This window comes from Anastrepha obliqua, chromosome 3 (assembly GCF_027943255.1).
Source record: "Anastrepha obliqua isolate idAnaObli1 chromosome 3, idAnaObli1_1.0, whole genome shotgun sequence".
In the NCBI taxonomy this organism is placed as follows: Eukaryota; Metazoa; Arthropoda; class Insecta; order Diptera; family Tephritidae; genus Anastrepha; species Anastrepha obliqua.
Genome location: NC_072894.1, coordinates 143,721,030 through 143,852,464, shown reverse-complemented (window position 1 = coordinate 143,852,464; position 131,435 = coordinate 143,721,030). Strand labels below are relative to the sequence as shown.

The 131,435-nt window shown below is 37.5% G+C and overlaps 3 protein-coding genes and 1 long non-coding RNA gene across 7 annotated transcripts; 1 reads left to right on the top strand and 3 right to left on the bottom strand.

Annotated features, from left to right (window-relative positions):
• Window positions 1-5,545: 5,545 nt before the first annotated feature.
• Window positions 5,546-6,186, bottom strand: LOC129240148 (uncharacterized). Its single transcript, XM_054875713.1, has 2 exons — window positions 6,139-6,186; window positions 5,546-6,078 (listed from the first exon to the last, which is right to left on the bottom strand). The coding sequence occupies exons 1-2, from the start codon at window positions 6,148-6,150 to the stop codon at window positions 5,656-5,658; spliced, it is 435 nt and encodes a 144-aa protein (XP_054731688.1). The 5' UTR covers window positions 6,151-6,186; the 3' UTR covers window positions 5,546-5,655.
• A 6,888-nt stretch (window positions 6,187-13,074) lies between these two features.
• Window positions 13,075-73,804, bottom strand: LOC129240147 (protein cortex). 3 transcript variants are annotated; one of them, XM_054875711.1, is made up of 7 exons: window positions 72,485-72,666; window positions 52,931-53,065; window positions 52,628-52,874; window positions 42,432-42,614; window positions 41,013-41,387; window positions 17,085-17,234; window positions 13,075-13,515 (listed from the first exon to the last, which is right to left on the bottom strand). In XM_054875711.1, exons 1-7 carry the CDS (start codon window positions 72,602-72,604, stop codon window positions 13,235-13,237), a joined length of 1,491 nt encoding a protein of 496 aa, XP_054731686.1. In that variant the 5' UTR covers window positions 72,605-72,666; the 3' UTR covers window positions 13,075-13,234. The 3 variants fall into 3 exon arrangements, with proteins under 3 accessions (XP_054731686.1, XP_054731687.1, XP_054731685.1); XM_054875712.1 differs by lacking the exon at window positions 72,485-72,666 and adding an exon at window positions 73,593-73,804 and having other exon boundaries at window positions 13,076-13,515; window positions 41,013-41,393; XM_054875710.1 differs by having other exon boundaries at window positions 13,076-13,515; window positions 41,013-41,393.
• LOC129240146 (E3 SUMO-protein ligase ZBED1-like) lies at window positions 25,745-27,726 on the bottom strand. Of its 2 annotated transcripts, none has more exons than XM_054875707.1 (3): window positions 27,684-27,726; window positions 26,118-27,610; window positions 25,745-26,056 (listed from the first exon to the last, which is right to left on the bottom strand). In XM_054875707.1, exons 1-3 carry the CDS (start codon window positions 27,715-27,717, stop codon window positions 25,865-25,867), a joined length of 1,719 nt encoding a protein of 572 aa, XP_054731682.1. In that variant the 5' UTR covers window positions 27,718-27,726; the 3' UTR covers window positions 25,745-25,864. The 2 variants fall into 2 exon arrangements, with proteins under 2 accessions (XP_054731682.1, XP_054731683.1); XM_054875708.1 differs by having other exon boundaries at window positions 26,121-27,610.
• Window positions 73,805-81,828: 8,024 nt separating the features above from the next.
• LOC129241292 (uncharacterized) lies at window positions 81,829-83,098 on the top strand. The gene is made up of 3 exons (XR_008582129.1): window positions 81,829-82,529; window positions 82,613-82,711; window positions 82,774-83,098. It is a non-coding gene; the product is annotated as an uncharacterized LOC129241292 (long non-coding RNA).
• Window positions 83,099-131,435: the final 48,337 nt, after the last annotated feature.

Sequence of the window (131,435 nt, the reverse complement as noted above, 5' to 3'; positions counted from 1 at the left end):
GCGGTTCATTTTCGACTAAGTTATGGGCATTTAAAAAAAATTTTTTTCTTATATAATTAAAAAAAATCGAGTTTGAGCCGAAAAACAAAATTGCCGATAACTCTTGAAAAAAAATTTTTTTCGGGCGAACAAAAAAATACGTATCTCATTATTTTGACCAGAGAGCAACATATTTAAGTTACATCGAAATCGAAGAACATGACCCGAATAGCCCGGTTGAATTGAAATGGAAAGCATCTATAGATAAATGTTCTTGTTTTTGTTTTGAATTAACTAAATAAAGATTTAGTAGGTATTTATATAAGGTGTAAGTAAATAAGAAATAAGTGTGTATAAGTAGTTCTAGTTTTAGGAATATTAGGGTAATTAACGTTTTGATTAGTTGTAGTGTTAGTTGGGTTACTTTTGTTTGTTAAGTTTTTCTTATCTGTGATTGTAATCGTTTCGATGTGTTTTTTGGTAGGATTTTTATCTTATACTTTGATGTAGATGTGGATTCTGTCTCTAATTCTCTCATTACATCCGAATATTCTTCTTCTTAATTGGCGCGATAACCGCTTACGCGATTTTGGCCGAGATTAACAAAGCGCGCCAGTCGTTTCTTTCTCGTGCTAACTGGCGCCAATTGGACACACCAAGTGAAGCCAAGTCCTTCTCCACCTGATCTTTCCAACGCAGAGGAGGCCTTCCTCTTCCTCTGCTACCACCAGCTGGTACCGCATCGAATACTTTCAAAGCCGGAGCGTTTGTATCCATTCGGACGACATGACCCAGCCAACGAAGCCGCTGGATCTTTATTCGCTGCGCTATGTCTATGTCGTCGTAAAGCTCATACAGCTCATCGTTCCATCGTCTACGATATTCGCCGTTGCCAACGTGCAAAGGTCCAAAAATCTTACGCAGAATCTTTCTCTCGAACACTTCAAGCGTCGCTTCATCGGATGTTGTCATCGTCCAAGCTTCTGCGCCATACGTTAGGACGGGCATGATGAGAGTCTTGTAGAGTGTTAGTTTTGTTCGTCGAGATAGGACTTTACTGCTCAATTGCCTACTTAGTCCAAAGTAGCACTTGTTGGCAAGAGAGATTCTACGATGGATTTCAAGGCTGACATTGTTATCGGTGTTAATGCTGGTTCCTAAATACACGAAGTCTTTTACAACCGCAAAAACTGTCAACAGTGACATGGGTGCCGATACGCGAGTGCGCCGACGGTTTGTTTGAAGACAGGAGGTACTTCGTTTTGTCCTCGTTTACCACCAAACCCATTCGCTTTGCCTCTTTATCCAGTTTGGAGAAGGCAGAACTAACAGCGCAGTTGTTAAGGCCGATGATGTCGATATTATCTGCACACGCCAACAATTGTACGCTCTTATAAAATATTGTGCCTGAGCGATTAAGTTCTGCGGCTCTTACGATGCTCTCCAACATCAGGTTAAAGAAGTCATACGACAACGAGTCACCCTGTCTGATACCTCGTTTTGTTTCAAACGGCTCGAAGAGGTCCTTCCCAATTCTGATGGCGCTGCTGGCATTGAGCAACGTCATCTCGCATAACCGTATTAGCTTTGCGGGGATACCAAATGCAGACATCGCGGCATACAGGTCACTCCTTTCCGTACTGTCGAATGCAGCTTTGAAGTCGACGAAAAGATGGTGTGTGTCGATTCTCCTTTCATGGGTCTTTTCCAAGATTTGGTGTATTGTGAATATTTGGTCGATGGTAGACTTTCCAGGTCTGAAGCCACACTGATAAAGTCCAATCAGTTGGTTGACGGTGGGCTTCAGCCTTTCACACAATACGCTCGCTAGAACCTTATAGGCGATATTTAGAAGACTAATCCCGCGGTAATTGGCACAAATTGCAGGATCGCCCTTCTTATGGATTGGGCAGAGCACACTTAAATTCCAATCGGCAGGCATGCTTTCATCCGACCATATTCTGCATAGGAGCTGATGCATGCACCTTACCAGCTCCTCGCCGCCATGTTTGAATAGCTCAGCCGGCAGTCCGTCGGCGCCCGCGGCTTTGTTGTTCTTTAGCCGTGATATTCCTATTCTCACCTCGTCATGGTCGGGTAACGGAACGACAATTCCGTCGTCAACGATTGGGGTATCGGGATCTTCACATTCTCTATGACATGCGCAGCTGTCACCGTTTAACAGGTTCGAGAAGTGTTCCCTCCATAATTTAAGATTGCTCTGTACGTCAGTCACCAGATCGCCGTCTTTGTTCTTACAGGACAACGCCCCGGTCTTAAAACCTTCTGCAAGCCGCCGAACTTTCTGGTAAAATTTTCGGGCGTTGTTCCTATTGTTCAAGCTCCTCGCACTCACGTATTTCGGCCTCTCGTTTCTTCTGTCGGATAATACGTCTCTCCTCCTTTTTCAGCTCTCTGTAGCGATCCCACATGGCTCGCGTTGCGCCCGATCGCAGCGTGGCTCTATAGGCGGCATCCTTTCTTTCTGCGGCAGCATGACATTCCTCGTCGTACCAATTGTTTTTTCGGGCTCGCCGGAATCCGATTTCTTCTTCGGCGGCGGTACGTAGGGAACGAGAAATGTTGCTCCATTGCTCGCGCATGCCGGTTTGTTGGGCAGTGCTCTCCGAGAGCAGGAGTGAGAGTCGAGTGGCGAATCTTCTGGCTGTCTGTTGTGATTGCAGCTTTTCGATTTCGAACATTCTTTGCGTAGGTAGATGTACGTTTTTTGCTGCACAGAGGCGGGTGCGCAGCTTGGCTGCAACAAGGTAATGATCCGAGTCGATGTTGGGTCCTCGGATCGTACGTACATCTAATACACTAGAAGCGTGTCTTCCATCTATCACAACATGATCGATCAGGTTTCGCGTTTTTCGATCAGGAGACAGCCAGGTAGCTTGGTGTATCTTTTTATGCTGGAATCTGGTGCTGCAGACTACCATGTTTCGGGCCCCGGCGAAGTCGATCAGCCTCTGTCCGTTACCGGACGTTCGTTGTGCAGACTGAATTTTCCGACTGTGGGACCAAAAATTCCCTCCTTGCCCACCCTGGCGTTGAAGTCGCCAAGCACGATTTTTATGTCGTGGCGGGGGCAGCGCTCATAGGAACGTTCCAAGCGCTCATAGAAGGAATCTTTGGTCGCATCGTCCTTCTCTTCCGTCGGAGCGTGGGCGCAAATTAGCGAGATGTTAAAAAATCGCGCTTTGATGCGGATTATTGCGAGACGCTCGTCCACCAGAGTGAACGACAGTACTTGGCGACGAAGTCTCTCTCCCAAAACAAATCCGACACCGAATTTGCGCTCCTTTACATGGCAGCTGTAGTAGACGTCGCAAGGTCCTATGGTTTTCTTACCATGCCCCGTCCATCGCATCTCTTGGATGGCAGTGATGTCAGCCTTTACTCTCACGAGGACATCAACCAGACGGGCAGAGGCACCTTCCCCATTAAGGGACCGGACATTCCAGGTGCATGCCCTCAAATCATATTCCTTATTTCGTTTGCAGGGGTCGTCATCAGTAAAGGCAGTCCTCATCCGAGGCTTTGCAATTCTTTTCATTGGGGGGGATTTTTAAGTGGCGGGTCCCAAACCCAGCGCAGAACCAGCTATCCTGGAATGCTTCGCCTTCTCACGTTAGCTCACTCCCGAACGGGTGCTCGGAAGCTACCCAGAGGATACGTGGGCTAATCCCGGCCGTTGTGAGCTGCTTGAACCATATGTAGAAGAATCGTCCTGGCCACTCCCAAGTGAATGGCGATCAGTAACTTTCCCCACTTGCGTGGACTTCTACACATGGAACCATCCTCCATCCTTTTTTTTGTGTGGATGTCGTTCTTTGTATAATATATAGCTCGTGCAGGGCTCGAATCATAACATTCGTGCACCGATCAACAACCATACGAAAGAAAATTACGCGACACGTCAATCGTATAAGCTGAATCGCATTGAAACAAACGAATGCAGACGGGTCGTAGTTTATTTTCAACTCACAATAGTTTTCGAGTTCCACATTGCTTTGTAGATGTAGAATTGTCAAAACTGCCGAAGAACCATAAAATTGCAAATAAAATTCAAATATAACAAATAAAATATAACCATGGATCCGACTTTTTTTTTATATGTGAGTTCCTGTGAAAGTGATGGAGAAGAAAAAATAGTGCGGAGGCAGCTAAGAGAAAAGAGCAATCCTTTGGCACTCCCAAACACAGCGTAAGTATGTAAATAGTTAATTACGAACTTTTCGTTGCAGGTTCCTTAAACGAATCCGTCTGACCAAAGAGGCCTTCGAATTTTTTCTACAGGAAATAAATTTAACAAAATCAGACACCAAAGCGGTGTCTCCAGTGCTACAATTGGCAGCTACACTTTCACTTTTGGCTAGCGGTGGGTACCAGCACAGTGTTGGCAGCGACTATTTGATCGGTATGGGCCAGAGCACTGTTTCGAAGTTAATATCCCACGTCCTGAAAGAAATGGAAAGGAAGTTATGCCCACAGTTAATACGATTTGCGCCAGAAGATTCACTTAGCTGCAAGGAGTGGTTTGTGGAGCAGTACAAAATACCTGGAGGTAAATACAGACAACTTAAATTATATTTTTACTAATTATAGTAAATTTTTAGTTATAGGGTGCGTTGATGGCACTCACATCGGCTTGCAAAAACCTACAGCAAACGAGCACATGTACTTCAATAGGAAAGGCTATCATAGCATCAACGCAATGGTAGTAAGTAGCTATTACAATATATTGCTTGAATAAATGTGATATTTGTTACAATCTTTTTACTAGGTATGTGACCACACCTATAAAATTTTGGCAATCAATTGCCAATACGGTGGTGCAGCTCACGACTCCTTCATTTGGAAACATTCAGACCAGAGAAGAGTTTTGAAAGAACAATTTCAGGACAATAGGCAGGATAACTCATGGCTTTTAGGTATGTTCCCAATCCTTCAAATCTTCGCAACGTGTATTCTACCGATTTTTTTACTTTGTAACAGGGGATTCTGGCTACCCCCTTGAACCATGGTGCATAACCCCTTATAGAAACGCTTTGAATGGTTCAAGTGAAGCAATTTTCAATGATATTCACTCCAAGGTAAGATGCATTATTGAAAGAAGCATTGGAATTCTAAAAGGGCGCTGGAGAATTTTAGGATATGGCAAGAGAGGACGATACCATCCTACAAAAGTGGCAAGATTTGCTAACGTATGTGCTGCATTACACAACGTCTGCATTAAATTTAAAATTAACTACAACCCTCAGAATTATGACTCTGACCATTCACTTGAAATCGACGCCGGTGAAGCAAATCATCTCACTACAATAGGCCAAACAATAAGAGACCAAATAAGATATTTCTTGCTAAATTTTTCTCGAAATTAAAAATATAATTTTTTATTTATTTTTATCACATACTTTATTTATCACATAAAAATGTTCGTCAGTCGTAAATACTTAAATACTAAAGAATACAAAAGTAAATCACATAAAATCCAAAACCTTATAAAATAAAAAAATCTCCAATGAATACTTAAAACTAAAATATAAAATAACAGGTAGTCATGTCCCTAAGCTGTCACGTAGGGCTTCTAGTTGCAGTCTTTTAATTTCAAGGTCAATCTCACGCGGATGCGATGTTTCTCCTCTTTTATGGCCAGCATTCTCTCTTGCGCTAGCACCAGTCTGTCGAGTCCAAACTCCTTTGGAATTCATGCATAGATTTAAAATTTACTTGGAGCAACGCCAGCTTCTCGTCACTTCCACTCTTTTTCCCCGGTGTTCTGCTTCGCGGAGTTTTGGTGCAGACAGGAGTGTACATTGATGGGCCTGGTAAGGAACTGTGACAAGAGTTTGCCTCCTCCTCATTGCATTCACTGCCACTGATGTTGCGTGGTGTTCGCGCACTTGGGGAACTTCCAAACGCTGGAACATTTTGGATTCCCTCTACACAAGCCTCGAGTCCAGCTGCTTCGATTAGTATCTCCTCACTGGCAGTAATCACCTTTTCGGTAAAAGGTCCTCCACCAGTCCGCTGTTTAGAAGCTTTGTTGAAAGAGAGCTTTTTTTTTGCCTGATACTTCTGATCAGCAAAAACCTATAAAAACCAAGAATAATAATAAGCTTTCAAAATATTGTATATCATTTATATACACACCTTCCTCCACATCTTGGCATCTTTAACTGGGGGCCCAATAGCATTCAATTTCGTTGCCAGCTCCTCCCACAGTCTACCTGTCGTATATCTGCCTTGCGCGGTATTCGGCAGTTGGTTTTTTGCCAAGCCGGGGTTGTTGGCCATATACTCCACCATCAGATCTTTTTGGGTGGGGTTGAGTTTATTAAAATTCTTCCTATAATAAATTTATTATAAAAACCATATTTAATTATATATTTTTACAATTTACTTACATCATTTCTTTAATTTGGTGGTTTACGAGCGGCTGTCGGTGTTCGAATGACAGTACGATCAATCGAGTACGTTCAGCACTCGTTCACAATTGTCATGATACGAAACTACAATAAGAAGGTACGTTCACGTACGCCATACTCCGAAATATGCATTTCTCAGTGACGAGTGGTACGTTCGCGAATGTGATGATTCGAACCCAGTTTTGTTGCCGACTTACGAGGTGAACTTAATTGTTTGTATTTCTTTCTCGCGTATAAATATGGGACATTTTTTGTCGAGAGTGGTGTGATTAGTATATTTCAGCACGTTCGCATCACAATTTTCGTCGTTTATATTCTAATTGCTTGCACAGTTATGGTAGGACTTTGAACTTTTGCAGAATTTAGCGACGTGATTGAATTTAAAACAATTTTTGCATCGCATAGGTGGGGGTATATGGGCGAACTGTTGATTTTATATAGCCGATATGTATTTTTGTTGGTAAAGTTGTTATAGCAAATGTTAATATAATTAACCCTGTTTCAATAAGGTCATTATTCACTTTTTTAAGAATATTTTTCACTTCGCATACGTTTTTGGGTTTCAGTTCTTCGAGGATTTCACTCTCGGGTATTGATCGTACTTCGTTGCAATATATTACTCCTTTTGAATAATTAAGTGTCTTGTGTCTTAATTTCAACGATTGTATTTGAAAGCGCTGTTAGCTTGTGAGCCGTTTTTGGTTTTGATTAAAATTTGGCCGCTAATAATTTTTTACAATGTTCCACTTCGCCGCTAAAAGAATTGATTGCTTTTTGAATCAGAAATGGTGATATATTGTTTAAATTGTCTGAATCGAATACTTAGAGAAGTAGTTTGCGACTGAAAGGGGTTTATTTTGGAAGAACAGTCGTTCGAATTAAATTTTTAAATAGCAAAATTTAAAGTCCAGAAATGAATATGAAAATAAGAAAATGGAAAATGTTCCTGTGATTTTTAATTATAAAATTAAAATAATAATTACAGCTTACGTTTTATATATTATTAATACAAAAAGGTGCGAATCACGTAAGTAAAAAAATATGCATATATTAGTGATAAGAATTTTTGATTTGATATATTATTCAATTGGTTCAAATATTGTTTTATTATTGTCAACGTGACATGACTATTGATAACACTCACAATTTTTGAAACTTCAAAAAATTAATATAATCGTCAAATTTTCTCATTAAAATTACCTTCTTTTTACGCATAGTTACTTTACCAGGAGCTAATTTTAAAAACCCGAAAATTTGTTCGGACTTAAAAAAAACGAAACCTTTTAATACTTTGTTGGATAAAGCTAAGCTAGAACTAAAATTGGGTGTTATTTAAAAAATTGGGTGTTATTTAACCTAACTAATCAGAAATTGAGGACTTTCCTTACTTACGTACAGTAGAATAAAAATTTATAGACACAGTACTTATACATTTTAAATCTCTTTTCTTCCCTAATCTAAACTAATTTGGGCAACTGGGGAGACACATTGACGTTTGCGTCGCCTCCAAATTTTTGAAACCTCTTCGATTATTAAACGTGCACATTATTTGTCGATAAAACCTTATTTACAGGAGCCAGCTGCTTGTTGATGCATTCGTCCGACTTTATGCAGCATGGAATTCGATACCCTCGCTTTATCCGCTATTATATGAAGACTTCAGTTGTATTATTTGGTAATTTAATTCTATTGTTCAATAGGAATAGAAAACAGCTCTCACCTGTCTAAGAAAAGTTCTTCTCATTTCTGCTGGATTCAATAAAAAAGGTTTGCTCAGAAACCATTTTTCCCGCTCCCTCTTAATAAAACTTTAAGTTCTTTAGCTTTTAATTTTTCGCCCTCTAAGCAAATGTTTAAAATGTCGCTGAACTAATTATATAAATAAGTGTGAACTATTATTGTCAAGTAGTTTTGTAGTAGTCTGTAATAAATCATGAATTTCTAGATTCACTGGAATGAATAAATAAATTAATTATTTTAATTAACTTGAGTGGTATTATGAGTAGCGAAGCGAATGTTCATGCGAAAATTGTGGGCATTGGTATTATGCAAGAATTATAGTATGCAAAATTGCACCTTCCGAATTCGCTGTTCCTTCTTATTTATCTATACTAATATTATAAAGAGGAAAACTTTGTTTGTTTGTTTGTAACGAATAGGCTCAAAAACTACTGGATCGATTTTAAAAATTCTTTCACCATTCGAAAGTTACATCATCCACGAGTAACATGGATCATATTTTATTTTGTAAATAGGGCTCGAGATATAGGTCAAAACGTGGACCCGGGTAACCTTCGGATGTGTATGTACAATATGGGTATCAAATGGAAGCTGTTGGTGAATGCTTTAGTCCAGAGTATATTTCATACCGCTCCGTGACTAGGGTCTCGAGATAGAGACCAAAACGTGGACCCTAGAATGTGTTTGTACAATATGGATATCAAATTGAAGCTGTTGGTGAATGCTTTAGTACAGAGTATTTTTCATGCCGCTCCGTGACTGGGGTCTCGAGATATAGGTCAAAACGTGGACCCGGGTAACCTTTGGACGTGTATGTACAATATGGGTATCAAATGAAAGCTGTTGATAAGTGCTTTAATACGGGGTAATTTTCATACCTATTGATGACTAGGGTCTGGACATATATGCCAAAACGGGGACCCGCCGTGTCTTTGCACCGAATTAAACCAAACTTACACACATTGTTAAGTAGGTATTGAAGATGGTTTCCGTATAGTTTGGATACCTATTGGTAGATAGGATCTCGAGATATAGGTCAAAACGTGGACCCGGGTAACCTTTGGTTGTGTATGTACAATATGGGTATCAAATGAAAGCTGTTGATAAGTGCTTTAATACGGGGTAATTTTCATACCTATTGATGACTAGGGTCTCGAAATATATGCCAAAACGTGGACCCGCCGTGTCTTTGCACCGAATTAAATCAAACTTATGCACATTGTTAAGTAAGTATTGAAAATGGGTTTCGTAAAGTTTGGTTGTAATTCGGAGAAGTGGCAACGGGTACAGCGTTCTTTTGAGCCAGCCATAATGTCGCTTACTTTTTTAACGCTTGGGGCGGAACTGAACTGTCAAATTGACAGTGTGAGTTACAATGTGTCAATATTTCTTTCTGATTTGGATGCCATAAGGAAAAAACGTAAGTGCAACATGTAAAAATTGTTTGTGAATTTTTTTGGAGTGGATTTTGGAACAGTTAATAATTTCTTACGAAATTTGAGAATTTAATGTGAAGTCGGAATGAAATTATGTGTTCGTGGAAAAAACAATTTTTTTCGTTTTTTTTTTGAAAAATATAAATGGATAATGGTTAAAAAAGCTCCAATGCTTAATAAAGCATATAAATTGAAACGAAAAATTCGTGGATGATTAGGAAAAAAGACGATTGTTTATTCATATGCGTTGATTTGAAATTTAAAAACAATCTTCTTTTTTCCTGATTTTCAATTTATATTTTATATTTACTCAAAAACAAATAGAAAAAGAAAAAATATTGTTTATGCCAAAGCGCTTGAATAAAGAAATAAATAATATGAAAACCATATATTTTCTGTTCTAAACCATATCTATTCTATTTTAGTGTGCCCAGCGAAGGGGGCCGGGTTTGCTAGTGAAGAATAAAAGTAATCGAAAGCAATATAAACTAACAAACACAAGAAATCATATACACATACGCACATATTATTGCCACAACTTCATCCGTATAAAAACGCAAAAAAAAAATGCATTTGGAACCTTTATATTAACATAGGTGGGCACTTTGCAGTAACAGTAAAAATGCAGTAAATATAATATTTTACTGATATTGCAATTTAATTTTCATTACCAGTAAACTTTTACTGATTACTGAAAAAAAATGGCAGTAAAAATATTTTTTTACTGATTACTGAAAAAATTTACAGTAAAAATATTTTTTTACTGATTACTGAAAAAAATTGCAGTAAAAATATTTTTTTACTGATTACTGAAAAAAAATTTCAGTAAAAATATTTTTTTACTGAATACTGAAAAAAATTGCAGTAAAAATATTTTTTTACTGATTACTGAAAAAAATTGCAGTAAAAATATTTTTTTACTGATTACTGAAAAAAATTGCAGTAAAAATACTGTTAATATAATTTGATTTGCTATTAGCTATTAGCCTTTCTTAACACAAGCATTTCAAAATTTTCATCGCTGAGTTTTTACCTTCTGGACCGATTTACAATTTCAGCGAATGAAAACAACCGTTCTACAGGTGCAGATGACGGTAATGGGGTATTATATTTTAAAAATACGTTTTTAATAGCCTGATATTTATTTAGGCAACTTGTTGTTTCTTCTCGTTCGGCCAGGTATAAGAGCGTTTCTTGAAGATAATTTTCCGAGTCAGTGGAACCACATTGTATGCTAATATCTATTTAAGTAAATATATGCGTAAAACAATTATTTAATTGAAAACCAAGTGGAAAAAGGTTTCCATTACTTCATCCCCGAAGTCAAACAATGTTTTTTGAGGGGGTTGAGGTAGAATACGAGTTTTGGCACAGGCTACTTTTCCATACTTGACCACATAAGTGTTCAACATTTTTTTAACTTCCTGTTCGCGTTTTATCTGTTTCTAAAAGAGCTTTCACAAATCGCAACTTAATGTCAGGGACAGAAATAGCGGCAATAAAAATCTTTTTCAATCTTTTCAAATCTTTTAAGCAAAGCTTCATGCATTTTTTTGCTACTTTCGGTTAAATACTTAAAACTTTTAGGCTCCAAACGACGCATTTTTATTCTTAAGGACACTATAGTGGGTATGAAATAACCAAAATACATGGTCTTTTCACCCTGAAGGAAGTCGATTGCTTCTGCAATAGGTTTCATAAGCTTTACGTATTCCTCTAAGTACTCAAGCTCACCACTGAGAATGGTAGGAATTTTTAACCGGAAACACAATTCCGCTAAATTGGTTTTGTGCTCCAGTAATTTATTTACGGAATCATAAAGCGAGTTCCACCTTGTTATGCATGGAGTTATTAAATTCGCATTTATCACTCCATTAACTACTTCTGCAGATTTCGGTCTATTGCATTTATTCCAAAGTTGTGTGCATCTGTGCAGTAGGAAAATATGTAAATATAAAAAATTTCTATTAAATTGAAGGATTTTTTACCTTTGGAAAGAAAGAAAATAAGAGAAACCAAAAAAAAAAGAAAGAATTATTGAGTACATAAATGATTGAATTTCGCGATGAGAGTGTATTACATTTTTACTTCCCATAAACAGTAAATATTATACTGATAATGCAAATCAAATTATATTATCAGTAATTTTACTGCAATTTTTTTCAGTAATCAGTAAAAAAATATTTTTACTGCTTTTTTTTTCAGTAATCAGTAAAAAAATATTTTTACTGCAAATTTTTTTCAGTAATCAGTAAAAAAATATTTTTACTACAAATTTTTTTCAGTAATCAGTAAAAAAATATTTTTACTGCAATTTTTTTCAGTAATCAGTAAAAGTTTACTGGTAATGCAAATTAAACTTCATTATCAGTAAAATTTTACTGATTACTGCTATTTGTAATGCAGTAAGTTTATAATGCAGTGTGCCCACCTATGTATATTAATTTGTGCTTTTACAGCAGCCCTTTACGCAGCCCTTCGTTTTTATTAGTTTATTTAGTGATGCTTTCCATTTCAATTCAACCGGGCTATTCGGGACATGTTCTTCGATTTCAAATATGTTGCTCTCTGGCCAAAATAATGAGACACGTATTTTTTTGTTCGCCCGAAAAAAATCTTTTTCGAGAGTTATCTGCAATTTTGTTTTTCGGCTCAAAATCGATTTTTTTTAATTATATTAGAATTTTTTTTTTAAATGCTCATAACTTAGTCAAAAATGAACCGATTTTAATGATTCTGGGTTCAAAATAATCGTCATTACGTACACGAATGACTTCATGTAGAAACAATTGCAAAGAAGTAGTTGAACATTTTTTATTTTCCAAAATACTGCGTTTTTAAATGCCCAGCAAAATATTTTCCTTTGATATTACGCAATTATTATAAGTATCATAGATTTGGGTAATCAAATGTTCTACGATAACGGTTATACCAGTAAAAATATCAAATATCTTTCGTAAAAAATATCAAAATAAAATAAAATTTTCTGATTCTGCTGAAATTTTTTACAGAACTTTTAATAAATTCCTATTCAATGGCAGTTTTAGCAGAACGAACAAATTGAAGTATCGCAGCCTTAAATTAGTATAGCTTATCACTCCAAGTCGACCAGTCCAGTAGGTGTTGAATTAATTTGACTGTGAAATAGTTATGATCAACGAACGAGTGTGCAAGAAAATAGCAAGAATCATAAATCCGTACCTGGTGAGCAGTAAATAAAAAAAGATTATTAGTCTAAAAACTTTAGAGCTTTTATTTTTACGTTCTTCTTTCTCTTACCTTCACAAAACTGAATGTAAATACAATACTTCAATTGAGGAGAGACTAGAGTGTGTAGGGCGATTGAGTTCAAACATAAAATTCTTAATAATATGCATTTCTTCAAGGCCCCGTTTGTTGTTTTGCTTTATTTGCATAAATTAAGATTGACTCAAAAACTAAATTAATACGTTTCATTAAAAAAACTTGATTTAAATTTTAGCAAATGCGCAAAAACTTTATGTAGGTATTTAGGTGTATTTATATAAAATCACAACAGTAAATATTTATTTTGTAATAAATATCACATATTTATAAATTTAAATATAATATAACAACGAAATTGTAAACAAAACACGACTTTAAATCGCACATAAATGGAAATAGTTACTTGAGGCACGCCCACGAATTAAAAACTCTACCGAACTTAGCATCCAAACTACAACAATTTACATCACGTGTAATTCCTAAGGTAGAGCTGTCTGTTCTAATCTCCGGGCAAAAGTTCCATATCGTTAAAGTTTCATCATTGCCAGATGTAGCCAATCTAGTGCCATCAGGACTCCATACTACAAAACGGGCACCACTTTCATGTATATATAACAAATCCACAACACGATTGAGAGAAGACATCACAAGAATTTTAAATTCCCAGCAGCCATCGTCGTCTTTGGAAAAAAATAATAAATGCTTTTGTATGTATAATTTTGTTAGGATCGCACAATTTTAAAATAATTCTTAGAGGAATTTAATTTTCATATTTTCGAAGATAAGTAAAATAAATGAGGGAAATCAAAAATAAGTATAATGGGCTCAATTACATATTTATGTATGCACTCTGCTTCAGCTTTTTAATATATTGTTAAGATAACACATTCTCTTTTTAATAAAATCTGGGCGAAACACCTCCTAAGCTAAAATTTTTTTCAGATATGTACGGCAAGAAAGTACGACGTAGGAATATTTTTTGAAATTAAAAATATTAAATAATAATTACTAATTAAAAATCTATAGTTGAGCAGTAGAAACTTTAGGACTAATTAGACCACACACCATTTCGAGGCGCGTTATATAAAGCGTGGTTAAGTTTCAAGGCCGGTTTGATTTTGAATAAAATACATTTTTTTTAAGAAATTATTGTTATTTCTCTTAATTATGATAATATTGGTAAGGCTCTATTACGCATGGAACAAAATATCGGCCAAACGGCCGCCGCGGACTCGGCGGCACACCTCCACCCGATGATCCAAATTTTCGATGACGCTGAGGCATAATAGAGGTTATATGCCGTTAATGTGCCGAATTATCTCATCCTTTAGCTATTTAATTGTTGCTGGCTTATCGACGTACACCTTTTCTTTCAAATAACCCCAAAGAAAGAAGTCCAACGGTGTCGTTGACGTTTAGGTGTGGTTCACATTCAACATCGGCCCTTGAAATTTAACCACCCTTTACTTAGTTTGAATCAATTCAATTAAATCTAACGAAATTTTTGATGCTCTACAATGGTCACACAATTTATTCGTACACTCACAGTTTGTAAACAGATACACAAAATTTTAATACATTCGTAAAAACTAACATTTTTATTCAATATTTAAGGAACAAAAACTTCCGAATAAATAAATAAGTTGAGCGTTTTATGCAAAAATATTATTCGTACATAGGCATATAAAGAATATTTTATTTAAAAAATAATGAAAAAACGAGTATTTAGTATTTAGTTGGGTCCCCTTTAGCTGCTTCCAAACGTCAATGCATGCTTTTCACCAATACCTTGGTTCCATTAGCTGCAATTTTCTCCCACTCAACACGTAATTGATGTTGATAAACATGAAACGACGGGACGCCTGTAGACTAACGGCAGTCATAACTGGCTTCTGGTCTATCGGAGAACAAGCCGCCAAATGGGCATCCCTCACAACACATACTGTCATAGTTGTAATTTTCCATTTCCTCTGTGAATGCTTTGCCCTATGGAAGGACAGAATGTTAACCCTGGGCAAACCGCTGTTCGTGAGTCTCGAACAACTGTCTGACTTAGACGTCAACAACCTAATAAGATTCCTAAACTGCACAGACTGGATATAGTCTTGCTGTAAATAACTGTTAAACAATTTGGTAACGAGGATGTGGCAAGAAAATGGTGCGGAAGCGCTAGTTGGATTCTGGATGAATCACCACTCTAAGCAACCAACACATAAACCTGTCTTTAATGACACCTTTGATGTTATTTTGTGTTTTCTGATTCTCCTTTCTAAGAGCTCCTACACATGCTCAATTGGGTTCAGATCCGGTGATTGAGGTGGAATTTTAAGCTGCTTACAGTGGTGAATAAGCCATTCTAGTACGAGATAAGTTGAGCGTTTTGGGTAATTGTCTTGTTGGAACAAGAACCCTCTAGCATTAAGCTCAAGTTTAACGGCAAACTATTCTTCAAAATATTTAAATACAGATGTTTGACTATTTTATCATCAATAAAAACCATTATTCCTACTCCAGTAGCAGCTATGCACCACCAAACCATTGCATTTCCACCTCCATGCTTAACGGTAGAAATAAGATTTTTTTCATTCAGTTTTGTATTTTATTTTCGTCAAATTTTTAGAGGGTCATCTGCTCCGAAAACATTAAATTTCGATTCATCACATTTCCCTAAAATGAATCTGGCTCATTTATATAGCGATTGGCGAACTCCAACCTCTTTTTTCTGTTAATATTTGAAATGTAGGGCTTGCGGTGTGCCACTCTGCTATGATAACCAGCTGGCTACAGGCAATTACGGACTGTTTGTGGGCTTACTTTTTCATGGAAGGACTTTTGAATATTTCGGCATATTATCGTGGAGGTTATTTTTGGATTTTGCGCGACTGATGCTACTATGTTGCGTTCCTCACGTGGAGTCAATATTTTTCGCCTTCCGACTTGATGGTGATTAGCTTCCAATTTACCAGTATTAATGTAATTAGCAAAAACACTATGCACCGTAGAATAAGATTTGCCAATTGTTTTGCGGATTTCGCGCAGAGACTTGTTTTCCAAGTACAATTTAATAACAATTTTACGCATTTCTAATGGTAAATCTGCACTTTGTCCCATTTTGTCGCTTTCAATCGAGATATTACGCGCAACTGAAACTGAATCGACGGGAAAAACTAAGAAAAACCAAACTTATTTCGTTTTCCACAATATTGTGAAAACACAAACAATTTTTAGTGTTACTTTTGCAGCAACAATATCATGAGCTAAAAGTGTACGAATAAATGTTTTGCAACATTTTGCTACGTCTGCTTGCTTTCCTTGGAACCCTTCAGTGTGAGTTGAAAAACGGGAGTTTTGTTTGCGGCAATTCATTAGGAATGTAACATTCTTACAGTGACCCAAAAGAAATGAATTGCCACTGTGACCACTGTATATCACCGCAATTCTATAGCGAGCGCCTCACTTTTTCACTGTATTTCATGTCACATATTATAAATCGTTAAAATTTTAAAATCAAAACTTATCACAACTAATTCTATGAGTCTGGAGAAATTACTTTCTTCTTTTATCCTATTTATATAAATACATATGCGTGGTATACTCGATTTTTTTATTTCATTTTTATTTTATTTACTTTATAGACTTGTCTAACATTTACCAGTATTTTACAAGCTTGGAAATTTTACAGTTTTTACATTTTGCATTTACAGTTAGCATCATTAGAGGGCTAGAGATTAAGACGCAGTAATAGTGATGAGGAAAAATGCGTAAATTGTTTTTGCATCAAATCGCTCTGTACCGCTGAAAAGGATTTACCACCCTATTTAAACACCAAATACTCGTATAAACCTCATTGTAAATCAATTGATTTAACTACAGTCCGACTGACTTGAAAAGAGGCAATAATATTTATGGAAGAAAATGGTTATTAAAGCAACCGTATTTGATCTAGTAACACAAGGGTTTCTGATAATTCAAGTGAATACTGTACTTTGCTCGAAAATAAATATGCATTAAAAAAATATTTGCATTTACTCTATTTCGAAGCAGCAAAACTTCAGTTGCTTGTGCTTGATTTATTAAATGTGCTTGAAAGTCATCCATTCATTAAAAAAAAAATCCATTAACATTGGTTAAAATTCATTGCAATAAATACCATATACATACATATGTATGTATCTGATCTTTGAATCAACGAACAAAAAGTATTTAGTATTAAATAAGCTAAAGGGGTTAAAAATTATTCTTCACTCACCTGCCATTGAAACACTAACAAGCAATTCTGCCGTAATTTTGCTAAAAGTTATGTAGTTGATAATAATTCTTCGATCTTTCCTTTGATAGTAAGCCACGATTTCTTTGCTTGGAACATGGAGCATAACTATTGATGCAGGAACCATTTCGGCTTAAAATATATGTATTTGCAAAATTATATTAGAACTTAGTATATCTATAACCTTATAATAAAGAACTTAGAGAGAATATTACAATCTAGCAGTGCCTAGCGAATTTCGTACCATCTAAATTTTTTTAGTTATAAATCGCAATTGAGCTTTTCAACTCCAATTTTTGATTTGAGATTAGCAATATCGCATTGTGTAAGCATTTCGTTTAGTCATTAAGAAAACCTCGACCACAATTCAAATCAATTCAATGTCATTTATTTACATGGAAATGAAGTTAACAGTGCAAAGCTACTACTAGTTTTTCGTTTTTTTTTTCGGAGCGTAAACAGGTAGACAATCATTAATTGAGTGAATCTTACTTTAACTAATCGCATTCCCCTTTTTGTTTTTAATTGACCTGCAGGCCTACTTTTGATGAAGCAAGGTGTATCATTTTCGAAATGTTGGCTAAGGTCAATATTAGAGTTCTTTGCTTGCTTTTTTAATTATTCTGGGCCAAGTAATATAATATTGTATTATAATTAACGATGTAAATCCGCTACCCAACTTTTCCTCGGCAATAAAAGAGCAGAAAACTTTAAAGATATTGTCGAATAAATGATTTATGCTTATCATTTGATGGGTACAAGTAGAACAATTTGGCGTCTGAAAAATAAAATCGAACAGATCTATTTAGAAAAACGGAGACACCGGTATCTTTTTTAGCTCTACTTTCAGAATAGGAGTTTATCTATACTAATATTATAAAGAGGAAAACTTTGTTTGTTTGTTTGTTACGAATAGGCTCAAAAACTACTGGACCGATTTTAAAAATTCTTTCACCATTCGAAAGCTACATCATCCACGAGTAACATGGATCATATTTTATTTTGGAAATAGGGCTCGAGATATAGGTCAAAACGTGGACCCGGGTAACCTTCGGATGTGTATGTACAATATGGGTATCAAATGGAAGCTGTTGGTGAATGCTTTAGTCCAGAGTATCTTTCATGCCGCTCCGTGACTAGGGTCTCGAGATAGAGACCAAAACGTGGACCCTAGAATGTGTTTGTACAATATGGATATCAAATTGAAGCTGTTGGTGAATGCTTTAGTACAGAGTATTTTTCATGCCGCTCCGTGACTGGGGTCTCGAGATATAGGTCAAAACGTGGACCCGGGTAACCTTTGGTTGTGTATGTACAATATGGGTATCAAATGAAAGCTGTTGATAAGTGCTTTAATACGGGGTAATTTTCATACCTATTGATGACTAGGGTCTGGAAATATATGCCAAAACGTGGACCCGCCGTGTCTTTGCACCGATTTAAACCAAACTTACACACATTGTTAAGGAGGTATTGAAAATGGTTTCCGTATAGTATGGATACCTATTGGTAGATAGGGTCTCGAGATATAGGTCAAAACGTGGACCCGGGTAACCTTCGGATGTGTATGTACAATATGGGTATCAAATGGAAGCTGTTGGTGAATGCTTTAGTTCAGAGTATTTCCATCCGCTCCGTGACTAGGGTCTCGAGATAGAGACCAAAACGTGGACCCTAGAATGTGTTTGTACAATATGGATATCAAATGAAAGCTGTTGATAAGTGCTTTAATACGGGGTAATTTTCATACCTATTGATGACTAGGGTCTCGAAATATATGCCAAAACGTGGACCCGCCGTGTCTTTGCACCGAATTAAACCAAACTTACGCACATTGTTAAGTAAGTATTGAAAATGGGTTTCGTAAAGTTTGGTTGTAATTCGGAGCACTGGCAACGGGTACAGCGTTCTTTTGAGCCAGCCATAATGTCGCTTACTTTTTTAACGCTTGGGGCGGAACTGAACTGTCAAATTGACAGTGTGAGTTACAATGTGTCAATATTTCTTTCTGATTTGGATGCCATAAGGAAAAAGCGTAAGTGCAACATGTAAAAATTGTTTGTGAATTTTTTTGGAGTGGATTTTGGAACAGTGAATAATTTCTTACGAAATTTGAGAATTTAATGTGAAATCCGAATGAAATTATGTGTTCGTGGAAAAAACAATTTTTTTCGTTTTTTTTTTTTTGAAAAATATAAATGGATAATGGTTAAAAAAGCTCCAATGCTTAATAAAACATATAAATTGAAACGAAAAATTCATGGATGATCAGGAAAAAGACGGTTGTTTCTTAGTTATTCATTTGCGTTGATTTGAAATTTAAAAACAATCTTCTTTTTTCCTGATTTTCAATTTGTATTTTATATTTACTCAAAAACAAATAGAAAAACAAAAAATATTGTTTATGCCAAAGCGATTGAATAAAGAATAAAGAAATAAATAATATGAAAACCATATATTTTCTGTTCTAAACCATATCTATTCTATTTTAGTGTGCCCAGCGAAGGGGGCGGGGTTTGCTAGTACATAATATACATACATTTTTTTTGTGGTGGGTGATGTAGGGTTCAAAATGCCTTCGTACTAACAGCGACCGTCGTCTGCTGAGTTGAGTGGTGTGGCCACTAAAACAATGCCTAATTCCTCCTCCCCTTCAGTGGAGACTCCCTTCCCGGAACTACTTTCTGTATAACTAAGGGATAGCCCAGAACGGCGTCCATGAAGTGGACCAGTTCTTTTCACCTACATCTAGGTCCACCATATTTGTAGCCAACTTCCTGCTATAGGCTCATCTTCTTATGTCTCTATCTGCGCCGCGTTTGTGTCTATTGACCAAAATTGGTTTCTGCGTCCTCTCGTTTTGACATATGGAGGTTTTAAGTCATCGGTAGCCACAATTTTTCCGCTTTTTGAAGCAAAATGAACATCGGAAGAATGTTAGTACCGACTTGTTCCCGTCTGATATCATCCTGAGTCAGTTAGTTAGTACCTCCTTAGTCAAGAGTTCCTACTCTTCAGCCGCCCACTGCACATATCGGATGATTTAACAGCATTCCAGCTATTGATTGATGCACACGAGACTGGTATCAGATTGCTCACCTGCAACGGAAGTTCAAGTAGCACCTACAGTATTTGACGGTCGACTCGAAAACAATCACATTGGAAAATAACGTGCTCTGCATCTTCAATTGGTGCAATTTCAGGTACAAGCCTATGGGTCCAACGCCTGTTGACTGATAGATCCCATCTATGTTGTCATTCTTCTATGGATTGAAAACGTTCTATAGCTTTTTTCTCTTTTGATGGGTTTACTTCCTCCCTGTCATAGAGATGACTTATTTCTCGTGCATGCATATCCAAAGGGAGTTTTCCGGCGATAACACATATCGCTTTGAAACGCCTGAATGCGCATTCTATTAATCCACCTGTGCAAAAGAAAGGAAGAAGGCGGCTGATTGAGGTCCTGAAAAGGATATTCAGCCTGTCTTGCACTTGGTCCCATACCAACTCAATGGCGACGCATAAGAGTAGCTATTCCCTAGCTAAAAGTTTTAGACCAATCAGTTTGTAGTAGAAATCAACATGCTTACCAGAGTGGGAAACAATGCGAAACAGCCTTACACGATCTTGGTAGCAAGATTGAAGTCGGGCTGGAAGCTGACGAGTACCCAATGGGAGTATTCATGGACAAATGCAGAACAATTTTGGCGTTCGAATGCTACAATAGTACCGAATATGACCGTCATATGACGTGGTGAAATTCTGCTAAGAGTAGAAAATAACGCCTAAGTCTTTAATTTCTTCTACGGATTGCAAAGGTAAGCTAGCAATACTATACGAAGTATGCAAATGTCAGAAGGCCTTTTTATTTCGAGGTTAACAAAAGTATATACGCGTTTATTAAAAATGAATTGTTAAAAAGTTTATATATTTCTTCGCCAGCTACCCTGCACGCGACTCGAAACTCGTTACTCGACTAACTTGGGTATTTGCGCTTGGGTGTCGGGTTGCCAAGTTGCTGACACAAAGTATTGTTTGATTTAGCCGATTTTACGTGAAAGCATTTGCTTATATTTAGTGGCAAACGATTTAAATAGCACCAGTGCAACTTTGCAGAGTCATTAGCACAGCAACACCTGATTTACAAAATATAGTTTAAGTATAGGAGGATGGTTCCATATGTAGAAGTCCACGCAAGTGTGGAAAGTTACGGAAGATTGTTCCATATGTAGAAGTCCACGCAAGTGGGGAAAGTTACTCATCGCCATTCACTTGGGCGTGGCCAGGACGATTCTTCTCCATATGGTTCAAGCAGGTCACAACGTCCGGGATTAGCCCACGTTTCCACAGTCGGAAAACGAAACATCCGGTAACGGACAGAGGCTAATCGACTTCGCCGAGGCCCGAAACATGGTAGTCTGCGGCCCAAGATTCCATAAGAAGATTCACCAAGCCACCTGGCTGTCTCCTGATCGAAAAACAAGAAACCAGATCGATCATTTTGTGATGGATCGAAGACACGCTTCTAGTGAGATGTACGTACGATCAACTCGGATCACTACCTTGTTGCAGCCAAACTGCGCACACGCCTCTGTGTAGCAAAAAACGTACATCTACCTACGCAAAGAATGTTCAACATCGAAAAGTGATTGCAGGCAACCAGAAGATTCGCCACTCGACTCTCACTTCTGCTCTCAGAGAGTATTGCCTAACAAACCGGCATGCTCGATCAATGGAGCAACATTTCTCGATCTCTACGTACCGCCGCCGAAGAAAAAATCGGATTCCGGCGAGCCTGAAAAAACAGTTGGTACGACGAGGAATGTCATGCTGCCGCAGAAAGACAGGATGCCGCCTATAGAGCCACGCTGCGATCGGCCGCAAGGCGAGCCATGTGGGATCGCTACAGAGAGCTAAAAAAGGAAGAGAGACGTATTATCCGAAAGAATAAACGAGAGAACGAAATACATGAGTGTCAAGAGCTTGAGATGCTGGCCGATAGGAACAAATCCCGAAAATTCTACCAGAAAGTTCGGCGGCTTACAGAAGGCTTTAAGACCGGGGTGTTTTCCTATAAGAACAAAGACGGCGATCTGGTGACTGACGTACAGAGCAATCTTAAATTATGGAGGGAACACTTCTTGAACCTGTTAAACAGTGATAGCCGCGCATGTCACAGACAATGTGAAGATCCCGAAACTCCCATCGTTGACGACGGAATTGTTGTTCCGCTACCCGACCATGACGAGGTGAGAATAGCGATAACGCGTCTAAAGAACAACAAAGCCGCAAACATGGCGGTGAGGTGCATGCATCAGCTCCTATGCAAAATATGGTCGGATGAAAGCATGCCTGCCGATTGGAATTTAAGTGTGCTCTGCCCAATCCATAAGAAGGGCGATCCTGCAATTTGGGCCAATTACCGCGGGATTAGTCTTCTAAATATCGCCTATAAGGTTCTAGCGAGCGTATTGTGTGAAAGGCTGAAGCCCACCGTCAACCAACTGATTGGACCTTATCAGTGTGGCTTTAGACCTGGAAAGTCTACCATCGACCAAATATTTACAATACGCCAAATCTTGGAAAAGACCCATGAAAGGAGAATCGACACACACCATCTTTTCGTCGACTTCAAAGCTGCATTCGACAGTACGGAAAGGAGTTACTTGTATGCCGCGATGTCTGAATTTGGTATCCCCACAAAACTAATACGGCTATGCAAGATGACGTTGCTCAGCGCCAGCAGCGCCGTCGGGACCTCTCTGAGCCGTTTGCTACCAAACGAGGTATCAGACAGGGTGACTCGTTGTCGTGTGACTTCTTTAACCTGATGTTGGAGAGCATCGTAAGAGCCGCAGAACTTAATCGCTCAGGCACAATATTTTATAAGAGCGTACAATCATTGGCGTGTGCAGATAATATCGACATCATCGGCCTTAACAACCGCGCTGTTAGTTCTGCCTTCTCCAAACTGGATAAAGAGGCAAAGCGAATGGGACTGGTGGTAAACGAGGACAAAACGAAGTACCTCCTGTCTTCAAACAAACAGTCGGCGCACTCGGGTATCGGCACCCACGGCACTGTTGACAGTTATAATTTCGAGGTTGTAAAAGACTTCATTTATTTAGGAACCAGCATTAACACCGATAACAATATCAGCCTTCAAATCCATCGTAGAATCTCTCTTGCCAACAAGTGCTACTTTGGACTAAGTAGGCAACTGAACTGAACTGAAGGACTTCACTCCTCTCTCGACGAACAAAACTAACACTCTACAAGGCTCTCATCATATCCGTCCTAACGTATGGCGCAGGACGTGGATACTGATAACATACGATGAAGCGATGCTTGGAGAGTTTGAGACAAAGATTCTGCGCAAGATTTTTGGACCTTTGCACGTTGGCAGCGGCGAATATCGCAGGCGATGGAACGATGAGCTTTACGACAACATGCACATAGCGCAGCGAATAAAGATCCAGCGGCTACGCTGACTGAGTCATGTTGTCCAAATGGATACAAACGCTCCGGCTCTGAAAGTATTTGATTCGGTACCAGCTGGTGGTAGCAGAGGACGAGGAATGCCCCCTCTGCGTTGGAAAGATCAGGTGGAGTAGGACGTGGCTTCATTTGGTGTGTCCAACTGGCGCCGGTTAGCACGAGAAAGAAACGGCTGGCGCGCTTTGTTAAACTCGGCCATAATCGGGTAAGGGGTTATAGCGCCAATTAAGAAGAAGTTTAAATATAGGTTAATTGAATAGTTTTCATTTCATAATTTAGTATTGTAGTCTATTTTATAACATTTTAATATTTTTTACTCGTTACATCTGGTCACCCTAATTCGTGTACTTGTACTTGCATAATATTAATACACACTAGTATGTAACCCCCGAAAATCGGGTGGGCTTTTTCCCACGGAAAGTAAACAGCATATGTGACACTTTTATATATTAAAAGTTATGATGATTAGAAAAGTATATATTTTTATTCCTATGTAATATGTAAGAACTTATGCATATAACATTTTTAAAATTTTTTTCAGTTAAATCTGTAATTTTTTTTTTTTAAATTACTTCATTGTAAACTACATTCAACGTCAAGTTTTCGTTATTGCCCATTTGAACTCGTATATTTTCCCAGGATCTAACCCGGCTTAACGCAACATAAAGTTGGCTGTGAGCAAAGCAATCCTCCCTTAAATGAAGCCCCACCCTTGATAATGTTTGGCCCTGGGCCTTATTTATTGTTATGGCGAAGGCTATTATAATGGGAAATTGGCGGCGCTTCAACGAAAAAGGAAGTGTGTTTTCGCTCGGCTGCAAATTTATACGAGGCAATAGAAATCGCCTTCCCTGAGCCTCGCCGCATAACACTTCCGCGTGCAAACAATTCGGATGCATTTGTTTTATGATAAGTCGTGTGCCATTCACCAATCCTTCTGCTGGGCTTAAATTGCGAATCAACATTATCACTGTTCCAATTTTCAATTGAAGCTTATGCGGCGAGTTCCACTAAAATTGAGGGAGTGTAAAAATTCCACAGGGAATCTTACCTGATCTTGTGAATCTTGTGAAACAATCGTATCAGCGCTGAGATATGTGCGCTCTTGACCAGGTAGCATATCGACTATACTCGAGTTTATGATGGCACATTGATCATTTCTTGGACATAATATGGCTCGGTCTTTTAAATTATCGATTTCTATTATTCCATTATTTGGTTGGAAAACCCAGTCAATGAGGTTTCCGTTTTTTAAAAGAATTTGATCAGGAATTTTTACTCTTGATGCATTGTCTTGCCCTTCGCCGTGTCCTATGCGCAAAAGAAAATTACTATAGTCGGGTTCTTGACTACGCATATTGATTGTGAGCTTAAATGATTTAAAAAATTTCCACAAAGAGCAACGCTTTAAACAATTATCAATTATGCCAGTTCGCGTACTTCTCGGTACCACAGGCAAAACTTGCCTAAAGTCTGGTGAATATCGCGCAAAAGACAAATTAAAGAGTTCTTTGGCCATACAATGCTGTGTTCATTAGAAGAGAGCTAAACAAAGCAAACGTACTCATATATGTGCATATATGCGTATATTTGTGTGCCATTCCGCTTTGCATAGACATCGCTGTTATCAATATGAAAATTTTGATAACTTTACACGCAAATATTTCATGAACAAATTAAATAATTTTAATTTTTATAACTTTCTGGAAATATGCTCATCAAAACCTTTCTTTTGATATATTATATATTTCATATCTGTACATATTGTAGTTTAGTCAGAATAAGCGCCATGTTTTAAAATAATACTATAGATTATCCCATATTTGTCATATCCTAACGTTCGTATCGACGTACATTCTTATTCACATACAGTACATACAGAGAACGTAAATTCATAGAGAAGGCGCAGTCCCGGCCCGTTCCTCCTAACAAAATACGGGTAGGAAATAGAGCTGTTGAAACATCGATGTTTGACCACATCGATGTTTCGATGTTTTTCAGAAAAAAACATCGATGTATCGATACTACATCGAAGTAATATAGTACATTTTTTGATTCTCTATATAATATATATATCTTTATTAAGGATAACATCCTTTTTCCAAACTTAAAACTATAAAACAGAAGTTCAATCATTCAACTTAATACTATAAAACAGAAATTCAATCTTTTAAACTTAATACTATAAAACAGAAATTAAATCTTTCAAACTTAATACTATAAAGCATAATTCAATCTTTTTCAAACTTAAAACTATAAAACAATCATTGCTGTTCAGAGATCCACTTGTTCCGATTGATAAAAAGTAGCATGTCAACATGTTTAAACTGAAGCGAACTTCTTTTTTCGCTTACAACGATTCCAGCCTTACTGAACATACGTTCGCTTTCTGTCGAAGTTGCTGGAACGCAGAAATATTTTTTGCAGCAATGCTGAAATGATTTATCTGATGAGATCTGTAATAATAAAATTTAATTAATACACATATTTAAACGCTGGAATTGACAAGTAAAATACAACCTTCCAATAATCTAAAGGGTTGGAGTTTGATTCCAAATTGTCTAGATTAAAATATTGACGAATTGACAATATGGAATCCACTGTATTAGTTTTATGTTTCAAACTTTTGTTTTTTTTCCAAAAATTGAAAAAGGGATGTCTACGATGTGGAGGTTGCCGAGGATCTAGCAAAGTTGCCACTCGAGGAACATTGCGAATTTCATATTGCAGTAGTCTGGACGATATGCCCTCCAATAAGCAATTGCAGCTTTCGCGACCTTCAACTGTTTTTAGGTCACTTTTTAACAATTGCAAATTATGCAGAAGTCCGCAAGTTATAGGAATTATTAATGATACCGTGACCAACGTTCGCGAAGAAGTTTGCAATGTTGCACATTCAAAAGGTTGCAATAAAATTTTTATGTCTTTTAAAATTAAAATTTCGTCAGCCGAAAACGGGGCAAGTCCCTTTGGGGTTGAAAGAAGAACACTGCTTATAGCATCATTTGTTTTAAGAATTCTTTCAATCATATGAAATGCGCTATTCCATCTTGTAGGACATTCTTGCTTTAAACTGTATGGCTTCTCTGTATTTTGAGCTTCTTTAAACTTGGCGTAAGCTACTGTGCTTTTCTTAAAAAATCCCACAATACTTTTGCATTTCCCCATAATAACTTTTATTTTCTCTTGATTCAGGCATTGTTGAACTATTAAATTAATAACCTGCGCAAAGCATGGCACATGTCTTTTTTGCAATATCTCACATGCTTTTATCATTGTTCTTGCGCTATCGGTAACAATGGCTGCAACTTTGTCCATAACTTCCCATTCAATTAGCACTGCACATAGAGAGTTCGCAATGTTTTCTGCAGAATGATTTTTCTCATTCTGTAACTTACTAGTCGAAAGTACTGCTGTGCGAAGTTTAAATTCTGGATCTATAAAATGGCAAGTTACGGTCAAATAAGCCTCGTTGGCTCGAGATGTCCAACAGTCGGTTGTCACAGCGCAATATTCCACTTCTTGCAAAATGCTTTTCAGTTTCATTCTCATGTTCATGAATAAATTATTATAACATGTTGAAAGCATTGTTGATCGTGAAGGCAATTCGTATCGGGGATCCAAAGCATTTACAAATTGCTTAAATCCCTCGTTTTCTACAATGTAAAATGGACGTAAATCGGAGCAAATGAAATTTAACAATACGCTGTCCAAATCTCTCTTCCGTTTCGATGAGGCTTCATATTTTTTATCCAAATAAGCCGCCATATGTCCTGAAGCCTTTGGCAACTCACTCACCGTTAACGTTGGGTGTACCCGCTTTAAATGCCCCGCCATGTTGGTGGTGTTTCCGCTGGTTTGATAAATTTTACCACATTTTAAACATTTGGCAGTCTTGCCATCCGAGGACTTATTAAAAAAATTCCACACATTGGACTGACCATATCGCGCCTTTTTGGCTTGCGGCTCTTCCTCTTGCTCTTTTTCTTCAATGGTTGCCGCACTACAACCTACATACAAATGAGACAAAACACAGAGGTTAACTTGTAAAGAAGGCATCAGTTAATATATATATGTACATACCTTGCCCATTTGAAGCTCTAAGATATTTATCCATTATAACCACTGCCTGCCAATAACTCCAAAAATAACGCTCTAGCTTTTACTGCGTTTTTTTCTCAGTGATGGAAAAACTGGCAAAAACATCGAACATCGGAGAAAAAACATCGATGTTTTTTACGAAAGGAGAAACATCGATGTATCGATACTACATCGATGTTTCGCACAGCTCTAGTAGGAAAGCACAAGTTAACAGTAGGAAATTAATTAATATGGCTGCCGGAGAGAAATGAGAGGGAGAGAGTGATACGCAATGTAAAAAAATGTAGTTTACATTAGCTTACATTTGCTTGCGTACAGAACAAGTTGTTCATTTGATATGTCCATATGATTTGTATGCATGTTTACAGATTTGTTCTTTTTGGTTTTTTTATAAAAATTGCGCGTAATTTAGGACATATGTATGTAATTAAGTTATGAAAATTGCGCGAAATTTTATGTATGCATGTTTATATACATATATTAGCAAAGGACATATTTATTTTAGGTTTACATATATGAAAATTGCGCCAAATATTGGAAAAAATGTTTGATTGCATTAGATTTGATTTTGATTGGATAAATGTATATATGTACATACATATATGAAAATTGCGCCAAATATTGAAAAGCTCTTATGATTGCTTGTAACCAATTCAACTTGAATGCGCACATTCTCATTATTTTATTTACATACTAGCGAACCCGGCCCCCTTCGCTGGGCACACTAAAATAGAATAGATATGGTTTAGAACAGAAAATATATGGTTTTCATATTATTTATTTCTTTATTCTTTATTCAAGCGCTTTGGCATAAACAATATTTTTTGTTTTTCTATTTGTTTTTGAGTAAATATAAAATATAAATTGAAAATCAGGAAAAAAGAAGATTGTTTTTAAATTTCAAATCAACGCATATGAATAAACAATCGTCTTTTTTCCTGATCATCCATGAATTTTTCGTTTCAATTTATATGTTTTATTAAGCATTGGAGCTTTTTAACCATTATCCATTTATATTTTTCAAAAAAAAAAAAACGAAAAAAATTGTTTTTTCCACGAACACATAATAATTTCATTCGGATTTCACATTAAATTCTCAAATTTCGTAAGAAATTATTCACTGTTCCAAAATCCACTCCAAAAAAATTCACAAACAATTTTTACATGTTGCACTTACGTTTTTTCCTTATGGCATCCAAATCAGAAAGAAATATTGACACATTGTAACTCACACTGTCAATTTGACAGTTCAGTTCCGCCCCAAGCGTTAAAAAGTAAGCGACATTATGGCTGGTTCAAAAGAACGCTGTACCCGTTGCCACTGCTCCGAATTACAACCAAACTTTACGAAACCCATTTTCAATACTTACTTAACAATGTGCATAAGTTTGGTTTAATTCGGTGCAAAGACACGGCGGGTCCACGTTTTGGCATATATTTCGAGACCCTAGTCATCAATAGGTATGAAAATTACCCCGTATTAAAGCACTTATCAACAGCTTTCATTTGATACCCATATTGTACAAACACAACCAAAGGTTACCCGGGTCCACGTTTTGACCTATATCTCGAGACCCCAGTCACGTAGCGGCATGAAAAATACTCTGTACTAAGGCATTCACCAACAGCTTCAATTTGATATCCATATTGTACAAACACATTCTAGGCTCCACGTTTTGGTCTCTATCTCGCGACCCTAGTCACGGAGCGGCATGAAAAATACTCTGTACTAAAGCATTCACCAACAGCTTTCATTTGATACCCATATTGTACATACACGTCCGAAGGTTAGCCGGGTCCACGTTTTGACCTATATCTCGAGACCCTATCTACCAATAGGTATTCAAACTATACGGAAACCATCTTCAATACCTACTTAACAATGTATGTAAGTTTGGTTTAATTCGGTTCAAAGACATGGCGGGTCCACGTTTTGGCATATATTTCGAGACCCTAGTCATCAATAGGTATGAAAATTACCCCGTATTAAAGCACTTATCAACAGCTTTCATTTAATATCCATATTGTACAAACACATTCTAGGGTCCACGTTTTGGTCTCTATTTCGAGACCCTAGTCACGGAGCGGATGGAAATACTCTGAACTAAAGCATTCACCAACAGCTTCCATTTGATACCCATATTGTACATACACATCCGAAGGTTACCCGGGTCCACGTTTTGACCTATATCTCGAGACCCTATCTACCAATAGGTATCCAAACTATACGGAAACCATCTTCAATACCTCCTTAACAATGTGGGTAAGTTTGGTTTAATTCGGTGCAAAGACACGGCGGGTCCACGTTTTGGCATATATTTCCAGACCCTAGTCATCAATAGGTATGAAAATTACCCCGTATTAAAGCACTTATCAACAGCTTTCATTTGATACCCATATTGTACATACACAACCAAAGGTTACCCGGGTCCACGTTTTGACCTATATCCCGAGACCCCAGTCACGTAGCGGCATGAAAAATACTCTGTACTAAAGCATTCACCAACAGCTTCAATTTGATACCCATATTGTACATACACATCCGAAGGTTACCCGGGTCCACGTTTTGACCTATATCCCGAGCCCTATCCACTAATAGGTATCCAAACTATACGGAAGCCATCTTCAATACCTTCTTAACAATGTGTGTAAGTTTGGTTTAATTCGGTGCAGACACGGCCGGTTAGCGAACACACACACAAAGTTGACTTTATTTATATATATAAGATTTTTTTCAGTTTGTGTCCGAAAAATCCAAATATCTTACGGAACCCTATTTTTTTCCAAAATAAAATGTAATCCATGTTACTCTTGGATAATGTAGTTTTCGAATGGTGAAAGAATTTTTAAAATCGGTCCAGTAGTTTTTGAGCCTATTCGTTACAAACAAACAAACAAACAAAGTTTTCCTCTTTATAATATTAGTATAGATTTATAAAAAACTTTTGAATTTAAAGGATCGGGTGTAGGATAATGCCGTATGGGTAATTTGAAGCCAAGTATAATGATTTATTTAATGAAACTTGGTTGAGATGTAAGGGAGTGGCTCATGAACAACTTTTATATCTTTCAATATTTACACGCATTTTAATACAATACACTTATAAATTGGTACAATATAATACATATATGTATGTATTTTGTTCTAAATTTCAATTCATAAAATATATGGTCACAAACGCATTTTTACTGGTTTTTATACTTGTATTCAAAACAAGAATATCCTTTGCTAAATTACACAATTTTAACAATTAATTACTTGAAAACTATAAATCCCCGGAGGGTGCGGTTTCTTGTTTTATATATGTATATGATTATCTATATATCTATATATGTATATAAATGTGAAAATCTGTCCCTATGTTCGCTTATAACTCGAGAATGGCTGAACGGATTTATCTTATCTTGGTCTTGAATTATTCGTGGAGGTCTAGGGAAGGTTTTAAAGGTGAGAAAAATTCGAATAATTGCCGGGAAAATGGTCAAAACGTGGACCCGGGTAACCTTCGGATGTGTATATACTATATGGGTATCAAATGAAAGCTGTTGGTGAATGCTTTAGTTCAGAGTATTTTTCATGCCGCTCCGTGACTAGGGTCTCGAGATAGAGACCAAAACGTGGACCCTAGAATGTGTTTGTACAATATGAATATCAAATTGAAGCTGTTGGTGAACGCTTTAGTACAGAGTGTTTTTCATGCCGCTCTGAGACTGGGGTCTCGAGATATAGGTCAAAACGTGGGCCCGGTTAACCTTCGGATGTGTATATACAATATGGGTATCAAATGGAAGCTGTTGGTGAATGCTTTAGTTCAGAGTGTTTTTCATGCCGCTCCGTGACTAGGGTCCCGAGATAGAGACCAACACGTGGACCCTAGAATGTGTTTGTACAATATGGATATCAATTGAAAGCTGTTGGTGAATGCTTTAGTACAGAGTATTTCTCATGCCGCTCCGTGACTGGGGTCTCGAGATATAGGTCAAAACGTGGGCCCGGGTAACCTTTGGTTGTGGATGTGCAATATGGGCATCAAATGAAAGCTGTCGATAAGTGCTTTAATGTGGGGTAATTTTCATACCTATTGATGACTAAGGTCTCGAAATATATGCCAAAACGTGGACCCACCATGTCTTTGCCCAGCGAAGCGGGCCGGGTTTGCTAGTACTGAATATACCTCAATTTAAATTTTGTAAAAATTAAAATATAAATTTTAATTAGGCTATGATGATGTTCCACCGAACAAGTGGACCGAAAAAAAGAAAAAAAGGAGCTGATGTATCGAGAGCTGCGTGCCTAAGGATAAAGTTATACTTTTTGCGTTTCCTAGGGACGAAGAGACCCGTAAGAATTGGGCCTTGGCTTGCAACGTGCAAGTGTCAAGCACTGACAGGGTTTTTATTTGCCAACGCCATTTTGAACCCACCTTGGTTACAAAATATAAACTCTTGAAAGGGGCTTTTCCTTGCTTCAATTTAGAGCCAGTAAATAGAAGTCGCTCGCCTAGTGCTGGCTCTGATTGGGCTTGCCCGCCCGTCACTGCAACTTATTGTAGGGTAGTTAAGCAAGTAGAAGAAGATTTAACTCTGGAAGAGTTTGAGAAATATTCGATATTAGAGGAAAACAGGCAGGCTAGTTATAGTAATCAGATCTGCGTGGACTTAGAAACTACAATCACTCGCGAACGGTTTGCTCAGTCTGCTCGCTATTATCAGAGCAACGCGGTCAAATTCAATAAACGTATTGAGGAGCTTGAAAAAGAAAATAATGACCTAAAAAATAAATATTCTGAGTTGTTGAAACGTGCGATAATTGCCGAAGAAAGTTGTAGCAACTTTTGCAAAAATGATCGTCAGTACCAAAAAAGGTTGGTATAATGAGGACGAAAAGACATTGGCTCAAAATTTGAACTATATGTCCACTAAAGCATATACTTTTATGCGTGACGATGTAGGTTTTTGTTTACCACACAAATCATCGCTTTTGCGTTGGCGCCCCATCAGGTATGTTGTTCCAGGTTTCAATGCCAATGTCGTTAACAATTTAAGCAAAATTGATAGCAAAATGTCCGGCACAGAACGCATATGCATTTTATTATTTGATGAAATTAGCATCAAGCCGGATCTTACTTATAATAAAAGTAGGGATATAATTGATGGGTTTGTGGACCATGGGGAAGGTCAACGTCAAAGCAGAATAGGGAACAAATGTTGTTTTTTTATGGTTAAAGGGTTGTGCTCTAAGTGGAAGTATGTATTTTCCTACTATATTTCCAAAAATGGTTTTAATGGTACAGAGTTACATCAAATTGTAATGAGTAACATTTTATTTTTCAGGGTTTTCTCCGTCTTTCAGATTTTTCTCTATCTTTCAGGTTTTCCTTTTATCTTATTTTTCAGGTAGCACCTGAGCCTAGATTTTTAAACCACTACAATTTTCACTTAATCACGACAATAATTTAATTCGACAGGATTTCCTTACAAAATCAATATATTCGTTCAGCTAAATCAAATGAATATCTGCATATGAAAAATCGTTCATATGGACGTGCAAAAGCAAACACGCATATACATAAATACATGCCTACAAACTTCCATAGACATACATACATATGAGGCTGCGAGCACTTTCGACAGAAAAAATATTTCGATTTGCTATTGCTGTCGAGAATTGAGAACATATATTTACATACATATATTGATGCATACATATGTACGGAGCCGCGGCCACTCGACTTGACAAAAATTCAAGATTTACCAAATATTGGCAAATAATTCAATGCGAAATATTCCAATATTGACTATTTTCGAATTGTCGAGAAAATTGGCATATGGGCGGCTCGTTTTATGAATGAAAGTACTTTGCTCGTAGAAATATGAGCTCGAACTTATCAATGAATTTGTTTTTGTTGTGCTTTTTAATATTTGAAACTGTTCAACGCCGTCGCGGGTAAATAATCATGGCCGCAGCAGCTACGCCTAGGAATGCATTTTGTTCTTGTAGTCGCTAGGCTTAGAATTTTAGTTTTGGAAGCATACACATGTAGAGGCATAAAGTAAGTATGTGCGGTTATATTATATGTATATACGAATATTCATTGTTTTGCTTAGAATAGAAACATTTACGTACATATGTACATTGTACCAACATATGTATTCATATATGTATGCATATATACATACATATGTTTATGTACGCGAATACCGTTTAGATGAGTTTTTTTTTGCATATGTTAGGAATATGTTTGCATACGTTTGTCTATTTGCTTTTGAATTTTTTATATGTAGATACATATGAGCTGTGTTTTGAGGCAGGTCAAGATTTTTTTCTGCCCACATGAATATGGATGGTAGATGTTATATCTATTTAGTACATGAATATATGTACATTAGGGTGGTCCAAAAATGCATGGGAAAAAATTTATATTAAAATTTTTATGCTGCCGCCCCCCATAATGGTAAAGAATGAAAAATAAAAAGACCCGTATTTTTTTTTTTTTAATCAGACCATATTTAATGGTGCCGCCGGGGCTTTGAAATATCCCATGTATTTTGCATGGGAAAAAAATACTTTTTCGTAGATTTCATGTAAAAACCTGGAAAATGAATATATTTTAACCGGATACCTCAGTTTCTCTTCATAATTGGTCAGGGAATAACAACCAATTATGAAATAATTAATTTTTTTGTATTAACTATTTTTTATAGAACCCCAAAAAGCCCCCATAAAACGAAAATCTAAGAAAAAATCGAAAAACAATATTTTATATTACTTTTATGAAAATAGTTAATACAAAAAAAATTAATTATTTCATAATTGGTTGTTATTCCCTGACCAATTATGAAGAGAAACTGAGTTATCCGGTTAAAATATATTCATTTTCCAGGTTTTTACATGAAATCTACGAAAAAGTATTTTTTCCCCATGCAAAATACATGGGATATTTCAAAGCCCCGGCGGCACCATTAAATATGGTCTGATTAAAAAAAAAAATACGGGTCTTTTTATTTTTTATTCTTTACTATTTTGGGGGGCGGCAGCATACAAATTTTTTTTGGACCACCCTAATGTACATACATATGGATATAAACATTTAAAAAGGACACATATTGTTGAATAATAACCGTTGATGCAAATGAATGGTTTACAAAGCCAATTTTGTATGTGAATATTTTGAAATTATTTTGATAATGCACTTAATATCAATACAATTTAGTTAATTAGATACTTAAAATATCACATTAATGCATGCATATACTTAGAATTAATTTATTCATCTCACAAGAAATAATCAATTTGCGCATGCAAAATGCCTACGGGAAATAGGCATGAAAAAGAAATGTGATTTTTGCATACATACATACATATGTATGTATATTAGAAATATGTTTGCATACGTTTGTCTATTTGCTTTGAATTCTTTATATGAAGATGTGTATGAGAGGTATATGAGCTGGGTTTTGAGGCAAGTCATGTTTTTTTCTGCCCACATGAATATGGATGGCCACATGAAGATGGAATGGTTTACAAAGTTATTTTTTGTGTTATGATATTTGAATAATTTTGATAATAGACCTAAATTCAATACAATTTAGTCAATTAGATACTTAAAATTTCATATTCATGCATGCGTATACTTAGAATTATTATTATTATTATTTATTAGAGAAATATGAAATACAGTGCACTCGCGATAACTCGAACTAATTAAAACAGGCGCTGTTCGATTTATCGAATTTGTTCGACTTATCAATTGAGTATGCTATGTTAAAAAAACAGTCATCGATATCGATTTTTTTCAATTAAATTTATTTATTTATTTACATATGGATATGAACATGAATATGTTTAAAATAATTAATTCGTTTCAATATTTTTCATCAAATATTTGGCAGTCTTTGTGTCAGTTACACAAAAAAAGTCAGCTTTAACAGAAAAGTTAGGCCGAAAAGAAAGTTGTAATGTGTGTTTGTCTTTTCTTGCCTGCAGCAATGTTGAAGAGTGTTAACCTTTGCGGGGCTTACTTGTTCAGTTGTGGCCCACTGAATTACCTTATTGATAGAGCTAACTGCCCCCTCAGATGATATCCGCTCACATGTCTCAGTTGTGTTGTTAAACTCAGACTCAGAATCACTAGTTTCAATTATTACTTCTGTGTCGGTAAATTCGGCACCATCATTCCATTTGTTAACATCATAAAGCGTAAATTCGACCTGTAAATTATGTTTTTCATGTTATGTTTCATTTGTATAAAGCGGCTTTCATTTTAGGAAACTCAGAAGCTTTTAAAGTTCTCCTCTTCCCAGGACCCAAAAACGTGTTGTTTACTGCTTTTAAAATTGCCTTGTCTTTCTTTTTTATAAGACTTATGGTGGACTTGGCTACCCCATATTCCTTCGCTAGAGAAGTAACACTACATCCACGTTTAATTTTGTTAAGGACTTCAGCCCTCTCTTTTAATGTTAAACACTTCAACCTTTTACGATCCATTACTCACATGCACTGATACACTACAAATGACAAATTTAAAGCAATTTGGTCAATGCAAGATGTTGTTCCCAGAAAACTAACGGGATATTAACGTCGAAATATTCATATGGACAATACACTAGTATACATATAATTTATATACATATACTATTACATATGAATGTATGTACAAAATGTACATGTTTGAAAAGAATGTGTGTACAAATAAATTTGTTTTTTTGTTCGAGTTATAGCGCTTTAATATTGTTCGAGTTACAAACTAGTTAATAGGGAAAAAAATGTGTTCGAGTTAGCACGTCGTTCGACTTAGCGGCTATTCGAGTTACCGCGAGTGCACTGTATAACACTAATTGATAGAGCACACTAGCTACTTAGGCCTACGGTGCTATTGCGTTACTTAGAATTAAAATATTCATCTCACAAGAAATAATCCATTTGCGCATGCAAAATACCGACGGCAAATAAGCATGAAAGAAAAATGTACAAGTCTTCTGTTATTTTCTTTTCCCTAACACCAAATCATGGCATTTTACATTTCAATGCAAACGCTATATTTATTTCTGTTGACTACGCTCAGCTATGTTAACTCTCTTCTGTTAACTTCCTACCCTCGTTTTGATGTGTTTTGACATTTAACCTGTCCATTCGTTCCTGCGCCTTCTCTATGAATTTACGTTCTCTGGTACATATATTACAGGGTGAACGATATGAAGTGTTACCAACTTCACACTGCTTGTATCTGTAAAACAGCTAATGACATCAACGGAAAATTACAACCAGCCATTGTTCGTGAGCTCAGTCACCTCAAAGGGAATAAAATGTTTGTGTATCGCACTATAAAACATTACAATGATACTGGTAGCATTGCTAAACGCTATGGAGGTGGACCAAAAAAAACCGCAATAACGCCAAAAATGGTTCGGAAAGTAAAGGCTCGACTTGAACGAAATCCACGTCGAAGTGGAGGAAAAATGGCCAAAGAACTGAAAATATCGCAAGACAGCATGCGACGCATATTGAAAAATGAGCTCAAGGTCAGGGCTTACAAGTTCCAAAAAGCACACAATCTTTCACCCCAACAAAAAAAAGTTCGGTGCGAAAGAGCAAAGGAGTTGTTGCGCTTGCACGAACGTGGCGACATTGTGTTTTCTGATGAAAGAAATTACCCAATTGAGCAGTTCATAAACACTCAAAACGATCGTGTTTACTTGACCGAACACTCATACGAGAATTTGAGCCTACGTATGGCCACTCGAGGCAATTTCCCATCGTAAGTAATGGTTTGGGCCGCAGTGACCGCTGCTGGACGCTCTCCAATCGTTTTTATCGAGCCTGGTGTCAAAGTGAATGCGACTTATTATCGGGAAAATGTTTTAGAAGCTGGTTTAGAGCCGTGGACACGCAAACATTTCGGTCGCAGACCATGGACATCCCAACAGGACTCGGAACCGTCTCATAAAGCTCGTGTGAACCAAGAATGGTTAAAAAATCATGTTCCACACTTCATTTCGTCGACACAGTGGCTTTCGAATTCGCCATCCATCTGGTCCATTTTGGAGAGCAAGGTGAGGACTAAAAAATATGCCAGTATGGATGCGCTGACAAAAGCGATTATACGAGAATGGGCCAAAATACCTCAAAATCACATTCGTGCAGCATGCAACTCATTTTTTGACCATTTGAAGGCTATAGTCAAGGCAAAAGGTGGTCATATCGAGCTAAAGTGAATATATGTTAAAATTGTAATCATTTTTGAACAATTTTGTCTTTGAAATCAATAAAAACTTATTTCAGACAAAAGAGTTATGGTGTTTTGTATATACCTATAAGCTGTGCTAAGAAAACTTTCGATACTTGAATCTCGGCATCAGCTGGGGCCGGTGAACTTTAACAATTGTAAAAAGGACAAAAAATACACGAACGCGTAAATTCTAAATGTGAAAAATAAAATTATAAAGTTTCATGAAAATAAAATTGTTTTTAATTAATTTTAAAGCTAATAGCTACCAATAAAACTTGGTGGCCGAACAAGCACTGTTAATCACCGGAAATATTTTAAGATCATTAGCATACAACAAGTATTCAGCAAATGAAAAGCATGAACCAATATCGTTAATAAAGAAAATAAAGACGAGGGGTCCTGCGGGACACCAGAGGACGCAATAAATGCACGGAATGTCGTATTATCAACGGCTGCAACACAGTGCCTATTGGACAAATACGATTTGATCCACGACAAAAACGTAGAGTGTATACCCATTGATGCAAGCTTCGACAAGAGTATTCGGTGCGATACTTTGTCAAAGGCTTTAGAGAAGTCTGTATAAATTGTAACGACTTGAGATCTGTTCTGGAAGGCTGAAATACAGTAATCATTGAAAATAGACAAATTAGTGACAGTGGAGCGACTTGCAATGAAACCATGCTGGTTGGTAGATATTAGGCCTTTGACAGTGAAATATAACTTATCATTCACAGTTATCTCAAAAAGTTTTGAGACGATAGTTTCGAAATCGGCCTGTAATTGCTAACATCGTTTTTATTTCCACTCTTAAATATAGGCGTAACGGATTTAATTTCCAGTCATCAACAAAGATACCAGAGGAAAACTGTTTATTAAATATATTTGTAAGAGGCTCCGCGAGACACAAGCAGTTCTTCAGTAAGATTAATTGCCAAAGGCCTTCGAATCCGCAATGACATTGTTTTCGAAATTCAGGATGTAATTTCTATATAAGAACTTGTTCAAACGGTTAAATTCCTTTAAATGGCACTGAAATTTTAAGTAATGCATTGGGTCACTATATCTTTTATACAGTTTGCAAAATTTGTTTTTTAGATTCTTTAGATGGCTAAGCCGTTCGGTATGCCAAGGTGTCTTATATACTTTCTTATGATAAATAGGAATGTGCTTCAAACACAGCTCAGAAACCTTAGTCTTACAGAAATGAAAACAAAAGGTAACATCATTAGCATGGAAGGCATTATCCCAGTCAATACTTAATAAAATTTCGTTAAAAATTGAGAAGTCTCATGAGTTGTTGTAGAATTTGATGTTGGGCTCATCGGATGCCGCAGAACATTCATAAAATTCCAACTCAAGAGAAAGAGGAACATGATGTTCATCAGTTAAAGATATGGGAGCAATACCTTCCGACAAAGTGTAGTTGATGTTATTGGAAATAAACACTAGATCTAGGATTCTATTAAGACTATTATAAAAACCATTAATTTCTGATAAATCAATGCTTAAAAAACTATCAATGTCATGAATTTCGCCTGAAGAATTTACGTTAAGCAACTCAACCAACTCAAGCGACATAAATTAAAATCACCGAGCTGATCGATGAGTGTGTCAGAATTGGTAAGTGTTACCAATGATGCCCGAAATTTTCTCCGAACAGCAATGAGAACGCCACCTCCTCTGGAACATCCAGATTTGACAGGGAAAACATCGTACAAAATCGATTTTTTTAAATTATATAAGAACATTTTTTTTTTAAATGCCCATAACTTAGTCAAAAATAAACCGATTTTAATGATTCTGGGTTCAAAATGATCGTCATTACTTACACGAATGACTTCGTGTAGAAGCAATTGCAAAGAAGTAGTTGAACATTTTTTATTTTCCAAAAAACAAAAAGTGCGAAACAGGTTTTTTACTCAAAAATTCATTACTCAAAAAAAAACCTCATTTTAGCTACTGGGCATTCAGCTCAATTGAAGTTTGAGGTGTCCTCTTGATTTGGAAAAAGTTATAAAAAACAAAAAAATAAGTACACTTTTTGAAATATTGAATTTCGAAAAAATTTCAATTTTTTTTTCTTTTTTGGAAAATAAAAAATATTCAACTACTTTTTTGCAATTGTTTCTAGATGAAGCCGCTCGTGTAAGTAATGACGATCATTTTGAATCCAGAATTATTAAAATCGGTTAATTTTTGACTAAGTTATGGGCATTTAGAAAAAAATTTGCTTATATAATTAAAAAAAATCGATTTTGAGCCGAAAAACAAAATTGCAGATAACTCTTGAAAAAGATTTTTTTCGGGCGAACAAAAAAATACGTGTCTCATTATTTTGACCAGAGAGCAACATATTTGAGTTACATTGAAATCGAAGAACATGTCCCGAATAGCTCGGTTGTATTGAAATGGAAAGCATCAGGTATCATTTCGCTATGGGAGGAATGCCAACTGTTTTTCAAACGGAAATTTTTGCCATTCTAAAAGTATCAGAATGGATAATTGAGAGGAGATGGAGCGGGAAACAGATTCGAGTCTTTAGTGACATTCAACGCAAAGCAAACCTCAAAGATTGTTCCAGAATGTAAGAAGAAACTAAATACTGTTGCAAGAAAGAATAATCTCGTACGCCAGGACCCTGCGGGGTTCAAGGTAATGAAATTGCCGGTGAATTGGACTACTGTGAATCAGCGGTTCCCCCACAGGAACCAGAGCCAATAATCGAAATCAGTTCTGCAGGAACCAAGAAGCGAATCAGCGATGTAACCGGCTGGGAAACAAAAAATACCAGGCTTATAAACGGACTCTTGATGTGAAACAAGTAAGGTAGGAACCATACTGCGTTGGTTTCTAAGAATAAACAAAATAGTGCATGCAACTGCATGTGAATTACTTAACGGTCGTAGCGGATAAACGATAGCTATCTATACTTCCTCCTGGTAAAAAAGTAATGTATTTTGATTATTGAACTGTTATAAAATTGGTATATTAACGATATTCTGCTTCAAAAATATTTGTTTAGGAGATTTTTGTATTACACATCTATCTATATATAAACTGGTTCAGCAATTATACGTACCTATAACGAGGTCCTCGCCGTTCCAAGGGTGCCAATCGAAATCGGTATGAAGCTTTCGTTTTGAACATACAACAAGATACACGTCACATGAACTCCAATTATAAATCACAATGTTTCCTCCTGTATCTCCACTAGCTAGGTACCTCATATGCGGTGAGATCTTAATTCTAACTATAGGCATCTTATGGCGATGAACTTTTCTTAGTACCTTCAAATCGGGAACAGAAAGTATGTACAAGCATCCTGATCCAGTTCCACATATAACTTGAGTTCCCGTGGGGTTCCAGACTATGCTATGCAAATCAGAATGGTCTGCAGAGAACACTTTCCCATTTACAACCACAAATTTTGTTGAATAACCAGCTTTCCACAATTCTAAAACTTAAAAATAATATGAATGTATAATAGGTATGCTTATTCTTAAAATTATTATATATAGAATTAATAATCTGATCTCAACGAGCTATAATTTTGGTCTAGTAGTCGAGAGCTAGGAGTAAATCCGGAAAAAACGAATCTGATACTTTTTTGCAGTAGCCTTGCACTGGATAGGAAGCTAAATTGCGGACTCAGGTGGCAGATGGAGTACGCAAAGCAATGACAGCGTTGTACCTCTGCAGAAGGTTAATTTGGAAAAAATTGGGCATGGAATCCAGAATAATACATTGGTCATACACAGCGGAAGCGTTGCTCTACGATGGTATTGTAGTATGGTGAAATAACCTTGAGAAGGCGTCAAGATTGACTCGCATCTGTTCTCAAAACTAGATCAATGCCAACCATGCCATCGAAAGCATTATAAGCGACACTAAACTTGCTTCCAATAGGGCTGCTGGCGAAATATAATATATCGCTAACAGTGCGGCAATAGGATTGAACTTCTTAAGGGGTCAAACATATCAAACATGCCGCAGATATCTTAAAGAAGGCTGAGTCATTCCACTACAATGGAAAGTTAGCGTAACGACCCCAATTGCAGAATCGCCTGACTATTGTGGGCCGACTTTCAATACAATACATTTGTACATTCAGGTATCATGCTAACTAACTTTCACTCGAAATTTTAGTTTTCTAATCATTATCGGCCGCCGTAACCGAATGGGATGGTGAGTTACTAAGATTCGCAAGTGCCCGGGCATGAAACACCAAATGATAGAAAATGTTATTTTCTAATAGCGATCGCCACTCGGCAGGCAATGGCAAACATTCGAGTGTATTTCTGACATGTAAAAGCTCCTCATATAAACTGCTTATGCAGAATTAATGTGTTATAAAAACATATGTACATATCTCAGATATGCTAAACAAGGTGTAATACTATTCTAATTGTTTCGGAATTAATAACTATATTGAAGCGAGCAGCATCGCAATGAGGTAAAAATACAAAATAGTTTACTAAGTTTGAAAAATTATACATACCTGGATATTCGTTTGTTTTGCATCCGATCGCCAGTATTTTTCCATCGGGAGAATAAGCCAAGGACTTTATACTTTTCACATTAAATAACATGGTAACATCATCGGATCGTTTCCAAATTATCACATCTTGTCCGAAAGATGCTACAATTTGTTCATTAATGGACCAATCCACCATATTAGGATCTAAAATCGAAAATATTTTACTATTAGGCCCAATAAAGTAGTGATATTTCAACTATTCGATAACACGGTACGTAGGCGATTTGGATGCTCCTCGTAGCAAATTTTTCGACTACAGCCTCAAATACAAAAAGAGGCAGCGAAAAGATCTCTACTAGAGCAAAATTTTAACAGAGACATATATGAGTGATTTAAATAATATACACTGTTGGAAAATATAATAGAAGCAAATATTTTCACGCAATTTTTCCAACTATTTTTTTTGAAAACTCCGGACTATTTATTCCTTACAAGTTCAAACAATAAATCCAAATATTCTACAACATAATAAAATTTTATTGAGTTTGCCAAACATTCCTTGGGAAAAATAATAGAAACAAAAAGTTTTGCAACAAAAAATCAGTGTTTAAAAAATGCTTTCAAGAGGAAGAAATTATATATAATTTTTTTTTTTTGCCTCTTTTTTTTCCTTTTTTTGCCTCCTTTATTAATTACACCTGTCGTATAACACTAAGTAATTCTTTTTACAGTATTGATTTCATAACATTAATCATTATCAATATTACATTTTGGTTAAGTTTTGTGTGAGTTTACAAGTGTATGTACATAGCTTTAAATTATTCTAGTTATCAGTCAAATTATTGAGTTGGGGTTGGTCGTTTGAGTCGCCTGAAGTTTGCCCTTTCTGCTGATGGGAGTTGTCGCATGTCAGTATTTGTATGGTTCATTAAACGGACAATATGATTTGTGCTGCGTTTGCGCATGATTTCTGCTACTGTATCGATGTTGAGGTCGCGATGAATATCTTCATTTGGGACATTTCGTTTGCATTGGTTACAGTTCTGAGTATTTTTGATGGTAGTCGTTGTCGTAATGTCAATGTTACTTTTACTTGCAGTTCCCCAGATTTCTATGCCGTATGCCCAGAATGGCACAATCACAGTTTTGTACAATATATAAGGGGTTTATTCAGCAATGACAATTTCGAGCGCCTGCCAAGTATAGTTGTCGGAATCTGTTTTTTACCTCATTTCTTTTCAACGTGATATGTTCTTTCCAGAGAAGTTTGGAGTCAATAGTCATTCCAAGGTATCTTGCTTTGGTGTCTATCGGGATTTGCTTCTAAGGTTTTATGAGTTGCCAATAGGACTGAGTCATCTGCAAAAGTTGCTATCATGTCGATACTTGCAGGCAAGGGAATATCAGCTGTGTACAGTACGTATAGTACAGGCCCTAGTACACTGTCCTGAGGTACACCATGAGTTCCATTGTTGAATGTTAGAGTATTTGTCTCTATATTTCACGTAAAAGTATCTATTTGCTAACTAGCTTTTCATTAACAAATACGAGTAGTAGTCGAGTGGAAGATACTGTTTGAGTTTAAATATTAAACCCTTGTGCCACACGCTGTCGAAAGCTTTCGCTACATAAAGATACACAGAAACGCATGTATTTCTTTTATCAATTTCTGACAATATTTTATTTGTTACTCTATGTACCTGTTCTATTGTTGAATGTTTTCTACGAAATCCGAATTGGTGTGAAGGAAATAAGTTTCGCGCCTGTAGTATGGGGTCCAGGCGGTCAAGTATAAGCTTCTCAAAAAGTTTGGATAATGATGGTAATAAATTAATTGGTCTGTATGAAGAAACTTCAGAGGCGTCTTTATTAGGTTTGGGTATTGCGATGATTTCAGCAACCTTCCAAGGCAGTGGAAAATACTTCACTCGTAATGCTGAGTTAAATACATATATTTCTTAAGTAGAGAGTGGCTTTGTCAGGTAATTCCTTTAGAATCCTTCCTGTGATTCCGTCATATCCTGGGGATTTATTTACGTCAATTTTTGTCTCAATTGCTATTCGTATTTCTTTCGAAGTTATTTTATGTATATTTATGTTATTTGTGAGGTGGGCATGAAATTCAGAATTGTCATTGGCTTGGTTATTACGTTGATTTGTAAATGTTTTTTTTAATGATGATTTTAATTATCAGCGACTGTTTTTGCTTTTTCTTTTGGTGTTTTCGCCCAAGAATTTGTCCTTGTTCTTAAGGGGGGTTTATGCATAACGTTGTCGATGCGTTGTCGATTTTTTTGCAGGCCTTCCATAGTGTATAGCTTGTAGCTCCACTAGCTCCCAGTGATGCGATATATTTTTCAAAGTTTTCACCTTGTCCACTATTAATATATCTTTAATTTCTTTTGTTGCTATATTCATCCTTTTTTTAATATCTGGTGATCGTGTAGATTGCCATTGTTGCCTTAATTTTCGTTTTTCTCTGATTTTTTACAAGATTTTATGGAGTAATTTGTGTTTGTTGTTACTCATCTTGACTATAGGTGTGGAAGTTGTTGTTGCATACAGTATATTGTCAGTGAAGTATACGATTGCGGAGTAATGCTCTGCTCCATAATTTCACGAAAATAAAATTTATGTGTCTTGTAGTTTAGGATAGGACTGGTTTCATAGCTTAATAATATTGGAGAATGGTCAGATGAGTTAGAGTTATTTACAGTAGCTCACTCTTAATATCTTTCGTAATGTAAAAGTCAATTAAATCAGGTCGCTTCCGTATATCAGTTGGCCAATAAGTTGGTTCTCCAGAGCTTAAAAAGTTACTTTTATTTTCTATTATTCCATCGTAAAAATTTCGTGTTTGTTATTCTGGATCCCCATAAGGTATTCTTTGCATTGAAATCTCCGCCTGTAATAAAACGGCCTTCAAGAGTTTTAAGAAAGTCAAAGTATAGTGCCTTAGACTTTTTATATTTAGTAGGGCAGTATATGGCAGAAAGGATTAAATGTCCACCACAGTCCTCAATTTGTATAGATGTCGCTTGCAAGTAGTCCTGTCTATAGTGGTTCACATCAATGAATTTAATGTCTTTGTTTATAATTACTGCCGTTAAAACGTGTGCCTTGTCATCAAGGTGATTGGTGCGATAAATACGAGTAGTATAGTTAGGAATGTTTAAGTAATTTCTATCTGTGAAATGTGTTTCAGATATTAGAGCTGCGTCTATGTTATTATTTTTTAGGAATGTTTTTAGTTCCAGTGCATGTTGGCTTAGATCATTAGCGTTCCACAGGACAATTCTTAATTTATCTTATTTGTTCATTAAATTTAGCGAAAAATAACGTGATCATGTTTATCATTCAGACATTTGTGAGATTAATTGTTTCATCATATCTTTCAAGTCTGAAATTTCTTTATATTTATTTATTCTTTCCGTTATATTTGCTCCAATAGATTGAGCATCATTTTTAGCGTTTATGGCTGTTACTTGGGCATAAGATAAATTTGGTGTTGTAGTACTGGGTTGGGTTGTCACATTGTCTAGTGTAGTTTGTGATGCAACTTTTTCTTCTGTGTTTCTAATTGTAGTGGGATTTTTCTGTCTGAGACTTGGAAATTGCTATATTTTTATGATTTATAAATCATACAGCCCTTGTAATTGGCTGTGTGGCTTTTACCACAGAGAGCACATTTTATTTCGTTAATGTCCTTTACTGGACATTCTATGTCTTTAGGATTTCCAGCACATTTGACACACGCAGGTGTTTTAAAACAAAAATTTTTTGTGTGACCGTATTTTTGGCAGTTTGTGCATTGAGGCAAAGTGCGTTTTTGATGTGGAGGCTCAAATTTAATTTTGCAATGTAGTAGATGTGTAATAGTGTATATATCTTTGTTGTTGGGTCTGGTTTTTAATTCAAGTGTAAACAGTGGCAAAGGTGCTTTGGTAGTAGCGTGTAAGATACTATGAATATTTGTAACCTTAAGTCCAAGTTCACCTAATTCTTTTACAAGTTCATCGTTATCAAGTTCCTCAGTTATTGCCGGATCTCCAAATTGAGATCCTTTATGCGAGGATCCCCTGGATCGGCCTGGTGTAGGTGATCACGTTCATTTGCCAGCTACAGGTTGTGGGTGCAGAGCTCTGCAGCAGGGGGCTACGTAGTTGCGTGGGCCAGAGCACCTCCGAAAGTGGCACCAGCCATTGCAAGAATTGTGCTTGGCTGTTGTCAGGTTCGCAGGAACTCTGGTCTGACACAATGAACAGACTGTACGGGAGACCAAGAGCTGCTGATTTGTCCCCGCACTGGGATTGGAGCAGGAGGGTTGTGGATCGATAAGGGAATTATGTTGCACCTGTGGGCTCCTGACCGTTAAGGTTTGGTTTGTGACGGCAGTTTGACCTGCCGGCACATTCGACGATATAGCCGTTGAGGCAGCCGTGGCCACATACCTTGTGGACGAGTCCCTGTGTGTCGTAAGGCCTGAACAGGTCTTAAGAAGGCACCACCCGGGTTCAATACCAGCTAGGGTGGTAGCCCTTGGTCGGGAAAACCCCGAGTCATTCCGGTAACGTAGAACCGGCTGCCATGGGAATGTCTTAGGAGTAAGAGTGGCACTCTTATATTGTGCGATCTTTCTGAGAGTTTTCGAATGGAATCTTTGGAGTATTTCGATGTCTGAGTTAGCTGCGGTGCCCCAGAGTTGTATGACATATGAACATACCGGTTTTAGAATAGCTGAGTACATTGAGAGCTTATTTTCGAGGGATACACGGGATTTGCGATTTAACAGCCAATAAAGACTTCGAAGTTTGATTCTTACATAGTGCCTTGCGTTTAGTAAAAATATGGGTTTGCAATGTGAGCTTGGAGACTAGATGCATTCCGAGATATTTTGTAACATTACTCTGGGGTATGTTTGTGTTATTCAGTTTAACGGGTGCGCAAATATTTCGCTGGAGTGTAAAAGTAACTTGAACAGACTTTGTCTCATTTGATTTCATTTCCCAGTCTTTGAGCCATTGAGTTATTTCATCAAGCCCCCTTTGGAATTGAAGAGAAGCCATATCAGAGTTAATTGCGAGTAAGGCGATGCCATCTTCAAATGTTCCGACGATAGTTTACTCGGTATGTGGTAGATCGGGAGTGTAACGCAAGTATAAGATTGGGCCCATAATACTGCCTTGGGGTACACCAGCTAAACTTTCGCAGAGTTGAGATTATTCTTCATTTTGTTTTACAAAAAAATGCCGACTTTATAGGTAGGATTTGATGAAGATATAATAATTTGTGGGTGGAGTAGCCTTTATTTTGCAAAGTAAACTATCATGCCAGACACGGTCGAAGGCTTAAGGTATGTCGAGCAGTGCAGCTGTGGAATACTTCTTCTCTTTCATTTTCGGTCTTCAATTATGAGCAACATTCTTTTGAGAAATAGTGACTCCAAATCTTTTGAGGTAATAGGCAACAAGCCGATAAGATTACACTTTTTCGGCGCTTTTTCCTTCCTTAAGGATCATTTTTATTAGTAAACCTTTCTATTGGGGAGGAACAAAACTAATTAATATTGAGGCATTGTCTATATGCATGAGGTCTCCGTAGCCGAATGGGTTGGTGCGTGGCTACCATTCGGAATTCAGAGAGAACGTAGGTGCGAATCTCGGTGAAATACCAAAATGAAGAAAACATTTTTCTAGTACCGGCAATGGCAAGCCTCCGAGTGTATTTCTGCCATGAAAAAACGTCTCATAAAAAATATTTGCCGTTCGGAGTCGGCTTAAAGCTGTAGGTCTCTCCATTTGTGGAACAACATCAAGACGCACGTCACAAATAGGAGGAAGAGCTCGGCCAAACACCCAAAAAAGGTGTACGCGAAAGATATTCCTTTTGCTGGTAGTTGCTTGAATATTTCTCCAGTGATAAACAGACTCGAGGCCTTCGAAATGTGGATTTTTAGGCGAATTTTGAAAATTCCGTGTACCGATCTGGTTTCTAACATAGAGGTTCTACGACGAGTTAATCGAGAACGTGAACTTCGACAAACAATAAAACGTCGCAAGACAGGTTATCTTGGACATATCATGTGAAACACCAAATACCACATGTTACAATTAATACTGGAAGGAAAAACTTAACTTTCAACTTTAACCTTTTGAGCACTACTCAGCGAGGGTTCGATATGATTTAGGGTAAAAACTCGGAATAACTGACGAGCAAATGTTTGAGCTTTATCAAGATCCGACTTAGCCCATTTGTTATTTTCCATTTTAATGGCTGATTGTGCTAAGGCTGGCCTTTGGAATTTTTTTGCTGCTTTCCAAAGAGAGTAATCTGAGAAAGAGGATGCATCGGGGTTATTGAGATAGTTTTGTAGTTGAGAGTTACGTTCATTTTTGAGAAGTGCCTTAAGTTCATGTGTAAGCGAGTTCAGAATTTTTGTTTGTTTTTTGTCTCCATGGTGTCTGGTTTGTTGCTAATTCTTTCTCGCCTGACGTTTTTCTATCAGTTTTTTCAACGATACGAGATATCTGTGAGCGTTGTCGCTTGGTTACGCAAGGTGTGGATTTCCAAGCTCCTTGCTGGACGCAGCTATTAAAATGCTCTACTGCATTAGTTACATATATCTTCCTTGGTCTTGAGAGGGTGCTTCAGATCAATTACTGAGGATACAAGCGTTCGGAAGTACTTATTTCATCGTCTTCAAAGTAAGCTCTCCCGATATAAAAAAAAAATTTCAAACGGATTTTCCGAAACGGGAATTCGCCTTAAATTATCCTTTATGTCTACTATCGATTAAAGCGAGTGCCTCGAAGTGTTAAATTGAGTTTTGAAAAAAAAAGTCAGGAGAAGCCATATCGTTCGACATAGTTCTTGGTTATAAATTTGTTCATATCGATAACCTAGTGAGATGATGGGGAAATAAGTTTGTTCAAACAAAGCTGTAAAAAATATGTAATCAAAGGCCTTCTCCTAAGCAGAGCCCAGATATAGAGAGCAGAGAAGAGACGCCTCGATTAAGATGTTACAATTTTTTTCTTTCTGTAAAGTTAAACAAAGTTCATACATTTTTTTATATGGGAGAGCTGGCCCTGACAATTTTAGAGTCGTTGTCCCACTGTGGTATATAGAAACGCGTTTCATAAAATGTACTTATATTGAAATAGTTGTGCCGTCGTTCGTAATTAGATGTAACCTCTTTCGTTCACACATTTCCCTTTTTTCCTAAACACTTTTTGAAACAGAATGTATGTGAGTAGCATACATACAGTAGCCCCAAGTGAAACTCGTACAGTTAAAAAAAAATTATTTATTTTCATAAATGATAAGTAAAACAAACGGTTCAAAAAAGTTATTGCATGCTTTATTATATTGTATATATATTATATATAATTGGCGTGTACACGCTTTTTGGGTGTTTGGCCGACTCCGAACGGCATATATTTTTATGAAGAGCTTTTTCATGGCAGAAATACACTTGGAGGTTTGCCATTGCCTGCCGTGAGGCGACTGCTATTAGAAAAATGTTTTTCTTAATTTTGGTGTTTCACCGAGATTCGAACCTACGTTCTCTCTGTGAATTCCGAATGGTAGTCACGCTCCAACCCATTCGGCTATAGCGGCCGAATTATTACGACAGTGGTATCAATCAAGAACAAAATACTAAAACTGAAATTTTTAATTCAATTACATTTTACGTGAGTGAAAAAATAAAATTCATATAATTCAATGCCAAAGTGAAACTAGTACATTAATGTAAATAAAATTAATGTAAATATTGATATTTCATTTGTATGCCTTCGTTTCTAATAACCATGTGTAATCTATTTGGCATACTTTTAACAAGTTTTTCACAAAAGCTGGGCTAAATTTTTTGCCATTCGTCCTGAAGGACCCTCATGTCATCCTTTGAAATGTATGCTGGCGAATTTTTCCATCGAGATAGCTCCACAAGTTCTCAATGGGGTTTAAATCTGGACTCTGGGCTGGTGTATCTATGGCATGCGCACTATTATAAATACTATTATAGCAACCACGACCGCACATTATACGCTTTCGCTTCGGTCATTGTCCTGATAAAAATTAAATTCTTCCCCCAGACCAAGTTTTTCTTTACAAAGCGGCAATTTTTCTTTTAAAATGTTAAGATACACTGCCTGATTCATAATACTTTCAATAAGATGCAATTCTCCTGGCCCCCAGATGCATAAAATGAACCTCACACCATTACCCACCACCTTGCTTTACTGTAGGCTTCATATTTTTGGCAAGTAACAATTCATTTGATCTTCTCCATACATAGGGTCTGCCATTTGAACCAAAAATTTTGAACTTGCTTTTATCACTGAATAGCACGTTCCACCAAAATGAGAAATCTTTGGATTGAGGTTCCTTGGCAAATCGCAGCGTTTCATTACGATTTCATTACGTTCGTTGATATGGGGTTTATGCCTTGCTCTTCTGCTTTATTGAGTATATTTCTAATTGTCTGTGGGCAACATTTTTTCCTCAAATCATTTACGGCGATTGTAGCGAGTTTCAGTGTACTTAAAAATGGAACTTTTTTGACTTGCCGTAAAATATATTGTTAATCACTCGAAGAGAAAATTTTGTTATTTGCAACCTTTAATCTATTTTTACCATCTTTGTACCGTTTTATGATGCACGGTCGATAGGCTTCGATTTACATTTTTAGATATTTCCCGAAGCGGTTTTTGGTTTTCGTAATGATGAATTACTAATTTTCGCACTTCAACACTGGTTTGTCTTCTTTGCCTGCCCATTGTGTCACAAATGACACAATATTCAACATATGGCAAAGAAGTTTAATGTTTTGGGCTTCCCCGAACTACACTTTAAAAATAACGTGAAATTAGGTGTGATTGCCACCAATGTTTCCTGATAAATTAACACAGTACAAGTTTCGCTTTTGCGTTGAAAATTGCCACTTGTTAAATAATTTGTTTTTATTTTAATAAATAAGGGAGCATTTCAAATTTTGCTTTTGCCGTTTAATTACCTAGTATATTAATTAAATAAAACCAATTAGTTTTTATGGGATTTCGCTTAGAGCTACGGTATGTATATGTAAGTTTGATAATAACTGAATATGATTGGAAAATTATAAAATAACAGTTCTAAATATAGCGAGCTTGATGAACTTCAACCCATATTTTGGCAACTATAGTAAAATCTGTTAGATGAACACTGTACTCATATAAACAGATAATTTCATCTCCACTCCACCAAGGCTCCGCCAATAAATCTGAATATTTAATTTTAACATATACAAGGTGAAGTCCAAAATAAACAAGACTGGCCTCATAACTTTATTTTTGATGACGCCATCTTTTTAATGAGTTAGTGCGTTGGAAGTTACATCCCTACCTGACTTCCAGTGAAAGCTTGGTGACATTCGGTTCAGTGGAAGCGAAGTTATTGCGTATAAAGTGTCAATATGTTTGTATCATCGGTACAAAATAGAGTTTCGAACAAAGAGCTAATATCAAATTTTGTTTTAAAATCGGTAAAACGTTTACCGAAACATTTGAATTTATGAAAGAAGTTTATGGCGATAATCGTCTATCTCATGCCAGAGTTCATGAGTGGTTTACGCGTTTCAGAGATGGTTGTGAGGGCATAAATGACAATGAACATACAGGCCGCCCAAAATCAGTAATCACCGAAAACTCCATCGAAATTGTTCGTAAATTTATCAAGAATGAGCCGAAATCATCGTTGAAATTGATGAAATTGAAACATTGATTTATCGCATTTTAACTGATCATTTGGGCTAACGAAAGGCCTGTGTACGTTTCATTCCGCACTAGTTAACTGAGGACCAAAAATTGCTCAGAATTAAAAAATTCGAAAGACCCCATTAAAGGGGCGAGAAAAGACAAGAACTTTCTATACAACATTGTAACTGGTGATGAAACGTGGTGCTTCCAACATGAACCTGAAACCAAGCGTCAAAATGCCGAATGGAAGGCCCCAGACCACCCAAAAAATCGTGTTTAGAGAAGTCAAAAATCAAGGCGATGCTCATTTGTTTTTACAATTTCAAGGGAATTGTCCACAGGGAGTTCGTGCCAACGGGCCAAACCGACAATGCAATTTCAAAGTTATCAGAACAAAGCTCCTGTCGTTTCTATTTTAACTCATTCTTGTTTATTTTGGACTTCACCTTGTACATACATACATAAATAAATTGTATTTACCAAAAGTTGAGTCAAATCCTGGTGAATCATGTGTAGTCTCGGCAAATGCAAGTGGTTTCGAGCGAGGAATGCAACGCCAATCGTAGTCATCTGAATATTCGTTAAGGCACTCCAAAATATTCGCATTATTTTCTAAACCTTTTACTATTTGATCACTAAGGTGCAGAATTCTTTCCTCTTTCAACTTGAAAACTTTATTTATTGCAATTTTCAGGCTATTTTGCCTCCAGTAATTAGCCGCGAAACGCTAGCGGAAAATAATGTGACAAAGATCGAAAATCATTTCTTCTTATAAGTACTTACTACTTTGAGGACATCTTTCTCCATATTTTTGGTTACAAATTTAAGGTTTCTCTTTAGGCTATCCGAAAAATAGCGTCGAGGTATAAACCGATCTCCATAAGATAATGCAGTAATGCCAATTTCTTTGGGGTACATCTACAGAAAAAGTTTATTTAAGTTATGGTTATTGGGTTTGTTTAATACATTTTAGTAAGCAAACCCAAATATCTAAGATGAATTTGTATACGAGCAAAAAAGATTTATGGAAAACTTAAGCTAAAAGCCGATTACACATTTGAGAGTGTAGACTGAAAACAAACTAACCCACATACTTCTCCTGCTACGGCAGGCACTTTGACCCGATGCAATATAAATAAAAATCAAAACCAAAACAAAGGCAATTCAAAAACAAAAAATAACAAAAACAATACCTATAACAACAACAAAAAGGGCAAGAAGAAGCTGGGCAAGCATCTCCTCGCGGGGCTCTCAGAGGCGGAAGTGCTGCTCTTTGAGGAACACGCCCGTGAGGATGATGAATCATCCACCAGCCGTGGGGTGTACCGCGAACAAGCCGTAGATGCTGAGAAAACGAGTGGGTCAGTCCCCACAGACTCAGCATCTATAACAGTAAAGCGAAGAGGCCCTCGAAGAATCTCACCAACCAAAACCTTCGCTGTTGCTACCTTGCACAAGGCTGGATACCTGTCGGGCTAGTAACCGACCGGAGGATTCCCAGTTGCGAGATCGGGAGCCATCTCTAGCAAGCAGGAGCCACAAACCTCTCCGGCACTTAGAGTCCGGGGAGTCGTCTGACTCAAGCAAGAGAAAAGGTAGGCGAAGGAGGGGCATACGCCCGACTCTCCCATTACCTGGTCAACCCGGCGCGTTGGGCGACCCCTACAGGACAAAATTTGAGTGGGCGTGAGTGAAATAGTACCTGCTGGATAGCAAAGGGCAGCAGACAAGCTACTCGGATGCTCTCAAAGGCATCCGCTTGGCAGTGATGCTCAAAAAATATCCTACGGAGACCCTAGATCAAGAAGACCTAACTGTGCTTCAAGAGGTCAAAATGGACGAGGTCATTAAACGGTGAACTCATCTGCTGGTTTTTTGTGAGGTGTACCTCCGGCCGGGTCTACTACTTAGGGACTGCGATAAACCCTCCGTATGCACAATTTCACAGTGCACCTGCCAAGGGGCGCATACAAGTCTGCGGAATATGCAGTAGGGCTGCGGAAAGCTCAGAACAGCGGCTGGAAAACTGAAGGGTGTCGTATTCTGAGCAGCGAGGTCGAAGATGCAGGGCTCAGGCTTAACCTGAGCATTGACGAGGATTCGTACGTAACCGTAAAAATGTCGGACTACCGACTGAATTAGCGGATAAGCTCTGTCACTATGAAACCATGGAGGCAGAAGGCTGGCGGGGATAAAAAAGCCCAACCGGAACAAATGGTTACGGACGAGGGTAGTGATCCTTCAGCAAAAATGGTACCTACGTCTGTGGACGACCGATGACCACACGACACAAGAACTCCTGGAGGCGCTGGACTTAGACAAAAGGCGAGCCAGTTGAGGCTCTCAGATGAGGACGAGCTAGAGGAAAACCGACAAGAATGACCCCAAAAATTTTTACAGTAGCCCAGATCAATCTCCATCGTGCGGTAGCGGCATCAGCCATCATGGCATGGTGGTCTGCCTCGGGAGATCTAAGCATAATACTGTCTCAAGAGCCATGGGCTTACAACAACAGGAACAATAAGGTAAGGAGACCTAGAGCATACTTAGTGTTAAATAGAAACATTAAATATTTCTGCATTACAGAGTTTTTGAACTGGGATCTGGTTGCAATCTAGGCACAGCTGCTGAGGGACGGGACTCGCAAAGTAATAGTAATGGCGTCAGCGCACATTGCGGGGGATAAAATATTGCGATGTGACGCCAATGTACACAACGAGACGTGAGGGAGCACCGACTGCAACAGAAGAGGTAAGTTCCTACTTGAGTTTATAATAAGCAATGACTTATATATAAAATGTTGGGTGTACACCAACTTTTGTAACAAGTTTTTTTTTTTGGCGTTGAGGTTGTGTTTAAAATGCCTTCGCGCCATATAGTAACCATCGCTACTACGTGTGTGATGATTCCAGTACAACTATCCTTCCTCTTCTCTTGGATTTTTCCCTCCACCCCGGTGCTGCTTCCGCATTGCTTCGAGGTAGAGGGCCCAGACGGCGTCCTAATAAGGACACTTACTTCCTCACCCTACGTCCAGGGTCGCCTGTTTTGAGAAACCTATGCTCAATGCTCTTCAGCATAAGTTTCATTTCACGCTTCTTTTTTCGGACAATATCCTCCACGAAGTTTGCGACGGCATTCCATTTTTCCTCGTCTATCTTAATCGATTATTTCTTCAGATGTAAATACACCAATAGCTCATTGCGGAGCTGTTCTTTCTGTGTTCCACCTCTCGCATTTAAAGAAGGTGTGCTCCGCATCATCATACTCAGTATCTCCATATATGCAATTTGGTAGAGTCACTTTTCCCATTCGCCACAAATACTTGTGACAGGGCCCATGTCCGGACAAAAACTGTGTGAAGTAATAATTAACCTCACCGTGCTTTCTTTTTACCCACTTTTTTAGATCGGTGTCCATCTACCGTACCGTTCAGAGTTCCATCTTGCCTTCCAAAGTGTAAGCGTTTTAATTCTAATATCGGAGAAGTGTGGTACTATGATTCCTGAGATTTTTGCTTCCCATCTCCGTTTGCGCTCTTATGCTAGAATATCTATGGAATGGTTCCGCTGATAACTATAACCGCATTGCACCCGAATTAACGAATCTGCCCACTTTTCGCATCCGTATATGAGAATCGAGTTTGTCGTGTCCATTAAAAGTTTTCGCTTGTTCTGCCTCTTTGGCAGCATGATTTATGTACACCCAGTAAGTTAGCCTTGTGTCTAATTGCACTCCTAAGTATTTGACCACTGTTTTCGTCATCGAGTGGCATCGAGTACTTGTATATCTACTTCTAATGGGATACATCTGTTGGTTAGAAGGATGAGCTCTGTTTTTTATGTGGTCAGCTTTAATCCATGGTCTTCTAGCTATGTCTGAACTCAGATCTCACCTGATTTACCTTCCTATTGGCTTCGTCAGTGTTTCGAGCGATTATTGCAGCTGCAATGTCATCTGCGTATCCCACTAAATGCACATCTTCAGGCATCTCTATTCGGAGGATTTCATCGTAGTTTATACTCCAAAGTTCAGGTCCGAGTATTGATCCTTGGGCCGCACCTGCTGTTATTTGTTTAGTCTTGCATCCTTCTCGCGTTTCGTATAAGAGCACGCGATTGCTTAGATAGCTACGAATAATCTTCAATAATCGCATATAGTAAGGAAATTAGAAAAGCAAAGAGGGAAACATAAGATGGGTCGTTAGCTCCTTCGACCCGGAGGCTAATGGAATCCACCCGGTAGTACTACAGCAAGGCGAGGAGCTAATATCACCTCACCTGGTTGAGATAACGCGAGACAGTCTTGCACTGGCATATATACCAACAGTCTAGAGAAGAGCACAAGTGGTTTTCATACCAACAGTAGAAAAAACGACTATTCACTGGCTAAGCCCTTCAGAGAAGTTAAGTATCTTGACCTTGTCCTGGATACCAAGCGTAACTGGAAAAGGCATGGCGACGCAACCCTGTCCAAGGCAACAAAGGCTCTCATGATCTGCAAACGTCTAGCAGGAAAATCTTGGGGCTCTAACCCAGAAATCCTGAGATTGATGTACATCACGATAATAAGACCAATAGTGACATATGTAGCGGCCGCTTGGGCATCGAGAGTCGCTCTCTCGACAGTGCGGACAGCGCTAACTAGCATCAGGGGAGCGATGCGGACCTGTATTACAGCTGCGATGGAGGTGATGCTCGAGCTGACACCGCTCCATATAGTCATTCAGCAATCAGCCAAGCTTACCCAACTGAATATTACCAAGGAATGCTTCGGGAGAGGAAAAGTGAAGCCATCTGTGCTAAAGCTGCAGCTCCCACTCATCCAGGTACCCAGAGATGATATCAATAAGGTAATCAAATTCGAAAAAAAGTTCACCATTGAACTGAACAATAAATTGGACTGGAGTAGACCTGCGTTTGAAAAGAAACTCCAGGAGTGTACCCTGCACTGGTACACAGATGGGTGGTTTTCTAAGCGGAGATGTAGACCATCTGTGTAGAGATAGGTAAACTTAGACAGGAATGTGGCAACGCGAGGCATGTTTTGTGGGGAAGCTCTGAGACAAATGACCGAGGTGAGTCTTTTTATGATTTTATTACCAATACTAACTTATCGGTATGTAACAAGGTTAACCCTCCCACTTTCACCTTTTCTAGTATGGAATACTTCAGAGGATGGGAGGAAGTGATTGATGTTACTTTAATGTCTGAAAACAGTTCAGTAAGGGTAGATAATTGGAGGGTATCCAATAAAAGGTCCTTTTTGGATCATAGTTGGATCCTTAAGGTAGATCCACCCTTACCATTTCGCTCTCCTTTAAGAACCAACTGGAAGAGGTTCAGAAATGTAGTAAACAAGAGGATAGGAGAGTTTCCTCTCCACCAAATCACTCTCACGGAAAGCTTTGAGTAGGATTATAACACTGGAAAATGCACTTAGTAGGGCCTACAAAACGTCCTGCCTCATAAAGTTTAATAAAAATTTCACCGTCCTTGGTGGAGCCGTGAGCCCTTAAAACTAGATCAGCGTTTAACCTCAGTTATTCGACGGAAAATTGGGAATTGTATAGGAAGGCAATCAGGACCGCCAAGAAAGAAAGCTGGAGGGAGATTTGTTCGTCAATCGAATCCACTAGGGGTTCTGCCGTGTTCTTTTCAAAGACCATTCAATGGCTTCTTGGGTTAAGAAACCTGATGGTACTTGGGCTGCTACGGCAGAATAATCGCTAGAACTTCTGCTAAACACGTATTTTCCGGGATTCAACGTTCACGAAAGTGGGAGTGGATCTTGCAAATGAAATAATTACCAAGGATTGCATGGGCAATCAAATCTTTTTCACCTTTTAAATCTCCGGGGCCAGATGAGATCATTCGAAAGATGTTACAGGAAACCTTGGACTGTATCCTACCATGGATAGAGGAAATTTTTAAAGCGTGTTTAAACTTAGACCATATTCCAGATAGCTGGAAAATAGTCAAGGGAGGGACTTCAGGCCAATCAGTCTTTCGTCTTTCCTGTTAAAAACTATTGAACGACTTTTGGATATACACCTCAGAAGCACTTCGGATGACTCTGGTATATAAACTGCACAACACACTTACCTTAAAGGCAAATCTACGGAAACAGCGCTTCACGAGGTAATCCGAACAATAGAGGGCTCTCTAGAGAACAAACATTATACCATGGCGGCATTCTTGGATATAGAAGGCGCCTTTAACAATGTTAGTACACCTGCCATCCAATGAGCGTTGATAGACTTAGAGGTGACATTTGCATTAGTAACTGGGTCATCTCTATGCTGGAAACCAGGATCATCAAAGCTTATATGGGTAACATCAACATAATAAAGAAGGTTCACAGGGGCACTCCACAGGGGGCAGTATTATCTTCACTTTTTTGGCTATGTGTGATCAGCAAAATCTTAATAAAACTTAATAGAGGTGAAAACTGATGATGTGGTGCTAATGATGTCAGAATACGATCAGTGGGATCATCCAAAGGACGTTAGGCGAGCTTAACTCTTGGGCCACAGGATGTTTAAACCCGCGTAATACAGAACTTATGCTTTTTACGACCAGATACAAGGTACCAACTTTTACCCTACCAAATATCAACGGAAAACTCTTTCACTTTCACCCAGTGCAAAGAACTTTGGGGTATTTCCGAACTCCAACTTAGCTGGAAATTAAACGTCGAAGAACGGGTAAGGAAAGCAGAAATTGCTTTATATGCCTGTAAACGTATGCTTGGAAGAAGATGGAATCTTCAACCTAAGCATACATTATGGTTGTATAAGGCGGTTATACGACCAATTTTATCGTATGATTCGGTAGTTTGGTGGAAAGTCCTAGGGAGAGATTACAATACCAAATTTCTCGGCAGAATACAGCCTGTGTAATAACGGTCGGTGCATCAGAGCATGTCCTCGGGAGGCTCTGAATATACTAGTACACGTTATTCCAATAGACCTACATATAAAGAAGGCGGCAACCATGAGTGCATTTAGGTTAAATGAAGCGGGTCGCTGGAAAGAAAAAACTTATGGTCATGCAAGTATATTATTGCGACAAACTCAGTTAACCTCGGAGAGGACTGATCACATCATCCTAACGGTAAATTTTGCCACTCTCTCTCTTCCAGGAGGAGAGGAATAAGGGATTCTCACTGAACAACTTCGATACTACAGCCTATACAGATGGCAGTAAATTGGATTGTGGTGTTGGAGCTGGTATATATTCTCATAGACTTGGAATTGAAAAATCTGTGCATCTCCCTAATACCAGCAGTGTCTCCCAGGCGGAAGTACTGGCAATTGGGGAAGCTTGTAAGCAAAGTAGGAATAGCCTTACCACCTTGAGTGAAAACCATAAAGTAACTTTAATGTGGGTCTCGGGACACCGGAAAATTGAAGGTAACGAAATAGCGGCTGAACTGGAAAGAGGGGGATCTATGAATAACGTTCTTGCAATAACGGTATTCCCATCATTAGGTGCAGTCAAGAATGCAATTTTCCTAAAATATCTTCGAATCGCAGATTGTAGATGGAGAGACCAGACGAAATGCAAAATCAGCAGGACGTTATGGCCCACCTACAACCTCAAGCAATTGTCGACATTGATAAACATGAAACGACGGGACGCCTGTAGACTAACGGCAGTCATAACAGGCTTCTATGGAAGGACAGAATGTTAACCTGGGCAAACCGCTGTTCGAGAGTCTCGAGCAACTGCCTAGCTTAAACGTCAACAGCCTAATAAGGTTCCTAAACCGCACGGACTGGTTATAGTCTTGCTGTAAATAACTGTTAAACAAGTTGGGAACGAGGATGTGGCAACAAAATGGTACGGAAGCTCTACTTTAATTCTGTATAAATCACCACTCTCAACAAACAACCAGGAATGTACAACTGCCACTGGCTAATTTGGGTCCCCGGACACAGAAGAATAACTGTTAACGAAGTAGAGAACGCATTGGCGTGAGAGGCTGTGGCCTCGCCTTAATAGCCCTTCTTTGCCATGGGACAACAGACCATGAATGAGAAGCTCAGGAGTGAAGAGCTAGGGTTAAGTGAGGTTTGTTGGCACCAAACTATGGGGCTACTCCAGCCGAAATCCTTACTGGGACGGTACAACCAAAAGAGGTTTAAACGTCTCAAACCCTCTCCAAGGATAATCTGAGTATGCTCAAGGACATACTCACTGACCACTGCAGACTGCGAAGACATCTGCACATGATCGGAATTAGGTATGCGTATTCTTGCCGTTTCTGCGGCCAATCCCAGGAGACTCCAATGCACCTTCACCTGGAATGCAGCGCTATAGCACGGAGAAGGTTGAGACATCTTGACTAACTGTAGCCAAAGGAAAGGCACATACGCCCTATCCAACCCAACTCTATCCTGAGCTTAATAAGAGAACTGGGCTTGGATGCGACCATTAGGTCGAAATACAAACCTCATTCATTCATTCAACTCACATACTTATTCAGCAGGTCGTTGTAATCAACCGCCATATCATATCCGGTTCAGACCATTATACACAACGTTCTTATAAAAGCAAAGTGCTCGAATAAAAATGTAGTTCTATGGCATAATATAAACTGGGTGTTCTCAATACTGATATCATTTCGAATAACGCCTTATTTTGACCGCTTCACGAGCAAACTTTACTATAGCTCTCCTCTCTCTAACTACATACTTCCACGGGAAAGCAGCACAATTGGTAATCCTCCGAGGATAATCCGGTCATCACCGAGGATACAGACTCCTTGATCTAAGGGGTGAGCTTCAGCGCACAAGTAAATCACCGCTCCAAACCTGCCAGAGTATAGTACTGTCATCAGGACAGCCACGTGATGTCTCCTGATATGCTCCCTACAAAATCTCCAAAGCGAAGCTACTATGTGGTTAAGGAGCATAGTAAGTTACTCAGCAAGCAATTCCTGGGGGGTTGCTACCGCAAGGACCGCCCCTGCAGGCATTTGCTGGAGGCTAAGCCAACACCATCACTCAGTCAGAAATCATCTCTTTAACTAAATCTTATAAATTCTAATATAAATTGCTATCAAATATTGATATATGTTAACCTTCACGCAAAGATAAGATGCGTTCGATATTAGAAGAGTTATGCCAACTTAAATATTGTAATAGTTTATATAACTTTAGGTACCAACTATTTGAATACTTTAATAAGAGAAAGTTTATCTAGAGAATTTTGAAGGAACCAGATATGTATATAAATAGAAGTATATGGCATTTTTATTAGTAAGCAAAATTTACATATGTTCATATATGTACATCTCTATGTACATATGTAATAAAAATGTCTGGTGACAAAAATCATCTACTTGTTGCCTTTTGTATCGCTTCGGTGAACATCTTATATTACATGCATACATACTTTTATCATGTCAGACACATGCACTTACATACACAATACTACAGATACATTATGTATATACATATGTATTTCTACACACACGCATATATATATATATATATAATTGGCGCGTACACCCTTTTTGGGTGTTTGGCCGAGCTCGTCCTCCTATTTGTGGTGTGCGTCTTGATGTTGTTCCACAAATGGAGGGACCTACAATTTCAAGCCGACTCCGAACGGCAGATATTTTTATGAGGAGCTTTTTCATGGCAGAAATACACTCGGAGGTTTGCTATTGACTGCTGAGGTGTTTCACCGAGATTCGAACCTACGTTCTCTCTGTGAATTCTGAATGGCAACCCATTCGGCTACGGCGGCCGCATTTGTATACTGTATTAATTTCAAGTTTGCCTTGATTGAACATTCTCGAAGGCAAGTAGTACAGCGGCAAGTAAACAGTAACGGATTGACGCATTATAAAAATGTATGTAGAAATTAGTTAATAGCAGTGACCATGACTACACTAAAAGTATGACGGCTAGTAATCCGAACATAGCGGAGTCGATCGATCCCTTAAAGAAAAACATAATGGACAAATATTTTCGAAATCGGTATCATCAATAACACCTTTTTAGCTGAAACGACTATTCAATTCGATTATAATTTTGCGAGATTTCACCGGTTGTGGAGGTTTCTTGAATATATTTACGGTACTCCACATTTAAATTCTAAACGAATTTACCTCTTATAATGTATGGAAACTGGATGTTGAAAACATACATATGTATTTATAGTCAGGTCCTTAACAAACAAAAAAATATGTGTTCATTCAATAAGTTTTAGTAATTTGGTGAATGGAGTCTCATGCTCGGTTTTACCATGATTTTATGATTCTTTTTGAGCCACTTTATAAATGTAAACAGCAAGATAAAATTTAATCTGCAAGGATTCGCCTAATAAGGGGGAAAATGCACTTTTCCTTAAATGTAGTATAAAATGCTTGCAATCGACTAATATTTACTCTCCTTTTTAAATTTCTCTTTACAAATTCTCAAAAAAAACGATATAACTATTTTTTTATATTTCTCTTTTTCCCAAGAATATATTAATTTTTTTTTCAAATAACAGTTGAATATAAGAGCATAAAAGAATCGAATTGATATAGAATATATACATATACGTATGCGTACATTTACCAAAATGCTCAGAATGATGAAGGATTCGATTTAGCCATATCTGTACGTCCGTCTGTTTTTCCGTGCGCACGATAAGTCGAGCAAAAATCAATATATTTTAATGAAACTTTGTGTACTTATTACTCTTTCTCCAATATAGTTTAGTATTGAAAATGGGCGAAATCAGCCAATAACTGCGTCCAGCTCACTATAACGGTAATGTTAAAAAAAGAAAAATAGTGATAAATTCGTTATAAACGAAGCAAATTGATCCACACCTCATTTCGGTCCGACATAATTACACTGAATCACAAATTTCAACTTTTTTTCTGCACCAGAGACGCCGTTATGAAATTCCTATGTAAAATCACCGTCTGATTCCGAAAATCAAGGTTATTTTTTATTCTATGGTAACGTTTTTGAGATATTTACGAATTACCGTTATTTCAAAAAAAAAAAGAAAATTGGGCCCACTTAATCATATATATCTCGAAAACGAATTGAGCGATTCCAAAACCGTTTAAAGCTTTTAAAAGGTAATAAAATTTACTATAAACTGTGTATAAAACACTTTTTGCTAGGCCCTGCAGATTCAAAGATAACGAACTATCATAACGGATTTTTTAAATTTTTTTTGTAAAAATATAAAAAAATTTGTACTTTGAGAGAAAGGATCTCGAAAACTTTTTATTTTTTCGTATATTTTTTGTTTTCACTCTAAGCTCTGTCTTATTACAAAAAAAATAAACTTTGATCAAACAAAATCGATGAACTAATACAAAAGTTACAAGCATTCAAGTAAATATATCCATTTAATACTTAAGTACCCTACTGGTAATATGTGTTAGTATTCGCATATCAGTTAGTTACAGGTAGATTTTGGAAGGGTTATTAGATACAAAAAATTGTTAGTGTCGTTATCTCAAACACAGATACATTTCAAGCAAGATCATATGTTTAAGGCAGGTAGTGTTTTCTATGCATAACTGGGGAACCTTTTTGTATAGGTAGGCTTGCATTTTTAGTTGATCTATGTAATGTGCAAGGATCGCCGGATACTGTTCACTTAATATTTGAGGTTTATAATCCGTCATTTACTTAAAAATATAATATGAATAAAAAGGCGCGAGAGTTTGAGTGTAAAAATGATCCAGATATGTTCTGTTTCATCTGCGGGGAATTTATCGTTAAAAGGATGCGACGTGTGTTTTCAAATGTTATGGAATTGAGCCGAGAAACAATGAAAAACCATGGACACCGAATAGTGTTTGTTATTGCAAAAACATTGCTGGTCTATTAAAACAGTTTGGTGAACCATATGATTCAAAAGAGTGGCGATTGTTCATAGACGGCAATAAATTAAGTTTAAAGGTCGTATTATTGCATATTGGCAACCAAAAGCCATCTATCCCGATCGCGCATGCAGTAAATACGAAGGAAACATGTGAGACAATGCAAAAATTGCTTAAATTAATTAAATACGAAGAACATGATTGGAAAATATGTGCCGATCTAAAAGTCGTTGGAATGCTATGTGGTCTACAATCTGGATACACAAAATACTGTTGCTTTCTATGCAAATGGGATAGCCGAGCACGTCAAGACCACTACATCATAAAGGATTGGCCAGAACGAATCGAGTTTCAAGTTGGGGTGGATAACATAAAATACTCACCACTTATAAAGAAGGAAAAAATAATTGTACCTCCGCTCTACATCAAGCTCGGCCTTATCAAAAACTTTGTCAAGGCTTTGGACAAAGAAGGCGAAGCTTTTCATTATTTGAAAACAATCTTTCCACAGATTTCAAAATAAAGGAAGGGATTTTTGTGGGGTCGCAAATAAGGAAAATAATGGCGAATGCCCATTTCAAAGAACTATTGTCACCAGTGCAGGCAGCGGCGTGGGACTCTTTTGAAAAGGTCGTTACTTCTTTTTTAGGCAAACACAAAAGAACTAACTTCGAGCTGATAGTGAACGATTTAATCAAAAACTATGCGGAAATGGGTAAATAAAAAACACATATAAGACCGTTTTCTCAATTAACTTTAAAACTAAACAAAAAATTTGAAAGCAAATTTTTAAATTTACATGAGAATATATAGCCCCAGACCAAGGGGTCGTGGCTAACAAAAAATCCTGGAGTCTGTCAGGACGTATCTTTACCCCAAACAAAGTACGGTGGGCCGTTGGGTCCTTCCAATCATTTAAAGCACCAGGGGTAGACGGTATTTTTCCAGCCCTCCTCTTACGAGGGATAGAAATACTAATAAAACCACTTGTTGCCATTTTTAGGAATAGCTTTAGTATGGAATACATACCAAACGTTTGGCGTAAGGTCAACGTGATATTTATTCCAAAAACGGGCAAGAGGTCCAGTGAACTTCCAAAGTCATATAGACCTATTAGTTTAACTTCGTTTCTCCTAAAAACAATGGAAAGATTGGTGGATCTTCACATTAGAGAAAATCTAGAAAAGAACACACCTTTGCATAAATCGCAATACGCATATAATAAAGGGAAATCTACAGAAGGAGCTCTTCACTTTCTCGTATCAAAGATAGAGAAAGCTCATTATTCTAAGGAAATCGCCTTATGCGCATTTTTAGATATCGAGGGTGCATTTGATAATACAGATTATCGCTCGATTGATAGAGCATTACAAAATAAAAACATTGACAAGCCGACCATAGGGTGGGTAAAGGCAATGCTGGAAAGCAGAGAAATCAGCTCATCTCTAGGAGATGTATCAGTCTCAGTCAAAGCATTAAAAGGATGCCCCCAAGGTGGTGTTTTGTCACCTTTATTATGGTCCCTGGTTATTGACGACCTCCTAGTCAAACTAAGTGAGTTAGGCTTGGAGGTAATTGGCTATGCTGACGATATTGCAGTGATTATTCCTGGCAAATTCGACAGAACAATATCCAGCATTATGAATCAAACATTAAATTTCATTCTAAACTGGTGTCGTGCAGAAGGACTTTCTATAAATCCCAGCAAGACTATTATTGTACCTTTCACAAACAGATATAAGTTGGACCTTGGTTCAATTACTGTCAAAGGAACAAATATAAACTATTCCAATGAGGTCAAATATTTAGGAGTTGTTCTGGATAAAAGATTAAATTGGAACTCTCACCTTAAATCGGTGATAGATAAAGCCACCAGAGCCATGTGGGCATGTCGCAGTCTCCTGGGGAGAACATGGGGTATTGACTCCAAAATGATTCATTGGATGTATACAATGATGATTCGACCAATCATTACCTATGCGTCCCTTGTTTGGTGGCCCAAAACCACACAAGAAACAGCCAAGAAATTACTGGCAAGTCTTCAAAGGCAGGCCTGTCTGTCTATAACAGGTGCCATGCGAAGTTGTCCTACAACTGCAATTGAAGCGTTAGTAGGATTATCCCCACTGCATATATTCATATGGAAATGTGCAGCTAGAAATGCACTAAAAATGCAAATCTTGTCAAATAAGGAATACAGTGACTTTGGTCATATGAGTATTCTAAGAAAAATACCGGATAGGGATATTAGCTGTTCAGTAACAGACTACATGATTCCGAAACGGGTCTTCAATAGAAATTATGAGATAATTATCTCAGACCGTGATGAATGGGAAATTGGAGGACCTTGGGTTAACCCAAAAAGTCTAATATGGTTCACTGATGGTTCAAAAACAAATACTGGAGTTGGTGCCGGGATCTTTGGACCCAACACAAAAATTTCAGAACCCATGGGCAAATGGCCCAGTGTCTTCCAGGCCGAAATCCAAGCGATTTTGATCTGTGCACTGACAAATCAAAAAATGGGTATCAAAGGGGCCCACATAACTATATATTCGGACAGCCAAGCGGCACTGAAAGCACTAATGTCTCATTCTTTGGAGTCGAGACTAGTGGAAGAATGTGTAAACAATCTTCAAAAATTAAGTACAAAAAATACGGTTGTACTTTGCTGGGTTCCAGGTCACTCTGGAATCGAGGGTAACGAAATTGCTGATGAACTGGCAAGGGCTGGATCGACATCAGACCTTATAGGACCAGAACCATATTGTGGTATCAACTGGGCGGAAGCTAAATCCAGGGTAGACCAGTGGGAACATACTCTCAGAATAGCTTACTGGGAAGATAATCTGAAACTTCGTCAAGCCAAGAGGTTGGTTAGACCTTTTACCTACAAAAAGGAACTGATTAACTTACGGAAAGTAGATATCAGGAAAATAGTAGGCTTTCTTACGGGCTACTACTATCTAAACTATCATCTTAACAGAATTCAACTTCTCAGGGACACTGAGTGTAGACTCTGTTTTGAGGATGATGAAACAACGGAGCACTTATTGTGCGAGTGCGCTGCACTGGCTAGAACCAGAATGCAAATTTTCCACCGTGATCAACTGGATCCGGAAGAAATAAAGAAAGCTCCTATTACAGATATACTAAGGTTTATACGTATAGCAGAAAAATTGTTGGAAGAACATGGCTTTCAACCAACTCCTTTCCAAAGGCAGAGAACAACTAGGCAAACTAGAACCTGATGTAGTGGTCGGGTAACTTTCGCGGATGATCAGAAGGATCATCCATATTAAATTAGGTAGCTTGACACAAAAGATCTTTTAGGTCGCAGTGTCGGTCATTGGACCACCTACTAGGATAAATTATTATTATTATAAATTATTATATAGCCCTTAATCTGAATTTATTGCCTTGCTCCGAACAAACAAGAACGACCAAAATTTGTTCTGAATTGGAAGATTAATCCAGCCTAAGAAAATTATATGCTAATGTGTCACTTATGTATTTATCTAATTCCCTTTTTAATTTTCTTTCAGGAGTAAATATGTCTTTAAAAATTCATTTTCCGCACTCCCATTTAAATTTTTTCACGCAAAATCTTGGCGACGAAAGTGACGAGCATGGCGAAAGGTTTCGCCAGCAAATGAAAATGATTGAAAGTCGGTATCAAGGATTCTGGGATGTCGCTATGAAGGGTGACTACTGTTGGTTTCGCATAAGAGAAACCGATCCTTATATAAATATGCGTCAAAACAAGACACATAACTTTTTCAATTATAAAATAAGATCATAGAGCTAAGACAGAATCATATGTACATATGCTATTATTTGTAGGGTACTTAAGTTTTACTATATGGATATATTTACTAGAATGCTTGTAACTTCTGTATTAGTTCATCGATTTTGTTTGATCAAAGTTTATTTTTTTTGTAATAAGACAGAGCTTAGAGTGAAAACAAAAAATATACGAAAAAATAAAAAGTTTTCGAGATCCTTTCTCTCAAAGTACACATTTTTTTATATTTCTACAAAAAAATTTAAAAAATCCGTTATGATAGTTCGTTATCTTTGAATCTGCAGGGCCTAGCAAAAAGTGTTTTACACACAGTTTATAGCAAATTTTATTACCTTTTAAAAGCTTTAAAGGGCTTTGGAATCGCTCAATTCGTTTTCGAGATATATATGATTAAGTGGGCCCAATTTTCTTTTTTTGTTTTTGAAATAACGGAAATCGTAGATATCTCAAAAACGTTACCATAGAATAAAAAATAACCTTGATTTTCGGAATCAGATCATGATTTTACATAGGAATTTCATAACGGCGTCTCTGGTGCATTTTGGCTGTAAACCAGTGTTATTATACATATATGTATAATAACTCTCATTGTCTACGAGTTTGTTTGACTCCAGAAATTAACATTATTTAATTATTAGATTACTTAATTAAAATATGCGGAGGTATATAAAGTTCAGTCCGGACCGAATTTAGCTTCCTTCTTTCGAGTGAATCGATGAGAAACATTTAGACGATATGAGAAGCTTTTTTCTAATAGCGGTCGCCCCTCGACAGGCAATGGCGAACCCCCAAGTGTATTTCTGCCATGCAATTTATTTTCTCATATCTTTTTTTAATATGTCGTCACCCAATATCCATTACTTTAAATTAAGAGTACCAAATCAACATATTAATTTTAGTTTTATGCACCTTTTTAGTCTGGAATTCAGAATAAAAAAGTAAATAAACGAATTACAGTTAAACACAATTTCCATCAAACAGGCAGTAGAATAGTTGGCAATTCTCTCTAATCCAAAACCTTTGTCTTTGGCGGAAACGTATTATTATGCAACTCTATTCTCCACTGAATTTGGGCGCATTGTTGAATAATTTCGACGATTCAATTCAACTCAATTTATTGATGCAATTTATAAACATAAATTTAATTTATAAACAGAATTAACTTTCCGAAAATTTGTGTCTTTCGTCTCCATACTCAAAAGAAGATCGCTTAAATCTCTAAACTTACTACGCATCACCAGAAATTGCTTGTGAAGAACTTTACATTTCAATTGCAATCCATCTTCCAGATTATAAACTAAGGCTTTGCAATTTCCAATTCATTTCAGAGTTGAAATTGATTCGAAAATAATTACTGAATCATCGATAAGGATGTCATCTCCCTCATCATTAACACGATATGCTGATCATCCTACATCCTATTGGAAAGCACAAACCTTTAGATAATGTGAACAGCCACATCATGGATATAAAAATTAAAAATGAAATCAAATTCAGTTATATTTCAGAGAGTTCTATCTGGCTAGTTTTTCTCAATGGTCATTTATTTACTACTAGTTTTAACCCGCGGCCCCGCTCGCGTAGGAGTAGTTTTGAGGGATTTAGGATATGTATATAAAAGAATTACAAAGAATAGCTTCATAGAAAATAATTTTTTATTAATAACCATAATATTACAATACCCGGCTTCCGTTGATATGCCTCGTTGAATAAAATCAAAACAACCAATCAGAAAAATATTAAGCAAAATTATTTTTATTAATTTTCTATCTCAAACCGTTTTTGAACTTTGCATTTGGTCATAGTTGAACAGCTTATGCGGATTATGAAGTCTAGAGTGTGCTATAAATAGTGGGAAATAGGAAAAACTAAGATTTTTTAGATTAAATTTAAGCAAATATTCGATTATTAGTGACGAATGAGAGTGGTGGCGCGGCCTGGGGGTTGTGGGAAGGGAGTTCCACCATAGAAACATGCCTATAACCTTCATTGGGTGAAAATATGAATGTCTAAAAATTTTTACGTTGTTGTTGTTTTTGTAGCAGCATAAACATTCCCCATACTTACATACGGTGAATGCTGCTGGAGTGACAGTCCTTGGCCGGATATAAATCCGGGTCGTTTCGGTAACGTAGAACCGACTGTCGTGGAAACGAAAAATAATATAATATTATAAAAATGTTTACGTCATTTGGTGTTGTCGTTTTGCAGTGATGCGCGGACAACGTACAGACATTCACCTTTATAGTATAGATGTTTCATACAGCATCTTATTAAATACATACATACATATATATTCATATGTATGTCTATATCAATCTCGATTATTTATGCTCTTTTAATCAACTGTTATTTGAGAGGGGAGGGGACTTATGACAGGGACCACTTATTTGTCATTTGGAGGAGTCGAGCTTTGGTAGTTTTGTTAACAAATTAGTACTTGAAAATTAAAAAACTACAGATTTTTAAATATTTACTACTTTGCAACAAAAAAATCGATTCAATGACAACAACTCGGATTTTCCTTCTCCAATAAATTTATTAGTTCGAATCGGAACCCTTTCTTTGCATTAATATTTTATCGAATCAGGTGTTAAACCATTGTTTAGTCCAGACTGATCAAATGTTACTTATCATTGATCTGATAAGTGAAACTATTTTTAGTATCGAAATTATAATAAATTCTGATAATCTGCATAACTTATCGCTTATGCGCTAAGATCACTTTCGCTTATAATTTCAAATTTTTGTGCAACTGTTGTAGATGAATTTGAGTAATATTTTACTCTTATTTTACTTATAATGTTATGTTAATGTTCTGTACAATAAATTAAATGATTTATCCTTTACAATTATTTCAACAGTTTACAACCTCTTTATTATTCATTTTAGGTATTCAGGGGTGGGAAAATGTTGATGTATAAAATATAAAACTCCCCCTAAGCACTATGAAAGATATGAAAAATATCCAAACATTAACTTGAATTATTCTTTAACTATTAACAAAACTTAATTATTATTTTAACTAGTAAGCGTTTATCATTTTCCGTGATCCCCACAAAATTGTCTGCATAAAATTTGCGTGGAACATTTTAACCTACTGATTGCCTAATTGAGGTTCTATGTTCCATATAGGAATTAAATGGATCAAGTATAAGTGCGTTTTTTAACGACCTTTCATTATAGGCGTTTTGAGAACGGATGAAAAATGCCCGTTTAAGTGGGAGTTAGAGGGCTGAAATCTACTACAAGAAAATGTCTCGTTAAATTCGACTGTGGGTGTCTGAGGATAGAAATTTTATTTGAGGCTGGAAACAATTTACTCATATACGAGTACTTGTACATACATATGTACACTATACCATCTGCGTACATTATACTGATATTTATTTACTGAAATATTCAATATCATTGATGACTACCTTCCAGCGTGTATTTGTACAGCACCGATAAACCACATAAAACCACATTATCAAATGTTAGCTCACCAAATCACGGTCGCTTATAAAACTGATCTTACGTACGTATGTATGTATGTTTATACATACATACATGCATAAGTATATAACAGTTTTGTGACTTCCCTTGTATGTACCCTGCAGGTAGAACCTGAACTGGCTACCAAAAAATTAGACATTAAAAACGTATGCTTTTCAAATTAAAAAAAAATACAATAATAATTCATACTATGTATGTATGTAAATAAAGAAGTAGTTCAAGATGGAGGCTAAAGCTGTATATTCAATAATTGATAGTCGCATTCTCAGGATCATCAGTGACAACGATTTTGCTGTACAATAAAGAGCTACACTTGGGGATAGTTATGTACATGTACATACATATGTATTTGCTGAATTCAGCACCGGCCCGGAACAGTCCAGAAGGAGCTGCGACAGGAGTTGATTCCAGCTTTGTTAATTTAGCAGTACTGGCTATTTAATGTAACTCAGTTATGTTAATCTGGCGTTAGCTATGAATTTTTAGAAATTGACTATAGTCCAGATTTCCCCTACAGGGTATGTTTTTACATATGTACATATATGCATGCATACATACACGCATATATGTAACAGCATATTTGTATATTTTTGACGCAGACTGGTGCCACTGGTACAATCTGCGACAAGTCAGTGCAGTGATTCCACACGATCGCACAGCCACTGGATGTTTTGGAATTAATATAGCAAGCAAACAGCAACGTGTTGCCAGTGCTAACCAGACTTTGATCGTGTTACGTGAAATCGTGGTTTATAGTAATGCAAATTAGCGCCGAAAATTAAAACATAAGCCTTACTTGGTGCCCAGTGGTCGGAGTTTTCTCTAAAAAGATTTTTTGAAAACTTTATATATATCTATTTTGTGTTGTGGTTTAAGATAAGTTTTTAAATATGCTTTCATTATGGTTGGGATTTTTTAGATCAGCAGTTAAAATATTTTTATTGCATTCTATTATATTTGTATAAAATTCTACTGGCCTACTAAGTCCCAACATAATTAATGCAATTGCCACAAAATACAAATTTTATGATTAGAGGCTCTTTGGTGGACAAGTTTTTACGCTGACTTGGAATTTTCTTGCGGCATCAGCGTTACAGCTTAGTCCTAATGCCCTTGGAAATTTCAAATAATGGCACAACGAGAGGCAAAACATGCATAATTCAACACTTGCACAATAAAAAGTTTACCTTGATGACCTCATTTTGCCATTGGCTACCACGCTTTTTTATAGAAGAGTTCTTCTTCTGTGCTTTTGGATTATCAATCATCTCAGATTTAAAGTAATTACAAGTAGTATACACATTCATACCCGCCAAATGAGCACTAACTTCACGCGGAAAATATACTTCATGGAAAATATACAATACAAATGAAGTAACTAGTAAATGTTCCAAATTCCACAATCCGTTAACTGAAATCCAGTGTTCCCTAATATTTATATATACGAAAAATAAAATGAAATAATATAGAATTTGTTATTAGATGAAGTAAACATTTTTCAACGTTTCTCCGATTTATTTCGACTATTTCACCAAACACAAAATTGTCGAGAAAGTTTTTTTTTATGAAGTGGAATTGGGAAAAAATGTGGTAGATTCAAGTAAAATGTGGTAGTTTTCGTTTATTCAACAAAACAGTAAACATACATTAACAATAGGAATTCAGTTTTTGTGCCATATGTTTTATTAAAAAGGTGTTTATTTGACTAGAAAGCGTTTGAAATGTATTTGGTGCAACGTATTTCCACCCACAAACTTATACTTATGTGTAAAAATAATTAAGCCGTTGGGGAGTACATAGGAATCTTCCCCAATAAACTATTATTCAGCAGATATGAGGTAGCCTACAAATTCAGTATCAGTGTGGATAACAGAAAGGAGCCGCTTTGCCAGACAAAAACAAATTGTGCGTCCTAAAATGCGGTAGTTCGTCGAGTTAAAAAAAAAATGCGCTACAAGTGTGCACACTGAATTGTACCTTTAAATTGTCGTACTTTTTAATCTGGCCCAATGTATACATAATATAATATCTGTGTACTTTAGATAAAAAACCTTAATTCGACTTAACTTTTTTTTGTCAGGCACTGAATTGGCTGCTTTTCTCGAAATATTTTACCAATTATGCATTTATAGCCGTAGCTTAAGTAACCATCTTCGTAATAATTCAATAAAATACTAAATTTACCTATGATAAATCAGAATTTATTGACATCAAAGCAAATGTCTTAAAGTCACAAAAGTTTTGTCAAAAGTCCACAGAAATATCTATATTACTTATAATTGGATAATTATCTACCTCATAGTGGATTGGCCCCAGTATTAATAATCCGAAGCGGAGGCGTGATTTTTCTAACCGTTAACAAAATACCTTCACAATTTTGCTCTTTTCTATCATCAGCTAGGAATAACACGGAAGTTAATGCACCTAGGTCCAATTTCAGATTCAAAAGTTAGGTGGTAATTACATTGATTATGAATTGTTATTTAAATGCCAATTAATTTGTGACGGCTTTCAGATCGCCTCTACTTTAATATGAGAAACAAGTGGCACCACTGAGGTTCTTTCTGGAAGTTGGTTTCTTTGAACATAAATGGAAACAATATATACATATGTAAATATATATGTATATATATTATTATTTATTGTGCCACGAACAAAAAATTCACTTCCACCACTTTAATCCATTTTAAAAATGAATATTAATGTAATTAATTTTGTTTCCGTGTTTATATGTACAGGGTGGCTGATGAATTTTGCTACATTAAGAAACTCAAATAACTATTTTTTTAGTGTATGGAATTCATTTATTTTTTTTTCAAGTTGAAGGTCATTAAATTTTATTAAATGTAGCTTAACTATATTAGTTTTAAAAATAATTGAATTTAAATGCCCCCCATGCTCGTTGACACAAGTGCGGCATCTTAGTAAAAAGTTGTTCATTGCTGCTTTGAGAGTTGCGACAGGAATAGCCGCAATTGTTGCCCGAATGGATTGTTTTAGTTCATCCAAATTTGTTGGCTTTGTTTTATAAACTTCTTGTTTACATAAACCCCACAAGAAAAAGTCAGGTGCAGTAAGGTCAGGCGACCTGGGGGGCCAACGAAATTCGGAGTTTCTTGAAATCAGTTTATTGGGAAATTTTCGTCGCAACTCTGTCATAACAGTCTGGGCTATGTGAGACGTTGCCCCATCTTGTTGAAACCACACAGAGTTGAAAGGAATTCTCTTTCGGCGTAGTTCTGTATAGATAGTAGTTCTGTATAGATATATAACGGTCTTCAGTAACCGTAACGGTGTGACCATTTTCTTCAAAAAAATAAGGCCCGACAATACAGCGTGAAGAAACCGCACACCACACTGTCACGCGAAGAGGATGCAATTCCGTCTCGTGGAGTATCTGTGGGTTAGAAGTACTCCATATTCGACAATTTTGTTTGTTCACATTGCCGTTTAAATCGAAAAACGCCTCATCAGACATGAAAAGGCAGTTTAACATGTTTTGGTCTTCTTCCACCATTTGCAGGATCTTCTGGCAAAATTCCAAGCGAATCGGCAACTCTGCTGCATTCAGTTTGTTAACCATTTGAATTTTGTAGGGAAATAAGTCTAAATCTTTGTGCATTATTGTTTGGAAAGACTGTCGGCTGGCACCAAGTTGAGCAGATAAGCTTCTTGTTGAAACCCTTGGATTGCTTTGTATAGCTGCAGCTACAGCAGCGATCGTTTCCTCCGTCCGAACTGGTGGGTTTCGATGATAAGGCCTTCTTGCGACTGTTCCTTGCTCAGCAAAATTATTCACCAGTCTCATTATGGTCCATCTGCTCGGGGGATCGCCGCCAAACATCCACCTGTACTCTCTCTGTACCAAAACTACGGACTGCAGTGCGTGATAGCGGCGGACTATCCAAATTCTTGTTGCGTGTCCCAGTTATCCATTTTAATAAATTTTAAAGATCAATCTGCAAACTAAACAAAAATGGAACAGATAACTTAAAAAGAAAAAAAGTTATTCAATTTTTTTTTTTGGTAGCGGCTTTCATCAGCCACCCTGTATTTATATTTTGTTCTGAGTAATCTTGGAAGTGAGCAAGGTTGCATTTTTTATATTTAAGTATAGGAACTGAAAATGAATCTGTACCTAAATATCTAGCTCATCTGAAGAACGCCCTCAGGAGCCAAACAGCACTTTCAACAGTTTCTCGTGGTAAAATATTTAAACCGTATTTACCACAAAAGCTTTGAAAATATTGGCAATAATATTTAAGTTATTGTTAATAAAAATGTATGCAAACTTAGAAAGCACAGCGAAAAATTAACGAATGATGCTTAGTATTGCCACTCTGTACTTCTCTCTCTCTATTGTACTATGCTTTAGATTAAACATTTGTTTTGACTTTCGATAATTTTTACTGACATCATTGGATGCATAAGTTTAAACGCCTTTTTCTCCGATCTCGTTTACTCTTGCCCCATGGATCAGACCGTGGTAAAGGTAAAACGGTATTTTATATTTTAAGATCGCGCTGGGTACGACAATTTTTACTGATTGCTGAAAAGCCTGCGACCCTTGGAAAATCATGGCATCATTCATAAAATGCTGAACCAAACCGAAAACTTTGCATACTCATCACAGTACAAAATATTGAGAGAAGTTAGCGCGAGCTTCGATCCAAAATAGCAATTAGTTTAGCAAATAGTTTAAGCCATTTGGAGTATTTATTTTTGGTTTTCTGTAAATTTCTTAGAGTTGAAACATTTTCTCGGGAACAGCAAAAATATAATTGGTTAAGCAGACAGAGCGAGCACGAGAATTACCATAGCTACTTGTGTTGTGAATTAACACGCTCATTCACAAATTTACGTACTCAAGTTAATTATCTCAGTCGAGGTTTGTCTTAATTCTCTATGCTTAAACGTTAAGTGATCCATTTCTGGGAGGAGAGATATGGCACTTAAAAAGAAACCAACCAACGGTCCAGCACTTTTCAATTTTTTGCGATGGTTCTTTCGATCAGAGTGGTGAAAATCTTACGACTGCGACTTATATAATATTTTGTTGCGTTGTTCAAAGCAATCAGAATAAAAAGTTTTGATTAATTGTTGGCAGATGTGCCCCCAATTAAAAAATAACAATTTTTTGGTATGCCTAGACTCCATTAAGATACTTAATGGCGCATAATTATAGTGGCATAATTATTATGGCTCAACATCAATTTATTTTTATTTTAATTCAATCGAAAAATTTGATAGCGAATACATTTAAAAATTAGAAGATAGTAAAATATTTAATAGTTACTGTATTGTCGGTGTTCTGTTGTTGTAGCAGCATAAACATTTCCCATACTTACATAAGGGGAATGTTGCTGGAGTGACAGCCCTTGGCCGGTTATAAATCAGGGTCGTTTCGATAACGTAGAACCGACTATCGTGAAAACGTAGGTGTTTTAAAATACTTTACTAGAGAATATTTTAAAGCTAAATATTAATAAATGCCCGAAATTTCCTTGCGTGCGTGAAATTTCCATTTTTCTGGTTTTAATGTACAGACATTTATTTGCCTGCACCTCAGTAATTAATTCGTCGGGGTATATCTACATATGTATTAACAAAAACGATGTGTTTGGAATGGAAATTGCAATTTTATTTTGAAATAAACTTTTATCTCCATCCTAAACTGTGCCGAAAATTCCCCTGAAATGATATGTCAATTGTATGTAAATGTCACGCATAACAAATATTTGAAATTTAGTTACCTTTTGTCACACGGCATACAATTTCAGTTAGTCACATTTAGTCATTTTAACATATATATCCCATGTTATGGAGCTTAACTTACCACGAACTAAGAGGGCAACTCCATATAGGAATTAGGTATCCACTAGGGGTGGGATTATTTTCGAATAATATTCGAATAAACATTATTCGAATAAAACGAATAATACTATTCGTTTCAAATAATTCGAATAGTTCATTATTCGAATACCTTACTATTCGAATACCTCACTATTCGAATAGTTTACTATTCGAATACCTCACTATTCGAATATTTTACTATTCGAATACCTCACTATTCGAATACCTCACTATATATTCATTTACATCAGGGAGAAAATGCTTTTAAAAATATAAAAATTACATTGGCCCTTCTCATGGTGCATGCATAAACCGATTAGTAGTCCGCTAATCTAAATAAATATTTACCAAAAATATTCGAATAGTGAAGTATTCGAATAGTGATGTATTCGAATAGTAAGGTATTCGAATAGTAAGGTATTCGAATAGTAAGGTATTCGAATAGTAAGGTATTCGAATAGTGAGGTATTCGAATAGCATTATTCGAATAAACGAATAAAAAATTCGAATAAATATTATTCGAATTACGAATACCTCTCGAATAAAAGATTTTATTATTCGAATAATTTTTATTCGAATAGTCCCACCCCTAGTATCCACCCATCTGGGCAACGGCGGAATTGGTGGCCACCCAAGTACTATGTGGAGAGTACCGTACCGACAACCTGACAGGAGATTTAAAATGCATTTTCTACAATGTGGAGGTTAACCATGGGTCTCTCTGCACGAGGTAACCCACTCTCGGGAAATCCTCCCGTCGAGCAATCGACGGCTCGGGCATCGGATGTGCAGGCCCGAACCCCACACCCCCTTATGACCGGACCTGACACCAAGGGTTGCGGGCCGAGTGAGTGTGAGCGATACACCGTCGTCGAAATGATCCGAAGCAACTGAACAAGTTGTAAAGGATGTGGAGATGGCGGACAATCTCTCAGTAAACTCAGATGGACCTCTGGTACCGAGTAAGCCTTTGACAACGGTCAAACCTGGTGCGAATCAGGTAAGTGCCGGAAAAAAGACTGAAGTTATTGGAGATTCAAATGCAGGTGCTGGTCTATCCGCCAGGCAGATCAAACGAAGAAGACAGAAGGCGAAGAAAGCCGAAGCATTAGCTAAGGTAAGTACTCAAGCTCCGTCAACTTCGACACCTGTAATGGAAACGGGAAAGCGTGGCAGAACAGTGGTTACCCCTGTAACGTTGAACTCTTCCGGAAACGAAACGTTGTCTGTGCCAACGACCGGGAAGAGGAGAAAGGCAAAGAAGAGGAAAGTCGAGAGACGGGTATCTATGAGTAATCTTGGATAAGAAGCTGACTTGGGAGACTCACATTTCACTGAAGGTGAATCGCGCATTGAGGATTTTTCAGCAATGCCGTAGAGCCTTTGGTAAAACCTGGGGTCTGAAACCTGCTGTGGTCGTATGGATATACACAGTACTTATCAGACCAATCATCATTTACGCCTCAGTGGTATGGTGGCGACGGCGCATGGTTAAGTCCGCAATCCGGGAACTATACAGGCTGCAAAGAAGTGTATGTTTCTGCATCAATGCAGCAATGTGTAGACTCCATAAATATGCTTTCTGGCACGAAGACGGAACTTTGGGACACAGAGAAATCTTTAAGAAGCTGTCTGAGCAGTATCCACTGTTTTTGGCACCTAAAGACGACCTGATACCCACAGTTTCGTTTGGAAGGAAATTTGATGTCACATATCCATTGCGTGAGCAATGGAGCAATCCAGACTGCATGCATGGAGGTTTGACGGATATTTTCTTCACCGATGGGTCCAAGAATGAAATAGGGTCTGGAGCCGGATGGTATGATACTTAAACGATAGTAATAAGTATCACTATGCTATGGGGGAAATGGCAACTGTCTTCCAAACGGAAGTTTTTGCCATCCTGAAAGTAGCCGAATGGATAATCGAGAGGAGATGGATCGCGAAACAGATTGGAGTTTTCAGTGACAGTTAGGCTGCACTGAAGGCCTGGAGAACGCGAAGCAAACCTCAAAGATTGTTCAAGAATGTAAGAAGAAGCCTAATTCTGTCGCGAAACGAAACAGGCTTGTACTTATTTGGGTTCCAGAACACTCCGGTGTTCAAGGAAACAAAATTGCCGATAAATTGGCCAACCGTGGATCAGCGGTACCCCCAGAAGGGCCAGAGCCAATAATCGGAATCAGTTCCGCAGGAATCATAAATTGGATCAGCGATTATGTAGGCAATCTATGTACATAGAGAGCGATGGTCCGGTCTAAAACGCTGCAGAACTGCAAAGTGTTTTGTGACAGGTCCGAACAGAAAACCGTCAAACTTTCTACTAAAACGGGGAAGAAAAGACGTTCGGTTGATGGTCGGTATCATTACAGGACACCACCCATGGGGTTAGCATATGACCACTAGTGGAATCATTGAGGACCCAATGTGCCTGTCGTGCTTGGAGGAGGCGGATAGCACTGAACACTTTCTCTGTGAGTGTCCTGCCTTTGCTAGAGCACGGTTACGAGTTTTGGATTCCGATGTCGTGAGAATGAGTAATATTCATTGTCTAAAACTGGAGGATATTTTCAGATTTGCCAAAGAATTTAGAAAATTCTCACAGGACTAACTATCTCTATTCCTTCCTATCTCTTTCTCCGATACCTCTCTCCTTACCTCCTTGACTATCTACCCTCTTTCCAGAGCTTTAAATACAATGGGCTTTTTAGCCTGAGTGTTTTAGGAGCCACCAAATCTCCTGGTGCTCCTTGGCTCGACCTTTTCAAATTTCATTTTTTTCAACAGTAACATTTGGCGGCCGCCGTAGCCGAATGGGTTGGTGCGTGATTACCATTCGGAATTCACAGAGAGAACGTTGGTTCGAATCTCGGTGAAACCAAAATTAATAAAAAAAAAATAAAAAGCATTTTTCTTATAGCGGTCGCCCCTCGGCAGGCAGTGGCAAACCTCCGAGTGTATTTCTGCCATGAAAAGCTCCTCATGAAAATATCTGCCGTTCGGAGTCAGCTAGAAACTGTAGGTCCCTCCATTTGTGGAGCAACATCAAGGCGCACGCCACAGATAGGAGGAGGAGCTCGGCCAAACACCCAAAAAGGGTGTACGCGCCAATTATATATATATACATATATATAACATTTGCGTATTCTCATTTTTGCCGTTTTTTTTACATAAACACATGTCAACTATGGAATCGAAGAAGAAGAAGATGTTACAAAAACCAAGAGTGATGCCACACTGTCGCTAATAGTATACATACATATGTGCATATTTTATTTGCTACCCATTTTAATAACGTTTTCATTTATTAGATCTAAAAAACACATCATTATATATTTTGTTATTCTTATATTATACGTATTTTTATGCTCATTGAACAGGGGTTAAAATAAAAAAAATATCAGAAAAATGCAGAAACACAATACAGAAGCGAAACTAAATGTAAGTGATGCGCGGGCGTCAGTATAAAAACATACCACAGTGCTGTGAGGGGTTTTGGATTAGACCAATCATTAACCGAATGCTGTCATATTATGTTCAGACCAAAGCTTAATGCGGTATTTATCGTTGTTAAATGGAGTATGTGGTAAATCCACTTGATTTATAATACGTTCACATATAAGTAGATGATCTACTTTTTCGTGCTTATCTCCCAATCCGTAATTAAAAAGAGAGATTTCCCATACAAAATTTCTCTCCCAAAATGTGAAATTATAAAATAGTCCAGATAATAACGATACTTTTTGACATACATATTTTTACGAATGTAAAGAAAACCGCCAAAGTAAAAACTAAATAAAATGGATGCCGGCAAAGAAAACAGGTTTATAGGCAAAATTTTAATGAAATGTTTGTTAAGTACAGTAGGTTCTGTTTTTATGCGGTAGATACGTTCCGCAAGAAACAGCATAAAAAAAAACAGCATAAAAAAAGCTACTAGTTCTATAGTAAAACTATAGATACGTTTCAAATGCTAAAACCGCATAAATCTGAAATAATGTAATAAAATCGCATAAAAAAGGGCACTAGTCCCATATTATAACTATAGATACGTTCCATAGACCGCATGAATCTGAAATGATTAAATAAAATCGCATAAACAAAATATTGTATTTTTGAAAATTATATCATTATTTAAGAAACGTCAGAATCGAAAAATAAATTTAAGTCAGAAATAAAATCAGCCAATACCCACATGTTGCGCGTTCGTTTAGGATTTGGCGTAAAATCACTTTCGTCACTTTAGGAAATGTACACGTCTGATCTAGATAGTTATGCAGGCTATTCCATACTTGTAGGGTTAGCATTTCTGATGTAATCTGTGATGAGTTTTTGCTTAGCTGGTGTAGAATCTTGTTTATATGTACAATTCCCGATAGGTCGACATGCATTTTGTAATTTAAAAAAAAACCGCACTATTTCAAAACCGCATAAAAAAAAGCCGCATAAAAACAGAACCTACTGTATTACTAATTATGCATTCATACAACAGAAAAAAGCGTATTTCCATAAAGGCTTTATTCACCTATTACTTATTATAAAATGTAATATCGAAATTCGCATGTGTATTGCTGCCATAATTTTTTGAAACCTCAGTAAACGTCGTTTACGGATTTCCTCCAATTGTTTATTACTAGTAGTTATTTGCGCAATTAAATAAGCTATTCCTTGTGTTGTTGTTGTTGTAGCAGCATAAACATTCCCCATACTTACATACGGTGAATGCTGCTGGAGTGACAGTCCTTGGCCGGATATAAATCCGGGTCGTTTCGGTCACGTAGAACCGACTGTCGTGGAGACGAGCTATTCCTTCTCCTTGTCGTTTCTTCATATCGTTAATAATAATTAAACAACCCAAAATATACCACAAAAGCAATTTCTATGAGGAAAACCCGTTCAAAGCAGTATTGACAGCTGATTGTCAATTTTGCAGATAATCTGCCAATTGTGTGCGGATTTATTGGTAATTAATGCATATTTGATCGTACTTTTAACAAGATTACGCCTTACCAAAATGTGACTTAATTATATCGTCTCCGAGCAGATTAAAACTCAATCCACATGAAATTCTTCTGTGCGACCTTGAATTAGCGCCCTCTGTTTGTAAAAACAACCAACACAGTTGATTCTGACAATAATCAAATGTCAAACCATTAAACCAAAACGAAACAAAGCGAAAACATTTTTTGATAGAAAAAACCTTTCATTTAATGAATAATATAAACAAGAGTTTTATGGAGCGACGCGGCAGAAATAGGACTCATGGAATTGTAGCGGCAGAGAATGCCATACTTACGTTCGGACCGAAAAAAAGGGCACGTCTATGAGGAGGTGGCCAGGGACTTGGGAAGTGTTGGGCATGTTTACAGTGGAATGGAGGTGATATTGCATGACTTCTCCCACAAATAACTAGAATAATAATATCTATATTTGTTACGTTCACATATATATTGAATATTTAGTTGTAGACAAGAACAGTCGAAAATTTGTACTTTGGGTGTATCTCCATCAAAATGCAAATACTACAGTGCAGTCAACAAAGCTCTGGACGTTCTCTCTCTGTATTGTTTTATATACAAATATTTAAATATGCATGTACTATGTATGTATGTTTCATTTTTAGTCGATCTGGACTGGACTGAAGTGTACATTGAATGTGAAACAGATGGAGAATAAGCAATAAGCGCACCACTTCCCAGGCCTGCTGCATCCAATTCATCCATCCGCATCAGTGATGGAGAATATGGGCGCAAACTTTTTGAAACAAATAATGTAAGCGAAATAAAAGAAGCTTCTGTAGAGTTCCTTCCTCGCCAATATTAATTAGCTGAGTAATAAACAGCTACAAGAACGAAAGTTTCGATATAAACTTAGTCTTAAGTATATATTGTATTATATTGCATCCTACTGAATTAATATAAAGATTAACTCAGCAAAATAAGAAAAAAAAATGGTTGTCTTATTTCCTCTGCCCTTGCGTTAAAATTTCCAAATACGTTGGGGTTGTTTTCTGGCCACTGTTGAGTTTGGCCTTCAGTTTGCTGTGCCACAATACACTTTTCATTGCTTTTGTCACTTTCCTCGTCGAGAAAGTTGTGTATTTGTCCAAGCTTTTGCCAACCCTCATAAGCCTCGATAGGGCAAAATTAATTTTTTTCTATAATAGTTTGAAGGCCGAGTCGCCTAGCAACATGACTGGAACATTGACGGATGATATTTTCTTACTCATGCCTTTAACTAAGATGCATTGTTGGAACTGCAGTTTTAAAGACAAGCTCTCAAGGCTGCTGAACCATTACAAAGGCCTGAACTGTGAAATTATATCTACAAAATAATGAGAGAAAAATTTTAATAAGTTTCATCCACCAAATCCCAAGGGAGTCTAGAATACCAGCCTTATAATTGCAATAATCAACTGCATCTTCTACTGCTGGATGAACTTCTACGTGACACCCATCTGAAACCTTCATGTCAAATTAATCCCTTTATAAAGAGCACACTTTCTTACCAATAGCTCCTATTACTTGAGGGAAACCAACCATTTTAATACTCCTTTAATTTCGTTCGTTGGGAATTTGTTTTAATATAACGGCCACAAACATTCCCCTTCCAAATGGCAAAAATCAAATAAAATGCAGAAATTGATTGATCCAGTGATTTTGGCAATTCCGAACATATTTGAGAGCACGAAATTGAGCAAAACTCATCCCGTACGGAACAATTGCGTTCTTTTAGTTAGAGTAGAATGGGGTAAGATAGGTATGGGGGCACAATAGGTAGGTGGGGTTTTCGTCGCACTGTTTTTGCAGAGGTCACTCGTCTTATGTGAATTGAATACGTGGTGGGGAACAACGTTCGCGACTGTCATTTCGGCCGTCACCATTGATTAGTTATCCTAGTTCTGGCGTCGTTTAGTTTTTTGGGAGCTTTTCTCCGACATAGCATTTTTTTTTATTCTACGGTGCAGTGCATTTAATGTAGGTATGTAAATATTTGTCAGGTGAGTTTTATTTTACGTAGAAAATAATGCTGAACACGAATAATGTGTTAGTTTTTTGATATTTTTGTTTTAAAAAAAAATATCGACACTAACATAAAACATGTGCCTGGGGGCACTATAGGTCAGCCGTCTGGGGGCATTATAGGTCACTACTTTTAATTGAATAAAATAAATTTTAATCGTTTTTGCAGCAAAATGGTGCGTAATTATGCGGGAAAAATGCCGAAACGAAGTGAAGAGGACGTAAAAAACGCAATCGCGGCAGTCCGAGATGGCGCTAGTGTTCGATCAGCCTCTAAACAATTTAAAATTCCGTTCGAAACATTACGTGCTCGCGTGATAGGAAAGTGCTCGTCATCAATAAAAGCGTATTGAAGTATTAACTCGACCTCCGCACACCAGCCATCGTTTGCAGCCTTTCGATAGAGGAGTATTTGGGCTGCTCAAAACTTATTTTGACCATTCCTGCAAGGCGTGAATGTTAAATCATTCCGGCATTCCTATTACCATCGACCGAATAGCTGAACTGGTAGCTGAACCCTTGTTGAAAGGTGCTTCCAGCATGAATATCATCGTTGGATTCAGATCAACTGGCATTTGTCCATTTAATCGCGACATTTTTTCGGAAGATGATTTCTCGCCAGCATTCGTAACTGATCGTCCGTACGAGGACGAACCAGATCAAAAGGCTGGTCCATCGATTGCTCATCAAGAGACTGGTCCATCGAATGCCCATGAAGAGCCTGTTTTATCGAATGCCGATCAAGAGCCAGATCGATCGAATCTCGACCTATTAATTCCAATTGAGGACATTCAGCCGTTTCCTGAAGCTCCACTGCGCAAACCATCAAATCGAGGCCGGAAGCGACGTAAAGCTGCACTTCTCACAGATGCAGTGATGCTAGAGTCATTACGCGCTGAGCAAGCAGCTGCAGCTCAAAAGAAATCGGACGCGGAAGCAAAAAAAAGAATTTGCCGCCGAAAGAAAAAAAGAAAGAGAGGCTGCAAAGTGGCAGAAGCTCATACAAAAACGAAAAAAATTGACCAAAGAAGAGAAGAAAAATGAATTAAAAAAAAAATTCCTAACTTTTATAACATGTGCAGTGTTCATACTCTATAAATAAAAGTTAATACGTTAATTTCCAAGCTATGTACATTGTTCTTTTCCCCTCACATATAGTGACCTATCGTGCCCCCCGATTTTGAAAATATCGAAAAAAATTACCTTTGTCTTATTGAATGTAGCTTCCAAAATATTTAGCCAAACATAAGTCAGTATAACCCAAAATGTTAGCAGATAAATAACCTTTCAAAATCTTGCTTATTTTTCAAAATCAATGCAAAAACACCGTAGCAAGAGCTCTCCAAAAAAAAAAATGACTTATCTTACCCCATTCTACTCTACATATTTATAGTCCAGTAAAAAGAAGATTTAAGTAAGTAATTTTAGGAGTATGCGAGTTTATGGTTTTATTATGTAAAACCCATCACTGTGAACTTAAGTTTGAGTTTTCGGGGTCGGGGGTTGTGTCCCGCGGCCGCCATATTAGAAATAAGGGTGCAACTGGTTTTTTGCGTGTATCTCGTGAATTCCGAGAGTTACGAAAATTTTGTAGTATACTTTTTTTGTAGATATTAATATTATCTACAACTTTCATTCAAAAATTTTTATTGTAGAATTAATAATAAAAAAGTTATAAACAAAATTATGCGAAAAATTAAGGGATGAATTATTTTCAAGCGTAATAACTTTTTTCTTATTGATTTTATGGAAAATATACTTCAGAGCTTTTTTATAGAGCATTCTTTTGTGAACATTTTTGTCTATAAGTTTTTTCCGCTATCTTTATTTAGTCTTATGATTTTGAGCTGCTAAGCGGAGCAACCAATACATTAGCGAGAGAGAGATTATTCATTCTGCATACCACCTTTGAGATAGACCTGTTGCATATATATTAGGCCGGGTCGATTTGTGGGGAGGCAAAAAATCGCCCATTGCTCTGTGAAAATCATATTCTAGGATCAAAATAAGAAACTTTGCCGAAGGAACCATACCTCTAAAACGAATTCTGATGTCCCCCAATTTGGGTCGAACGAAAAATCCCATTTTGACCCATTTAGAGTGCTCCAATCGAGTCCAAATGTATGACCGACCCCCACTAACTTTGGGCAGCCGATACACCCATGCCAGTGGGACACCCCCTGCACACCATTTTTGGCCTTTACATGAGAAAAGAAACTAAAAAGTTCGACCCAAATTGGGGGACATCAGAATTCGTTTTAGAGGTATGGTTCCTTCGGCAAAGTTTCTTATTTTGATCCCTAGAATATGATTTTCACAGAGCAATGGGCTATTTTTTTGCCTCCCCACAAAAGACACTAAAAGTTCGACCCAAATTGGGGGACATCAGAATTCGTTTTAGAGGTATGGTTCCTTCGGCAAAGTTTCTTATTTTGATCCCTAGAATATGATTTTCACAGAGCAATGGGCGATTTTTTTGCATCCCCACAAAAGACACTAAAAGTTCGACCCAAATTGGGGGACATCAGAATTCGTTTTAGAGGTATGGTTCCTTCGGCAAAGTTTCTTATTTTGATCCTAGAATATGATTTTCACAGAGCAATGGGCGATTTTTTTGCCTCCACACAAATCGACCCGGCCTAATATATATGCAACAGGTCTATCTCAAAGGTGGTATGCAGAATGAATAATCTCTCTCTCGCTAATGTATTGGTTGCTCCACTTAGCAGCTCAAAATCATAAGACTAAATAAAGATAGCGGAAAAAACTTATAGACAAAAATGTTCACAAAAGAACGCTCTATAAAAAAGCTCTGAAGTATATTTTCCATAAAATCAATAAAAAAAGTTATTACGCTTGAAAATAATTCATCCCTTAATTTTTCGCGTAATTTTGTTTATAACTTTTTTATTATTAATTCTATATTACAATAAAAATTTTTGAATGAAAGTTGTAGATAATATTAATATCTACAAAAAAAGTATACTACAAAATTTTCGTAACTCTCGGAATTCACGAGATACACGCAAAAAACCAGTTGCACCCTTATTTCTAATATGGCGGCCGCGGGACACAATCCCCGACCCCGAAAACTCAAACTTAAGTTCACAGTGATGGGTTTTACATAATAAAACCATAAACTCGCATACTCCTAAAATTACTTACTTGGCTATTTTTTTGGTCTCTTTTGACTGGACTATTACACAATTCATCGGTTTGTGTGTGTATGTGTTTGGTTGTAACTAAACTACACAATGTTGCCATTGATATAATATTTTTGCTTACACACTTTTTCACACATCCGCGTTATCAGTTGCAATTTTTCATTGTTCAATAAACCAAAGCCAAAAACCAACAAATGCAAATAGTTTATTTATATATAATTAACATTATTCTACAGTGTTTTTAAGTTATTTTTATAAAAATTATAATTTTTCTAAGTTTATTTTGTAAATGATTTCGAAATGCACTGCTTGGCAACACGGTGTGGTGAGAGAGCAATCAGCTGACAGGGTTTTACGGGAATTTTTAAATATCGTGAAATAAAATCTGCGATACTACGATACGGAAGGAAGGAATTTTTCATTTACATGGAGTTCTCATTAGTTTGATCGTAACAGCTGACAGGGGATTGCGTTTACGTCGTTCACTGTTTTCAGCATAAGATTTGGCTACAATGTAAGCAGAGAGAAGAGAAAACTATCTTATCGCATATTGTAAATAAGGAGATCCAGTTATAAAATACCATAGCGTCGTAGCAGCGCAGTTCGATTTAAAGTTTTAAAACACCCGGGCGCCGCAGCAGTGCCGCTCGAGTTGCCACTTCGAGTCGGTCGGGCGTATCGCGCGGCTCGAGTGCAAAGGGTTAGTATAATGTCATCACTGAGTCTCTGTATGAAACTTTAAAATAAATAACTCCGATTTTCCTTATTAGGTTGAAACTTGGAAAAAGGCAGGTTGCGTTCATCGTTAAAAATAAAGAGATTATTCGGTCATAATGGATGGGGACACAGACTTTACTGCTTTCAAATTGTTAAAGAACTTGGAAAACCATCTGCAAAAGTGACAATTTCCAAGTTTTTTATGTAATGAATCTAATTATCTAGTTTATGTAGTTTATTGACTGAAATGTAATATCTAATATGTATATTATTTCTAATTGATATTTCTGTGTAAAGGCCCCTTCTCTGCACTTATTTGGAATCCAAATCTATAAACAAGGTTTTGTTTATAAAGATGGGGATTATTGCTATTAACATGCTGTAGGCATTATAGGTGGTAGTGCTTTAGTTTAGCTATATTTAATTAAAATAAAATGTTATAAATTAACGATTTTGAACGAACAAAAAATGTATTTGCACTATGACACTATTGTGAATATTTCATTAGTAACTATTGCCCGCCAGATGGCAGGGCTAGCGCATATTAGGTTTGATTGAAAGCTGATTAATGGCAGAGAATGTTAATGCAATGAGAAGGTGCAAATGTTACTGTGAGCTTTTTTTGGTACAATTGAGATTTGAAAGATTTGTAGTAAGGAAATTTAGCACACCGTAAAATTCCGTACAGAACTTCTGCAGTGCAATCAGTTCTTATTGGAATTAGATCCAGCAGCTTAACCACAAGCCGCTCGCTTTCCTCGTCGAAAAATCTCACCATAAGACACATATCGCACCCTAAATACAAAAGGGTCACAACTCAAAATTTTCCACACTCGAGCTTGACTTGTTTACAGTAGCACAGAAAACAAACTATGTGACATATCGCGCTGAAATTTGCCATGTAAGCTTATAACAGTCCTACCAAAAAACAAAAAATTTATTTTTGCCATATGTCATTCGCGGACCGTTTTATTGATAACGTTTCGTTCATATTTGAGCAGAAGGAACATTTTGAGTTGTGACCCTTTTGTATTTAGGGTGCGATATGCTTTTTGAGTCCGATGTCTCTCATCGATCATTTTGGATAATTTGTTTACTTTTAATTCTTTTAACTAAATTGTCTTTTTCCTCTTTTGCCAATTCATTTTTTATTATGCTGGTGCACTTCTTTCTTCCGAGCTCAGAGTTTTTTATTATTTATTTTTATTTGCGCCACCACTTGCAGCGCAACATTATGCTCAGCGAAGAACATGCTAAGTTTTATTTAGAAATTTCTGGAACTATTTGGTTTACTCGCTTTATTTTAGATGTCTTTTTAATTGCCTTAATATTTTTTGCTGCATTTTTGTTTCGGCGTGCTTCGGTAAATCAGACTTGCCACAGCTCAAAACTTTGTCGCACGCAGTGCATTTGCATTTGAATGGATCGTTAGCCACAGCTTCAAACTAGCCACTAAAATTTCGTCGTCAAGCCACTTATTATTGAACTTTTGTTTCCGATACTTGCATTGTTTTTCCTGGTGTTCCTCCGAAGAGTCAGTCGAAGAGGAGGAGCTCATTTCTGTAAAATATATGCATTTTAAATATAAAAAAGCTAAAACTAAAATAATTGCAAACTTACTTCAAAAGTGAAAAGCACCAGAAAACGTGGGACAACTAACAATTTTCGCGCAAAGAAAAAATCGTGCTAGCGTTAACGAAGAAAAAAACAGGCAATGTTGCCATATTAACGCTTTTAAAAGTATGCTGCCATAAGGAAAAGAAGTCTGGCATGAAATCTTACCGCATATTTTTATTTTAAATGCACTTTTTTAATTTTACCCCACTATTTTAAAATTTTTTTTGTCCTTCTTGAAAATTCCCTACATTTACAGAATTTAAAAAAATCTGTCCCTCTTTTCCCTACACCCACATTTTTCGACAAAAATCCCTACATGTAGGAATTTTCCCTACATTTAGCATCACTGATATGTATGTAAATATGTATGTCTTCTAAATTCTCGACATATATTTTTTCTCTGGCAAGTGCTCGCAGCCACATATGCAAGTATGTCTATGGCAGTTTGTATGCATGTACTATTTATCTATACTAATATTATAAAGAGGAAAACTTTGTTTGTTTGTTTGGTTGTAATGAATAGGCTCAAAAACTACTGGACCGATTTTAAAAATTCTTTCACCATTCGAAAGCTACATCATCCACGAGTAACATGGATTATACTTTATTTTGGAAATAGGGCTCGAGATATAGGTCAAAACGTGGACCCGGGTAACCTTCGGATGTGTATGTACAATATGGGTATCCAAATGAAAGCTGTTGATTAGTGCTTTAATACGGGGTAATTTTCATACCTATTGATGACTAGGGTCTGGAAATATATGCCAAAACGTGGATCCGCCGTGTCTTTGCACCGAATTAAACCAAACTTACCCACATTGTTAAGGAGGTATTGAAGATGGTTTCCGTATAGTTTGAATACCTATTGGTAGATAGGGTCTCGAGATATAGGTCAAAACGTGGACCCGGGTAACCTTCGGATGTGTATGTACAATATGGGTATCAAATGGAAGCTGTTGGTGAATGCTTTAGTTCAGAGTATTTTTCATGCCGCTCCGTGACTGGGGTCTCGAGATATAGGTCAAAACGTGGACCCGGGTAACCTTTGGTTGTGTATGTACAATATGGGTATCAAATGAAAGCTGTTGATAAGTGCTTTAATACGGGGTAATTTTCATACCTATTGATGACTAGGGTCTCGAAATATATGCCAAAACGTGGACCCGCCGTGTCTTTGAACCGAATTAAACCAAACTTACACACATTGTTAAGTAGGTATTGAAGATGGTTTCCGTATAGTTTGGATACCTATTGGTAGATAGGGTCTCGAGATATAGGTCAAAACGTGGACCCGGGTAACCTTCGGATGTGTATGTACAATATGGGTATCAAATTGAAGCTGTTGGTGAATGCTTTAGTACAGAGTATTTTTCATGCCGCTTCGTGACTGGGGTCTCGAGATATAGGTTAAAACGTGGACCCGGGTAACCTTTGGTTGTGTATGTACAATATGGGTATCAAATGAAAGCTGTTGATAAGTGCTTTAATACGGGGTAATTTTCATACCTCTTGATGTCTAGGGTCTCGAAATATATGCCAAAACGTGGACCCGCCGTGTCTTGGCACCGAATTAAACCAAACTTACGCACATTGTTAAGTAAGTATTGAAAATGGGTTTCGTAAAGTTTGGTTGTAATTCGGAACACCGGCAACGCGTACAGCGTTCTTTTGAACCAGCCATAATGCCGTTTACTTTTTTAACGCTTGGGGCGGAACTGAACTGTCAATTTGACAGTGTGAGTTACAATGTGCCAATATTTCTTTCTGATTTGGATGCCATAAGGAAAAAACGTAAGTGCAACATGTAAAAATTGTTTGTGAATTTTTTTGGAGTGGATTTTGGAACAGTGAATAATTTCTTACGAAATTTGAGAATTTAATGTGAAATCCGAATGTTCAAATGAAATTATGTGTTTTTTTTTTGAAAAATATAAGTGGATAATGGTTATAAAAGCTCCAATGCTTAATAAAACATATAAATTGAAAAGAAAAATTCATGGATGATCAGGAAAAAAGACGATTGTTTCTTAGTTATTCATTTGCGATGATTTGAAATTTAAAAACAATCTTTTTTTTTCCTGATTTTCAATTTATATTTTATATTTACTCAAAAACAAATAGAAAAACAAAAAATATTGTTTATGCCAAAGCGCTTGAATAAAGAATAAAGAAATAAATAATATGAAAACCATATATTTTTTGTTCTAAACCATATCTATTCTATTTTAGTGTGCCCAGCGAAGGGGGCCGGGTTTGCTAGTGTACTATATAGGCGTGTTTGCTTTTGCACGTCCATAGGAACGATTTTTCATATGCAGATATTTATTTTATTGAGCTGAACGAATATATTGATATTGTAATGAAATCCTGTCGAATTATATTATTGGTATATTTTTCTTTAAGTTCCTCTTACCAAATAAATATTATTATCCTTAAGAAAATGAAATACTAGTTTTTTTAATTTTAATTTTTTATTTTTATTCACAGAAATTTAAGTAATCTTCTATGCATATGTATATATATTACAATGCTATAAATAATAGGTATTTACATTTCCTGAAATGAAAAAAAAATATAATTATTTTTATTCACAAGTAATTTAAGTATTCTTATATGTACAATATATGTATATATATTACAATGCTATAAATAATAGGTATTTACATTTCCTGAAATGAAAAAAAAATATATAAAATTGTGAAACCACGAATTACGAAATTGTTCTCATACTATAACAATTTCTCAGACGACTTCGATAGTGAAATCGATTAAGTCATTGCGATTTACCTGATTTTTAAAACACTACTCTCAATCTATCATGATTAAGAAAAAATTGTAGTGCTTTAAAAATCTAGGCTCGGGTGCTAGCTGAAAGAGAAGAAAAAATAAAAAAGAAACCTGTAAAATAGACTAAAAAATAGAAAAAACCTGAAACGGAAAATACCTGTAAAATATATAAATAAAAAAAAAAACCTGAAATATAGAGAAGTGGAAAACCCTGATATAAAAGAATAGGTATCATCATATGCAAAAGATACCTAATAGATTATTAATTACCTATGTGAACGGTGTATCTCTTTTCGTGGGGCCCTGGGGCAACCTACTACAGCTTTTTTAATTTATTTTGCAGTTTTCTTTCTTTGACACTATTGACCTGATTTTGCAAGAGCCACTTTGCATTCTTGAATAAAAGGACAGTTAATAGAAAATCTAATAGCTTCACGCAATGATCTCTACACTCGCCAGATCCTACAAACCAGTCGGGAAATACTTTTTGTGTTTTTTCTTTTAGAGCGGACAACATTAAACATCTAAGACCTGCAATGTGGGCATATTTTACAAAGAGCTGACACTACCACACCATTTGGAGTCGACACACTTCGAAAACCCTGTCTTCAGGATTGACAAGCCTTAAATCGCTGTCATCCGTGAAGTTTTTGGATCTTATCAGGGCTTCTGAATGCAACTTCAGCTCCCCTTTTGTTTTCGTCATGGCGTGGGTGCACTTTTCACATTTTAACTTGCACAGCACTTTCTGGTAAATACCATAGCCAGTGAAGTAACACTGCACTTGTACCTCAGCTTCATTACTTTTTTCAGCAAAATTTAAGTCTTCCACATCAATCTCTTCTAAAACGAGATCCTCATTTCGCTGGTCTCCTACTTCTGTCTCAAGATGACGATCCTCGGGGCCTATATTCCAATCTAAATTTATATCGTCATCATCTGTACAGTTAGAACCTTTTTTCTCAAATCTCTGGCGTAAAATTTTCATTGAGATCAGTCGCGCAACTATGTATTGAACTTCGTGAGCTGTTGGATGGGTATTCATACCCTGACTAGCTCGTATGCGATAGAAAAAGTTTTCTAACGCATCTTGATTTATTTTCCCGGTGAAAATAAATTTGAGGGAGCTTTGCTCAATAAAAAGTTCCTCGCATAACTTTTGCATCGCTAAAATCGTTATGCGGAAACCTTCGCTAATGACGTCACACGCTATATTTGTCACCGTTCTAATAGCGTCCACAGTTGATCTAGCCCGTATGAAGCCAAATTGTTTGTTAGATAGGCCGGTTGGGCATTCCAGATAGTTTTGTAGCCGGTCACAAATGATACACTTAAACACTTTATTTACCGTGTCGAGCGTGCACAGGGGTCTGTATGTCGAGAATTGGTCTGGTGCTTTCCTGCTTTGAGTAACAGAACTAGTCGTTGCAATTTCCATCTGCGTGGGAAGGTCCCTTCAATAGGACATGCTTCATACATATTCGCGAAAATTTCTGGCGTCGCTTGCACTGTTACCATTAGGTGTCGGTCACTAGTTTCCTCCTGTTGGGGGAAAAGCTCCATTACCATTTGGCTAAGCAGGATGTGGTATGTAGGTTACGGTGCTCGCGGTGCTTTCACTTTCTGCATTACCGTTCTGTAAGCAAGGCCCCAGGGATCATTGTCAGTGCTGTTTCGCATTTCTTCAAAGCATCGATTTTTCATCTGTTTAATAGCTGTTTTCAGCTCAAACCTGCGTTCACGGTATTCGGCATACAGCACTGTTCATGTTGGACGATATATTGCTCTTTGTGCTTTTCTTTGCGCTTTATTACAGGCTTTGCGTATCCTGGCTATCTCCGTTGTCCACCAATAGACGGGTTTTATTTTGTTGTTGAATTTGCATCTTGGCATAGCTGCATGACACGCATCTTTCATGTGTTCGGAAATCTGTTTCGCCATATCTTCCACCGCAGTGCAGGAGACCACGACATTTCTTCAAATCAATTGGAAACTATTGCGTTGAAGGGAAGTCATTCCATTTTGGTCGCGTCCTTCGATCTTTTGGCAATTTGGCAATTACTATAGTCAAATGATCGCTGTGAGTGTACAAAATTTCATCTACCATCCATTTTGCGGGGCAAACGCGAGGTCGATTATTGATTACCCGCTGGCGCAGTCGAATGTACCATATTCACTTCTGGGGTGTTGAGCAGGACAAGGTCCATTGCTGCCATAGTTTCCTCTAATAATCGCCCTCTCGGACTTGTGTACCGACTACCCCATGCCCTCGATCAGGCATTTAAGTCTCCTGCGATGAGAATCCGCCGCTTTCCTCTTAGCTCAAATTCCAATGCTGTTATTATGTGTTCAAAATATTCTAAGCTCCACCTTGGTGGTGCATAGCAGCTCACATAATATAAACCATCCAGCTTCGCTCATTTGAATCCAGATATCCTATTCTAGGGTGTCTTACTGCCCACCACCCAGATTGCTGCCAGATTGATGTTTAGCTGCAAAATCTGCATGCTCTTATTTTGCGTACTGCTTCTTGATAGCGTGGGTATTTGGCGTTACCTGCCGCATGTGATCCCTCGCATAGAACGCATTTTTCTGCGTTTGTTCAAATTGCTGCCTGATGCCCATCCTTGCCGCATCGCCTGCAAAGCTTTGTACGATCTGGTCCATTGCATGTTGTCGCAACATGGTCATACTCCCAACATTTAAAACATCTTTTTGGTGATATAACCTCCGTTACCCGGGACTGTACCCAGCCCACCTTGAGAGATCCACGCACTAGTACCTAACCAGAAACCTTACCTAACCTATATATCATTTAACAATACCCAGTTGGAAAGGGACCACAATAGGAAAATAGAATAGTAATTTCCTTGCAACGAAAAAAGAAAGATGCTCATATACACAACAAAATAAACTCATTTAATTTACAATATAATTTTGCTAATAGAAACTTGTTATTTTGAAAAATGGTTGATTTTGTGGCGCAGTATTCTCAAAACAAAAGAAAACTTTCAATCTTATAGCTTTGTTTTAATCTCCTGTATATGTATGTATGTACATGCGGCCGCCGTAGCCGAATGGGTTGGTGCGTGATTACCATTCGGAATTCACAGAGAGAACGTTGGTTCGAATCTCGGTGAAACACAAAAATTTTAAAAAAACATTTTTCTAATAGCGGTTGCCCCTCTGCAGGCAATGGCAAACCTCCGAGTGTATTTCTGCCATGAAAAAGCTCCTCATAAAAATATCTGCCGTTCGGAGTCGGCTTGAAACTGTAGGTCCTTCCATTTGTGGAACAACATCAAGACGCACATCACAAATAGGAGGAGGAGCTCGGCCAAACACCCAAAAAGGGTTTACGCGCCAATTATATATACAGGGTGGGCCATATAGCGTTTGCTTTTTGAACCACCTATTTTTTTGAGAATGGTAGCACAAATGACATGTCAAATGTGTTCACAATTTACTTAAAGGTTTGACATTTACGAAATGGGACGCTATACGCTTGAACAAAATTAGGAAATTGTAAAAACCTATTTCCAAAGTGGTGAGTCTTCTTCTTCTTTTCTGATTTTCACATCGGTGGCTACGTCAATAAGCAAAATTGTCGGATTTGGGGCTCAGAAAATCCACACGTTACTGTAGAGAAGCAAATGCATCCACAACGAGTCACTGTTTGGTGCGGTTTTTGGTCTGGCGTCATCATCGGGCCATTTTGTTTCGAAAATGAGCGAGAAGCCGCGGTTACAGTAAATGGCGAGCATAACTGTGACATGCTCAACGAGTTGTTTCCAAAAATTGAAGAGGATGACATGGACGACATTTGGTTTCAACAGGACGGTGCAACTTGTCACACTGCCAAAGTTTTTGAAAACCGAATAATCAGCCGAAATTCCGATATCAATTGGCCGCCTCGGAGCTGTGATTTAAGCCCGTTGGACTATTTTTTGTGGAGGGCCGTTAAGGACAAATGCTATGCGAACCATCCAGAAACGATTGATGCTTTAAAACACGAAATCGAATTTTCCATTCATGAAATTGGAGCCCAAACAATGGAAAATGTGCTTAAAAATTGGGTTGATCGAATGGTCTACTGTAAAGCCAGTCGTGGCAGTCATTTGAACGATGTTATTTTTCATTCATAAATGACAATGTTCAATCTTTAAAATAAAAAAAAAATTTTGAAAAAATATTGATTAGTTTTTTTATAGCCGATTCAAGAAGCAAATTTTACGTGGCCCTTCCTGTATATATATTTATATATATATGATATATATACGTATGTACACACATACATATGCATTCAATTTACCACAAAAATTAAATAAGAAAGTGTCAAAAGATGTTGACAATTATTGATCACGGAAAATGTCTAGATTATATTGCCCTTCATAGCAGTTGGAATAGAATTCGTAGTACAGTGGAATCGCGGTTTTCGAGTTAGTGGAATCACGAGTTTGAAAGCACTTCTGCAAAGGAAAAGTAGCGATTAAAATGGATTTGTGATTTGTACTAATTCGTCAGCATTTTGCTCAGACACGAACGACTAGAAAAAAATGAACGAAGTCGTTCAGCTAGAAAAAATAGGAGTTATTGAAGTGATCAAATTACACACATTTTGTACGAGTTATCCAAGAGACCGAACTTTGTTACGAATCATTCCACTGTATGTAAGCTTATCATACAGATACGAAAGGGTTTTTGTAGTGCTTATGTGAAGTAGGAAAATTTAATTTCTGGTATTTTAGCACTCCAATATTTATTATCCTAAAAGTCGATAGCTCCAAGAAGATATGTGATCAAACTAACTTAATACCTAATAATCCAAACATCGCAAAAATACTGAGCTTGCTAAGTCTTCTTTTTGCGAATAGGATATGAATAAAATGGTTATTACTTTCCTAAAAAAGATATATGTACATACCTACATTATTGAGTAAAATCTAAACTACCTTATACCTGTAGATGCTAATATATTCTAATTTCATTCATACTCGTATTACATACCACATATAATATGTATATTTACGCTTTTCTTTCCCCTAGGCTAAGGATTAAAAATATAGTCATACATATCCTATTTACTTTGCTTTTAAATTGCCAAAAGGTGAGTTGCTCCAGAAATATCTGTGCAAAACCTTAGTGAGTTTTTCTTTTAAAAAGGGAGCTTGTTGGTTGAAGAAACATGCGGGCTAGTAAATCCAAAAACATCATTGAAATTTCACTGTAAACAAAAGCAGGTGTTTTACCTTAAAATCAATAAGATTTTATTTATGCAACGAACTGATAACCAGTAATAAATTTGATTTATTTGCAAATATCATATATCGAATATTAAGGACTCATTTTAAGCCAACGTCCAATCTTATGCTCTTGGTCATAAACATCTGCACGTTTGTTGTGTGCATATTTCCATCTATTAGGGTGACTCTTTTTTATAAGAAAAATTTTAATTCGGTGGGTATATATGTATTGGTTTATCCGAAAGAGCAAACATTCTCATTATCTATGGAGCACGATTTCATTCATGTGACTGCCTCGGCTGGCTTCGCGGTGGCCCATCCTATTAAGTCATGGTGACGGCTTCTGGCTCTATCTCAAGAAAGGTTTGCTTAATATTCGAATTAAGGGCCTGTATCGTTAAAGAATTGCCCGCCACCCTACAAAAAAACAATCTAACGGCGTCAAATCGCACCTCCGAGGTGGTCAGTTGGCATCACCAAGACGGCTTATACCACGATTACCGAACTTGGCCACTTCGGTCTTGAGCACTTCGGTGTGGTTGGGGGGAAAACATTTGGAAAATGCCATAGGGAATGGGGATTTTGTATAGAGATGAGAACTACATATATTCCAACACCTATGGCAATTATATTTCAACTGATAACGTTTCGCTTGACAGCTGTACTAGTCGTTACATATTTCTGACTCGATTCTTTTGCACCATGTGGTGAAGCGTTACAATCAAATCAATTTTAGGTTGTACCACGTTCACCGGACACTGCTAGCTTAAAAAGCTAAGATATACATACAAGTTTGGAGCAACTCGGCTTTGAAGTGATGTACTCCATACTTCTCTTTGGGTGGCAGATAGAACTTCTGTTGTCGAATAAAATGAATTAGCCTAATGTGTATGCACTGTTCATTTATTTTATATATTTTACTCATGCATAGCAAAATAATTGGAGTAGGTATGCACAATGAAATAATAACAACAAAACTTCTAAATTGCGAAACCCCTTACTACCTAGCATAGGCGAGTAGATGTGCGGCAAATTCCAAACTAATTGGGGGTGTAATAGCACAGTTTAATGGAAACATCAATTCAGACTTTAAAGAGACGTCACACAATTTCAGCACCCTCACTGAGGGTGTACTTTTGTACATATGTATTTTCAATGTGGTACTGCATAAATTTCACACATCCACAAGTCACTCGTTTGTCATTAGGCCAGTTTAACATTTAGCACTACGAACAAAAAATGAATGCAGGAACAAATGTAAAATAAATAAATACGAATAAGCCTAATTGTGTGTAGTTGTTGCTGCGTACATATGTATATACTTATTATTTTCTTGGTGGGCAGGTTTCAATCAACAAATTGTTTGAACACTCTACGTGGAACAAAGGATTCAAAAGATTACAAAGTGTATTTTTTGTGTCTGAGAAGGTTATATCGAAATGCCTAGGTTTTTACACATAATTTTTTGCTTACATACATATATAAGTATACAACATACAACCGTATAAGGACAGTGAGGTGGTGTAGTGAATTTTGACAGATGGTTACTTTCAATTGGTGTTTTTTGATCCGACAATTTGCGTTTTCTGCAGTTTAAAATCGTTATCCTGTTCAAAGTAGGGTAATTTAAATCGGCAAAAAAAAGTATAGCGGAAACGATTAAAGGGTTTGTCAACAAAGTTTGAGGTTGCAGTTATGGAAACGATAATAAGTTGTAAATTTAAATTGGTATTTGATGTTGGCGAACGAACGTCTGTCAAAATATTGTTACATAATTCTCTAAAATCTTTGGAAGTACAAAGGAATCTGTGAAAAAGCCCTATTGGAAAAGTACCTCCAGCCTGATCATCCTGTACGTGATATACTCATGCCAGAATGCTATTTTTGCTGCACGGCAAGTTCGGTACAAATGAGAACTGTTTTAAACCATTTATCTTTTCGACAAAAGCTTCAAAGTCGGATTCAAAAATTTGTCCTGCGTTGTCGGAACGGACGCAACGAAGCCATGTGACAGACCTATTAGAGATAATTTAACTCAACTTAAGCCAACCTACCAAACCAGTAACACGTGTTTCTTGTTGGCCAAAACACAACTTAACTTAAAAAACTTAGAAAGCTGTAGTTTTTAGATTCCTGAGTTAAGTTTTTATTTAAAGAGCCATGGGCCAAAAGAAAAAAAAAGCTGGTATACTGCTGTCAGCTTTAATAAAACGCCTTGGCATGGGCGATAAAAAAATGGAATTTCATTGGCGCCATCGTGATGACGTGCTGAGTAACAATCTTTAAGTTTCAACGAAGAGTTATATTATGTCTAAGTCTTGGCTAACTGAAGCTAAACTGTCGATACAGTCTGTAATGTGCGTGAAATCTACATTGTGAATATGAGTGAACGTGAACACCCATTTCTATTTGCAAAATTACAATGAGAAAACATTGTAGCGTTATCGTACGAAGTTAAGTGCTGTCTGCTCGCACGAGAACTTTTGAATTGCTTAGTCTAATTCGATTATTTCTGAATTAATGACGATGTTGATGGCAATGCTGAAGATTATTTGCTTCAACTAAAATATAAAATTTCCAAAATCCAAGCCTAGTTCGCTGGTTATATTGGAGGTAATGCAACAGAATCACGGCGCGCTAGAAAATCATTTGCTAGTTATAGTAACGGTACTGACATTTGAAGTATCTGCACAAATTGTGAATAAAAATTACCTTAGAAACAATTTTTAAAACTGCATTTAAATTTATATGAGCACAAGAATACACTTTTAATCGACGGGATATCGGCTTGCATAAAAAATTGCAGGATTTTTTACAAAAATATTTTATCCAATTAAATGAAGAAGAATTGATAATAAATAAATAAATAAAGTGGTATCAATGCAGTTTTCGTAGAAAGTACAAGCTCTCATAGACGGACGCTTGCTTTTCCAGTGCCTGTCTTTGGATGTAAACTAAATCCGATTGTGGATATTGAAACAATTATGCATTAACAAAGTATAGAAATTTGAATATACAGGCAATTATCATAGCAAAAGATTACATACGTCATCACGACTCTGGTAGGGTCAGAGTCAAAATTATCTTTTTATAATGAGAAGCCTTCATCATCTGTATCTTATACCAACACAAATATTTTCCCAAACAATACATGGCAAGGCATAATGTTTAAAAGTTTATGTCCCCAAATTGGAGCTCATATCAAGGATATTTGGTGATTGACATTTTTAATGTCTTTGATAGCCCGCAAAAAGACTTAACAAATTTTCGAACCACCCTAATTTAACATTGCATACTGTTTCTGGCTATTTCTAACGTTAAAACCTTACTAAGGAAACTTGTTGGACAAGCTGGACCCTAGGACAATATGGTGCTCATTGTACGAGTTCAGAGATGCGCCAAAATGACCACCATTCCTCCTAACATCATCTTTGCCAAAGGATAATGTAACTTTATTATTCGCATCGATTAATTTTTTCGATTTTAACATTACGTATTCTTCACAATCATTTTGCTTCTGCCAAATTATTATTAAGTTTGGTGTCAATATTCAAGTGCGTCGTTTAAATCTGTACAATCAACAAAGGCCATTCTCTCTTCTTAATTGGCGCTATAACCGCTTACGCGATTTTGGCCGAGTTTAACTAAGCGCGCCAGTCGTTTCTTTCACGTGCTAACCGGCGCCAGTTGGACACACCAAGTGAAGCTAAGTCCTTCTCCACCTGATCTTTCCAACGCAGAGGAGGCCGCCCTCTTCCTCTGCTACCACCAGCTGGTACCGCATCGAATACTTTCAAAGCCGGAGCGTTTGTATCCATTCGGACGACATGGCCCAGCCAACGTAGCCGCTGGATCTTTATTCACTTCGCTATGTCTATGGCTGACATTGTTATCGGTGTTAATGCTGGTATCTAAATATGCGAAGTCTTTTACAACCTCGAAATTATAACTGTCAACAGTGACGTGGGTGCCGATACGTGAGTGCGCCGACTGTTTGTTTGAAGATAGGAGGTACTTCGTTTTGTCCTCGTTCACCACCAAACCCATTCGCTTTGCCTCTTTATCCAGTTTGGAGAAGGCAGAACTAACAGCGCGGTTGTTAAGGCCGATGATTTCAATATCCTCGGCATACGCCAGCAATTGTACGTTCTTATAGAAAATTGTGCCTGAGCGATTAAGTTCTGCGGCTCGTACGATGCTCTCCAACATCAGATTAAAGAAGTCACACGACAGCGAGTCACCCTGTCTGAAGCCTCGTTTGGTATCAAACGGCTCGGAGAGGTCCTTCCCAATTCTGACGGCGCTGCTGGTGTTGAGCAACGTCACCTTACATAGCCGTATTAGTTTTGCGGGGATACCAAATTCAGACATCGCGGCATACAGGTAACTCCTTTCCGTACTGTCGAATGCAGCTTTGAAGTCGACGAAAAGATGGTGTGTGTCGATTCTCCTTTCATGGGTCTTTTCCAAGATTTGGTGTATTGTGAATATTTGGTCGATGGTAGACTTTCCAGGTCTGAAGCCACACTGATAAGGTCCAATCAGTTGGTTGACGGTGGGCTTCAACTTTTCACACAATACGCTCGCCAGAACCTTATATGCGATATTTAGAAGACTAATCCCGCTGGCACAAATTGCAGGATCGCCCTTCTTATGGATTGGGCAGAGCACACTTAAATTCGAATCGGCAGACCATATTTTGCATAGGAGCTGATGCATGCACCTTACCAGCTCCTCGCCGCCATGTTTGAATAGCTCAGCCGGCAGTCCGGCTCGTCACCTCGTCATGGTCGGGTAACGGAACGACAATTCTGTCGTCAACGATTGGGGTATCGGGATCTTCACATTCTCTATGGTTTCGAGGCTCGAGAAGTGTTCCCTCCATAATTTAAGATTGCTCTGTACGTCAGTCACCAGATCCCCGTCTTTGTTCTTACAGGAAAACGCCCCGGTCTAAAAACCTTCTGTAAGCCGCCGAACTTTCTGGTAGAATTTTCGGGCGTTGTTCCTATTGGCCAGCATCTCAAGCTCCTCGCACTCACGTATTTCGGCCTCTCGTTTCTTCTGTCGGATAATACGTCTCTCTTCCTTTTTCAGCTCTCTGTAGCGATCCCACATGGCTCGCGTTGCGCCCGATCGCAGCGTAGCTCTATAGGCGGCATCCATTACATTTGTTTTATTATTCCATTTACTTTAGGTAAGAATTTTTTAAAAAATTCAATTAAAATGCTGAGTTTATTTAATGTGATTTTCCTTAGAAAACCGATTCTTAATGCTAGTTATAACATTTTTGGTGGCATTTTATTAAACCGTATAAATGGGTTGCTGGAATGTAATAATGATTTAAGTGAATTTTAAGAGGGTTTCCGTAAGAATTACTTACTACTGATAATTTGTTAAATCTGACTAGGGTAAGACTCCGTCAGAAAATATGAGATTTGCAAGTGGTCTTTCGATTTCTTTGAAACTTTGGGAAATATTAGTTCTAGGTAAGATACATTCAAGCCTAAAAGGATTTTGAAAAATTTTCAAAATTGAGTCATCTACGCCATGTTGAATATCGGGACCGTGTTTTTTCAAAAATCAATATTTCTTGAACCGGTGGATGGATTTCAATGCAATTTACAGACAATATAGAAACAAATAAGTAGTTTAAATTAGTATTATGTAAAAAAAAAATTTCGAAATTTTGACCAAAAAAAAGTCAAAAAATTTTTTTGAATCAATTTTTAGTTGATTTGGCCACTTTTTTAGATTTTCTGTTATACACGTAACGATTCCTTATGATTTAACCTTTATTTTGAAAAAAAAAATTTTATGGTGTCTATAATACAGGGTAGGCCATTTAAAGCGGGCCCATCGGGCAACCCTATAACTTTTGACAGGAACGTCAGATCGACTAATGACATAGCGCGTTGGAAGCGTCAGTCCAAGACAATTTTTACCATGGAGCAGTACACTCCAAAAGAACGCGCTGAAATAATTCAGCTTTACATCCAAAATAACTTCTCAATTGTGAAAACTCAACGTGCGTTTAAAAAAAAAAATAAAGTTAAAAGTGCGCCATCCAAAAGCACTTTACAGCGTTTATACGCAAAATTTATTAACCACGGTAGTCTCAGCAATACCAGCCACGCATCCAGACAACGTACACGACGTTCTGCTGAAAATATCGAGGCTGTACGAGCCAGTGTTGAGGAGGCTCCGCGAACATCGAGTTATCGTCGTTCTCAGGAATTAGGCATCGCCAGGACAACACTCAGGCGCATGGAAGGCTACTGGTTCCAACAGGACGCGGCTACATGCCACACTTCACGCGCTACAATCGATTTTTTGAAGCCATTGTTCCCTGGAAGGTTGATTTCGAAAAATGGTGATTTTCCGTGGCCACCGAGATCACCAGATTTGACGCCACCGGACTTTTATTTGTGGGGTTATCTGAAATCCAAGGTATACATCAACAAGCCAAGGACTCTAACTCAACTTAAAAACAATATCCGACGCGAAATCGCCGCCATACCGGCCGAAATATTGGCCAAAACGATGGAAAACGCCGAAAAAAGGACACATTTGGCCATCAAGGCCAGAGGCAAACATTTGAAGGATATCATTTTCAAAAACTAGCTGGAACAAATCTCCTTGAATCAAAATAAATGATTTTTCATATCAACACAAAAAAAAATGTTTTTTTCAATGTTTTTTTTCAGAAACAAATGGGCCCGCTTTAAATGGCCTACCCTGTAGTTCTCGAGATATTGCGATTTTAGTGGAAGCGCGCACGCACTTTCGCGTACGCACGCACGGTTCGCGCTGCGTTATGTGTTCCTGTATGAAGTGACTGGAGCAGACTGCTGCAGGTCTGTGCGCGTTTTTCTACTCCTGCGCTGCGTAACCGCGAAATTCACGGTGTTCGCTTCCACTAAAATCGCAATATCTCGAGAACTATTATAGACACCATAAATTTTTTTTTTTCAAAATAAAGGTTAAATCATAAGGAATCGTTACGTGTATAACAGAAAATCTAAAAAAGTGGCCAAATCAACTAAAAATTGATTCAAAAAAATTTTTTGACTTTTTTTTGGTCAAAATTTCGAAATTTTTTTTTTACATAATACTAATTTAAACTACTTATTTGTTTCTATATTGTCTGTAAATTGCATTGAAATCCATCCACCGGTTCAAGAAATATTGATATTTGAAAAAACACGGTCCCGATATTCAACATGGCGTAGATGACTCAATTTTGAAAATTTTTCAAAATCCTTTTAGGCTTGAATGTATCTTACCTAGAACTAATATTTCCCAAAGTTTCAAAGAAATCGAAAGACCACTTGCAAATCTCATATTTTCTGACGGAGTCTTACCCACTAGTAATATGTTAAATTTGACTAGTATCGTCCACCTCAATTTTTGTGCAAAAAAGAAAACTTTTGTGTTCTTTATAGATTTTTCTTGTGCCTTTGACACTATTCCGCGTAATATGCTATTTTATAAACTAACACGTATCGGCCTCCCCAGTCATATTATATAATTGAGATTATACGAGTACGACTTATTTATTACGACACTACAAATCAGGTCCGGTATAACGGAGCGCTCTCTGACTCTTTTCTTGTTAATCAAGGTGTACGACAAGGTTATTTGCTGAGTCCTATCCTTTCTTCCTTGTGTCTTAATGACCTAAGTGACACTTTACAATGCGGTATTAAAGTTGCTGATACTACGGCCAAGGTACTGCTGCTCGCTGATGATATCGTTTTGATATTTAGATCTTCAAAAAATGATTGATTTGATCTTTACGCTTATTGTATGCAGTGGGGTCTAAGCGTAAGCCTGATTAAATCTAAAGTTATGGTTTTCAATGAATGTACAAGAATTTCTGATGGTGGTCATTGGTTTTACGGTAGTGTTCCCATTGAAATCGTCAATGAATATTAATATAATATCTTGGTATTATGTTAAACTATAACTTAGTTACATAAAACATTTGGATAAAAAACTTTCTGAGGTAAAAATTACAATAAATGCTACGTGGCTGAAACAATCCGTGGATAAATATTTCCAAAAAATTAAAAATTTTTTACGCTAGGTCCAGGTCGATAATGTTTTACGGTGCTCAGATATGGGATGTTGACAGATATGAGCCAGTAGAGAAACTTCTGTTAATAGTTGCCGTAGTTTTTTAATACTCTATATACCCATACGACTTACAACAATACGTTGCCTTAGCCTACCGGCAAACAGATTCCCTCGCATCTTGGCTAAGTAATCTGTAAAGCAGGGATCGCATTGGGTTAAGAGGTGGACTTAAATATACAATGGTGTATACAATGGTGGTGGATATTTGCCACTCGTATATTAAGAAGCTTGCCCTTATTAATAGATAAATTATAATAGTTCTAGCTTTTGCCGAAGGTGCCCAAAAGACATTCACACATGACATTTGGCGCCGCTAGAATCAGTTTATTTTAATGAAGAGCTCTCGGCGTATGCTATAAGCTAGATTTTTAGAGCTGGTGTAGGTTTACTAAAGTTTAAAGCGAGAGCCTTTACCAATGTTACATCCTCAACTTTTAATGGTTGCAATTTAAATTTTGTTGAAGATACAGGGTTTGATTGAAAAGTAATGAGCCTTATTTTTTTGAAGCAGTTTTAGTAAACCTTTTGGCTTATACAACTAATATTCTTGTAGCGCTTGTAGCGGTCCTTCCACTGCAGGAAACATGTTTCATCCGCCGGAATCGCGTTCAATTCGGCTGTCACAGTTTTTTGGATCGCCTCGATGGAGTCGAAACGCCTCCCCTTCAGCTTTCTTTTCAGGCGCGGGAACAAGAAGAAGTCCAGAGGGGACAGGTCTGTGCTGTAGGGAGGGTGGGGAAGCACCGGAACCCCCATCTTGGTCAATGCAGAGATGCAGAGGAAGGCGGTGTTAGCCGGCGCATTGTCGTGATGAAGGGTCCAATTGTTGACAAGGTCGGGCCGAACTCGAGCGACGCGGTTTTTCAGCCGAAGGAGCACTTCTTTGTAAAACGCCGCGTTTACAGTGCTTCCTGGAGGTACAAACTCCTTGTGGAAGATGCCTCGAGAGTCCAGAGCTTCCGGAGCGCCGTTCGTCTTCGACGTCCTCCCGGCCTTCCTTGAACGACTTGTGCCACCGTTTTACCTGGGCACTGGACAGAGATTGGTCCCCGTAAGCCTCCTTGAGTAGCCCAATGGTTTCGGTACTCGTTTTGCTTAGCTTTACGCAAAATTTGATCGAGTAACGTTGCTCCAACGATCGCTGCATTTTCGCCACTGCAAAATCCTAACACACTTTTAAAACAGCTTGCACGCGCGGAGCGATGTTGACTGCACCGCTGTTGCCAGCGAACTGGGACCGGTTTCTAGTGAAAGGGGAAGGTCCAACGATCATTTTCCCCTACCAGCCGATTCGGTTGATCGCTTGGCAGACGCTCCGCGCGGCAGGGGCTCATTACTTTTCAATCAAACCCTGTACGTTCCATTTTATCGGTATGTGTCTTATTTATTCAAATAATCGTGTAAAGTGTTTTGGTGAGAAAGTTTTGGATCTACCATATATATACACATATATACTTGGCGCTTACACCCTTTTTGGGTGTTTGGCCGAGCTCCTCCTATTTGTGGTGTGCCGACTACGAACGGCAGATATGTTTTACGAAGAGCCTTTTTATGGCAGAAATACACTCAGAGGTTTGCCATTGCCTACCGAGGGCGACCGCTATTAGGGGAATCTTTTTCTTTTTTATGCCAGGGGTCTCGGATAATCACGCACCAACCTATTATTCAATATTTCATAAATTTATAAATATATGTCTCTTCATATACAGCGTAGCCACTAACATTTTTTTTACGAAAATATATCATACCATACCTAAATTTTAGAGACTTTGAAATACTAATCGTTTGTTAATTAAAAATTAGGTACAGTAATACGTACATTTAATTTAGTAAACGTAAAAACGTGACTAAACACTTAAATTCGATCGCACATAATTATTTTATTTAAATGTTTCAAAATTAACGATATAAATATTTTTGTATGTATGAATACAAATTTTAGGTTACCCATGCTTTGAATTAATATAATGTTTGTGCATGACAAAAATATTTTCGGTAAAAGCAACTAACATAGTTTAAGAAAAAGCTATTTTCTATAGGTTCTAGGTATATCTATAGGTTTTCTAGATGAAGATATTGTCAAAACCTATCAAAATTCCATCTAACCTATCAACCAATCAAAAGGAAAATATTTTACCAGATTTGGTAAAAAGTGGCCAAAAACGGCAATATTGGCTATATATACGATTAGGAGATGCACAATGAGATGAATATCGATGAGATCACCTCATATTGCTATGGACTTTTGATTTTGATGTTACATACTAATAGATTTAATGGCAATACTTATCCCTTCCTGGAAAAATACGATTTAACATCCTCCAGCCGCTTGCATCGAAAAAAGAATCAAACTCGCAGGAGTTTTTAAAGGCACTCAAATTTGAATTCATGCATTTATATATTAATCCATTCTATATACCTACATGCATACAATTTCATTAAGTTACATTTGTAAAGACCGCAACGCTTTCCGCAAATTATCAGTTGCCGCATGTTGGTGCGATTTGTGGGCGGAACTTTCTTCTCCGTTTGTGTTTAACAAGAAATTCGTTGAAATTGTCACGCATGGCATTGACAGAAAAAATCGATGGAGAGCGAAAAACTACAACGCGTACATACGTACATTCATATATAGTACACACACAATATTATGTGCTGACAATGTGATTTTTTATGTTGCCAGTTGTTGGCAAATATCGCTCTTGGAGGTAAAAAATTGTGTAATTATGCGCCTACATTCGTCCAACCAAACATTCATACGCATATACATACATCCCTGCAGGAAAACGCAATAGTACTGAAGCGGTGCGCTTATAATAACTTTAAAACCATGAGTAGTTCGCCATCCCTCTCTTTTCCGTTTAGGCAACAGTTGCATGGCCATCAGTATCCTTGAAAGTGTTCCAAACTAGTATTAAATTCGATATTTATATCTTTCAGGCCGATAGCTTTTGTTGCTAAATAACAGGTGGCGCTAAAGTAATCCTCCTATCAGAAAATGCTATAAATTTTGCGATTGGCCCTTAATGGCAGTTCTGTTTTGACATTTGTGTAATAAACACATGCGAAACACACGTTAATAAACAATGTTACGCTACACTGCTCCAGAACGCGGAATATTGCTGACTATTTATTTGACCAATAATCGGTCGGTGACTTTGGCATAGCTTGAATTTCGTCGCAGATTTCCTCGCCGTCCAACGCCTACTGGTGAAACACTGCGACGTTTAGCCGCTCACCTCGAAGAGACTGGCACAATACGAGATACTGCCAGGCGTGGCAGACCCCGGAGTAGCCGTTCTGTAGAGAATATCACTGCTGTAGCCGAGGATGTCATGGAAGCGCCGTCGACAGCGGCCAGACGACGTGCCAAGCAAACGGGTATCAGTCGACGGTCTTTACAGCGAATTTTGGTACAAGATTTGAAGATGTTTCCGTACAAAGTCCAGACGGTGCATCAGCTGTTAGGTGCTAACCGCCAATCGCGTCTAACATACGTTCAAGCCATCCTTAATCACCACCAAGAGGAAGATGATGTTTCATCAAAAATAATCATTTCCATCTAAGCAAAATTTACGCTTCTGGGGCACTGAAAATCCGCGTGTAACCCACGAAGAGCCATTACACCCGCTCAAAGTCACTGTATGGTATGCTGTTTTCGCTGGAGGAGTCATCGGACCTTTTTTCTTCGAAGAGGTCGCGGGCCAAACGGTTACTGTGAATGGTGAGCGCTACAGAGCAATGATCGACGAGTTCTTTTTGCCGCAACTTGATGAATTGAGATTGGAAAACATGTGGTTCCAACAGGACGGTGCAGCGGCACACACTGCACGTGCCACAACCGATATGCTGAAGGATGAATTTCCCGGGCGCCTATTCTCTTGTTTTGGCGATTTGCACTGGCCAGCAAGATCGCCTGATTTGACCGCTCCAGACTTCGTTTTGTGGGGCTTTTTGAAGTCGCGGGTTTATGTCAACAAGCCTCAGACTCTTGCAGCTCTTAAAGACAATATCAGTCAAGAATGTGAAAAGCTATCGCCGGAAGTTTTGGCCAAAGTGAAGGAAAATGCCATAAAAAGGGCTCAAATGGCAATCAACTGTGGCGGCGGCCATTTACATGACATCATATACTCGACTTAATGTAAAAAAAATTAAAAGACTAAATAAAAATAATCCACAAGAAGAATAAAAGTTTTTCATTTTTTTTTAAATTACAGCCAAAAAATATCGGAAGGTTACTTTTGCGCCACCTTGGCTGTGTAGTTGCCTGTGTGCGTATATATAGACAGCTGGTGTATAACATTGGCGTGCCATTTTAGGTGCGATTCTTTGGAAAAGGAACAATTTATTGTCCTTAAATTATTTATAAATTTATTATTTTTTTTGATTCACGGCTCAGTTTTAAATTATGCGATTTCCAGTTCACTTCCTATGCTCGCCACAATTTATTGAACCATATACTCGTACTCTAAAAATATTATACTCCGCGTTTGTTCGGCCCAAATTAGATGCCGCCGCCTTTATTTGGAGAATTATTGTTAGAGATTACTGAATAAATAAATAAATAATATATATCTGAATCTACATTAAAACTCAAATGAAAATCGTATAATTTTCCAGTGGTTAACGCACGAAGCCACGGTGTATTGCGTTCTAAGGGTGACTGCTTTCATTTACTTTACTGTTTTGATATTGTCACTCTGGAGACAGTGATTCGTAATTAGCGAACCAGCACCAGCTCGGATTCAAAGATGTTTCTACTAGTTTAAGTTTTCCCTATCGGGATACTACAATCTCAATCGACCTCATATATACATCTATACCTACAATTAATAGAATGGTAAAAAACTGCAAGGGGAACGCAAACTTTCGATAAGGGTGTTTAAGCGACCGTATAATTTACAATTTAGTTTTGGTTAGCCACGACGTGTCTCAACCCCAAAATAGCGGTCATAAAAATTGTAATTCTCCAATCACGACAAACGAACAATTTATTGCAGTTAGAGAACGGAGAGAAATCCTTTTTATTATTATACAATATACTATGAAGAAGTACTTACAAAGCAAAAGCATGCAAATTTGTGACAATTAGCGTTAAGGCTATATTTGAGACTGAAATATAAGTCATGCTTCTGTTCATAATAAAGATGTTGGTGAAATGTAATGTGAACCGATTTTACTGATATTTACCTCATTTATAGGGTAGGCCATGTAAAATTTGCTTTCTGAATCGGCTATAAAAAAAAACTAATCAATATTTTATCAAACCTTTTTTTTATTTTGAAGATTGAACATTGTCATTTATGAATGAAAAATAACATCGTTCAAATGACTGCCACGACTGGCTTTACAGTAGACCATTCAAACAACCCAATTTTTAAGCACATTTTCGATTGTTTGGGCTCCAATTTCATGAATGGCAACTTCGATTTCGTGTTTTAAAGCATCAATCGTCTCTGAATGGTTCGCATAGCATTTGTCCTTAACGGCCCTCCACAAAAAATAGTCCAACGGGCTTAAATCACAGCTCCGAGGCGCCCAATTGATATCGGAATTTCGGCTGATTATTCGGTTTTCAAAAACGGTAGCCAAAAGTTCGAGTGTAACTTTGGCAGTGTGACAAGTTGCACCGTCCTGTTGAAACCAAATGTCGTCCATGTCATCCTCTTAAATTTTTGGAAACAACTCGTTGAGCATGTCACGGTAACGCTCACCATTTACTGTAACCGCGGCTCCTCGCTCATTTTCGAAACAAAATGGCCCGATGATGACGCCAGACCAAAAACCGCACCAAACAGTGACTCGTTGTGGGTGCATTTGCTTCTCTCCAGTAACGTGTGGATTTGCTGAGCCCAAATCCGACAATTTTGCTTATTGACGTAGCCACCGATGTGAAAATGAGCTTTATCAGAAAAGGTTATTTTTTTTTTTCAAATTTCTCACAGGTTGAGTAGATGACTCACGACTTTGGGAATAGGTTTTCAATATTTCCCAATTTTGTTCAAGCGTATAGCGTTAAATTTCGTAAATGTCAAACCTTTAAGTAAATTATGAACACATTTGACATATCATACCAATCTCAAAAAAATACTATAGGTGGTTCAAAAAGCAAACGCTATATGGCCCACCCTGTAGAATGATTTGACTTCTTGATTAGCTCGCATGGTGTTCGATCGCACCGTGGTTCTATAAGACCGTCTTTTCTTTCTGCGGTAGCGTGACATTTATGCTCACCTAAATACGATTTCTTCTTCGGCGGAATGTGACTCCATTGCTCAGACGTGTCGATTTTTGGAACGTAAGTTGCTGTTTTCTGTCTGTTAGGATTGCAGCTTTTCGACGCCCACGATTCCTTAAGATTTTAGAAGCACGTGTTCTGTCGCACATAGTTGTAGGAGGATCCTGGCTGTAGTAATCCAAGTCGACGTTGGTCGTTGGATCTAACGAACATTTAAAAAACCATTTGACTTCGCGTTTTCAACTCAGAGCCCATCCTCGTAGCCTGAAATCTGCTGCTGCTGACCCCGACCAAGTTGATTAGCCTCAGTTTCATTATGTCGGCTGAATTTTCAGGCTGTGGAATCATAACTTCCTCCTTTATTCATTTTGGCATTAAAGTCGGGAAACACGATGTTTATGTCGACAGTTTTGTTTTGTATACTTCTCTTCCATCGAAGCGTTGAAAAATCAAGATGTTAAAGAACCTCGTATTATAATGAGATACTCGGGTGCCAGAGTGAATGAACGTATTTGGCGGTGAAATCTCCCCTGCAAAAGTCCGACACCGAATTTAAGGCATCCTTACTTGGAAATTGAAGTAAACGTAGCAAGGCTCAATGGTCTTCTTGCTTAACCTCGTCTATCGCATCTGTAGAATAGCGGTGATACCAGCCTCTGATCTTACAGGAACATTAACAAGGTGGACCGATCCACCTTCGCCATTAAGGAACAAGACATTTTGAGTGCATACCTTCATATCACCTTAATCGTCTTTAAAAATGAGGGGTTTTATATGAGGCTTTGTTGGCATTTTCATTGGAGAATTTTTTTACGTGGTGGACCCCAAACCCAAAGCACACTTCAACTTTATGGGATTTAAATCTCAAGTACGTATTTATTTAGCGAGGCGTTTATTCGAATATAGGTACCCGCTTGCAACCACATCTGCAACGGCAAGTCCACTTTAGTGGGCCATTAAATTAATGCGTTGGGGCTGCCGCTCTTTCTCCAAATGCTTGGTTTTGCACATGCGTACATATGTACATAGGTTAAACATATTAAAAATTAGTTGAAAATAATAGAGTTCTATTCACAAATTTACATATAGTTTTCTTTGCTTACTTTGATTGACTCAAAAGGTGCGAAGCTAAATAGTGCGGTTTGGTCATCAAAGCAACTGTTTATATGCTTGAACTTGTAGAATGTTTGCCTGTTTGCTTCATCGTGGTGATATATTACTGGGAAATGCGATTCTGTTTATGCTTTTGCAAAAGATGGTGCCAAAGCAATTAAATTAAGCAGCCCGTATTACTTGTTGTCGTTATTTACCGATGAAAATTGGCCCTACGTTAAAAAGGGTGTCGCTACCCGAGCATATCGCAAAAATGTGTTGGAATTGTTACAATATATGCTGTTATATTTGCGAATTTTTAGTTTGCTGTTACAAAAACATCCTTTTACCAGTGATATTTTCTAAAAAAAATCGTATAACCTTACAATACTATGAATAGGGAATAAATGAAAATGTTAAAAATATTAAAACAATTAATTCGCCAGAAAGAAAACAACCAACTGAGTGAAGGACTATATTTCGTACGAGTCGCGAGTATACTTATGTAAGGATGTGCTTAGTTCATATAACACATAAACGAAATCATGCATACATATTGTGTAAATGTACATACGTATGTGTTCACATAGTCAAGTGGAAGTAATAAATTCATAAAGGGTCGCATCCTTATGCAATATCAGAGGCAGCGGCTGTATAACAGGATAAACATGATAATAATGCATTCAATTGGCTAGGCGGTTTTCACAATTTAATTGTTGGCCGGTGCAGGAAATGTAGTTGCAGTATTTTGAAAAGCATAATCCGTGTATTGTTTTCCGCCCTTCATGGCTAGGCCGATTTTATGCCATGAATTCACAACGAGAACACTGCGAAAAGAGCACCGCCGGCAGAAAAGTGAACAGTCGACAGAAATGTATTTACAAATAAGGGAGTTAACAAATGAACCTGTCAATCTTAAATTCAATTCTAGTTGCGACTGTTTACTTATGTGCTTAATGAAGATGCGGATCTGCAGCGCCATCTGCCTAATTCGAAAACCGCGATCTACGAGAAAAAAAAGTAGGACTTTCTCCGATATGTTCGTACAGTATTAGTTACTTGGAAAGACGTTCACACAAATAACAAATATGCAGACCGAAATCTTGAAATACATTCATACAAAAGGAACCCATAAGCATGTATCATATGTAGATACTTATGTGTGTGTGGATGTGCATGTGCATATGCGTGGGCCATGAAGTGGCATAGACGGATTTTCACATATTTAAGAAATTGCAATTAAATTTATTGATTCTTTTTGCGGCAACTGCAGATGATACAACTTTAGGTTAGGTTAGGTTGACCTGGCTGGCTGAAAACCATCACATAGACTTATTGGTTCATAGTGTTACCAGAAGGAGTTAGACCTTTACGATTCTTTGTAGTAGACATCTTGGAATACGTCTGCGTCTTTTGCGAATCTAAGTAAACTCTGAAGCTCTAACCCCGAGAGGCATTCTAACTTCTCATATTGTAAAGCTCCTAAGCATTTTAATCTGGTTCTAGCTAACGCAGGGGGGCAAGAACATAGAAGGTGTTCTAGCGTTTCTCTCTCTTCCAGTTCATTGCAAAATCTGCAGCTATCGTTGTATGTATGATTTTCGCGGTTTTGCAAGTGGCTAGATTATTTCACCTCCTGTTTATCCGTATTTTCATGTCCGCAGCGATGTCATTGTGTATCGTATTTAAAGGTTTCGGGATGTCGTTTTCTTGTTCAAATGGTATGTAAATGGCACTCTTGGCAATCTAATCTACAATTTCGTTACCTACAATGCCCTTATGTCCGGGTACCCAACAGATGTGCAATCGTTTGTCTGCGGATAGTCACTCTATGCCTTCCCTGATTTTTAGAACATTTTTAGATGAAATTTCATATGGGTTTATTGCTTTTATCGTCGCTTGACTGTCAACGTATAAATTTATTTTGGCGTTGCTGGATGCTATTTCCGCAGCCTTACCTACAGCAAAGACTAGATGCCTAGCTCTGCACAATAGATCCCTGCCCGTACTCCGTCTAACACTTTCGAGCCATCTGTAAATATGTTAAGAATCTTTCGGTTAGGTTTCATTCCTCTTTTCCATCCCTCTTCTTCTATTGTTGTTCGGAATTTCTTCCCCCAATTGCATTTTGGAGATATATAGTCCGTCAGGACCCTGTGACTCATGTCTATTGAGCTATGCCCAAGTGTTTTACAGGTAAATTCGCCTGTCGTGCTGAGCGTTAAGACAGATTTAGATGCTAGACATTCTGCCGCAACATCAATCGGTGACAAGTTGAGTATGTGCAAATGAGGTCAAACTAATTCTATATTCCTTTGAGAGTATCGGGTTGTTCTTACCTGCTTTCTGTAAAAACACAACCCTTGCTTCTCTCCAGCTAACAGGAATATAGTTAAGGCTCAGACATCCTGTGTATAGCACTTTTAGCCCTGGTACCAAAAGATCGCCTTTGAAGCAATGCAGGACAAATTCCGTCGATTTAAATGGGTCAAAACTGTTTAATGTCCATTCTATTTTTGCGTTGTAATAAACTCTTCCGTGATGCTTGCTACGTTATCTCTCAAGGGCTCGTGATCTAAGTAGTCCATGCATCCTGGATAATGCGTAATGACTAGATCTTGTAGTGATTCTTCAAAACAATCAGTCCAGTCCCGGTTAGCTTTGCGAATTAAATTGGGAGTGGTGAACTGTTTCGATACAATTTTTTAAGCCTAGCTGCTTCGTTTGTACTTTCTATGCTGCCACAGAAGTCTTTCCATCATTCTCTTTTGGCCCTACGTACCTCTTTCTTGTATGTTCGTCGTAGATCGTTATATTCCTCCCAGCAGGATTCATTGTGGGCTACCCGTGCCAACTTATAGAATTGTAATACACTGTGCCTTTTTGATTCCTGCTCCTTGTTTCACCAAGGTGGCTTTGATCTGCGTTTTAAGCGTGGGGGAGTGCATGCAGCGTTCAGTTCAACACACGAGCTGAACCTGCGAAGTCTCAATGGTTTTTGCAATGCATTTTCCTAAACAGATCCCAGTTTGTATTTCTGTATTGTTTCTGAAGGTATTGCTCTTTAGCTCGGGCGAGAATGTTATTCTAAAATCTATGTATTTGCGGTCGAAGAAAGTTGGCGTTACTTCTCCAATCTTCCACCATCGTAAGGTTATTCGTAAAGGTTAAGCCTATAATATTTTTAGAGGTGGGCCCAATATATGTTGGTTCCTCACCACGGTTTGCTACTTTTCAGCTACTTCTTAAAATAAAATTGAGTAGGGACTCACCTCTATCGTTTTTGTCGGAGGTTCCCCAGATGGTATGCTGTGAGTTTGCATCGGAGCCTACGACAATAGCTAGGCTTCCTTGACCTGTCTGTGACGCTCGTCCGACGGTGCCTCCTTTTCGTGTGACATGTAGCAGGACCCAGGAAGTAATACTTCATTCTTGCAGTCCTTGACTGTCACTACTGTCAGGTCATTTGTAGAGAGTAGTATTAAAGTAGGAACATACACTTTTCTTAACGAGCATCACTGCTCTTATCCTGTTTGTAGCGATCGGGAAGTATGTATTGTAGTTTAGTGAGTCTAGTCCAGACACGAGGTTTCCCGAACCAATCCATGGTTCCTGGACCAGAGCCACATTGTAGTTGGCCCCTTCTAGATTCTAGATTCACTTTTGTGAAGGTTTATTTGAAGGACCTTCAGCATCAAGCTTCGGTTTCTTCACGGGGTTGGATACCTGCTCCAGGTCACCTTCCTCAAATTCTTGTAGACTAAGAGTGGTTTCAAGGGTGTCTTCTATGCCTAGATCCTTCTCCACCTCCCCAGTTTCCAGCGTGTTTTGATTATTATCTGTTGGGCTGATACATTAATAAAATTGAAGTTTTTTATATTGCTTCAGAGATACATATGCACCTACCTACATTCACACACACATGGTTATATTATATATTTACTTTCCAGTCGTAATGTCACTTATGATAGCAGAGTTGCATATAAATACAACAAAATATTCTGTAATAAATGTCTCTATCTTATTTTTAAGCTTTAAAAGCCCAACTGGCTGCTCAAAAAGTCAACAGGAAATTTGATTATAAAGAAAGAACGTATATATGTACATATAATATAAAGATCATAATGCACGCTTTGTGGAGAAGGAATACATAAATAAAAAGTATCCGCAATGATGACCGCGTCATCACATTTGTATGTACAAGTATGATGTTAAACTCACCTGAACCAACACAACGACTCTGGTAACTAGTTCCAGGACTACTAAAAAAACAGTTATTAAACGGTGATCCCTACTGGTACCATGCCATAATTGTCTTCGTATTTTCGCGGTGTGAAATCAGCGTACCGCTTGTGCCAGCTTCGAGTACGCCGCGCGTTCAAAACTGCATCAGTTATGGAGAACAGAACAAATATCTCCACTGTACCGTAAACGAGACTTAAAATCGGCAAAATAGAAACAAGCAAACAAAGGGCCGAGGCATCTCGAACTTGATAAAAATAATAATTAAATAATTGGCGCGTACACTTCTGTTAGGTGTTTAGCCGAGCTCCTCCTGCTATTTTTGGTGTGCCGCCGTAGCCGAATGGGTTGGTGCGTGATTACCATTCGGAATTCACAGAGAGGTCGTTGGTTCGAATCTCGGTGAAAGCAAAATTAATAAAAACATTTTACTAATAGAGCTCGCCCCTCGGCAGGCAACGGCAAACCTCCGAGTGTATTTCTGCCATGAAAAAGCTCCTCATAAAAATATCTGCCGTTCGGAGTCGGCTTGAAACTGTAGGTCCCTCCATTTGTGGAACAACATCAAGACGCACACCACAAATAGGAGGAGGAGCTCGGCCAAACACCTAACAGTGTACAAGTGTACGCGCCAATTATTTATTTTATTTTTTTTTTTTGATGTTGTTTCACCAATGGGGGGACCTATTGCTTTATGCTGACTCCGAACGGCAAATGCCTTTTTATGAGAAGCTTTTTTATGACAGAAATACACTCATGACAGAAATACGTAGTCACGCACTAACCCATTCGGTCATGGCGGCCGCCTTGATATGTTCGTCTAAATACGAGCTGGACCTCGTATGCCCATAAGTTTGCTATGAGTTTTTCGAATGCATGCACTTTGAATATGAAAGATAAAAGTTAGCCGGTATTTTTAGGGTATTTGTAGAGCAATATATGAGTGTACCTGAAGCTTTAATGGAGTTTCCTGTCGCCCTCAAAGGGCAGAGGGCGAGTAGTATTGAAAGACAGGTATCGATACTTTCTTGGCATCATAGTGGAAAGCACAGAATAAAAAATACTTAGTATTGCGACAAAAATGTCGAGTATTTACTTGTACTTACTGGTATCGTTTGAATTGGAATCGTTAGAAAATGCGAGGAGGCCTTCCTCTTCCTCTGCTACCACCAGCTGATACCGCATAGAATACTTTCAAAGCCGGAGCGCTTGGATCCATTCGGACGACACGACCCAGTCAATGTAGACATTGGATCTTCATTCGCTGCACTATATCTATGCCATCGTAAAGCTCATACAGCTCATCATTCAATCGCCTGCGATACTCGCCGTCACCAACGTGCAATGGTCCAAAAATCTTAGGCAAAATCGTTCTTTCAAACACTGCAAGGGACGCTTGATCAGATCATAGAAAATCGTATGTACTACAAACACCTGTATGAAGACATAATCATTTGATTTAACCTCAAACAAATGATCCGAGTTCTCAAAATTGGCTTCTATGTTACTACATTTACATATATCAACTCGCTTTCTTGTTTATCGAACAAGTTGACGCATAGAATTTTGAACGTTACCACTATTAGGATGAAAATATCGAGATTTGTGACTGAGTGACCGTTTTGCTAGTTTTTATGTATTAAAACAATTGTACTGATAGGGATGTCCTTTCCATACTACTGTCATATGATCATGAGATTTTAAGCAGTCACACTCAGAGGCCACCCTAATATACATATACAATACATACGCCTAAACACATAACCATATATATATGAGCTTGCAAAGGCTTTAGCAGCGCACTTTAAAGATTTGGTTTTGAAAGAAATATTGATAAGCAGTAAATTTTAAAATTAATCGACCTCACCATCAGCCAAAAAATTTGCATTTTCAATAGCCGACATGTGTTCGTAATATGTACATATGTAAAGGGTGATTTTTAAGAGCTATAGGAAAGTTTTTCAAAAAACACACGTAAAATTCAGAAAAATGTCCATATAATTTAATGTTTGAAGATTATTTCATGCAACTGTTGACCGCGACTGCGCTTCAAATGATCCATCCGCTTAGTCCAATTTTGGCATACTCTTTCCAATGTTTCGGCCGGTATCTCACATATAAATGCTTTAATGTTGTCTTCCAATGCGTTAATTGAAGCAGGCTTGTCTGAATAGACATGAGCTTTAACATAGCTTCACAAAAAATAATCTAAAGGCGTTATATCGCAAGATCTGGGTGGCCAATTGACAGGTCCCGAACGGGAAATAAAATGTTCACCGAACTCGTCTCTCAACAAGTCCATTGTTACGCGTGCTGTGTGGCATGTGACACCGTCATGCTGAAACCACATGTCATGCAAGTCAAGCTGTGGCATTTTGGGCAAAAAAAAGTTTGATATCATTTCACGGTAGCGCTCATCATTCACAGTTACGTTACGATTCGCAGTATCTTTGAAGAAGTACGGTCCAACGATACCTCCAGCCCATAAACCGCACCAAACTGTGACCTTTTCTGTTTTCGACAATTCTACTTATTTACGTACCCATTGATCCAAAAATGAGCTTCGTCGCTGAACACAATTTTTCGATAAAAAAAAGTGGATCTTGAACTTTCTTACCAGAACATGCATTTTTATAATAAAATTCAATGATTTGCAAGCGTTGTTCGTTTGTAAGACGATTCATGGTTAAATTATAGACCAAACTGAAGATGTTTGACAAAAGACGAAACGTGCTTCAGCTGTTTAAACCAACTGTTTAAAAAGATAATAGCTAAAAAATCACCCGTTATATGCATAGCCACTTACATGTATGGAATGTATGAATGTATGTATGAACAATGTACATGGTTTGACGTGCGTGCTCCATCCAAGGGCGCATCATGACCGAATATTTCCTTTGGTTTGGAAAGGCTATACAAATTTTTGGAAACTAAAACATTTTTTGATCAATATTTGTAATAAAACCAAATTAGTTTACCCTGTTCATATCAATTACCATATAGCTACGTAATTGCCTGGTAACCGCTTAACAAGGCATCCTTTCGTGAATACCAAAAACAATCAAATATTGTGAAAAATTACTTGATTATTTAAATGTATTTACATGCTTTGTATGCTTTCAACATAAATATTTTCAAACAAAAGAAAGAAATATATATTAGTGAATATTGGCATCAACACCCTAACATTTAAAAATAAAATCCTTGTAAAATAATGTAAAAAGAAAATCGAGTAAAAGTTGCCGAATAAGTCGCTGGACCTATACCATTTGGCTCTTATTTAAATTTTTTGAGTTAAGTGTACCTGTAGTTAAAATAAGAGTTTCCTTTCAAACATAAAATAATCTAAATGTTAACGAATTGTCTCAGTTGCGCATCCTGCAGGCGTCACTCTCCCTCCTTTTTGAAATCCTGACTACGCCCTTGGCTCCACCAATAAATAAAATGTTAGAATCCACTCGCAAATTGGATAAAGGTTTTGAACAATCTCTTAACCGCCCGTAATCACAGTGTAATCTGGAAAATTTGCATCAGCGTCAAATTGCACTTCAAAAATTCGAGAGATTTATTATTCTTATCACGTCTGCTTAACAGAGAGAAGGTGGGATGTGGAGGTAAGACGATGGTGTGACTAAATTGGAGCTCATCGGCAAGACGGACGCACACAAGCTGGCCAATGAAAAGGCAAACCACTTGTTCGTGCAGCTCTGATATTTAGTGGCTGTTAGTTACGATAGTGTTTTCAAAAGTATTCCGTTTAGTTGTAGAGAAGCAATTTACATACGTATGTATTTATAGATAATCCCTTTACAATGTGTCATTAATACAATAACCGCCAAACCGCCGTTCAGTGATAAAAAATAAATAAAATTTATGATTAATATCGGAGTGACGAATGTGAGTTATTCTTCTATTTAATTGTATTGTATTTATCTGTATACTTTTGCGAACTTATTACTTTTATTCGAAATTTGTTGAAATCGATTTCTAATTAAATTAGAACCAATCACTTTTGTGCTTACCAAATATATAGTTTTAATTCGATAAAGCATTAAGCCCATAGATTTTTATGCATGAGTTATGTTTGTATGTATTTGTGGAAATGGAGCTTTTCGTACGCTTATTCAAGTTGTATGTTTATTGTCCTGGCTTTGTTCTGCATAATACATTTGTTGTAAATCTTCAAATGAACTGATAAATAATGGCAATGAACTCACCAACGTTATGCTAATGCTTTGCCTTCGATTACGTCCTCGCTTTTAGCCGAGAGTAGTTTCTGTGATTATAGCTTCTGCTGTGACTGCAGTTTACAGTGAAGTACAGTGGGCACCGAGTAAAATATTACTACTATTATATGTGGTCTTATTCTATCAATATAACAGTTGCGAGATCAAACACGATTGCCCTGAAGCGATCGGCAACCGACAACCGACAACCGGCAACTAACAGAACGCAACTGCGATGCACACTTTAAAGGACGTTACTGGGCAAACATGCAGCTGAACGAAGCAAGAGGCTTCATCGTAATATTGCTCATAATTTTTAAAAGTCGATTGCTGCAATGCCGCCTATCCTTACTAAAAAATTTTAGGAATTTTTATGCCAAGCTCTGGTTATGGTTGTAATAGTATTGCGTGAACATACACATACGCGTACATACCTGCATATGAGATGCTGTTGATATCGGTGATTTCATGAATTCTTATTAAGGTATAATATAGGTATAGGTATAGGTATATATAAGTAGTAGTATCGCTTGATTTGGTTTGCAGAATTCAATGTCGAAGACTGATAAAATTTGGCAAAAACTATAGATAAGTATTTGTCTAGATCCATTAATAAATACTTAGGAAAAATTCAGGTAATTTCGCTTTTTGGCGCTTTAAACACCTGTTAGTGTATGGGTGTTTAGAAACCACTAAGAGTTTTGCATACATATATGCATACATAACTGATAAATCTGCTTACTTATGTATGACTGGCATTACTAAATATGTGAAATACATTTGTCAGAATGTCCCACACGGCTGGACATAATCACCGTTGTGGTATCAGTAGTTCTTAAATAGTCTCAAACATTTAGGTAAACCCAACTAGAGGGAGCACAGCAAGAAATGCATAATGAAGAAGAAGTAGAGTCAATGGAATACTTTTTATATAAATGCTTCGCCTTACAACAACCGATCTAACTACAACTGTATTTAAGAAAAGTGACGAAGGGGAATACTTTAAAGACACTTGCTTTTATTTGGTAGTGTAGTGTATTTAATAAAACCAAGTGTTGGCTGCATATTTTTATAATAGGGAAAAATCTTAATTAATCAATATCATGCTTCCGAGTTTGTAAACTTAAAAAAATATTTCTCTATCTACTTAAATTTCATGTTAATTCCCACAAAGCTGCATTGAGGCTGAGTTCATCAAGCCGCACTTCTTCTTGATTGGTGTGATAAGAATTTTTGGTCGAGTTTAATAAAATGCGCCATTTGGGCATACCAAGTGACATCAAGTTCTTCTCTACATCAGCTTTTCAACGCTTCTTCCTTTGCTACCTCCTCCAGGTACCGTATCGAATACATTCAGTGCTGAAGCGTTTGTATCAATTGGACGACATGCCCTAGCCAGCGGAGCTCTAGATCTTCATTTGCAGCACAATGTCTATGCCATAATATGAGCCATGACGTTATTTTACACAGCTGTATTAATTTTGTGGTATACCAAATTCAAACATAGCGGCATATGAGCAACTAATTTTAGTGCTGTCGAAAGACTTCGAAATCGACAGAGATACGGTGCATGTCGATTCTCCTACTTTTACGGGCCTTTCGCGCAACATGCTATACATATATTTTCTATAGTCAGAAGACTTATACCGCAGGAAACCGTATAATAATTTTTAGCCGCGCTATTGTTACGTATTCAGACCTCGTCATGACTGGATAACGGTAGAAGTCTGCTGCGAGAACTCACTCCACCACATCAATATCTTCGTTCAAGATATGCGCAATCACGTACTTCGGCCTCTGGTTTCTTAATTCGGATCACACATTTTATCTTCCCTTTTTAATGCTCGGTAGCGATCCCTATGGTTCGCGTTGCGTCTGCGAAGAAACACTCGCCATTGAAGCAAATACAATTCGAGGTGTAAAATTTCTCTATGAACAAGGCTCTAAGAAGGCAATTAAGTGGAATCCTGCCAATTAAATTGAATTTAGGTGGAAGAGCCAGCAAAATGTCAAAATGTTGCTTATTGCCAAAAATGAATTGGAATAGCCATATAATTGAGAAGTATCAAGAAAACTTAAATAAGAATGTAGGAATTATAAGTGGAGTAAAATAAGTTAATATTCAAGATCTTCAAGAAGCAATAGAACACTCGTCGATAAGGAACTAAAGGAAATAAAAAAGGTTAGGCAAGAATGAGTGGTTTAACAAAGAATGTGAAGAAGTGAGAATCTCGCAATTTCAAAGGCTTCAGAAAGAATTACTCTACAGCTCGATGATAAGAAGAAAGTTTACGCGAATTTTATCGACTTTAAAGCGGCGTTTAATAGAGTATCAAGAAACGCCTTGTATAAAGGGTGGTTAAATTTCAAGGGCTGATGTTGAATGTGAACCACACCTAAACGTCAAGTTTTTTTCTGCATTTCATTTGACATTTTTCAATTTCAGACTAACTTACTTTGAACCATGGAAAGATACACAATCGAGCAACGCGTTAAAGTTATTCAGGCTTATTATGAAAACGGGCGTTCAAATCAAAATGCATATCGCGCACTTCGTAATTTTTTTGGTCAATTTAATCGGCCAAATGAGCGTACAATCGGAAAAATTGTGCAAAAGTTTGAGCATGCCGGGTCTGTATAGGAGATGTGAACACAACAGTGCATGCTCGTACAGCTCGTACTGCAGAAAATATTGCTACTGTTCGCGATAGTGTGGTTGAGAGTCGTCCATCTCGTCGTCGTGCCCAACAATTGCACCTCTCACGCTCGTCGTTGATGAACACTATGCATAAAGGCTTGCATTTACACGCTTACAAGGTGCAGAACTAAATCCTCTTGACCATTTCAAGCGTCGTCAATGGTCAGAATGGTGGCAGGAAATGGCAACAGTGAATGACCAATTTTCGAAGAAAATCATCTTCAGTGATGAGGCACATTTTCACCTCAGTGGATTCGTCAATAAGCACCCACAAAAGAGTGACCAATGCACCCACAAAGAGTGACTGTTTGGTGCGGTGTATGGGCCGGCGGCATCATTGGGCCGTATTTTTTCCAAAATGAGGCCGGTCAGGCAGTTACTGTGAATAATGTTCGCTATCGTGAGATGAAAACGAACTTTTTATGGCCCGAATTGGAAGATATGGATGTGGAAGATATGTGATTTCAACAAGACGGTGCCACTTGTTACGCAGCTAACGAAACAATGGCTCTTTTGCGCGAAAAATTTGATGGCCGAATAATCTCACGTCGCGACGAACTCAATTGGCCGCCAAGATCATGTGATTTGGCACCGTTGGACTTCTTTCTTTGAGGTTATTTGAAAGAAAAGGTGTACGTCGGTAAGCCAGCAACAATTCAAGAGCTAAAGGATAAGATAATTCGGCGCATTAACGGCATAGAACCTCAATTATGCCTCCGCGTTATCGAAAATTTGGACCATCGGATGGAGGTGTTTCTCATACGTAATTGAGCCATACCAATATTATCATAATAAAGAGCAATGACAAAAATTTCTTAAAACAATTGTATTTTATTCAAAATCAACACCGGCCCTTGAAACTTAACCACCCTTTATAAGCTGCACCATATTGGCCTTGGAACGAAACTAATGAAGTTCATAGCGAATATATTATACATATACAGCGATACAAAGAAAGTTGTATGGAATGGCCCAGAAATTTCAGATACATTCAAAACAAACTCAGGCGTCAAACAGCGATGCTTATTATTGCCTATCGTTCCCACGACAGGCGGTTCTACGTAACTGGAACGACCCGGATTTATATCCGGCCAGGGACTGTCACTTCAGCAGCATTCCTCGTATATGCACGCGGAATGTTTATTCTGCTACAACAACAACAACAACATCGCCTATACTATTTGCTCTTTACATAAACGACCTACATAAAAGCTTAGAAGTAGGTTTAAACATAGAAGGAATAAATATTAGACTTCTAATGTATGCGGATGATACCATTTTGTTAGCGGATCACCCAGGGATTAATAACGTTGAAAGTTACTGCAACCTATGGAATATTGAAGTAAACCGCTCAAAGTCACAAATAATGGTGTTCAGAAAAGGTGGACAACTTAGTAAAGATGGTATAGGAAGGAAGAAATACAGACTGTGTTTCGATATACTTACCGAGGAGTGGAAATAGGCAGCACAAGTGTGGAAAATTTGTTATACCTTAAATGATTCACAACTGATTGAGATTCTCAATGGGAAAATAATCATTGGGATAAGCTTTTTTTCTATTAAATATGCTTTTAAGTACAGAGATTACTTAATAAAAGAGTTAAACTAGTTTTGAAAACTGGATAATTATTTTGCACGAAAAATAAATCGACAGACGGCTCAAGCCATTGTCGTTAAATTATTGTAAGTATTCTTTTTCTTAGTACTACTTTTATTTGCAATAAATACTACTACTACTATATTGTGGGTATTTCTTACTTTTTAAAAATTCAAAATAAATGAGAAACTTTTCTTGTGGTAATTTTCAAGCTAATTACCGAAACCTTTTGAGGTGACAAGTAAAGTGAAATATCACATATGAAATGTACTTTTCCTATGACTTTGTTATCACTCTACTAGGGTAGAAATACGTGAAGTAAACTAAAAATACTCTATTCAGAATCAGACCATGTATGCTATTGAACCTTTACTTACGTGGACTATAACATCACGATTCTTAATTTGCGTATATAATTTTGGTAATGTACCTATGATGTGGAAAATCGACAGGAAACGAAATCGAAAGGAATTACAATCAACGTTTTGTAATGTGACGCTATATAACGGATCACCTAAGGAAGTGTTTGCACTTAATTTTTAGACATACAAGATGAAGACGCAAAATAAACAAGACTGTCAGTATGTTTGTGCCATCAGTACAAAAATGTGTTTCGAACAAAGAGCTAATATCAAATTTTGTTTTGAAATCGGTAAAACGTTTACCGAAACGTTTAAATTGATGAAAAACGCTTAGGCGATGATTGTCTATCTCATGCCAGAGTTCATGAGTGGTTTACGCGTTTCAGATATGGTTGAGAGTACAAAAATGACAATGAACATACAAGCCGCCCAAAATCAGTAATAACCGCAAACTTCAACGAAATTGTTCGTAAATTTTTCAAAAATTAACCGAAATCATAGTTGAAATTCAGGAATCGGAGTTGAATATCTCCAAAACATCAATTTATCGCATTTTAACTCATCATTTGGGCTTACGAAAGATCTGTGCTCGTTTCATTCAACATTCAACAACTCGTTTCAACATTGTAACTGGTGATGAAATGTGGTGTTTCCAAAATGAACCTGAAACTAAGCGTCAAAGTGCGAAATGGAAGGCGTCAGACGAGCCACCACCCAAAAAATCGCATTTGGAGAAGTCAAAAATCAAGTCGATGCTCGTTTGCTTTTACAATTCCAAGGGAATTGTCCACAAGGAGTTCGTGCCAATGAGCTCAACCGTCAATGTAATTTTCTATCTTGGCGTTTGTTGCATCGCATTTGTCAAATTCGCCCTGCATACCGCGAAGGAGGAAGCTGGCGCTTATTGCATGATACTCCACCATCTCATCAATCCACTCTTGTGACTGATTTTTTTTTTTACTAGAAATCGCAGTTTAACCATCAATCACTTACCGTATTCGCCTGATATGGCTCCCTGTGACTTCTACCTATTCGTAAAATTGCATTTGGTTATGGAAGGAAAACGTTTTGCGTCCGTAGAGGCCATCTAAAAGGCTTGTACCGACATCCGGTCAATGACCTGAAACACTCTTTCGAAAAGCTTTTAGGTCGCGCAAAACAGTGTGTCGAGGCCAGATGAGACAATTTTGAATAAATAAACTCGAAGTTATTAGAACAAAGCTCCTGCCGTTTTTATTTTAGCTCAGTATTGTTTATTTTGGACTTCACCTTGTATATCTATTACTTTCATCAAACTTTCCAATCATATGCCTTCGAACAGAAGCTTACTCGTTGCTTGATGTTTAGTTAGGATCGTTTTAATCCTTAATTTATATTCATACAATTTTAAAAAGTAACTAGCAAAAGAGAAAAACTAAACTTATTTCAAAATTTAATTCGCTGACCTTGGCCTCGTGGAGGTCTGACGTTTTCTTTATTTTCCACCGTCCCTTAGACCATACACATTTTCTCAGATTTTTTGATTTTTTGGAAGGATTTCAAATAAAAATTATAATGGTACAGAGAGAAGAAATATTTTTTGATGAAACTAATATATTTTTCTTTTAAATAATATTAAATTCACATTAAATTTCGAGCTTTGCCAAACTTTTGAAATGAGTGCACGAATATGTGAATATAAAAGCGTCTTCGATTCGCCTTCTTTGTCCATTACGTTTAGGCTCTGCTCGCTTAACGAAAAGTTTGCGTGTGAGGGCAAGCAGGATTCCCTACTGTTATAACTCGCTAAGTTTAATGCTGCCAACCAGCTTTTCTGATATTAAGCAAGTTTCCCTATTAATACTCTATTAGTAGATGACTAAATGGCAGCAGAAGGTAAAACGTAAGTATTAATTTATTGTTTTTAAATAATTTATTATCCGAAATCAATCAACAATTTTATAAAGGAAACACAAGGTGTGGACAGTGGTCGAAGCAAAGGCTTAAGGAAGTTCTTCTAGGTCTTAGTCGCTCGTTGTATATATAAGTATATATTATATTTATGTATTTTCCTTTGTAATGAGGATTGAATGCAAATTTTGTAAATTTTTGATATTTTTTTTATACAAATAAATAATCGATTTGTTTTCATAATGAACTGTTAAATGACCCAGTTCTGCCAAGCAACTCATTAAGTACTTCCAAACAAATGCCATTTTTGGCAAAATCTCTATCGGAATCTGAGATTATAAAATAATCCTAGATAGGAAAGTATTGATGTATTATCTTTAAGCTTTAACATTGACCATTAATTTATTTCAAAGATCATTTATTGACAAATGACATTAGGTGGCACATATTTGACTAAATGTGGATGAGTCAATGGAGGTGCAATTTTGGTACATTTTATTACAAAAACTTTCATACATACTCAAACTTTTTGGTACATTGAAAAGCTAAGAACTGGAAATATTTTTAGTAGTTTACGCTTTTACTAGTAAAAAATGAATTTTCTCTGTGCCAGCGCTCGGAAGTGCGCTCATCAATTTATCTACGTATATAAAAGTCCAAAAGAAGAAAAAAAAAATATATATATATCTATAGATTTTATAAGAGACTTGAAGGTTTTATTTATTTCGTCTAGGATATACATACAAACATATAATTACAGACTAGTACAAATGCGTAAGAATAAATTAAAATGATTATAAAAGCAGTTAAATTAAATAGGATTATTACAAAGATAAAACATTAAAGTACTACGAAGAGCATACCTGGAAAGGAGAAATTTAAGTCTAATAAATTACAAAAGGTAAATATTTAACTCAGCAAGTGTTAAATATTTCAAGGACTGTGTAGAGCAATTAATGAAAATCTGTGAAGAATTTTGTGTCTGACGGCTTATTTGTGAAATAAGCGGCCACAAATCTGCCGCCGAATCTATAAGAATAGTAGTATGACGCGGCAGCCGAAGATACATTCACAACAATTTTGCTTCAGATGACCAAACCTTGTACTCTGTCATCCTTGCAGCGCAACGGTCGCACTCGTGATAACTCGTAAGGAATCGATTCTCGCGATTGACCGCGGTGGGAAATATCTGGGGAATCGTTGGGCTTCATCTTCGAGGATTAGTACAGGTTGGCCTCATCATTTGGCAGTACAGTGTGTAATTATAAATAAAACGGTGATATATACGTATGACGTGATCCTTGAGACAGCAAATCGATTATAGTACGTTATAAACATATTTTTTATGAAGACCCTTAATCAGTGATTTTACATTACCATATACATATTTCTTTCATGCCTTTCCTTATGGGGCTTATGGGCCACCAACTCATCCCCATTGTTCCCCGCATATGAATGTTCATAATATCTTCAGTGTGTTAATGCGCAGTGCGAAATATGAAGATGGAATATAAGCTCTGGCGCATGGCATCCACTCGTACAACTGCATCAAAGCGTGGCATTATGCAAACGCTTACTTATTGCACATGACAATACAACAACAAAGTTGTTCCTATGTGTGAAACTGACTTTTTTCGTCTGCTCGTGTATTTGTCTGTCTGCCGAAATTACTGCTGACTGGCTGCTGCGGAGGCACTAAAACACGAAGCCCATATGCATGCGGGCTTTTGCGGTGCCACCCCAACTTGGCGTTTACTCCTGCACAATCGTAATACGAATGGCTCTAAGCTGTTCATAATGATGTGCAGGCATAGAATGCAACAACAGCATGTGCGGTCAATGTGGAACAAAGAACGAAACAAGGAGGGGCAGAAAAGAGAGAAGAGTCGAGCGCACCAAGTCCTATAATTAAACAATTATTGCAACTCCCACTTTTTGCTTGTGGGCATTGGATGGGACAGTCCTTACGTTATGTGCGCTACTCCTCCTTTTCGGGATCAGAAAAACGCGATCACAACTACAGAGGCCATAACAACGTCTACGACAGCGATTAAGCGTTGCACCACATTGACGGGACCATCAGTGTAAGTAAATGCGGCACTGGCATGTGGTAACATCTTACAAACCGCCTCCGTCTTCTCCACAGACTTATTTGAAAAACCGACCTGACCCGACGCTACGTCTGTATCTTAAACTCAAATTGCACATTAGCACAATATTCTGGTCCCTCCCCACCTGTTGCCCATTATCTGACGTTTGCTATTTAACTCTGGCATTCCTACTTGTCTCCGAATTCGTTATCGATGCTGCATACTTATACTCATTCAGTATACATGAATATGCATAAATACTTATGCCTGCGCACAAGTATATGCATGTGAGCCTATGTATATACATATATATTACGAATTTATGATTTAACTGAAGAAGCTAAACAATTTAGGGTTAAGATACTTCAGAGTTGTAAAACTGCTGCGAATATTTGTGCCAATGTACGACTTCTTTCATAAGGTTATGTGGCAGATTGCGGCCCCCGCATACAAAAGTGTGCGGTTATAAAGTACTATTAAAATCACCGGCCCGTTTGCGGGCCAAAAGCTGCTTGCACCCTTTGCCTTCTATATCCACCTTCGACTGTAATTATATAGGTACCCTATTACGGTTGCCTTAATGCAAATAGTAATTATGCGTCGCTTTCGAGGAATTCCCGAAGACACGTCATTTGTGTACCAACGTACACATTTTGTTCATCGCCAACTCCGTGCTTCCATCCATCCAACCGTCCATCCATATATCGCGTGCCGACGGCAGGTCTGAGCGCAAGAACCTGTGCAATGTGAGCATTTGCGTCTAACATTAGTGTGTTGCAAGAAGAGCCATTGCATTATCAACAACGACAAGAGCGGCTGAAAACTGTAACCGAAAGAACATCCGATCGGCTGAAGATATTAATGAGCTGCGGCCAACAAATACAAACATACCCACACACATATATGGCATCAATATATGTATTCTGTTAAATATTTCTTCGCCGATCACCGGCCAATGAATGTTAAAACAAAGAACAACTAGAGAAATATTCCAAATAAAATAATGAAATGAAGTCACCGGCTAACGTGCGTGTATGTATGTATATGTACACATATATTGTGTATAGATCTGAGTGCCTGAGTTTCATGAGTTGGTTTGATGATTTCGCCGCTACCTTCATATGTTAGCTCAGTACATTTGATCTATGCATGCTCGTCCAT

Coding starts and splice junctions, on each gene's coding strand:
- LOC129240146 (XM_054875707.1), bottom strand. CDS start 27,717: ATGGATAAATATCTTAGAGCTTCAAATGGGCAAG. Junction 27,611..27,683: donor TAGAGCTTCAAATGGGCAAG/GTATGTACATAT, acceptor ATTTGTATGTAG/GTTGTAGTGCGGCAACCATT. Junction 26,057..26,117: donor CTTTAGATTATTGGAAGGTT/GTATTTTACTTG, acceptor TTATTATTACAG/ATCTCATCAGATAAATCATT.
- LOC129240147 (XM_054875710.1), bottom strand. CDS start 72,604: ATGAATGTGTATACTACTTGTAATTACTTTAAATCTGAGATGATTGAT. Junction 42,615..52,627: donor AGGATTTGACTCAACTTTTG/GTAAATACAATT, acceptor TTTCGATTTTAG/ATCCTAATATGGTGGATTGG. Junction 13,516..17,084: donor TGTTAGTGTTTCAATGGCAG/GTGAGTGAAGAA, acceptor TTTTTTCCAAAG/ACGACGATGGCTGCTGGGAA.